Source organism: Micromys minutus, assembly GCF_963924665.1.
Source record: "Micromys minutus genome assembly, chromosome: 3".
In the NCBI taxonomy this organism is placed as follows: Eukaryota; Metazoa; Chordata; class Mammalia; order Rodentia; family Muridae; genus Micromys; species Micromys minutus.
In genome coordinates, this window is record NC_137972.1 from 93,250,390 (window position 1) to 93,394,568 (window position 144,179).

At 41.8% G+C, this 144,179-nt stretch overlaps 2 protein-coding genes across 4 annotated transcripts; one reads left to right on the forward strand and one right to left on the reverse strand.

Moving 5' to 3' along the window:
- Positions 1-20,224: 20,224 nt before the first annotated feature.
- MSH6 (mutS homolog 6) lies at positions 20,225-34,816 on the forward strand. Its single transcript, XM_080914476.1, has 10 exons — positions 20,225-20,495; positions 25,962-26,161; positions 27,513-27,682; positions 28,527-31,059; positions 32,397-32,662; positions 33,310-33,427; positions 33,609-33,698; positions 34,125-34,279; positions 34,362-34,561; positions 34,654-34,816. The coding sequence occupies exons 1-10, from the start codon at positions 20,245-20,247 to the stop codon at positions 34,733-34,735; spliced, it is 4,065 nt and encodes a 1,354-aa protein (XP_080770602.1). The 5' UTR covers positions 20,225-20,244; the 3' UTR covers positions 34,736-34,816.
- An 8-nt stretch (positions 34,817-34,824) lies between these two features.
- FBXO11 (F-box protein 11) lies at positions 34,825-104,361 on the reverse strand. Of its 3 annotated transcripts, none has more exons than XM_080914479.1 (23): positions 103,583-104,361; positions 58,319-58,443; positions 58,143-58,224; positions 57,135-57,276; positions 55,483-55,612; positions 54,383-54,466; positions 54,020-54,152; positions 52,215-52,321; positions 52,021-52,132; positions 51,830-51,936; positions 51,614-51,751; positions 45,635-45,852; positions 44,454-44,539; positions 43,234-43,328; positions 41,387-41,509; positions 41,201-41,286; positions 40,157-40,233; positions 39,928-40,071; positions 37,707-37,817; positions 37,125-37,232; positions 36,811-36,919; positions 36,176-36,274; positions 34,828-36,094 (listed from the first exon to the last, which is right to left on the reverse strand). In XM_080914479.1, exons 1-23 carry the CDS (start codon positions 103,827-103,829, stop codon positions 35,965-35,967), a joined length of 2,793 nt encoding a protein of 930 aa, XP_080770605.1. In that variant the 5' UTR covers positions 103,830-104,361; the 3' UTR covers positions 34,828-35,964. The 3 variants fall into 3 exon arrangements, with proteins under 3 accessions (XP_080770603.1, XP_080770605.1, XP_080770604.1); XM_080914478.1 differs by having other exon boundaries at positions 34,829-36,094; positions 57,135-57,279; XM_080914477.1 differs by having other exon boundaries at positions 34,825-36,274; positions 57,135-57,279.
- Positions 104,362-144,179: the final 39,818 nt, after the last annotated feature.

Below are 144,179 nucleotides of genomic sequence, written 5' to 3' on the forward strand. Positions count from 1 at the left end.
ATTCACTGTCTAGATCAAGCTGGCTTCAATATGCCTCTATTACCCAAGTGCTGGGATCAAAAAGTTGTGCCACCATGCCCATCCAAGGAGAGTTGTTTCAATGTGGTCACGTTAGGAGGAAAAACAGACAAAAATCCCAGTGACACACACATGCACATACAACACACACAGAGTGAATATGCATGAAGGGATGTCAGAGGACAACTTGAAGGAATTAATTCTTTCCTACCACGTGGGTCATCTGCTGGAGGGCAAATGGCCCTATCAGCAAAGCATTTAGGTTTAAACAGAGGGTGGGTCCTGGCATGGGTCAAGGTGAAACACAGACCTGGCTGGCCTAGAATTCACTATCTAGATCAGACTGGCTTCAAACTCACAAAAGATGGACCTGTCAAGGTCAGTAGTCCTGGTCAAGGCGTGGCCCTTAGTCTGGGTCCTGCAAAAGTTGTCAGAAGGTCTTATCTGAGGGGACAAGTCAGATCTCAGGTGATGGTTACTCCTGCTTCGTCTGAGAGGGGGGTCAGCTCCCTGAGGTATTGCTTTTCCTGGGAGCCAGGATGACTGCAGGTTTAGGAGCATGAGCTATCTCAATGTCCTCTGCCAAAGTAAAGGAGACACGCAGAGATGCTGTCCTGCCTTCAGCCATTGGTGGGCTCACACAAGAAATCAGGGCTTTTCAACGAAAGCAGCTTCCCAGGGGCTGTTTCAAAACCAACACAAAGCAATACTACACACAGCATTCAGCTTGTTCTCGGGGGGGGGGGGGGGGGGGGGCGTCAGACCTAAATAAGCCTATAGTGGGCATTTCAGTGGGGACTTGAGATCTACCCAGACTTAAGGCCACAACTTGAAAGTTTGGAGGCCGGAAATTTGAAACTGTAGGTTATACACATTGTATATTTGGTTTTAGTTTATTGTAACTGGGCATGGTTGTACATACCTTCAGTCCCAGCCCTCGGGAGGCAGAGACAGACAGACCTCTGTAAGTTTAAAGTCAGCCTGGTCTATAGAGTGGGTTCCAGATCAGCCAAGGCTACATAGCGACGCTCTGTCTTAAAAACAAAACAAACCCCAACAAATATATATTTTGCATTTTGTATGCATGTGTGTATGATAGAAGGGGGGGGAGATAGAGAATTCAGATGGAACTGTGTCCCTGAGGTTTATACCACAGCCTTACTTCCATACCTCTATTTTGACTTCACATTTCCCTCTGTGACCAGCAAGATATGGGGGTGCTGGCTACTTCAGTAGGGTGGGGTCCCAGGAGCCCAAACTGAAAGATCAAAGTGGAGCTTCAGACTGAGCGGAGTCTCTGGGCTCATGGCCTGGCGAAGGCTGACCCCTGGTGGCTGCACAGGGTCTTGCAGCTGCAGCGCGCTTGACCTGGCGAGGCTCTTACAGACCTCCACCAAGAGCAGGTGGTTGTGGGGAAAGACATCAGAGTCACGTGATGGTTTTCAAATCTATCAGCTAGACAATAAGAGACAAACAACAAAAACTCATATCACTGGTTTTAGATAACTCCAGAACAGTAAGGCAGGAAGTCTGGGAAAGAGTAGGTGGGTTGGTTGGTCAGGTTGGGTTGGTTTGCTTCTTGTTTCTTGAGACTGTGTTTCTCTGTGTAGCCATGAAAACCCTCCAACTTGAAACTTTGCCGAGGATGATCTCAGCAAACTAATCCTCCTGCCTCTACCTCCCAGTGCTGGGACTCCATGCTCCGGGGTAGACTGAAGGATGGGGCATGCCTGTTATTCTGAGACAACCTTTCTCTCTAGGCATGGTGCGGGATGCCTGGTTCATGAGATGCAGTCAGATCAGATGGCCTGACAGCAGGTTTCTCAGGATGCGTTTCTATTGTTAAGAAATACGTGATTGTGCTCAGAAATGCCCACAGGTGCTGTATCTTAGGATACTTCAATTTGAAGCCCAACAGTAGCAAGCATGGCCCACCTGAGTCTGCCTTGGAAGGCTGTTGAGGAGACAGATCTAGGCACAAAGAGTGACAAAGAGACACATGTTATCTCCCTCCACAGCCTGAGGAAGCTCACCTGCTGGCTCTTTCTTCAGAACTACAGAGGCCAGGCACTTTTAAGTCACTTGGATTACTTTACAAAGCTCCCCTTCATCCTCACAGATCCACTAGCTGCTTTCTCCCCCAGAATTCAAGCCCTACCCCACTGGTCACTCCCACAGATCTGGCCACTCAAGTGTGCTGTGGCCAAGCATTTCTCTTGTGGCTGCAAGCAAGCCCAAGACAACCTTGAATTATAAGTTTACTCTATTTCAAGATGTATTTTTATTTCTGTATGCGACTATGTGTACTGTGTACGTGTAAATACTGTGATATGTCAGAAGAAGAGGGCATTGGCTTTTTTGGGGCTGGGAGTTGCCCAATGAAGGTCAGCAACTGCTGAGCCCTATGACTTTAGTCTTTAAAAAGCAACTTTATTATTTTGTGTGAATGGGTATGTTGACTGTCTGTACATATCTGTGCACCATGTGTGTGCCTGGTGTCTGAGGAGGCCAGAAGAAGCCATCTGAGCCCCTGGATTTACCAATGATTGTGAGCTGCCACCATGTAGGTGCTGGGAACTGAACCAAGCGTTCCAGTAGAGAGAAGCCAGTGCTCTTACCCATGCACGACCTCGTCCTCTCCAACATCACTCTCTTCCAGTGCCTTTCTCTGAGACTTGAAGCACATGGGCTAGGTTACATAATATGGGGTGTGCTGTCCATCCTCAAACCTATAAGACTGTAGGGAGCTGCGCTGTGCTGTGCCCCAAAGATGGCGCAGACCTCTGCCTTCCGCCTTCCCGATGGCGAGCGCTCCCTGTGATAAACAACTCCTTATTTGGACGCACTTGCCTGGCTCCTTAACTTCCGCATGGTTACAACCTATCTGCAGTGCCCACGTGGCAGCTTATGGTTTGCCAGTCTAGAGTATTTAGTCCGCTCCCTTCCCTCCCCCGGGGGCGGAGTCAGAAGCAGGAGCTGAAGAAGAAGCTTGTAAAAGGTTCCTGAATAAACTGCTTGAAGAAGATCTTCCCCGGGTCGTGTCTTTCTTACTGGTCCAGGTTGGGTGCGACATAAGACAAAGAGAATTCCCTTTGTGTTGTGGAACTGAATGAAGGGTCTGTCTTACCCTTCCAGACATCAGCACGATCTGCAAAGGCCGGCTCTCCTTATGAAGCTGGCATTGAACCGGAAGTCTCGCTTTCACAGTTCAGACCATGATGCAGGAAGGGGAATCTGTGCTGGACGATTTTATGTCAACTTGACACAAGCCATTGTCATCTGAGAAGAAGGAACCTCAGTTGAGAAAATGCCTCCAGAAGATGGGGCTTTAAACATGCCTGGATGGTACTTTGTTAGTTAGTGATCGATGTGGGAGGACCCAGCCCACTGTGAGTGGGGACACTCCTAGGCTGGTGGTACTGACTTCTGTAAGAAAACAGCCTGAACAAGCGATGAAGTGTAACACAGTCAGCGGCACTCCTCCATGGCCTCTGCATCTGCCTGCAGGTTCCTGCCTTGTTTGAGTTCCTGTCCTGACTTTGACGCTGAACTGGGATGTAGAAGAGTAAGCCAAATGAATCCTTTCCTCCTCAGGTTGGTTTGGCCACGGTCTTTTTTCGCAGGTATAATTATCTAGGACCGGGTTCCAGGTGCTACGCATTTTGCTGATAAAATGAAATTCTAAGTAAACAAATTACCTATGTGTTTGTCTGCCTCAGATGCACAGCAGAAGACAGTGAGATAGGGAGAGGCTACAGGTGTGGCTTCAGCCCCTGGGCCTCCATCTGGACTGTTCCCATCAACTCCAAGCTTCCTGCTGGCAGAGAAAGCAGTACAGTTAACATCCCCAGGAAACACTTCACATGGGAAATCCCCAAGGTACAGAGAAATCACCGACCTACTGTCTACAACCCCCTATACACATCACCTACCTACTGTCTACAACTCCCTTACACACACACCACCGACCTACTGCCTACAACCCCCTATACACATCACCAACCTACTGTCTACAACCCCCTTACACACACATCACCTACCTACTGTCTACAACCCCCTATACACATCACCTACCTACTATCTACAACCCCCCTACACACATTACCTACCTACTGTCTACAATCCCCTTACACATCACCTACCTACTGTCTACAACACCCCCTACACATACACACAAATATCATCATCTACCTACTTAGTGTATACAACCCACACACACACAGCATCTACCTACTGTCTATAATCCCCCCACAGCACCTACTGTCTACAACCTCCCCACATCACCTACTTACTGTCTACAAACCCCCCACACACATTACCTACCTGTCTACAACTCCCCTTATACACACATCACCTACCTACTGTCTACAACCCCCATACACACACAACACCTACCTACTGCCTATAACACACACAGCACCTACCTACTGTCTATAACACACACACAGCACCTACCTACTGTCTATAACACACACACACAGCACCTACCTACTGTCTATAACACACACACACACAGCACCTACCTACTGTCTATAACACACACACACAGCACCTACCTACTGTCTATAACACACACACACACACACACACACACACACACACACACACACAGCACCTACCTACTGTTTACAGTCCCATCAGCATTCCCAGCCAATGGCTGAATACAGAGCCTGCCTCTGTGGAGGGCGATCCATCTTGCCTTACATCCTATCCACACAGTCCCTAACTGCTAGAACTCTTAGCATGTGACCGCACCAAGGGAGGCTGGAACAAGAGCATCAGTTTCTGCGAGCACTGCCTGATATCTTCTCTCCTTCACTCTTCAGGGACCCTCCCTCTCTAAGCTCGGAAACCTATACTCTCTAAGGTGTATGAATATAGTAAATTCCTTTGTTCTGTGGGTTGCTTTGGATCTCCTTGCCTTCCCTTTACCTGCGACTACCAGAGCCCGATTGCCTGAGATCCACCTCACCACATTGCTCTACTGAACCTAGAAGAATCTTTAATATTGAAAACACCAAGGAGTGTAACAGTTCTCCATTCTGATACTAACACTAGGTGATGAATCCCATCTAGTGCCTTGGTTTCAATGCCCCCTGCAAGATCCATTTGCTGAAGAAGTAAACCCTACAACGGCGTCAGGGAGTCGGCTTTGGGGAAGGTGTCTTTCCTAAGGGCTCTGCCCTCATGAGTGGATCAGTGGAAAAAGAACCCGACAAACTGCCCAAGGTGGTGTGCAGTGAGTATCACCTGAGCTGAGCAAGACCAGGTTGGATAACATAACAAAATTCCATCTTAAAAATGGAAACTTCAGGGCTGGAGAGATGGCTCAGTGGCTCAGAGCACTGACTGCTCTTCCAGAGGTCCTGAGTTCAATTCCCAGCAACCACATGGTGGCTCACAACCATCTGTAATGGGATCTGATGCCCTCTTCTGGTGTGTCTGAAGACAGCTACAGTGTACTTATATATAGTAAACAAATCAATCTTAAAAAAATAAATAAGAATCAGAGACACAGTTGTTCTCACACTCAGGAATCCCATAAGAACACTAAACCAGAAATCATGCTATTATACAGGGCACAGAGTGCAGACCCACTGAGGCCCTTGCTTGCTGTCTCTGTCTCTGTGAGCTCATGTGAACTTTGCTCATGTTAATTTAGAGCAATGGTTCTCAACCTTCCTAATGCTGCAACCCTTTAATAAAGTTCCTCATGTTGTGCTGACCCCAACCCAAAAACTTAATTCATTGCAATTTCATAACTATAATTTTGCTACTGTTGTGAACCATAATGTAACTATTTGATTTGTAGAATATCTGATGTGTGAACCCTGTGAAAGGGTCATTCGACCACCAAAGGGAGACCACCCACAGACTGAAATTTAGAGAGTTTGGTGACCTCCATCCTCTGGCTCTAAAATTCTTTCTGCCCTGTCTTCTGCAGAGTTCCCTGAGCCCCGAGGAGAGGGAGTCTGATGACTTAAATCCATCTCAAAGTGTTTCTAGCACGATATAGAAAAGAGAAACAGGGCTGTAGAGATGGTTCAGTGGTTAGAGCACTGACTGTTCTTCCAGAGGTCCTGAGTTCAATTCCCAGCAACCACATGGTGGCTCACAACCACCTGTAATAAGATCTGATGCCCTCTTCTGGTGTGTCTGAAGACAGTCATAGTGTACTCATATACATAAAATAAATAAATCTTTAAGAGAGAGAGAGAGAGAGAGAGAGAGAGAAACAAAAGCAAAGGGTGGGGGTTTCCACAATAACAGCCCAGGCTCTCTGGCTCTGACTGATCATTATCTTGGGCCCATTGTGTTAAGATGAGCCATGTAGAGTTGTGTAGGTACCAAAAAGGTCTCTGTTGTTTAGGAAGTGCTGCCTTTGTTCTGTTCAATAGTCAGGCTTGCCTCTGGGATCTAAGGTAACTATGGGGGAGAAAGAGCCAGGAGAATTCAGAACTCAAAAGGAAAGATATAAGGTAGAATCAGAGGCTGGAGAGATGGCTCAGTGGCTCAGAGCACTGACTGCTCTTCCAGAGGTCCTGAGTTCAATTCCCAGCAACCACATGGTGGCTCACAACCATCTGTAATGGGATCTGATGCCCTCTTCTGGTGTGTCTGAAGACAGTGACAGTGTACTCACATACGTAAAATAAATAAATAATTCTTAAAAAAAAAATGCAGAGTCAGAAACACTGTGGCATTTGCTTGGTCGGTAGGTCAGTGTAAGGGAAAGCACAGTAAAGATACCACTGAAGTGGAAAAGTTAGTTCCAAAGTCCAGCGCGCTGGGGTCTCCCATTAGTAAGATAAGAGATAACTTATCTTACTAATAAGATACATAACTAAGTGAGCTCACAGGCCTGATTTAAAGCACAGTAGGGAACTCTGGAGTAGGTGACCTCTATGTTAGTCTGTTGAGCCCAGGGGCTGGAAACTGCTGCTGGGGAAGCCTGGAAACTGCTGTTGAACCATTGTCCTTGCCTCTGGCCTGGGGCAGCAGTTTCTGAGGCCTGGACTTACCTGGACATGCCCAGTTCTGAACTGCCGGTTTGAAGCCTGTCATGGAGTCAGCCTGGCCTTCTCAGTGCCAGTCATACACCAGGTCCAGTATAGAATGATGTTTATTTGGGGACATAGGAAGAACGGGATTGAGAAGGGAATAGAGGCAGAGAAAGGAGAGAGAGAGAGAGAAGGGAGGGAGGGAGAGGGAAAAGAGAAGGAAAGGAGAGAAGAAGGGGAAGTAGAATCAGAGGGAGACCAAATGTCTGGATTATATAAGCAAAGAGCCTCTTGGGGAAGGGCAGTCCAACCCCTAGGCTGGAAAGTGGGTATGCCTTACTTTCAGTAAGGACTGAGGGATGCTGGAAGAACCTAGAGACCAGGTCAATCCCTTGTCCTGGGTCTGAAACCCAGCAGCTCCAACTGTATATCCTGGCTGGCCTAGAACTTGATATGTAGGCTAGGCTGGCCTAGAACTCAGAGATCCATCTGCCTCTGTCTCTTGAGTGCTAGGCTTAAAGGTGTTCACCACCCCTAACTGTGTCTCCTCTAAAACCTCACTCTTTTCTTTCTTCCTTTTTAAAAAATGCTTATTCATACACACACATACACACACACACACACACACACACACACACACACACAGGAGAAGGGGGGAGAGAACTACTACATGTATGTAGAGATAAGAAGACAATCTTTAGGAGTCAGTTCTCTCTTTCCACCATGGGGAGCTCAGGTATTGAACTCAGAGTATAAGGCTTGCAGCAGGCACCCTTCCTGAGCCATCTTGCTGGCCCTGGTCGATCCATTTTATCTGAGGAGTCCTAAGTGTAGGCCAGCTACAGCTCCTTTTCTTCCTGTTCCTCAGTCTCAAGGGATTTGGGACAGTATGTCATTGGCTTTGCTGTTTCTTTCTTGACTTGGTACTAAAGTGAGAAAAAGATATTTGCTAAATGAAGTCAGCCTGACCCTCAGACATATATGGTAATTACAGAAACATTTGCTAACCTTCATTGTTCTGATACTGTAACTGCAAGGCTTTCTGCTCTTACATCAGAGCGCCATGGTTACAGGCTCCGCTCTTACATCAGAGCGCCATGGTTACAGGCTCCGCTCTTACATCAGAGCGCCATGGTTACAGGCTCCGCTCTTACATCAGAGCGCCATGGTTACAGGCTCTGCTCTTACATCAGAGTGCCATGGTTACAGGCTCTGCTCTTACATCAGAGTGCCATGGTTACAGGCTCCTGCCACATTAAACTTCATGTCCTGTCATGCTTGCCAGTGAAAGGATAAAAAATACAACCTAACCCCTCCAAGGACTCCAAGCTAAAGGAGCCTTAACCCCGCGCCTAAGAACCGCCCCGCCCTGGTGACTTCTGACCGCCATTGCCACCCCCACCCAGGAGACCACGCAAATACAGACCTCTGAGACTATAGAGAAATGATTGGTTTGTGATTCACAGGCTTTGCAATGATTGGTTGTAACTCACAGGCTGTTGCTATGAAATGATTGGTTTGTGACTCACGGGCTCTGCCATGATTGGCGGGCTTTGTTGTGAGCCATATAATATCTGTCCAGATTCTGCCCTTGTGGTCTGCAGCCCTCTATTCCAACGTGGTTGTGGGTCCCAAGCACGCTCGGAATAAAAATCCTCTTGCAGTTTGCATCAAGACCATTTCTCAGATCCTGCACTTTGAGGTCGGAGTCTGGCCTTTCACCAGCAGCTATCACAGCTGTCTCAATGGGAGGTACCAAACCTGTGGCTTTTGCCTTTATAAGCCCCCTGCTCACTCAGTTTAGGACTGCCTCTTCACACTTGTCATAGGAGTGTGTAGCCCCAGCTGGGTCTGCGTGGCTCAGTTAACACTTCAGATGCATACAGGGTATGTTCTGGTTGGTTGCCTTCTCTTAGTTAGAACAGCCCAGACGTACCTAACAGCGCCTGCGCTGTTATCCTACCCCCAAACTGGGCGAAGGTCTAAGGGTTTGAAAGAAAGACACAACTTGATTATTTGTGTTACCAAGTGTTTTACTCCATCTCCAACTGCTAGTCCAGTAGCCACTGACTCCAGCCTTTTAATATATACACTCAGAGGTAATTGCAAAGGAGGTGTGCAAATTCCCTAGCTGCTGGGTGGAGGAGTCACCCCCTAGGGTGAAGTCTGTAACCTGGGGCAACTGAACACCGGAAGAAGACCAGGTGTGGAGTAGGCCTGTGACAGGGCCAATTAGCATTACAAGGCAGGGCGTGCTGCTCTCCCAAAGTCAAGGCATACAAGGCAGTTCAGCTAACCCTCAGCAGATGGGAGTTGGTTATAATTTTGCCAACAGTACCATTACATTCCATCAAACATACCAAAATTATGGGCATCAAAGCAGCCAAAGGCCAGATGTGGTCAAACATGCCTTTAATCTCAGCACTCTGGAGAACCTCTGAATTTTGAGGCCAGCCTGGTCTACAAAGATTAGTTTCAGGAGACCTGCCCTACAATAACAAAGAAAAGGAAGGAAAGGAGAGAGAAAGGGCCCAAATTGAGAAGCCATTGAATAACTTTACTCGGTGAAAGGAAGATGGATGACCTTCCATGACCTCCCTCAGTCCTTCATGGTTTGTTGGTTTGGTGGCAATGCTTCTCCATTAAATTGCTTTGGTTATCCTGGAACTTCATATGTAGACCAGCTGTTCTGAAAAACCATGGTTCTTGAGTGCTAGGATTAGAGGTGTGCACGACCACACCTAGCCAAAAAAAGCACACACACACACACCCTACACACACTTTTGTCCAAATTAGGCAATAAGAAGTTTAGAAAGGCAGGCCCCGGAATTATAAGTGTTGGGGCATACCTCTAATCCCAGTCACAGGCAGATAGATCTCTGTGGGTCCAAGGCCAGCCTGGTCTACATAGCAAGTTCAAGGCCATCCAGGATACACAGGAAGACCCCTGTCTGTAGACAGCGGGTGTGGGAAATGGGGAGAAAGAAAAGTAGGACTGAGATTTGGCTCAGTTGGTAGAATGCTGTCTGTCTTAAACGCACAAAGCCCTCTGACTCACAGATCAGTAAGATCCTGCAGCAATGCATTCATAGGACGTCAGCACTTGCGTGGGAGTTCAAGGCCATCCTCTGCTACATATCCAGTTTAATGCCAACCTGGGCTTATAAGACCTTTCCTCAAGTAAATAATTAAATAGATGGATGGATAGATGGATGGATAAATAAATAGCATAAAATCAGTAAAGGGCAGGTGTGGCACTGAATGCTTGCAGTCCCAGCATGTGAGAAGCAGAGGCAGGTGGGCCCCTAAGCAAACCTTGTATAGAGAGTTCCAGGCTCGGCAGGGTTACCCCAGGCTAAGCAGTGAGATCTTGTCGAAAAGATGAATAAGCAAACAAGTAAGTAAAGATGTTCAGTGAAGAATATAAACTTGTTTATTTCTTAAATAATTTTCATTGCCAGGTCGTTTGTGTGCAGGATTGTTCAGCCTTGCACGTTAAATGTGGAACCATAATGGCCCAGGATTAATGGAGGAAGGGTCACGGAGAGCAACCCCCATAACTCAGATGAAGATGGCAGACATTGGCTCCTTTTCTTCTCCTAGCGGAGCAAGAAGTCACCTGCTTCACCATCAACCGCAGCAAGATTAACTGTCCCGACAGGTATCAGGACCTCACAGGGTGTTTTACACCACCATCCCTCACAACAACCCCCAGCCTCTGAGTGTGCAGGTGAAGTGTCTTTTAACACCTGTGTCCAGGCCAACTGTCCGTGGCCACACAAACCTTGCTCCAGAGACCCTGCTCACCAGGGGCATAAATACCCGCGTCCCCCCCAGTCAATAAACTGCTGAAGCAGTTCTCTGAAACTGTTCTCAGGTGTGTGACTTCTTTGCCCCAGCAACTCACTGCCAACCCCCGCCCCCCACTCCTTGCCCTCCCTCCCCCCAAATTTCACCAGCTATGCTTCCCTTCCTGCAGCCCAGCCTGGAGCGCAGCAGGCTGGCTACACTCTAGGGGAGAAACGACACCTAGCAGCAGGGAAGAAGGGTGTGGCCAGGCTGGAACACGTGACCACAGCATTCAACAAACAGCTTTAGTGTAGCTCACAAACTGCTGTTATCCTAGGTTCTCAGGAAAAGGAGGATGGCCTTGGCGCTGGCTAGCCTCCTTTTCTGGAAGCAGCATTAACTCTATGTTGGCAGCCTTTATAGCAAATGCTAATTGTACAAAGCCTCCTTGCTTCTCAGTTGGCAGAGGCTTCATTCAGACTCCAGACTGAGAGCTTCTTTCTCTCTTTATATCTTCCTGCTGCTCCCATCATGCCTCAGTACAAAGATACACATTATTGTTTTGATGTTAGAAAAACGCTAAATAACTTTTTGGTGGTAGCCAGCTTAATTATATAAAAATCTTCTCCCAAATGATATGTCATCCCTAAATAAATCTCTTATGATAGTTTAAAACTTCTTCGGCAACTCCTGTGGAATCACGATTGCTTTTTTATCATAAAGTGATATCATCCCAGAAATGAGGCATCACATGCACGTGCAGTTGGTACACTTTATGTGTGTTAAGGCCTAGGTGTCTTAGTTAGGGTTTTATTGCTGTGAACAGACACCATGACCAGGGCAAGTCTTATAAATAACAACATTTAATTGAGGCTGGCTTACAGGTTCAGAGGTGCAGTCCATTATCATCAAGACAAAAGCATGACAGCCTCCAGGCAGGTATGGTGCAGGAGGAGCTGAGAGTTCTACATCTTCATCCAAAGGAAGCCAGGAACAGACTGAGCATCCTCAGGCAGCTAGGAGGAGTGTCTCCAAGCCCATCCCCAGAGTGACACACTTCCTCCAACAAGGCCACTCCTTCTAATAGTGCCACTCCCTGGGCCAAGCATATGCAAACCATAACATTCCACTCCCTGGCCCCCAGCGGCTGTTCAAACTCGTGAGTCTATGGGGGCCATACCTAAACATAGCATAATAAAAGTACATTTAGTCCAACTTCCAAAGTCCCCATAGTCTGTAGCAGTATCAACAATGTTAAAAGTCCAAAGTTCAAAGTCTCTTCTGAGACCCATCCAATCACTTAACTGTAATCCTTGAATTAAGTCAGGCAACCAGCTGGGCAAACTCCAAATTCTGCATCTCCTTGCCTGATGTCAAAGCGGTCTCCAGGTCTTCAACTCCTTTTCATCTTTGTTGTCCACAAAATACTTCTTTCTCCTGGGCTGGTTCCACTCCCTGTTAGCAGCTCTGGCATCTTTAACATCTTTAGGTCTCCAAGGCACTTTCAATGTTACAGCTTCTCGTTTCAATGTCTGGGATCCACACATTATCTTCTGAGCTCCTCCAAGGGCTGCCTTCACTTCTCCAGTTCTGCTCTCTGCAGCACTTCAAGCTCAGGTTGATCAACTAACTACACCTTTGCTGTTGTTCTTGGTGATCATCCCATGGTACTGGCATCTCTAATATACTGGGGTCTTCCGTTGCAACTAGGCTTCACCAATAGCCTCTCATAGGCTCCCTTCATGGTCCCAAGCCTCAAATCCTTTGCATGACATCTTCAATCCTGGATTGTCAACTACAACTGAGGCTGCACTTTCACCAATGGCCTTCTATGGCCTCTCACAGTCCCAAACCTCAGCTGTTCTTCATGACACCTTCATGCCTTCAAAACCAGTACCAGCTGGGTGATTCTTACACATTACCAAGTACAGCTGCAGCATGAGGTACAACCTTGGCTATCTCTGGAACACAGTTTTTTATCCTCTCAGAAAACACTTCCAGAAGATTTCACCTCAGTGATGCTGGTCTCTTCTTAGCTCCAGCTGACCAGCATCAATTGTCCTAGTGTCTCCTTTTCCTCTTAAATATAAGGCCAGAGCCACATGGCTGAAGCTGCCAAATTCTGCTGCTTGCTTAGTTAGCTGCAATAAGTTTGGACCAGAACCAACCACCCAGCAGAACTTCCTGTACCTATGTGTGAGCTTTTATAGTATTTGGCTTTATAAACTGCCCCTGGGATGGACCCCAACATAAGAGACACTGGTACCAATATAAGAAGCCATTTGGAATAAGACTTCTATTTTGAGTAGTGGTTGAGTAAAGTTTAAGTTCCCAAGACCTCCCTGGGAGTTGGCGTTCTACTTTCAGGAGGTCACTAACTTGTTATGTTATGTAAGAGGTTCTACTCCTGACAAATCCCCTATTTGGAAACCCTCTTCCCCTGAGCTATAAAAGCCTTGTCTTCTTCACATCCAGTGCTGATCTCTTGAGTCCCATCTTAGGGGGAAGCAGATAAAAAATTGGCTGTGATGATTTGGGTCAGTAGTCTTTCTCCTTCCATCCTTTGGATAACAGAATGTCTTTGGTTTTGGATGCGTTTATCTAAGAGGAAAGTGAGGCAGACTATTAGGGAATAAGGAGGTTGTTAGAAGAGTAATAGTGTGGGTAGACAGAAAGGGGGGTGATAGCATGGTGGGGGCTTTGGGGAGAGTTCCAGACCAGACAGTGCATGGCAGCATCTCTGAAGAGAATCAGCCTCTCTGGCAGAGAACCGAGTGTTTCACAGCAGGAGTTGTTCCACACTGGTTCCCAGGCAGGAGTCAGGGAAGGGGACAAACACAGGATGTGGCACCTCTTAGATATAAACTCATTTCCCAAGTGAACTGTCACGTCTCCGGGAAGTTAGGCAGTCGGTTAGCTAGGAACTAACTTGTACAAGTGAAAGAGCTGTAGTGAAGCTGTTGAGGACCAGGCCAAATCAAGACTTTCCCTGAGGATTTCATGTTTGGAGAATTAGTATGGATCTTTGTCTAAAACCAGGAACATATTGGCAAGGCAGGTGATACCCTGGGGAGAGGAAATAGGGGAGCTGCCACTCTGGATGGCAAGTCTTCCCCTCTAAAGGGTTATGTGTGCCGGGTCTGTGATGATGTGCAGTACACATGAGAAATCCTGTGTTCCTTTGGTACTTGTTGGCATTAGGACAGCCCCTTCTCCCAGCGATGGCTCCACCCACAGGTGACAGGAACCTGGCACATCCATTGCCATGGAAACAACCGAAGCATTCCCAGAAGACATCAGTTCAAAATCCCACCTCCACTTGGGAGCAAGTGATATCACTACCCCTACAAAAGACCTAAGCCCTCCTCCTCTTTTTCTCTTCTCTTCCCTTGACCCTGACCCCTACCCTGTCCCAGTTCTATTAAACCTCTCCACGTGGAACCATGTTTGTTTGGTGTGGTTTGTCCCGGCATGGGCTGAGAAATCTAATTAACAACAGTATATTACTTGATTAGCTTCCTGTTGATCTTGTCCCATTATGTGGTAATTTCCTGCTGACTCTATTCCATTTCCCCATGAAAATAGTAATATGATGCTGTACTTAATAAATTTGCTTCCATGAGTCATGAGCTCATGCAAACCTCCTGATCCCAACTTTTTTGTCTTATTTCTGATCACCTGGACTCAGAATAGGATCCTAAGGAACCTGTCACTGAAGAATGACCTTCTAGTACTGTGACAGGGTAAGATGATAACATTGTATTCTTGCTGAGGATGTTTCAGGTTTAACTAAAATTTGATAATAATAAATAATCCTGTGAAAATTACCTCTGTTCTAGAAACCTAATGTCAGGATGTCTTATCTTATTCTGCTTGTGTGGAAATGCTCCAGCTAAACAATTAATTTAGATTCTGTTAAACTGCCTACTTGCACAAACCTCCCTCTCCAGCTAATTGCTTCTCTTAGCTTCTGTCAGATTGCTTACTTGCACAAAGCACCACTCATATGCTGCTGAGCAAGATGCCATAATGTGGTTTCTGTCTTCTAAAACCATGAGCTTTGGACACTAGGGTCGACACCTGGGTCTACAAATACCTGAGTATAGTTCTATCAGGCTGGAATAAAGACTTTCAATTGGCTATAAACTATGGTATCTAATTGGTCATCCCTGGTGAACTCCCTGAAACAGTCCAGGTCATAAAGATGTGGCTAGATTCTAATATTATATTGTATTATTGTTTATTGCTGTGAAGAGATACTATAATTATGGCAATTCTTTTAAAGGAAAACATTTAATTGGGACTGGCTTGTAGTTTCAGATGTTTAATCACTCCATTATCATCATGGCAGGGAAACATGGTAGTACGCAGGCAGACATAGTCCTGGAGAACAAGCTGACAGTTCTACACCTTGATCCACAGGCAGCAGAAGAAGACTGTGTGCTACACTGGGCACAGCTTGTCACTCCCTGGGCTAAGCATATTCAAACCACCACACTAAGTATTCGACATGTGAATCTATGGGGACTGTATTAGTTACAGTTTTACTGCTGTGAACAGACACCATGACCAAGGCAAGTCTTATAAAAGACAACATTTAATTGGGGCTGGTTTATGGTTTCAGAGGTTTGGTCCAGTAACATCAAGGCAGGAACATGGCAGTGTCCAGGCAGGTTTGGTGCAGGTGGAACTGAGAGTTCTACATCTTCATCTGAAGGCTGCTAGGATAAGAATCTTTAAGCCCACACCCACAGTGACACACCAACTCCAACAAGGCCACATTTCCTAATAGTGCCACTCCCTGGGCCAAGCATATTCAAACCACAATAGGGGCCGTTCCTATTCAAACCACCACACATTCTTACAGAGGTTGGTCCTCACTTTGCTCTCTTGTTCTTGTATTTATAGATGCAAGCCCTGAACATTTACTAATAGCATACCCATGTGAATGAGAACTGAACAGAAGCTGCGTTTGCAGAACCGATTGATTAGAACTGCTGTAGAATGCTGAGGTTGGAATGTTATAGGTCCAGGATAATTCATCTTTAGCTAGCTCCAGACTCTGAACAGCCATTTCTTGCCCAACTCTTATGTTGGAACTACCTGATAAGCCAACCTGCCTCCATACTGAGCTTGAAAACAATCTTATAGCAAAGTAAAACAAAGTTCATTCTTATATCTGTTTTCCAAGGATTAAGCTATGCTTAATACATTAACTGCAAATGATTCTGCACTGCTGTTCCAGGAAATGTCAACCATGCATTTGTTTCAGAGATTGTTATGCTCACCTCATCATGACTGTTTGTCACAATTCCCTCATCATGACCACATTGATATAACCCCCTTGTTATGACCTTGTTATTATGACTCCCTTCCCCACTTTGTGATGCCCCCATTGTGATGACCCCTCCTTTGTTGTGAGCATTTTGCCATAGTTCCCTTGTTATGACTCCTTTGCTTTGGCTCTCTTGATAGGATCACTTTGTTGGGACCATCTGTTGTAATGACCACCTTGTTAGGACCACCTGTTGTGATGACCACCTTGTTAGGACCACCTGTTGTGATGACCACCTTGTTAGGACCACCTGTTGTGATGACCACCTTGTTAGGACCACCTGTTGTGATGACCACCTTGTTAGGACCACCTGTTGTAATGACCACCTTGTTATGATCACCTGTTGTGATGACCACCTTGTTAGGACCACTTGTTGTAATGACCATGTCGTTATGATCATCATGTTACCTTTATTTCAGGAGATTTTTATGACCAACTTGTTATGCCTATGCCTTGGTTCTGTGACCTATACTTTTTTTGCCTACCAAATCTCCCATTGTGAAATCCTTACTCCTGAGCTATAAAAACCTTATTCCCATGTCCAGTGCTGATCTCTTGAAACCTGCCTTCGGGGGAGACAGCCATGTATATAGATAAAGCTTACTTTAATTTGGCTCTGATTTGGTCCAGTGGCCTTTCTCCTCATGTCTGTGGGATTAACACTAATATTTTGTAACTAATAGATAAAAAAAAAAAAAAAAACCTGTTGGAATCAATTCACTACTCCCACCAACCTAAAAGCAAGATTGTTATCAGACAGGCCTAGAGAAAACTTCCCCATCTCACAACACCTGCCTCTCTATATTTTAAATTTGCCTGATTTTTGACTTTATTAAGTAAAACTATAAAAATGTATGGAACTACTTCATGTTGGACATGGAATCTGGGGTAACCTAAATCTGGTTCCCGGGCCATGGTCACTTAAAATGGCTCCAGATTGGACCATCCCTTATTCCCAGTAAGCTATATTTTGACATCTGGGACATAAAAAATTTAAGATTTTTTTTTCAAGCCTTGTAAAGTTTCCTTCCAGAAACAATAGAATGTGTCACTTTTTTCAGGCATTATTTTTATGTGTGTCTTCAGAGGCCAGAGGAGAGTATCCTATCCTCTGGAACTATCTTACATGGATGCTAAGAACTGAACTCTCAGTCTTCTTCAAGAGCAGCAGGACTTTTAATTGGCAAGTTACCTTTCTAGCCCTAGAATTTGGGTTTAAAGTAAGGACATTTCAAGACAGCTGTTGTGACATGCCTCACTCTAGGGAAGCTGAGGCAGGACCATCTGAAGTCTCAGGTCAGCCTAGGCCATACAGCAAGAACCTGGTTCTAAACCAGTAAATCATTAGGTGAACTGGGAGCACATGTAGAAGCCTAAAGTAAGGAACTGGTGGTAGACCAGAGGACAGCAGCCACTCACCTACTGCAAAGAAGCAAAGGAAAGGCCAGGTCTGCCCAATAACATCACATCATTTACTCTTTTTTAAAAAATTAATTTAACAACTTATTTATTTTGCCATAGTCTCACCAAATAACCCTGGCTGGCCTGAACTCATTATGTAGAACAGGCTGGCCTCTGTCTGGTCCAAAGCACCACTCCCACAGACAGTGCTGGTGACACTGTCTTAAACCGAAGACCTCTGGATAAACAGAAGGGCTGTTATTGGGTGAACAAGCCTAAAGGTTTGTTTTTAGAAGATCAAATCTTTAAAGGCAGTTTCTCTTCGCCAAGAACCTCCCTTAAAGTTCCTGGGAGGTAAACTACCTCAGGCAATGCCACCTAGTCTAACCTATCAGAATAACAGAATACCCTCCCCTCCCCCCACCACAGTTATCTCTCCCCTCCCCCCACCACAGTTATCTCTGCCCCAAGAGAATGAACGGCCTTAGCGATTTGATCCCAAATAAATCTGTCTACAGTGTTCTAGCTTAGTCGTTTCTCTGTGCCATCCCTTATAGCCTCAAACTCACAAAGATCCATCTGTCCCTGCCTCTCAAGTGCTGAGATCAAGGATGTGTGTGTGTGTAGCCCAAGTGTGGAGGTCAGAGATAATTTGCAGGAATCTTTCACAATTTCAAGGATAGAATTCAGGTCACCAGGGGTAGAGAGATGGCTCAGAAGTTAAGAGCATTCACTATCTGTTCTTCCAGAGGTCCTGAGTTCAATTCAATGGTTACATGGTGGCTCACATCTTCAGGTCATGGGATCTGATGCCCTCTTCTGGTGTGTCTGAAGAGAGCAACAGTGTACTTAATGTACATAAAATAAATAAATCTTAAAAAAAAAAAAAAAAAAAAAAAAAAAAAGAATTCAGGTCACTAGGCTTAGCTCCAAAGCACTTTTACCTGTGTTTGCCCAAGAAATCTTTTACTCTTTTACCAAAGGGAAGGTGTTGCCAGCAAGAGCTAATTTCATACTTCCTTAGAGCTGGATTAAATCTCCCAATTTCTTTTTCTTTTCTTTTTTTATATTTAATTTTCCAGACAGGGTTTCTCTGTGTAACACAACCCCGGCTACCTTGGAACTGTAGTCAGGGCTGTTCTTCATCCACTGGTCTGTCTCTCGAGCAACAGTGTCAAAGATACACACCATCACGTTCAGCTCCAATTTTTCTTGAATTTGAATAGGAGCTTTAATTTTTTAAAAGTCTTGTAATCAACCTGGAAGACACCTTGAGGAAAGACACTTGACTCCCTCCCCTTTGCTATCGGGCGACTGAAATAATGGTCGCAAGGTGTCTCGCGCCCACGCTTCCCGGACAGGAACAGGTGTGCAACAACAACCAGATTCTTCTGCAGACAACCTTTATTGTACAGCACTCTGAGCAGGGGACTTCCTGAGCAGGAAACTTCTCTCTGAGCAGGGGATCTCTCTAGGTGCTTGCCTGGTGGGATCTCCTGCAATCTCCTCACGTGGGGGGAGAAATGCACTGCTTATATATGCCTAAGAGACTTGTGTTGCTACCTGATTGGTGCATCCTCCTGTAGCTCAATTACGTGCCCCGAGATTGGGCTGTGACTTATGTGGTTGCCAAGCAACACAAGGGGAAAGGTTTTTGTAGGCTGAACAATGGGCGGGAAGCTGGCGCCAAAGGCTTCCTACAGCAAGGAATTGGGATTTCTCCAGGAATTTCTTGGTGGGGAGGGGTAGGGCAAAAAAAAAAAAAAAAAAAAAAAAAAAAAGCCTCAAGGCATTGAATCACCTTGTGCATAGAATGGAGCAGGAATGCAGAGATTACGTTGACCCCTTACCAAGACCATTCTGGTTCCTATTGCCCTGTTTAAACCTAAACCTCATGTCAGTACCCCAAAGATGAACTTTAAGTGGGGGTGGGAAGTCTGAACTTTTTCTTCCTAATGTGGCCCTTTGATAAATCTTTCTTTTCTGTTTCTTTTATTCAATTACTGAGGATGAGTGGGAGAGTCTAGCTTGTTAGGGTTGTTAGGGTCCAGGCTTTGACGCTAAACATTAGCAATCTCAAGTGTCTAAAATAGAAAAAATTCTGCACAGCTATGCCAAAGGGCTCAGAGAAGACTGTGACTGCTACCGACGGGTGATGGGCCAAGGCAAGTTTTGTGGCTAGCTGGTTTGAAATAGGAACGGGTCTTGCACTTGGCATTCACAAGAACCGCTCTGCACACCGCTCTGCACCGCACCGTACGTGGCAAACGGTAAAAAGAGCCAATTTCGCGCTCTTTTCATTCCAACCGCAGGACCGCCCGCAGCGCCAGGTGTTTCCGGAGCAGGTTACAGGCGGCTTCCCGCTGGGTGCACGCAGTCGTTTCAGCAGCCCCGCTAGCCACTTCCGTCTTCTAAGCCGACTCGCGGAACTCAACTTCTCTCCAAAGGCCCAGTTTCAAGGCCCGCCAACCCGAGCTTGAGGGCGGGGCCCGCGTCGCCCCGCCCACCGACGCCAGGGCACGTCGGAGGCGGGGCCCCGCCCACCGCGCAGGCCGAGACGCCTGCGGATTGGCTGCCGGGCTACGGGTGCTCGGGTCGGACGCGCCTCCTCCCGGCTTTCCCGCCAGCAGCGGCCGCGCGGTGGGTACTGTGCCTGTAGGCGCTCGGAGTGGTGGACCGGTCGGCTCGTCAGTCTTCATCATGTCGCGACAAAGCACTCTGTACAGCTTCTTCCCCAAGTCCCCGGCACTCAGGGACAACAAGGAGGCCGCGGCCGGGGCCTCACGCAAAGGTGCCGCCGCCTCCAGAGCCTCCGCTTCCCGCGGCCAGGATGAGGCCTGGAGCGAGGCTGGACCTGGCTCCCGGCCCGCGGCGGTATCCGCCTCGTCGCCGGAGGCAAAGGACCTCAACGGAGGGCCGCGGAGTTCGCCTGCGCCGGCCGCCCCCGCCAGGTACCCGGCTCGGGGCTGAGGCGGCGCGCGGGGCGTCCGGAGGGAGGGGGAGGCTGCTCAGTGCCAGGCGGCGGCGGGAGGAGGGGCGGCCTGCCCGGGAGAAGCAGGACTAGTGCCTGGGACTCTGGGGGACGCTGCAAGCGCACCCCCACCTGGGGTGGGGTGGGGCAGGCCGGGGTGCGGAGACACCGTCCCCCGAGTTGGCCGGGGAGGGGAGTGTGTCCCGCTGCGGTCCGGGGCCTGAGGGGGCGGGGCGGGAAGCGCCTTCGGGTCGTGACGCCTGGAAGGAAACTTGGGATGCAGGTGGAAAGTTTGCACGTAGTGAAAGCGGTGTTCCAGTTTGGGACGGCGATTTTCAGTCCAGGATTCCACAGGGGGCAAGGGTGAGGAAGGTTTTTTTTTTCGCAGTTTGTGGGTCTTCTGGGTGTTGGGCAAGGTTCGCTGGGGAAGCTTACCTGGAGTTGCACTCGGCACTTTCTGAATTTGGCTGTCCTTGGTAAGAGCAACTAAAGACATTTTTTAAAGCCCTCTTTTGTTTAAACACATAATGTTATGGTGGCCGTTTAAATAAGACTCAAAAATAATCAGATCAAATCGCTAGCTAATGGTTATTCGCAGGGATTTCTGATGGGCAGTGTTCCAGGTGTCCTACAGGAATTGTTGGTTTTTTTCAAAATTTAATTGTAGGGACAGTCTCCCTGTATATGTGTGTGTGTGTGCTTCGTGTTGCATGCTGTACCACTGAGCTTTCAGGTCTAGCCTGCAGTTGAGTATTTAAATACGGGAAAAGGCCACTTGAGGTTGGAGGTGATTTCAGGCCTGCTAGAGAATTTTTAGGCTCTGCTTATAGGAGATATTTAGCATCTGGTGAGAAATACATACTTACTTGGATGTGAATTGGTTTTGTAGTATCCAAAATAAAGGCATGCACTTACTTTACTGTGAGATACTTTATATATTTCAATGTATCCAGATTAAAAACTGACCCAAAGCCAGTTCAAGAGTACAAGTAGATTCCATTCATACTACTAAGTCCAAATGGGATTACAGGCTCTGGTCTTTTTAGTTTCAGTTAGCACCCCATCCCCCAATAGGACCTGAGAAGGGTAAAAGGCTTACAGATAGTCATGAGCTCCTTTGTGGGTGCTGAGATTTGAACCTGAGTCTTCTTGGAGAATAACCAAAGCTCTTCATCTCTGAGCCTCATCTCTATCCCCCTAATTAATATCTTGAGATAGTTTAATATATCCTAAGCTGGCCTCAAAACTTGTGTAATAGAGGACAACCTTGAACCTCTGATTGACCCACTTTTGGGAACTTTGGTTTTTCGAGGTAGGGTTTCTCCCCACAATCTTGGCTATCTTGGAACTCTCTCTGTAGACCAGGCTGACCTTGAACTCAGAGATCCACCTGGGATTAAGGGTGTACCCTACCAATGCCCAGTGACTTAAAGTTTAAGAAGTTATGGAGTCCAGTATTCTAGCATTTCGGATCGGGCATCAAAAGGGCCAGTGTATGCTGCTGGAGCAGATAAGATAATTTTGGCTCTCTTATTTCTTCCCTTTGGTTATAAAGGACACAATTCAGGAACAGGTAAACACAGAGGTGTATTTTGCCTACGTGCATGTATGTGTACCCATATGCATATCTGCTGCCTAAGAGAGGCCAGAGGAGTACCTCAGCCTCTGGAGTCATAGACAGTTACGAGCTGCCGTGCAGGGAAACGAACCTGGTTTCTTTGAAAGAATGCTCTTAACTGCTAAGCTTCTCTTCAGCCCCATTATTTCTATATTTTTAAAAATTGCCTGTTAGTGTGTGTGTGTGTGCATGCTGTAGTAGGTTGTGGAAATCAGGACTTGGAGTTGGTTCTTCCACCAGTTGTCCTAGGGCTAGAACTCTGGCCATCAAAGCTTGGTAGCCGAGTTTCTCCTTTGAGTCATATCCTAGGCTGTATCTTGACTTTGGTATTTTTTTAGACAGGGTTTCTCTGTGTAGCCCTGGATATTCTGGAATGCACTCTGTAAACCACCTGCCTCTGGCTCCCAAGCACTACCTGGATGCCTTGACTATTAAGAAATAACACTTTTTAGGGGGTATGGGAGATGGGTATGTATGGACTTCAGGACAATTTGTGAGGGGCACTTTTACCTGGTGACTCTTAACTTGCTGAGCCATCCATCACTCTGGCTTAGTCTGAATTCCCTCCCTCCCTCAACCGAGTCTATATGTAGCCCAGGCTGGCTTTGAACTCAGAGATCCGCCCGTCTTCTAAGTGCTGGGATTGAAGCTGTGCATCATCAGTATATATAGGGACTAGGGAGATTGGATGGATTGAAGGTATGGGGGTTTTAGTTCAATATACAGAAGGAAGCCACCTAAAAAATAAAATGGTGGCAGATGTCCAGTGTCACTGGGGAATCAGATCCCTATTGACCAGCCTAGCCTTTGGCAAGTTGTAGGCCAGTGAGAGATTACAAGACAAAAGAGGTGGCTGGTGATGATGTAGAAAAGTTTTTAGGAGCTCTGAGACTTCCAAAACACCCATTGATGAAAAAGTAAGCAAGGACAGAATTTACTGGCTGACAGCCACAAGGTCTCATAGAAAAGTCTAAATATACGTCATTCATCATCAGCCTAAACCCCTCAAAGTTTTTGAAAATGTATAAACAAGGTTCTGGAAATGTAAAAACAAAGTTTTAATGGACAGGTCAAACTATGCTGACCAAGCTGAGTTAAGACAAAACAAAAATGGCTGCTTTAGGAACAGCTCCCCTACCCCTCCCTGTACTGAATTCCAAGGAGAATGAAAATTGTCAACAGCCTTACTGCTAAAGTTTTTCCCCACTTCCTAAAAATTATACTGCTGACCAATGGTAAAATAGTTCACCCCCTCACAAACAAGTATAGAAGATTATGCTTTTTGAGTCTGGGGTTGACTCTCCCTGTGATGACCATACAAGCAAACCTCTTGTTATTACAGCGGTCTGTCTAACTGCGTTCTGTGGGTCACGCTCCTGAGCTAAGACCTCCTCAGGGGTTTTACAACAGTGACCGAAGAATGACACCTGAGGTTGACCTCTGGTTCCCATACATACCCTTGTGTATATATAATTTTCTCTCACACACATACACACACACACACACACACACACACACACATAAAGCTAAGCTTTTAGTATTAGACTAGCAAGATGGCTTATTAGGTAAAGTGACTGCTGCCAAGCCTGCTTACCTGAGTTTAATCCTGGAACCTATGTGGTGGAAGGAGATTTGTCCTCTGCCTCCACACACATGCCATAACACGTATGTACCCACACACGTTACACACAGCATGTATCAAATGTCTGTTTTATTGTACCACTCTTGGAAAACATCAGCCAGGTGTGACCCCATTGGCTTCTTTCTCCTGTGGCAAAAGTCTGTCTTGGCTGATACAGAGGTTAAACCCTGAAAATTCCTCCATGTGGAGAAATACATCCATTGACCTTTAATACTGTAAATAAAGGAGTGCTTAGAACGTTTGTGTTCTCTTCCCTCTAAAAGATTTAGAGCTTTCTTAGTGGTGCTTTTCTTTAGTTCCAGCACTGTAAGACAGAGGCAGGCATCTCTTGTTTGATGCCATCCATGTGAATTTGAGGACAGCTGGGATCACACAGAGAAACTCTGTCTCTAAAAAACAAACAAAAAACCTCAAACAAAACCAATCAGGGTGTAGAGTACTGGTCTTTCCAGGTGTGATAGGCTTTGTGGTGCAGAGGTTAAATTGCCTAGGGAAGGTCTGAAAAGATTGAAGGTCAGCTTCTTGACCCTTGACCTTGTTAGTGTGGAGGGCTAGGCTTTTCCTTGAGGCCATGATGGATGGAGAAGGAACTTACTAAAGTTTCCTGTCTTAAAACCAGGTCCAGTTTTAGCAAGGCCAGTAATAGCCTGGGGAGAGGACTTTGGGGAAGCGTCAGGATCCTGGAAGCACCCTACCTCCTATGAAATGCCAGCAGTCAAGGGCTGTGGTGTTCAGTCCCTAAGCAGTTGTCCACTTGAGATGCCTTGTATTCCCTTTGTACAATATTGACTGATTAGTTTCCCGCTGACTATCCAGTTCCCCCTCCACGCTGTACTTTAGATGCTATACTTAGTAAACGTGCTTGGCATAGGCACAGCATAGGCAAGGCCTGACCCCAATTTTCCTGTCATTATGTTTTCATCTCCTGGTTTGTCCTCTCAGGAATGTGTCACAAAAGAAAAACGTGCCTGACCCGGTCAGGTTAGGGAACAGTTATGAGGATGTCTGAATTGTGCAGGTACAGCTTCTTAATGCTAACCCATGCAGTGCCTGGGGTAATATTCATGAACTGAATCATGAATACTGAGTGTTCTGGTCACTCTCCAGTCCTGAGGTTGAGAGCTGGTCCTTCTAAAGATAGGGAGACGGTATAAGATGGTGCTCATATTACAGTTGTAATCCTGAAAGGAAGTTTTTCCCCATTTGAGTGGGAATGGTGGCCATAGCTGTGCCCATGTTAGACAACTGTTACACCATTGACTTATGTCCCCAAATGACTGTATTTGCACACGGACACATTTTTAGATATATCTTGTAATCTAATTAAGGATGGCCTTAAAAAATTATCGAGTTCCTCCTGCTATCACGCCTGGTTGGCGATGCTATTTTCTGAAGCAATACTACCTCATGATTGGGTCTAAGTCATACTCCGGAAATGACTCAAATATTATTCTTGCTATAGTAGTGTGCTTACTTTAATGTTGTAAGGTGCTGAAAAACTTTTGAGTGAGCCTAGAGAATATTGCTATGTATTTAATTCACTTAGACGAGAGTAGTCGTTAGTGGTCTGTTACGGACGGGTTCTTGTACTTGAGTTGGTTCTGAGTGTTTCCTTTCTCTATCTCTTCCTTTCCTCAGAGACAACCCACAAGAGCAAAGGTTTTGTGAAGAATGAACCTTTGAAAAATTTCACAGGCATGTGTACTTAAGTAGGCACTTGTTAACAAAAGTTTTGGTGAGGGGAGACAGCTTTGGGAGTTGAGAGTACATAGTAGCTCAGCTGGAACAATTCCAGGCTAAAGTTAATGAATTAGATAATATAATTAGCAAGCTAATAATCATGACTTCAGGGCTTGTGGATTCTGATATGCACTGAATTGCGGTGTAGATATGACTCAGGCTGTAAGTCTGTTTTATGACTGACAGGATAGTCTGAATTTTGTCATCATTTTAACCAAGAAACATTAAGTAAAGCACTGTCTTAGCTTGCATTTTTTTATTAGAAAAGTTCCTTGAACCTTCTTTTGACTTGTCAGGAGCCTCCAAAGGAATCTTAATGAAAACTTCCTTAAAACTGTTTATTTGTGGATAATTGCCTTTGAGGTAAGGTATATATGTTAGTTAATATTATATATACATATATAATATGTAACTTTTTTTTTTTTTTTTTTTTTTTTTGGCAATAGTTCCTGTGACTTCTCACCGGGTGATTTGGTTTGGGCTAAGATGGAAGGTTACCCTTGGTGGCCTTGCCTGGTTTATAATCATCCCTTTGATGGAACATTCATCCGGAAGAAAGGGAAATCTGTCCGTGTTCATGTACAGTTTTTTGATGACAGTCCAACAAGGGGCTGGGTTAACAAAAGGATGTTAAAGCCATATACAGGTAAGAGATAAGTGGGGGTGGAGGTGATTCATGAAATTGGTGTGTGTTTCCTTAGCAAATTGCAGGAATAGCAGTTGTAAGATTTCTGACATAATAAAGAGGCAAGATGCAGCTGGTTTTAACTACTTTGTTTTGTATGGAAATTTTATTTTTGTCCTTTAAGGAAAATTTGTCTTTTGGTTGGGAGTTAGGTAGCTGCACTATGAAACTAGTGAGACATGAGACGTGAGCTCTGTTTTGAAGTGAATATGTAGCTAATGTAAGCAGGATAAGTAGCATGAATCAGTGACATTCTCTAACAGATGCATACCACATGGCCTCCAAAACTGTGACCTATGACTATATCAGTTGTGTTTGACTTCAGAACTGGTACTTTCATACTCTTTATGAGCCCTGCTTTATTAGCACAGATACTGACAGTGCTGAATATTTAACCTCACATTAGCCAAATGCATCCCTTGTCTCATGTTACACGCAGTGTATGCACACTGTAATTGCATAGAACATACTGCACACTGAGTGTGAATAAGGAGAGAGCCCTTGCCCAGAATGTGACCAAGTGAAAGACCTTGGTTTTTTCCCTTTCAGTGCAGAGTGTGGGAGAGGGGGTGGGAATTGGTAGGTGGAAGGGACAGGGCAGGACACACACACACACACACACAGTTAGTTAGTCCTCACTTAAAATATCGATGAAAAACAAGTAGCAGGGATTGGTCCCTGGCCAGGTACAAGATTAGGCCAGCACCCAACCATGACATTATATTTAAATGAAATAATTTTTAAATGAAAAAGTTTTTATTTTAAAGCAGGGGTCTTCAAAAATGTTGCATTTTTTTTTTTTTTTTTTTGAAAATGCTTTGTTTTTCCTGAGATAGGGTTTATATGTAGCCCAGGCTAGACTCTGCCTCTTTGTAGCTGAACATGCCTTGCGATCCTGATTCTCCTGTCTCTCCTACTCCTGTTCTGGGTTGGGGCTAAAGTCCAGGGCCTGTGCAGGCTTAGCAGGCACTGTCCCAACTGAGTTGCATTGCTAGCATGGACATTCATTCAGTTGGGACCGTTTTAGAAAGAGTTCCTTAACAAACAAAAGTCTTGGGACTTTTGAGGTTTTTTTTATGCCTTGACCCATGATTCTGAAACATGAGAATGAAGACTTAAGTGGCCCTGGATAACAAAGCAGCAATACAAGTGAAATTGGGGATTCCAGTTTTGTTGCTGCCTTTTCCCTGATAAGCTTTTCATCCATGCATTTGAAAAATGGGGCATTAAAAATTACATCTGATTGTAATTTCTTATTTATGTTGTCTACGAACTAACTCTTCAGCCACCAGGGTCTTATTTATATTTCTAGGTTCAAAGTCAAAGGAAGCCCAAAAGGGAGGTCATTTCTACAGTTCAAAGTCTGAAATACTCAGAGCAATGCAACGTGCAGATGAGGCCTTACATAAAGACAAGGCTAAGAGGCTTGAGCTGGCAGTGTGTGATGAGCCTTCAGAGCCAGAAGAGGAGGAAGAGACAGAGGTCAGTCACTCTATTCTCTTAGGGGGAATGGTGCGTGTGTGCGTGTGTGTGCGCGATGAAATGAAAGGTAATAAAGATATTAGAAGTGCCCTTGTTTGTACATATCTGTCTTCCCGTGATTGGAACTTATGTTAGCTTATTTAGAATTTCAATAGTCTCCTCTTCTTTTTTTTCTTGAGAGATAATCTTTGTACCTGAAGCTAGAGCCTCAAGCTTAGAATCTTCTTGCTTTCTGCCATTTGAATATTGGGATTACAGGTTGTTACATGTCTCCCATTCGGAGGATTGAACCCAGGGACTCAGATGTGTTAGGCGCATTTATTCCACACTACCTTAGGGAAAAAGCTATTTTTTATTTGAGATAGGGCATCACTGAGTTGCTCAGGCCAGCCTTGAACTCAAGCTCTTAAGCAGTTATACCAGGTTCAGTGCATGTTTAAAGTTAGGCTGAGTTGGATCATCATTAGGAGAGAACAGGGTCTCGTAGTACACGCTGGCCTGACTTAAACATGTGGAAGAGGGCAGGGATACGTGGTGATCCTCCTGCTTCTGACTCAGTGCTGGAGTTACTGAACCGATGAGGATCAAACCCAAGTTCAACTGTGCTTCATCTCTGCCCCGTGCTGGTCTTAATACCTTAATACCTCAGCTTCCTGAGTGCTGGGGTTGTAGGCCTGAGTCACGACGTCTGGATTCCACAGATGTAGTTACCAAATTTTGCTTTTGTGTGTGTGTGTGTGTGTGTGTGTGTGTGTGTGTGTGTGTGTGTGTGTATTTTTATGGTACCAAAGTTTGAACTAAAAGGCCTGTTTTATATTTACAAAACCCTTTCTTTGTCTGGCAGGTCCGTGAGGCTTATTTATCTGATAAGAGTGAAGAAGATAATCAGAAGGAGAGTGAAGAAGAAGCACAGCCTAACATCCAGGGGCCTAGGCGAAGCAGCCGGCAAGTCAAAAAGCTAAGGGTCATCTCAGACTCTGAGAGTGACATTGGTGGCTCTGATGTAGAATTCAAGCCAGACACTAAGCAAGAAGGAAGCAGCGACGAGGTGAGCAGTGGCGCTGGAGACAGCGACGGTGAAGACCTGGGCACCTTTGGCAAAGGTGCTCCAAAGCGGAAGAGAACAGCAGCGGCTCATGGTGGACTTAAAAGGAAAAGTTCCAAGAAGGAAACAGGCTCAGCCAAACAAGCAACTCGCATTCTGTCAGAAACCAAGAGCACCTTGAGTGCTTTCTCTGCTCCTCAGAATTCTGAATCCCAGACGCACGTCAGTGGAGGAGGTAATGACAGCAGTGGACCCACTATTTGGTATCACGAAACTTTAGAATGGCTTAAGCCAGAACGGAGAAGAGATGAACACAGGAGACGGCCTGATCACCCCGATTATAATTCCTCCACACTGTATGTGCCTGAAGATTTCCTCAACTCTTGTACTCCAGGGATGAGGAAGTGGTGGCAGTTCAAGTCTCAGAACTTTGATCTTGTCATCTTTTATAAGGTGGGGAAGTTTTATGAATTGTATCACATGGATGCAGTTATTGGAGTCAATGAGCTGGGGCTGATGTTCATGAAGGGGAACTGGGCCCATTCTGGTTTTCCAGAGATTGCATTTGGCCGATTCTCGGATTCCTTGGTGCAGAAGGGCTACAAGGTAGCACGGGTGGAACAGACTGAGACTCCAGAAATGATGGAGGCACGGTGCCGCAAGATGGCGCATGTGTCTAAGTTTGATAGAGTGGTGAGAAGGGAGATTTGTAGGATCATTACCAAGGGCACGCAGACCTATAGTGTGCTGGATGGTGATCCCTCTGAGAACTACAGTAGGTATCTTCTTAGCCTCAAAGAGAAAGAGGGAGATTCTTCTGGTCACACTCGTACATATGGCGTGTGCTTTGTTGACACTTCACTGGGCAAGTTTTTCATAGGCCAGTTTTCGGATGATCGCCACTGTTCCAGATTTAGGACTTTAGTGGCTCACTATCCTCCAGTACAAATTTTGTTTGAGAAAGGGAATCTCTCCACAGAAACCAAAACAGTCCTGAAGGGTTCACTGTCGTCTTGTCTTCAGGAAGGTCTGATACCAGGTTCCCAATTTTGGGATGCCGCTAAGACTTTGCGAACACTCCTGGAAGGAGGGTATTTTACTGGAAATGAAGACAGTGCAGTGCTGCCCTCGGTGCTTAGAGCTATGACCTCAGAGTCAGATTCTATTGGGTTGACACCAGGAGAGGAGAGTGAATTGGCTCTCTCTGCTCTAGGTGGTTGTGTTTTCTACCTCAAAAAATGTCTGATTGATCAGGAGCTTCTGTCAATGGCTAATTTTGAAGAGTATTTTCCCTTGGATTCTGACATGGTCAGCACAGTAAAACCTGGTGGTGTTTTTACGAAAGCCAGTCAGCGAATGGTGCTAGACGCTGTGACATTAAACAACCTGGAGATTTTCCTGAATGGGACGAATGGCTCTACTGAAGGGACTCTGCTAGAGAGGCTGGATACTTGTCACACCCCCTTTGGCAAGCGGCTCTTGAAACAGTGGCTTTGTGCCCCCCTCTGCAGTCCTTCTGCTATCAGTGACCGTTTAGATGCTGTTGAAGACCTAATGGCTGTGCCTGACAAAGTCACGGAGGCTGCAGACCTCCTAAAGAAGCTGCCAGATCTTGAGAGGCTACTGAGTAAGATTCATAATGTTGGATCTCCCCTGAAGAGCCAGAATCATCCGGATAGCAGGGCTATAATGTACGAAGAAACGACATACAGCAAAAAAAAGATCATTGATTTTCTTTCTGCTCTAGAAGGATTCAAAGTAATGTGTAAAATTATAGGGCTTATGGAGGATGTTGCTGATGGTTTTAAGTCTAAAACTCTTAAGCAGGTTGTTACTCTACAAACAAAATGTCCTAAAGGCCATTTTCCTGATCTGACCACAGAACTGAACCGATGGGATACAGCTTTTGACCATGAGAAAGCTCGAAAGACTGGAGTCATTACTCCAAAAGCAGGTTTTGACTCAGACTATGACCAAGCACTTGCTGATATAAAAGAGAATGAACAGAGCCTCCTGGAGTACCTAGACAAACAGCGTAGTCGGATTGGTTGTAAGAGCATAGTCTACTGGGGAATTGGTAGGAACCGTTACCAGTTGGAGATTCCAGAGAATTTTGCTACCCGCAATCTACCTGAAGAATATGAGTTGAAATCTACTAAAAAGGGCTGTAAACGATATTGGACCAAAACAATTGAGAAGAAATTGTCTAATCTTATAAATGCTGAAGAACGTAGGGACACATCTTTAAAGGACTGTATGCGGCGTCTGTTCTATAACTTCGATAAAAATTACAAGGACTGGCAGTCTGCTGTAGAGTGCATTGCCGTGTTGGGTAAGGCTTTAGTAATAATAACCCTATGTGTCCCAGCTATGCATCTCTAAACCTGTGTTTAATATGGGTGTGTGCATGGATGTATACATGCTCGTTTTGCATTGAACTGACTACACTGCACAAAAGAATTTAACTAAAACTTAGATTTTGGCTATTAATAGCCTTATGACTTTTTTCCCTACAGTCTCAGGATGGTTAATTGTATTATTAATCTTTCCTCAAAGTTTTTTAAAAATGTCACTGGCACTAGATAATTTCCTGATATAAGGATCTCTAGCCCAAGCTGACCTAGAACTCCTGACAATCTTCCTGCCTCTCAGATCCCCTAGTGCTAGGATTACTTAGAGGACTGGGCCACTATTCCCCAGCTTTTACAATTTTATTATGTCATGCTGGGAATCAGCATGCATGCGAGTACACTGTAGTTGTCTTCAGACACTTCAGGAGAGTGTCCTATTAGAGATGGTTGTGAGCCACCATGTGGTTGCTGGGATTTGAACTCTGGAAGAGCAGTCAGTTTTTATTTGTTTTAAAAAAGAGGAGTAATTTGGTTTTATTCCTGTGGTTCTCTTGTCTATTTCTTTGTGTCAAATTTGCATGGAAATAACTGGGTGCACTAAAGACTAAGGCTGAATCTAGTCGAGCTGTTGCCCTTTGCCAACCTTAGTATACTTAGAGTGTATCTGGAGCCACTTGGACACAAGTTTTGTTGCTGGTGGATGAACAGAGTTGGGGATTGAATGTAGTGCTTTAAGCACAGGCTCTATCAGGCCGCTAAAGCCCTGGATTATCACACGGAGGTCTAACAGCTCTCGTCTAAGCAGTGAGCAGGTGCTCTAAACTAGCCCATTCATCTGGGCTCCCTACCTCCTTTAATGTCATTGTCAGCTTTTCCCCAAAGCACTAGCTACAGTCTATCACTCAGACACACCCAATGTTTCTCCTTTTGGAGAAAGACATGGAAAACAGCTAGGCCAGTAACTTGTTTTCAGTAACAGCATTTTGTTATTCTGAGACATGATTTGACCTCGTGGCCTTAGCTGGTCTGGAGCTCACACAGATGCCTGCCTTATGCTACTATGCCTGGCAGCAACAGCATTTCAGCATTTAAGTAAAAGCAATATTTTTGTGTGTTGGGAAGTTGGGCATGCAGTAGTTATTGAAGTCTCTTACCACCTGAGGATTGAACTTGGGACACTGGGCTTGGTGGCAAGCACCTTCTGCAGAAGCATCTTTCTGGTCTGTTTTTAAAAGACATTTATAGAAGCAGGTACAGGTATTATAAGTTTCCCCAACATGAAACTAACAGAATGAAGTCTTGTATCCTCTTTTGACAGATGTCTTACTGTGCCTGGCTAACTATAGTCAAGGAGGAGATGGTCCTATGTGTCGCCCAGTAATTCTGCTGCCAGAAGACACACATCCCTTCTTAGAGCTTAAAGGGTCACGACATCCCTGCATTACAAAGACCTTTTTTGGAGATGATTTTATTCCTAATGACATTCTAATAGGCTGTGAGGAAGAAGCAGAGAAAAATGGCAAAGCCTACTGTGTGCTTGTTACTGGACCAAATATGGGGGGCAAATCTACACTCATAAGACAGGTAATTCATTCTTCATGTTCTATTAATTAGAAACATTAGAAATTAGTAAGATGGAAGGGCAAACGCTATATAATCCAGTCTACTATATAATTTGTTTTCTCAGAGAGCAAAGTCACGTGAGAAACCTTAATTCACAGAATTAAAATTTTGTCTCATCAACCAAATGGCTCTTAGCTAATGTTAAAGGAAATATCATGCATGAGACCCTGAGATTCTCATGACCAACGAAGGGCAGGAGGGAAGGTTTTAGAAAGTACATTCATAATAAAATGATAGATTACATGCAGTGATTTATTTGGTGCTAGGGATTGAGCTTAGGGCCTTTTAGAGGAAAATGACATTTTAACAAACTTATCTATTATGTACTAGACTTGGCCAACTACAGAACTAAAATTGGCCTTTAAATCTTGAAAAGACTGTATTCCTATGCATATCATTGTAATCTAATTTGCTAGCAAAATTGGTCATTTTCAGCTTTAAAACAAGTACAGGGCTATTCTCTGAGATGAATTCGCTGGATCCAGGTCTTTGTTAGCTACTTGTATGGAATACCAAATTCCTACTTCGGGATTCTTGAATCAAGTGTGCATTGTCTACACATAGGTTTTTAAATACCAATCGTAATGCCTTTCCTCCCATCTTCACAGGCTGGTCTGTTAGCTGTAATGGCCCAGATGGGTTGTTATGTGCCTGCTGAGATATGTAGGCTCACACCCGTTGATAGAGTGTTTACTAGACTTGGTGCCTCAGATAGAATCATGTCAGGTGAGTGGCCTTTATACACCTAAGACTTTTACGATTCAGTTGGCAAGGACAAAAGATACCTGGTTTAAACTTGGTGTTATGTAAAAAGTGCAAAGCACAAGTTTTTTACTTGCTCATCATATTCAAACAATTCAGTCAGCTAATTTTCAATTCTCTCTCTCTCTCTCTCTCTTTTTTTTAGGGGAAAGTACATTTTTTGTTGAGTTGAGTGAAACTGCTAGCATACTCAGGCATGCAACAGCACATTCTTTGGTACTTGTGGATGAATTAGGTAAGACTAATTTTTTCTTTTTGCTGTACTGTGCTGCTGGGGTGCATTTTAAATAAAAAATGATTTCTATGCTGATGAATATATAACTGCATCATGTACATGCTGTGCCTTGGGAGGGAGGCAGCCTTTGGTTTCTCTGTAGTCCTGGCTGTTCTGGAGTAGGCTGGCCTTGAACTTAGATCCAGTACTGGATTAGATACTGAGCCCTCTTAAACTTCTTTACATATTTTTTAGAGGTCAGTATGTATTGGGTTGTATGCAGGGATCAAAAATTATAGCTGAGTTTGATTGTGTGAGAAATTCTAGATTTTTATTTTTACAGCTAAGCTCTTTCCCCATGTCTTGGGACTGTTACTGGAGTTTAGGTTTTTCTCTTTCCATTCTTCCCATTACTTCTCTTAATATACAGTAATTTCACTCCTACAGGAAGAGGTACTGCAACTTTTGATGGGACAGCAATAGCCAATGCGGTTGTTAAAGAACTTGCTGAAACCATAAAGTGTCGAACACTGTTTTCTACACACTATCACTCATTAGTAGAAGATTATTCTAAAAATGTTAGTGTGCGCCTAGGACATATGGTATGTGGAATCTTTCCTATTTTTCCTATTGGCAGAAAGTGAACAGTAGAACTGTGATAAAATGAACTCTTCTTTCTTGAAGGCATGCATGGTAGAAAATGAATGTGAGGATCCCAGCCAGGAGACTATTACTTTCCTCTATAAATTCATTAAGGGAGCATGTCCTAAGAGTTACGGCTTTAACGCAGCAAGGCTTGCCCATCTTCCCGAGGAAGTTATTCAGAAGGGACACAGAAAAGCAAGAGAATTTGAGAGGATGAATCGGTCATTACAACTATTTCGGTAAATTTATCAGTATAATTTTCCTGTTATAATAGCTGATTTTGGAATTAAAGCCAAAATGAAATAATTCTTTTTTTTCCTTTCTTTTAAAGGGAAGTTTGTCTGGCTAGTGAAAGGCCGACTACAAGCAGCGAAGCTATCCATAGGTTGCTGGCTTTGATTAACGAATTGTAGACTACATTGGAAGTGACTTTTGAAAAAGGTGGTGAATTCAGACAACATTATGATCTAATAAACTTTATTTTTTAAAAATGACCATTTTTTCCATTTTCTTTCTAGGAAATTAAACCCTTTTAATTCTTATCTACCTTCTACATAATGGTTATTGAATACTCCACAATATATTAAGTCTAGATGTTATGGTACATGCATACACTTTCAGGCTGTTTATACCCACTGTCACCAATACACATAAATGGGGGGGGAGGCGCTATGAAACTGTATAGAGCTGTATATATACTGGTCTCAGCTTAATGCAGGAAATTGCTGTAATTTCCAGCTGTTTTGTCTAAACTGTTCAAATAAAAACTATGAACAGAGTTCAATACAGGACTGTTTTGAAGAGACTTTCTAAAGTGTACTTTAAAACATAGTAGTTTTTACCTTTCACAAAACTGAGATACAAGAATACTTCTGTTTTACAGTGCATCCCTTCCTAGGAAGTCTCATTAAAACACTCACTCTTTCTCTAGGGGTGGATTTTTTTGAATGCTGCACAGGAAAGGGAAGGAAATAATAGTCTTAACTTTTCTTAAAGGATACCAGAAACATTGCTGGATATAATTTAAGATTAGTGTTTTTCTCTTTCATAGAAAGAACGTACATACTGGGACATGAGTACAGTTACAGCAAGTCTAGGTGTGCTAACAAAACAGGGCACATTCAAGTACAATAACATTTGCTTGAAATTAAAAAGAAACTACATGAGATTAAAGCATTAAAATCATATTCTCAATCTGAATACATGTTAAAAAAAAATCAATGCAGAAGTGCTAGCTCACATTTTACCATATTACAAAAAGCAATTGGTACCCATGTCCATAAAGGCAGCAACAAAGCTGCTTGTCTATTGAAGATACTACTGCAAATCAGACTGCATTCGATGCTAGTTGTAAAAACACCAGCTTTTTCAGAAGTTGGTATCTGTACAAAATTGCAGCTTATTTCTTCACTTCTGTCCCTTCAAAAGTCTTTACACAGTAATGCTAAAATACCCAGCTTTGAGATCCTGAGTCAATATATTGCCACTTTCTTTTTGGTAGCTTGAGCTTCATAGTGTCAACTGACCTTGTGTATCCATTTTTCAGTACAGTCTCTTTCTGTAGCATGGGCAAGTATTTTATCTTCCAAAAGATGTTTTAAGTTATGTTAGAATGGCAGGACTTTTTCTTTAGGGAAGGAATTCAGTTGTGCTGCAACGTATTAGATTCTATAGGTGGAGCAGAGTCATATAATGTGTCTGTATCGTGTGTAGGCTCGCCAGCTAATGTACAAGGATTGGACAGTGTTCCAGCACCACAGTCACAGAAAAACCTAAGGCAAAATGAAAATCCAAGAATTAGCAAAGTGAAGGGAAGTAACTGGGTATAACAGTGCGTGTATTCCACTACATACCTATCATGTCTAATGAACTCTACATCATGTCCCTGATGGCACTTCTTAATGCAGTTCACACATATGGCATTTCGATCTGTGGTGTTGCACGTATGACATCTAAAAAAAGCAAAATCTTGTATTATTGAACTTGTCAGGAATTCACAACACTGCATTTTATTACTCTATGGCTGAATTCTTTGTGGCTGTGAAAGGAACTATAGTATTATATCTGCTCAGAAAAACCTGGGTTGTAATAAATACAGGCAGCCATGCCTTTAATCCCTTTGTTTAATCTTGAGAAACAAAGATGGGTGGGATTTCTCTGGGAGTTCAAGGGCAGCTTGGTCTATACAGCAAGTTACAGGACAGTTATGTGTACAGGAAGACTTTGTCTCAAAAATCACTTTGGAGGTGATAAGCATCATAACTAAAGGGCTTGGAACTATATATATATATATATATATATATATATACACACACACATAAAACTTGTGAGCAATCAGTTTACATTATACTCCCACCACCTTCAGTATTTAGTCTCTGGTTCTAGAGCTCAGTGCAGACAATAGAACCAAAGATGTTAAGCAACGACAATGTAAAAGAATCACTAACTTCCACTTTTCTGTAGTCAATCAAGTGATTAAGAAATATACCTGTAGAAGTCATGCATAGGATAGCTGGTATAACTTGATATTTTATATAAACATTGTCCTCTACTGACAGCCTTTTCTATGGCATCTTGATTGTTCATTATTTTGTTATCTGTAAAAACAGAAGTATTTTCAATAGCTAGATGAGAATACAGTTTTATGTAAGAATAGAAATAGGTTTTCCTTATATAAAATATTCCAACTCCTAGAACAAACTTAAGCCAGACTCAACACTGGTCATTTAAAACTGCTAAGTTGGGAAATGACAGGAATCAACAGTGCTCTGTGGCTATTAGAGAATTGAAACAGCAACATACCTTTCATTGTCACATTAACACCAGATGCTAAAAATAAGCCTCCAAATCGGTTGTTAAAAATCTGATTGCCTTCTAGTGTTGCAGTTGCATGATTTGTAATTTCAATACCTGAAGTGAGATTTACAAACATAGATGATGTCACTTTATACCATTCTCAGACTCTCCAGTCTGGGAAGGGTGTAAGCTGGTGCTTTTGCACTTGTTACTAGCTAAAGAACAAACCGCAAGTATTATAAACAACATTCAGTTCTGACTGCTGAAAACTACAGTCAGACAGGACACATAAACTTAATGGAAAGTGTAACGGATAGAGACTGGAGTAGAGGATGAAGTATAGAGGGGACAGTACCCAGAAGAATGCTGACATACTACAACTGTTATATTAAAAAGAGGAGCTGCCAAATGAGTGTCAGGACTCACTTTTACTTCTGTCTGACCACAAACATTACAAACAGTTCTTTGAAAGGTTGGTGGAGTAGATTTCAAGTAACTTCTCTAACAACCATGTAACGTATGTCCTCTCTTCAAGAACCTTTGTAGTTACAGGTTGTAAAACAAGCCAGAGATTTAAAAAGTACAAACCTGCAGCAAATCCATCAAATATTCTGTTTTTTCTTAAGACTGGATGACTGTTGGTGCTGATAAGAACACCCGCTTGAGCGTTCCTGAAAATATCATTTTCTTCAAGGAGACCTACAATTAAAACATTTAGGTTAAAGCTAGCATATCTAGCAGATATTGTTGAACCAAGGTCTCATGTAGCCCAGGCTGGCCTGAGGACTGATAATCTCTCAAGTTACAGGATGCATTGCTGTCAGCAAGCTCTGCTAGCCCCTTTTATTTGGCTTCTCACTGCATTATAAATTAGCCCTTTAGTTCAAAAGGTTTCAGTAATTTGCAGAATTATGACCATTTTCCTTATTCCTGTTTCCTTTCATCTGATCCTCTTATATTCAGTTTCTGAGGGTTTTAAGAATCAATTTGTTTTTTAAGTCTTTAGTTTATAGACAACCAATTTTTAGGTGCTGAAGAAGACATGGCTCAGTGGTTAGAGCACTGGCTCTTTTCAAGGGGACAACTTGGGTTTGATTCCCATCTCTACATGGTAGCTTACTTACAACTACGTTTAACTCCAGTTTTAGGGGATCCAAAGCACTCTTCTGGCCTCTGTAGGTATCAGGTGTGCAAAGTGTTACACAGTGTTAATAATGAATAAAATCACCAATACCTGTTTTTAATACAGTGAACATTACGCATGGGTGTTTGAATTTCCAGAAGGTAGACATGTTATTTCAGTGGACATCTGACCTCAGGTATTTGTGGGCATTGCATTGTTCTCACTGCAATGTTCTCCTATCCTTCCCCTTGCATGGTTAAGAACCACTAGCCCTAACACATTCCCATTTATTTTCCATGCATGTTTGTGCACTGTGGGCCAGCCAAATAGTCCAGAAGAGGGCATAAAAATTAAACAACCGTGTAGAACCAAGGTCCTCTGCACGAACAGATAGGACCACTAAACCATTTCTCCTGCTCCACTCCCACCCTTTTAGGCATCCAACTGTTTCCCTGTAACTTTATAAATAACTTCTTGTCTACCTTATACCAAGTCCCTGCTTCTAACCAGCTTGCTTGTCCTCCCCATTCTCATTGACTGAATATGTACATGAATTTGGGTGTGCACGTATGAAGCTCTCAGGGCTACTTTGTGGGATATGGGGACTAAATTCAGGTCCTCAGGCCTGTGCACAAGCAGCTCTAGATGCTGATCTATCTCATGGCTCTCTAATGTTATTAAGACAGTTAAAATCCCTTACTGCACATAGAAAACCTTACCCAGCTTCAGCTTTGTTACATTCTAAACCATTTTCTGTTTCCTTCAGAGTCTGTTAACAATGTGCCACTCCACTTAATTGTAGATTTTATGGATGCTTAGCTATCTACCATAGTGTTTGGTACCAAGATGTTCCATCAGGCATTACAAAATAAATAAATGGCAAGCAATTATACTTGGAGAGCCCTCTACCAGTTGAATAGTTAGAGACATAGCAATGAAAACCAAGCCCTCTGTACTTTGTCTCTGGGGTGTGGGGAGTCTCACAGTGAGCCCAGATTGGCTTTAGAATTGTGCCACTTCTCGAACTTCAAACTTGCAGGTACTGACATTAGGTGTGAGCCACTGCAGTTGAGTTATCCTCACTACATTTGTAAGGACTATGAGCTATATCACTTAGCTTTTGAGTTATTACAAACCTAACCCTGAGAGTTCCCATCATCGATGGGATCGTCACTGCTGTGATGTGAATTCTTTCTAGTGTGATGCTGGGGCGGACACTGCAGCAGCGCTTCACTCTCGGCACTGTCTGCTCGTCTATGAAGGAAGGGTCACTGTGGGCCAATGCCTCGAGGCAGACTGGGTTGGCTTTATGGACCAGGGTGAAGCTGGCTAAGTTAGCTTCTTCTCTAAGTTACAGAGTCAACAGAGTTGTGAGTTTACTCCTTCATCTTTTGTAACTTGCCTTTAATGCTAATTAGAATAATAAAAGGACCAGAGTGAGGAGGTCTAATTCTACCTTCAAAATGCTTTACTACCAACTGGCAAAGTTAAGGTGGTACAAAAGATGGAAACACTGTAAATATTCATTTGTCTAATTCTAGGCACCAATTTCCTAAGCCATCTAAGGATGTGCTATGGAGAAAGTTTCATTCATCTGTACATTTTAGTTAGTGATGTCACTGATCATTAAATACATAGATGAACAACACAAAACTGGGTTTTTCACTAATGCAAAATCAACAATACCTCGACCCCCATTAAATATACAGATGCCACCATCTCTTCCATCATGGATTTTATTTCTTCTTAGCGTAGGATTACTATCTGTTTTAATCCAGACTCCAGCCATTGCATTGTCGAATATTTCATTGTCTTCTATACAGCCTAAACCTATAAATGTAAAATTTAGGTACATTTATTTAGAAGCATATTTCTAAAGTTTATTAACATAGAAAAAATGATGGTTTAGACATACCAGAATTATAAACTAGGATTCCACCATTCTGTCCTCCCCAAATTTTGTTGCGTCTAATTTTGGGGTTGCTTCCAGTTCTATGGGTGAGAAAGAAATTAATACCATTTCAATTTGTATGTCTTTTACAACAAAGCTACAATCACCATGGCAAGAACTACATAGGGCCAGTGAGATGGCTCAACACTTGGCAACATGGCTGATGACGTGAACTCATATGGTGGAAGGAGAACCGAGTTAAAAGCTGTTCTCTGAATTTGACACCTGTACCTGTCCACATGCATACACAAAACAACTCTAATTTATAAATTAGCTAGTACCTAAAAGTTTGATTAATCCTGTCTTTCCCATAGAACCACACTTTGCATCATTTTGCTATAACATCATATGGCTATAGAGCCTCCATAGCTAAGTTAAACAACTTGATATCTCTTTTCATACAGGAAGATAAACATTGAATTTAGAAATTACAAGACCCTTAGGATTCCTGGGCCAGGTGTGGTGAGTGGTATATTCCTTTAATCCCAGAATCTGGGATACAGATCTCTGGATTTGAAACCAGCATGGTCTAAATAGAGATCCTGTCTCAAAGAACAAGTCAAACATCCCCCCTCTCCAAAAACAGAATTCCAGAAAGTATTAAGAGTAGACATAATTGGTATTCGCAGAAAGTATTAGAGTAGACATAATTGGTATTCGTGCTGAGCACTGTCTTAGTGCACATACTTGAATTCCAGCATTGGAACTGTGGAAGGAGATGTAGGCAGATCTGTATGAGTTTTAAGCCACCCTGGTCTACATAGTAACTTAAAAAGTTTAATAACTATAGCATAAAAACAGAAGTCTCCATTTTATTGAGTGCCAGTGGCATCCTGGGCACCAGGTAAGGGTAGGTAGCGACACAAGAGTGAGCTGAGCTCTTCTGCCATGTATCATCAGTGCTTGGACGGAATACACAACAGAATAAACTACCCATTAAATACACAAGTTCTAGTCTACATACTCCCAAGTCTTTCCCAAAAGAAAGCCAAGTAAGAAAGCATTTACCTTATCTGAACCCCTGAATACATATGATTGTAGATGTCATTATCTTCTAGAACACCATGTCCATTGTCATAGAAATAAACACCAACCTAAATTTGAAGGGAAAGAAAAGAACAACTCTTTCATGTCATACATTTTTTAAAAAATAAAGCAGAACTGATCCAAAGAAGACCAAGGAAGCGATCTTGCCTGCTTGCCGCTGTGTATCCGGTTTCTCCTTAGTACTGGTGTGCTGCCAGTTGTCACCCAGACGCCAGCCAGAGTGTTGCTGTAAACTTCATTCTCTTCTATTACACCTTGTCCCTTTTCATGCTGAATACAAGGTAAACTGGTTACTGTACATACCAAATGTCACGTGTGCTCCTCCCTCAGACAGCTCTGCCAATAACTGTAGTGCCCTTTTTATTTTTTCTAGTGATGGTAACTGAACCTAGAACTCATGAATTAGGAATATGCTCAACTCTAAAGCATATTCTAAAGCTGTTTTCTCTCTGGCCTTTAAATGCTTGGTGATTCCACAGGTCTTTCCCTGCTCTTTACTAAGGTGCCTTTACTGGCTGCATCATCTCACGGGGCTCCAAAGGGCCCTTCCCCTGCCTGTGACAGTCCCAGGCAGGTTGGAATATGTTAAGTAGACCAGGCTGACCTCTGTCTTCGGATACATCTCCACACCCAGGCCAATGTTTTGTTTCCTTACTTCTTTCATGTTTTTAGACAGGCTGGCCTCCAATTTCTGATCCCCCTACCTCTTCCTAAATTGGGGTCACACACTGTCATAACAGTTTTTTAAAAGGTAGTTTCTACTTTAATCTTCTGAAGTTTTTAAAAATACCCTTTGTATAGTTTTTTACCTTAAATACATCTCAGTAATAGAAGCATTTTTTTAAAGCTAAGGAACACTTCTAAAATGAAATATTATAAAAGTTTCATTTTGTAAAGTTATTAAAACTTTTGCTGTGAAACCACTCCAAAATAATGCCTCAATGATAACAGAATTTTTTTATCACCTTTAGAAAAAAATTTTAAGATTGAGGTTGCTGTTTCATTTTAAGGTTCTCTCTTTTGGGAGTGGCAGTGGTTAGCTTATATACTGCTTTTATAGAATTTCAGATTTATAAAGTAGTCACACTGACAAAATCCCAGTGTGACAACACAAAGCAGACAGCATATGCAGGCTTGGTTCTGAGTTCATGACTAGACTGTGATGCCTGAAGCACACATGGTAGAAGAAAAGAACCGACCCCCGCTGAAAAGTGGCATGCATTCCCTTACCCACAAACACACACGTTCATAGAGGCTCTCTCTTATGCCTCAAAGTACTCAGCTACTTATACATCAGAACTAGAAATCATTTGTGTGTTCAAAGGAAGACTGCAGTCTACATACTAAAGATGCAGATTCACAATCCAGAAGTTTATAATACAATCTTGTCGGGCTCACTCTGTAGCCAGGCTGGCCTCAAACATGCTTGTCTCACTGGTAATTTATCTACTCCTGTCTCCCACTGCCCAGCAGGGGGTGTCTGTCCACAGCCACCACATCCTCATGCCTGTATGGAGAGCGCACTGCCAACAAAGCCACCATGCAGCCCCAGGTCCGAGCTGGAATTATGGGCTTTTACATCTAGCTATCTTACCTTATTTTATGCATAAGAGTCAGGAGATTAACAAATATTTTAATATAAGGCTTGAACATGAGAAGTAAGAGAAACAGAGGTGCTTAGAAAGATGTCTCCAAGATCATGCATTTAAGTTTCTCAATAACTCTCCTTCCTTCCCTCCCAGTTCTCAAAGAAGGATCGTATGTTGTCTGGGGTAACCTTGAATCTGCTCAAACAGTCTACAATGACACATGGAACTTCTGATCCTCCTGCCTCTTCCAAATCCTGGGATTATAGGCTTGGGCTACTAGGCCTGGTTTAAGTGGTGGTGGGAACCGAATCTACTCCAGAAAAGCACTCTACCCATGAGGCACATGCCTAGCCTTGGTCCTTGATATTCATGCATGAGATTACATAACTGCATTCATTAACTTACCACATAAATCCCACCATGCTGTCCATCATGAATTTTGTTATGTCGGACAATAGGACAACTGTTTGTCCTAATCTGAATTCCTGCTAACGCATTGCCTATTTAAAAATAAAGTTTACAAAGTCAATGTTTCAAACCTAGAAGAATGGAGGAGTAATCTGACATCAGGTAACAGTAGAGATTCATGTACTAGAGCTTCAGTGAGTATTACAAGACAAAGTTAAGGGGAATAGAGCATAAGTAGATGGAGAGATGTGGGCAGATTAACAGGGATCAAACCAGGTTGTCAAGTATTCTATTTAGCCTCTTCATGCCCGTTTCTGATTAACAAGTAGAGATATTAGTATCTATCTCATAAAATTAATGTGAATACCATGTGTCTGGCACATCAGTATGCTGAATTAAAGCTTTAGTAAGGGGTACTTCCCTTATCTACTGAGCTCAAAGTTAATTGAACTTCAACCAATATTATTAGATATTTAGTGAATGCAAGAAAATCATAAACACACATAAACACTAGAAAATGTATTTGGGATAGTACCTTGTACACATGGCATTGAATAAATGTTTAAGCATCAAATACTCTTTGAAACTTTGTATATTCTTAAGTTTTATCATTGTTTTGTGTATTATATTCTCATGAATGTCTATGGATCATGGACTCATGGATACCCTGGAACTGGAGTTTACAGATGGTTGTAGGTGTTTTGAATTGAACCTGGGTCCTCTCAACCGCTAAGCCATTTTCTACCCCTTTATTGAGACTTTAAAAGAACCAGATCACTTCTCGCACTGAATTTCAAAACAGTTTACTGCTAACATCAAGAAAGCAGACTATTCTTATGGTTGTGCTCCTCCCACCCACCGAAAGATCAAGAGCCACAGACCTGCACTATCCTGGGGCTGTGGCTGCAGAGAGTGTGTGAGCGAATAAAGGCGCCTCAGCAAACACCACATCTATGACATATGGTCCGAGGTGTGTTCCTGCTCTAGTGTGTGACAGAACTGGCTCAGGGTCTCTAAGAGTACTCGAGCTCATCAAGCAGAGGGTGGGTTTACCCAGGAGGCATGAAGAGCAGAGCAATGTCCGGGTAGCTCTGAGAAAAGTAGAGGCCAAGGACTGAGCCTGTCCCACCTGTCTCCTCATTCAGTAATCTATATGTCACATATATATGCAGGCACGCACACGTGCACACATACACACAACAAAATCATTTGCTTACCATAAATGTCATTTCCTTCTATAAGGCCTCGTCCATCACCAAAGATGTAAACTCCTCCTTGATTTCCATTAAATATAGAATTCCCCCTATAATGTGAAACGAGTTTAAAGAAATCATATACTTAGTAAAACTTACTTTACCATCTGTGGCAATATGAAAATTATTTAGATGTGGCTGCCTGATTAGATATTTCAAAATTCTTTTAGTCCTTTCTACTACACTAAGGGCTTTGAAAAACAAAACACCTATTATGGAAAATGAAAGAGCATTTATTTATATCTACTTTTTGCAATGTTGAACTAATACAGAGACTTGGCTATTACTGGGCAAGCTCTGAGCTATGTTCTCAGACCCTAAATAATATTCTTTTTGCTGTTTGAATTTGATTTTCTTTCTTTTTTTTTTTAGAGACTCACTATACAGACCAGGTTGGCCTCAAACTTGTGGGGCTCCTCAATCCTCTGATCCCCAAGTGATAGGGACACAGGTATTTGCCATTACTCCCAGCTCCAAAATAGTATTTCAAATATCACTTTGAAACAATTTCTTTTAGTTGGCTTAGAAATACATAATGAAAGTTTGCAATACATTTTCATAAAGCCAGCAGATAACTTGATATTTGAAACTAAACGGTTGAGCGTGGCAGTGTATGCCTTTAATCCCAGCACTCAGGATGCAAAGGTGGGTGGACCTCTGAGCTCAAAGCCAACCAAATACATGAACACCAGGTACCTCACTAAAACAAGGCAACACAGCATTTTTCAACTGCTCATAAAAGAACAAACAAAATTAAAAAAAAAAAAAAGTGAAATAGTTACTCATTTAGATGCATTCAGAAAAACACATTTTACAGGAATCAGATGTTTAGTGTGTGTGTATACTGTACAACTGGTTTTATATATAGATTTTTAAATTTTATGTGTGTTTTGCCTGCTTTTGTGTCTGTGTGAAAGAGTTGAATTCCCTGGTGGTAGTTATAGACAGTGTGAGCTGCCATGCGGGTGCTGGGAATTGAATCCAGGTCCTGCTCTGAAAGAGCAGCCAGGGCTCCTAACAGCCATTTCTCCAGCCTCACACACAAAAATATTTTAAGAGTTAATGTTCAGTATCTTCACTTTTCTTGGAAGTAAAAAAAAAAAAACACAAACAAAACCAACCTGTATCTGTAACTATGCAAATACCTTATCGTTGGGTCACTATTTGAGGTAATCCACACGCCTGCGAAGTTGTTTGCATAGATTTTATTCTCTATAAATTGTCCTCTTCCTTTTTCATGGACATATATTCCTCCAGTCTGCCCATGGTGAATTTCACATCGAACCACTGTGGGATTGGCGTAGGCTTTCACCTCAAAGCCTGCTATCCTGTTCCTGTGTATGTTGCAACTTTCAAAGTAGCCCTGGAAAAAGTTAAAATCTTTATGTAAAGGCTACTCTCTAAATAGAAATGAAACAAAAATGAAAAATAAACATTAAAGTTCAAATACCGAAACAATACAAATCTCCTTTTTCCTTTTTTTGAGACCAGGTTCCTCTGTGTAGCCTAGTTTGTTTTAGATCTCACTCTGTAGACCAGGCTGGCCTGGAACTCAGATCTGCTTGTCTCTGCCTCTGCCAGGATTAAAGGCATGTGCTACCACTGCCTAGCAAATTTTCTAGTTACTATGAATGCACTCAAAGATACGAAAGAAAAATATAGAAATTTGTATTCAACAAACGTAATTATGTACTTAAAACGTATTATCCTTTACCAAGGGGCTAAAGTCATTAAAAAAAAACATGTTAATTGCCTTTATAAATACCAACAAACTGGGGCTGAAGAGATGGCTCAATAGCTAAGAGCGCTTGCTGTTCTTGCAGAGAACTTGGGCTTGGTTCCCTGTACCTACTCAGTGGCTCACAATTATGTCATTAAGTCAAGTTCTAAGAGAGCCAATATATGTGCTCTGGCCTCTGTGGGCACCAAGCATGCATCTGGTACATACATACAAACAAACAAACAAACAAACAAAACACTTATATAACCAATTACAACAGATTGGTTGGAGGGTTGGAAAAATAAAATGCCTACTATGTTTGATCCTCAAGAGCATGAAAAAAAAGTTCCAATAAATCAACTTGTAAAACATGACCTACAGTTAGGTAGGGGCAACAGAGAGGCCTAGATGCTCTGGAGGCTGGTGCAGGAGGATTACGTCACCCCAGCAGTTCCGGCTAGCTGGCACCACAGAGGCTTAGTTTCAAAACCAGTATTAATGAACAAAACACTGACCTACAAACAACAGTGTGGTGGTCTATGATGTTAGCATCTGGAAGGCACAGAGAGGCAGAGGCAGGAAATGGAGAGCTCAAGGCCAGCCCTGGCTACATAAGACGTCTGGAATCATTCTGGGTTATATGAGATCACGTCTTTTAAAAAAAAGCTAGAAATAAGTCAAGGTTCATTCATCCTAACACAAGAAACAAGCTACATTTTGCTTTAAAATATAATGTAAAGAACTATGTCTATTTTGTTAAGATATAACTCCATATTAATGTAAAATGGTTCAGTAAAGCCAATCTGCAATATGAATTTATATTCACTATATATTGCTTTACAATATAAAGCTATAAAAGCTCTTATAATTTTATGCAGTCATCTTTATTAATTACCACAAAGGAGGAAGTACAAGAAACTCAGCATGAAACAAACCTCTCCAAATTTAAAAAAAAAAAAAAAAAGAACCAAAATATAGTGGTATATGTTTATATTCCAGACCTCAGAAAAGACAGGAAGGGAGGGATCTTAAGTTCAAGGGCAGCCTATGATACATAATAGAACCTTGACTTTAAGTAAATAAATAAAATTAAGTAAAATTGGAGGAAGAAAAAGAAAAAAAGAAAAGGGCTATTTTCATTGAAATCAAGGTCCATAACCCAAATTATAAATTAATTTATTACAAAGCCATCTTCCAAATGTTACATTCTCTGAATAAAGAGGACACTAAGTTAATGTTACCACAGAATGTCCTTAGAGTATAGTTCTTAAGTACCAAATGTTACTAAGTCAAGCAGAGGATCTACTGAAGTTAAAAAGATATCTGGCTTCTTTCTGAAACTCCCATTGGCAGTTATTAGGACTTAGGGAAGGGCTGGAGAGATGGCTCAGGAGCTCAGAGCACCACTGGTTGGTTTTCCAGAGGACCCAGATTTGATTCCCAGAACCAACAACTATCAGCAGATCTAATACCCTCTCTTCATGGGCACTACATAGATATGGTACACAGGCAGAATATACACACATTACATAGAATTGAAGGGAGGAGGGAACAAAGACCTGGAGGAGAGGAGCTGCAGATAACTCTTTATAGGTAGGGGCCCCTCTCATATGTGCACCAAAACCAACCCAACCCAAAAAATATCAGAACACACTTCTTCCTCAAACCAAATCCCCAAATGTTTGGAACCTTAAGCCAGCTATGTTTAGAGGCATGGTCTCTGGAAAGTGACTAGGACTAGACAGGACCACCAAGTGGAGCTTCTATGATTGAAGAAGAGACCAGGGTGAAAACATTCATACTTTTTTGGCATATAGTATGCTATAGACAATTTTGGATTTCTGCTCACAAGACACTATGATCAAATGCAGCAACTTAATCCTATACCAGAACCCCGGGTCACAACCAGCTTCCTCCACACCAGCCTGTGATAACTATGCTACCAGAGACATAAAACAGGCTAATACAGATAGTACGAATGGGCAAACAGGATCAAAGGAGAACTGAGACATGTTTATGTAACCCTGGCTGGCCTGGAACTACTAAGATTGTACAGGGCTGGAGAGACAACTTCTCCATTAAGAGTAGCAGATATTCCTGCAGAGGACAAGTGCTCAATTCTCAGCATGCATAGGGTTCATAACCATCTGTAACTCCTGTTCCAGAGGATGATGTCCTCTTATGGCTTATGTGAATATTGTGCATGCACACATACACACACATGAAAGCAAAACACCTATACACACTGGGGGGCGGGGGGGCGGCACGTCAGTGTACAACTTTAGACCCAGCACCCAGGAGGCAGAAGCAGGTAGATCTCTCTGAGTTGAAAGGCCAGCCTGATCTGCATTGTAATCTCCACGTTGGTCAGAGCTACACATCAAGACCTCATCTCAAAAAGATTAATGAGCAAGGGGAGGAAGCTAGTTGAAATGTGTATTTAGTTCCTTACTCTTTAAAAGAGGTGGTCAGACACACAACTAACAACGATAAGCTCTCAAGTTGTAGCAAAACTTTATTTTTCCTATTTTTTTTAAACCAAAGTTTAAAGGGGGGCTGGAGAGATGGCTCAGCAGTTAAGAACACTGACTGCTCTTCCAGAGGTCCTGAGTTCAAGACCTAGCAGCCACACACACTGTGTCTCACAACCATCTGTAATGGGATCTGATGCCCTCTTCTTGTGTGTCTGAAGACAGCTACAGTGTACTCACATTAAATAAATATATTAAAACCAAAACAACAACAACAACAACAAAACCCTATTTTTTAAAATCCCAAGGCAGAAAATCATTTGGGTGTTTCTATGCATGACATGAAGAAAACAGATATTTGTGCACAAGTGTGTAGGCTAGGGTCAGTATAGGGGTTTTCCTCAGTTTGGTTCACCTTATTTTTAAAAAGTACACTTGGGTCTCCCTGGGGCTGTAGTCATGAGCTGCTGGGAACCTGTGAGGAGGATGTACTCCGAATGTCCTCCCTCCTCAGACCGGGGACACAGTGTCACAGTACCAGCGGTGTACTTCTCCTGTCACTGCAGCAGCCATTCACACCATCCACCATCTCCCCGGCCCCGAGCATCCTTAGGGTTCATTTTATGATCACTGGGATTTAAACTGGAAGCATGTAGTGTGTACAGAGAAAGAAAACTTAAAAACTGACCAGTGGATCTACAGATAAATGATAGGCAAGTAAGTAGTTTAGTGTTTAGTTTGATGTTCTTCGTACTTCTAGAAAGGTTGCCCTGAGTCAAAGACTGACTTCCCAGGACAGCTGCAGCAGAGCCGAGTGGAAGAGCACAGATTTAACAGATCCGGCCTCACACGCTGTGTCGCAGGACAGTGCAAACCCAAAAGATGTGACAGGCCATAGAAACACTTCTTTTCCCTAAATAATTGTAATTTGTTAGAAATCCTTTCATTAACCTTAAATGGGACTGTCAATCCATTAACACTGTTGAGCTTTTAATTTAAAAAAAAATGCTGTTGTGATACTTCTAAACACAAATCTGTAAACAAACACCCAGAAAACCTGCCTAAGGGCTCTCCTGCCATGGAAGAAGTGAACTAAAGTGAACTAATCACCACCATGGGCTCTTCATAAGTGAGGGGCTTGTTGTAGTAAGGCTACAATTCACCTTTGCACCTCTGCTCATTTGTGAATGATATAAGTATTTATAAATAAATAAATATTTATTTAGAGAGATGGCTCAGTGGTTAAGAGCACTGACTGCTCTTCTAGAGTTCCTGAGTTCAAATCCCACCAATCACATGGTGACTCAGAATCATCTGTAATGAGATCTGATGCCTCTTCTGGTGTATCTGGAGACATCTGCAGTGTACTTATATAGAATAAATAAATAAATCTTTATAAATAAATAAATATGATACTGGATACAGTCTAAAGAAAACACAGGCAAAACCATAAACACACATTTCCATTACAGAATCAACAGTTTAGGACTTATTACCAATACGTGATCCTGTATCAGAAGGTTGTGAGCCACCATGTGGTTGCTGGGAATTGAACTCTGGAAGAGTGCTCTTAACAACTGAGCCACTATTCAGCTTAAGAATAGTTTCTTAACAATCTTATTTTAATACACTCCTAATAATTATCCAGATTCCCTCTCTGTCAGTAAAAGAACTCTATTATTCAATAAATATGCCCTCCACTCTCTGAGCATGGAGGCTGCTTTTCTGCTTGCCGACATTACAGGAGTTGGCAATATGTCTACACATGTGGACTGACACTGGCTAAGCTAGTGTAGGAACTCAGCTTCTGAAAGATGGTATTCATCATGGCTCAGTGCACCTGGGGTCGGTACATTTCTTTGCCATGGCCCCACTGTGCTCAGGGAGTGTAACTAACACAGCACGGCAGTCAGCTCTCCAGTCCTATTTTTCACCACTTTCCCATGTCTCTGATGCATACAACAGATTGGCAAATGCTGTGTGAAGACAGGAAAATTACTTCAAGGAAAACCAGACACTAAATCAAAAAAGAACATCTAAATGATATCCGTCTATCAAAACAGTCTTGTGTAGGCTTGACCTGCTGGGAACTTGCTACATGGCCCAGACTGGTCTCAAACTTGTGGTGATACTCTCGCCTCCGCTGTGTTGGGATTACATATTAACACTATTTTGGAATAATGACCTTAGAGAACTCTAAAAGTCAAGTCTAGAAAATTATGTAAAATAAACAGCCAAATTTAAATGCTCGATAAGTTCTGCTTGTTTAAAGATGGCTTGGTAGTATTGCTTTGTTTTTCCCTAGTACTGTTTTAATATATCCATGGTTGGCCTTGATTCTGGATTTCCCTGCCTCTGACTAGCAAGGTTGAGATTATAGGATATTGGCACATAATCATACAATCTTTCTAAAAGGAGGAATAAAACAGAAACCAAGTTAATGAGAGGCTGGAGAGAACACTTGCCTACTGTTCTCCAGGTCTGAGGTCTGACTTTTCAACACTGCAGCCTACCAAATAAACAATCAAAAGAACAACAAACCCCTCAGCAATTGAGACTATTATTTGCGAAGCATAAACACTACAGATCAGCTCTATTAGATTATCTATAGTGCTGACTAAAAATGCTTTTTCTTCTTTTCTCATTTTGGAGATTCTTGTTGTACCTGATATGGAGAGTATGAACAGACACAGACACATGGCCTTTCCCCAGAGGACCCATGTGATTTCTACAGTCAGACATGAGAAACTGGGTCTACCATAAACATAATTTACTGGATATAATGCTTTGGGAATGTAAATTAATAGAATGAATATTGTATGACTTAAAAATATAATAATAACTCTTCAATTCAGATAATCTGATACAAAATAACACTGATGTATGAAATGTTAACTGGCAGAACCAGCTTTTATCATAAGACTAAATCTTACCATGCCATGATCAAATGTGAACACACCAACATCACGTCCATGATGAATGTGATTCCGTCTAATAATTGGATTCCCATGATTTTTAACCCAAATCCCAGCTAATGCATTATTAGAAATTTCATTATCTTCATATATTCCCTACAAAAGTGAGAAATAAACATTAGTGCAGTTTAAAAATATTAATAGAATAGTTTTTAAAAAGTCCAAATTAAGTACCTGTGCATGATCTGTTATATAAAGTCCGACATTTTCACAGTCACTGATGTTACAGTGTTTGATAGTGGGACATGCTCCCTGACCACTGACACATACTGCAGAACCAACTGTAAGAAACATATTCGTTAGAAACCCCACAAAGGAACAACACCGTGAACCCACTCTACAGGAAGCACGAGGCGAGCGCACACCTGTGCATGTGCTTCGGATGATGCAGTGATCGATGACAGGGCTGCAGTTGACCGTGATCTCTAAGCAGTGGTGTGCGTTGTGATGCTGAGCAGATTTGTCATCAGGGTTGAACTGAAATGTAGAAATTTTATTTGAAGTAACAACTGCTCAATTACCAAATTCAAAAAGTATTTCAGAATGAAAATTGTCTTACTCTTATTGTCATATATCCAACATAAGCATCTTCAGAACCTTCCATAAAAACGAAAGTGGAATCTCTAGTGTTTTCAATGATAACTTTGTCTGCAACTTTCCCAGGTGCTGTAGAAGACATTTTAAACATACAGCTTGTATTCTGTTCAGTCAGTGAGGTATTTGTAAAGAGAGGATTTCCACCCTCCTCCCTACCCCTCTGCAAAAGGCAGGGCTCAGGATGGCCTCAAACTTAAGATCCTCCCAGTTCCTCTTTCCCAGGGCCAGGGTGCCGACAGGGGCATTTAAGACAGTACTGAGCACTGTGCTGGAGAGGGTTCAGTGATAGGAGTGCTTCCTGCTCGTCCAGAGGACCTGAGTTCAATGCCCAGCCCCCACCCCATATGGCTCAGAACTGCCTCTGGCTCCAGCTCCACACACGCCCAAACACAAACATGCACACATGAAAAAATTAAAAAGACATCAGTATTAAGCAGCAGAACAGCTTTTTGTTGACTATGTTTTATCAGTATCTATGACAAATTTAATCATATTTACTGGAGATATTGTTTGATAACACTGCACCCAAACTCAAATATAGTAATACTTCTAATAAAATTCAACTATAAACAGTATTAATATCAAATGTGTATTAAGAAGTAAATAGTTGGGGCTGGAGAGATGGCTCAGTGGTTAAGACCACTGGCTGCTCTTCCAGAGTTGCTGAGTTCAATCCCCACAACCTGGCTCACAACCGTCTGTAATAGGATCTGGTGCCCTCTTGTGGCACGTGGATGCACATGCTAACAGAGTACTCATATACATAAAAAATAAAATTAAAAACAAAAACCAGCAGCTCAGGGTATTGATCTCTTTATATTAACTTTCAATATAACATCCATTTTTAAAGCTGAACATTTAAAGTTAAAAGAAGCAGAATTTTCTTGTTTTAGGGGAATGATGGTGCTAGGTGACTTGAGCAGGTCCTCAGACATGCTAGACTAACAATATACTCTCAATCCCTCTCCTCTTTATGATAAAAATTTGGTAGGGAAGCAGAGAGTCAGTAAATGAAAATTTCATCAGTAAATAATACCTACCTTTAAAGTGGCCTACTTAATGTATTCTCAAAAAAAAAAAAAAATCAAATATGGAGTCAATTCTTGAGATAACCCAACATTACATTAGTGGGTTAGAGCAAAGAGATGTGACTCAGTGATGAGGGGCCTTTGCAGAGGGCCTGGGTACAGGTTCCAGCACTCAGGATCTGTCACAACCACTCCTAACTCCAGTTCCAGAGGGTTTTACACCCTCTTCTGACCTCTGCAGGCACTAGGCAAGCACATGGTGCACATATATACAAACATACAGGAACACATGAAATAAAATAAACAAATCTAAAAACCAAAAGCAATACACCAAAGCATTAGTGCTAGGGAGAGACCTCAGCAGCAGAGAGCCTGTGTAGTGAGTACACACAGGGCTCTACGTTTGAACCCCAGCAACACAAAACACTAAACTAGAGAACACAGCATGCTTGTTTTCAAAGGAGAAATAACAGACCTATTTTTCTCTTTAATTGAGTAACTGAAGGCAGCTGGAGAAACCAGTGACACCAAAACCCACATGCACCTATACCTCTGTTCTTTCCTACTTTCATTTCTCTAAAGTATTCAGAATATCTCCACTGCTCTGCTTTCCTATCATCAAGGTATTAGCAAGGTCCGACCAGATTCTATGTCACTAACACTAAAAAAAGACTGAGTATGTAAATGAACTAATATGAACAAAATACTAAAGTTCTAACAATAATGAGTTTCAAAATACCTGCACCAATCATAGTGATTGGAGATTCAATATATATCCACTCATCAGTATATATTCCAGAATGAACAAAGATAAGCCCATCAAAATGTGCTTCTTGTACTCCACCAAGGGCATCTTCAATAGTATCATAATACTAGAAAAAAATAAAATAAAAATGTCAGTACAGAACAGTTACTATGATACAGAACCAGGTCACTACCATAAAAATACAAACGACAAGATGTGCTCATACAAGTACAGACAAATGTCACATAACAATGAAAAGGGAAACAAGGAGGGGGAGGTTAAAAAAAAAAGACATCTTTATTTGAAAACAGTGTAACAAAACCCCATATGCCAATTACAAAATAAAAACAAACATACCAACATATTTTCTCTTCCTTTGTATCGTGCAGGATTACTATAAAAATGTTCCGCAAATCCCGGCTTTACATGTGCACCTTTATACTAAGATGTCAAAAATAAGACAAAACATCATCTATTGTCATAAAACCATCGTATTTTAAAATCAATGTACCAAAGTATTACACTATTAAATATAAAACAATTTACAATGGTCCCACCTAATTTCTAGTCATACAATACAATGAAGAAACCTATTCATTATTACACAGTAAGACAAGCGGACTTTCGATTTTGCCATTATTTACTATTACTTTGGGGTACATAATTCTTTGACATGTGAGCTGCCCCAGGAAGTGGAGGGGGTCAGGAGTATCTGTGGCCTCTGCCAAACTTAATACTAAAGGTAAGTGCCCTCCTCTGCTTTGACAAAGTATCTCAAGACTATCAAGTGTCCCATGATATTTGAGGAAGCAAAATCACCCCAGCTGAGGACCACTCAAACTGATGGGCTACAAGAAAACTCAACTGTGAAGGGCACGGAGCATGTCTACAACCCCAGCACAGTGGAAGTACAGACAGGTGGGTCCTTTGTAGGGCTACACAGTGAGACCTTGCTTTAAAAGAAAAGAAAAAAGGAAAAAAAGCTACATGTAGAATGTTTAACTTACTAAAACCTACTACTCCATGTACAAATTTAAAGAGCTCCACTGCAGTCCTGACTGTCCATGCTGCTGATGCTTTCTTCCTACATTGTGACAGAGGCTGGCCCTCAGCTCATCCTCCTGCCTCAGTCCTGTGTGCTAGTGTGCCTGAAGCTTAGACTCACTCTAGTCTTAGACACACTTACTTATTTTTAAAAAAGCTTTAAATCATGTATAGTTGTGTGTGGGTGTGTGTGAGTCCAGCTGGCAAAATAGGCCAGAAGAGGGAGGACACTGGCCGCCCTGGAGTGAGTTACAGGAAGCTATGAGCTGCCTGTGAGGGGCTGGGGTATAGACTCAGGTCCTTTAGAATAGTGCATTCTCTTAACCACTGAGCCACCTCTCTCTGGATTACTTTATTATTATTTTTAAAATGTATCTACAAATATGTAAGTCTGTATTTTCTGCATTTCATACCAACTGTTGAAAACTTTCTTTCCATGGATTTGGATGTTCATATTCTTCTGGATTAATCTGGTAGAATTTACCAGGCTCAGGATGCATCATAGGCCTGGTATATTCAAATACTTCCATATATAATCGTTTCCTGAGGGGATAAAGGAATCAAAGATATCCTTATAAAATATCCTCTAGATTAATAAAATATTAAATATAAGTTAGCTGAATAACCAAAAATGATAGCTAAATTAAATACCACGATATAGAAATTAATGTGCTAGCGTTCCTGAGATGGTACTGGTGGTGCAGGTCTTCTCTGTGGTGCAGGCTGGCTCTAAGCAACTAGATTCAAGAGAGTGCCCTGCCTTACCTTTCTGAGTAGCTGGGACCACAGACATAAACCAGTATACAGACAAAATACCTTCTTTTTTTTCCCCTTGCAAACAGAATGTCACTATGTTGTCTTGGCTGTCCTGTCCTGGAACTCATTCTGTAGACCAGTAACACAGAACCGCACATCTACCTGTGTCTCTTGAGTACTGGGAGTAAAGGTGTGTGGCACTATACCCAGCTGATTAAGTATTTTTAAAAATTATTTTTAAAAGGTGAGCAGTGGTGGCACATAGCTTTAATCCCAGTACTCTGAAGGCAGAGGCAGGCAGATCCAGACTCAAGGCCAGAAGGTCTACAGAGTGAAGTTTCAGGACAGCGTGGCTACACACAGAAAAACCCTGCCTCAAACAAACAATTACGAAAATTTAAAAGTTACAAAAACTATGTATGTGTGTTCCGCCTGCATATATACAGCACGTATGTGTGGGGCCTGAAGAGCTGGAAAAGATACTAGAACCCTACAACCAGTTGTGCTGAGAACAACCAGCCTGAGAACAGTAAGTGCTCTTAACCATTGAGCAGCCTCTCCACCCAGTACACATTCTCACTATTAACAGTGTGTAGTCTCACTAGGTGGCCTAGGCTGGCCTGCAATTCTCTTTGGCATCCCCATGCCTCTTCTGGGGACGGGTTAAAGGTGTGTGCTACCACACCCAGCTAGCTCTGCTTTTACCATGAAGCAGCACTCCCTGGTGAGGCCTGCATTAACACTTGGGTATATCTTACTTCGCCAGATTCTTCTCTGGTAAGGCCACACCCATGCTCATGTCCTACTTTCTTCTGAGCATCTCTTTCTTCACACTGATACTTTGTCTACATTGAAATATCTCTGTTAAACCTCAACTCTGCTTCATAAAAACAAAACCATTGTAAAAACAAAATGAATTGGGAGTGGTGGCATACAACAGCATCCAAGGCTGAAAGAGGAGGATCAGTGGTTTAAGGACAGCTTCAGCTACAGAGTCATTTTGAGGCCAGCCTATGCAACAGAAGATTCTGTCTTCAGTACTCTATCCCACTCCATAAATAAAAAGACTTCCTCTCAAATCTCTTGGTTGTTATGAACTTGTAAATGAAGAAATATTTCCTGGTTGGTTTGAACTATTTCTTGGATTAACAAGTTCTCCACATTTACCATACCTAGGCAACAGAATTTATAAACACTTTAATTTTCTCTTAATTACTTAGCTGTAACTAGAAGCCCGCACTTCCTCTTCCTTCCCTGGCAGTTTCTGCATCACATACAATCCTTCAAGGTAAAGATTTGTTTCACTCACCACAAAATTGGATCATTAGCAAGTTCACTGAAGCGTTTACACACACAAGCAGCTCTACAAAGGTCTTGTTCCAACAAATAAGAGAATATTTTTAAAACTACTTCATCCGGTAGCTTCTCCTGAAGATACTGTTCAGCAGGTGCTGCTAAAAAGAGACAGAAAATAATGAGTCATTTAATAGTAATGATTTCCTCACTAATGAAGTTATTTTATCTAACAAACAGCTTGTACCTTTACTGATATATTTTCCTTTTATCCTACATATATGTACACAGTCACACACACACACACACACACACACACACACACACACACACACACACACACACACACAATCTGTTTTTTGTTTAGAGCAGTCTTTATAAGCTTCCTAGGCTAGTCTTAAACTCACCCTGTAACTTCATTTTCCAGCCCCTTTGCCTCCCAAGTAGTTAGGGTTATGGCTATACCACTTGGCCTGGCTATAAAAAAAACAAACCTTTATATAAAATTAAGACAGGGGTTGGAAGATAGCTCAGCATTTAAGTTTGTACTGGTCTTGCAGGACCCACTTCTGGCTCTCAGCACTTATAACCCGAAGCTCACAATAACCTGAAGTCCAGCCCCAGGCAATCTCAGGCCTCCTTCCAGCTTAAGGCAATCTCAGGCCTCCTTCCAGCTTACTTAGGCAACTGCCATCATCTCCTCACAGAAGCACACAACACATAGTTAAAAATGAAAATAAATTGTAATATGTTAAATAGGGAAAGGTTATGCCTCTGATGTATTTTAATAGTAACTACTCAATATATTCAGATAATATTTAATTTTCAGTTTCACTTACCACAACCACCAACATCAGAGTCTATATAACCCTGTCCTGAAACTCTCTAGACCAGGATGGCCTTGAACAGATTCCCTGCCTCTGACTCCTGAATGCTAGGATTAAAAGCACGTGTCACTATGCCTGGGCTCAAACAGAAACTTTTAAAACTATTCCGCCTTACTTCTTCAGTCCGTTCAGAATACCTGATAGATCTGGTGACTTCCCAGACACTCTTGCGCGCTTTGCTCGGTGACCAAAGTTCTCTGTAGCTGACGTAGACGCGCCCTTCAAAACCAAAGGGAACCAGTATTTACACTGCATGGAATTCTCAGAAACTGTGGCCCATTCTTTCTTTACAAAACAATTACAATTAACTAACCTCCATACTGCTCTTTGTAGGACACGCAGTTCTTTTTGGCAAAAGAGTTTTTCTACGAAGTTGGTATGGACTATTTTGTGCACCAGGACCTGATTCTTCTGCAACCATATCTGCAGGAACATCATCTGTAAAAGACAAAAGAAAATGGTATCCATCTTTTTACTAAAATCTCAAATTTGGCAAGAGAAGGGAACAACAAAATTTTGTATGGAATTCCAGCCAACTGGATGACTGACAGATATTCCATGTCTTATGGGGGGTGGGGAAGGCAGTCTAGTTAAAGAAAAGAATAGGACAAAGCAGAACAAGGTGAGGTGAGCAGACACACAAGCGGTGCCATTGCAAGGCCAAGTGGTGGGGTCACCCATGAAAAGGGGAGGCTCACTCTGTGTACTAGACACCAACTAGGGAAAAGTGTGCTCAGAGGGTGGAGGGAGGGAAAGGGAGTGGCCTCAGGCAGAGCAGGAAGAGTCTCACACAGCTGAGGTGGTAGCAGAGATGGGTTACACATCACAGTAAAATGAAGTCAAGTAAATAACAGGGTAATGTAAGTTGGATTTCTGTTCAAGAAGACAGCTTTAAAAAAACAAAACAAAAAAAAAAAAAAAAAAAAAAAACCCATACCTGTAAACCTTTTGATGTTGAGGTATAAAGTGTGAAGTTACAATTTCCAACCACAGATATAGAAATACAATATTTAATTATAACTAATATTTAAATGTGCACAAAAAGGGTACTTATTAGCATTAGCTCTCTCCACATTTAAGAACACAAAGTGAGCTGCAGAGATGGCTCAGTGGTTAAGAGCACTGACTGTTCTAGAGGTCCTGAGTTCAAATCCCTGCAACCACATGGTGGCTCACAACCATCTGTTATGAGATCTGATACGTATATGAAGACAGCTACAAAGTACTTATATATAATAAATAAATAAACCTTAAAAAAAAACACAAAGTTTTCCAAAATAGTAAGTATGGCTAGTAGTTGGATCTTGCTTCTGAATAAATTTTCTATAAAAGGAAATTTTCATACTTGTTGGAAAAATGGTAGGTCCCAGGGTGGTAAGTTCAAAATAAGCCTAGAATATCTTGCAGAAGAAAGGGGGGGGGGGGGGGGGGAGAAGGAGGAATTGAGTTTGAAAAGGCAAAATTATGCTAGAGTATCAAAATAACCCAAATGAGAGTAAAATCCACAAACTAGCATGATGTATGACAAGTGAGGTACCTAGTTACCTGCCCACAGATTAGGAAGAGAAACAGAACAACGCCAACCACAGTAGGAGATCAAAGTTCATATAATAATGATAAACTGAAACTGCACTACCCGACAACACAACAGAATTTCTATGAAATTCCTTACGAAGATGGACAACATGAATCAATTATGAAGAATTAAACAAAGCTGTTAGAGCACAAGAGTTGTTCTATGGGATTTGAAGAGATAGGGCAAGACTACACGCAACCAGTGGCTCCTGTGAAAAGAACACTTCTGCTTCCTGCCACCCCAGTACGTGAAATATGGAAGCCTAGAGTAGAAGCCAGGATGTATTAGTGTTAACTTCAGGCTCTTGGGAGACACTTTTGTTTGTAGGGTACACACACTCAAAGTCACATACTAGGGAGCAAAAAGGCAACTTAGCTCTCAAAGAGCTGGGGCCACTGTAGTTCAGATTTAAAAAAATCTTGACAGTATAAATTTTTTAATCATAAACACCATCAGACAAAAAGACTGCGATACATTACAAAGGGGCAATTTGTTCACAAATCAATATATGAGCAATAGGCTAGTTGTCATAGTACATAAGATGTGGACAGTTCCAAACCAAGGAAATACAAAAAAACTATACAGTGTGATAATTCAAGATCCAAGGGTTCTTTACACACTAGTGTCAAAAAGAGAAAAGAATAGATGGTGGCAGCTCACACCTTTTGATTCCAACACTTGGGAGGAAGAGGAAGTGGATCTCTGTGAGCACAGGCCACCCTGCTCTACAGAGCAAGTTCCAGGACAGCCAGGGCTACACAGAGAAACCCTGTCTCAAAAAACCAGAAACAAATCCAAAACAAAAAGCCCACAAAAATACAAACATAACATAAAATAAACGAGAAAAAGAAACTGGCCACTGCTCTCTAGAAGGCTGAGTGGAAAACTGTCACTCAGCTGTCCCATTTCTGACAACTGATCCTACACACATGTGGAAAATCAGTAGTACACACCAAGACATTCATTATGGTAGCTATACTACTACAGAATAACCACCAAAATAGTCATGGTCAGCCAGCTACACCAGGAACTATTTTTGTGGCTATTACAAAGTATAAAGCAATTCTATACAGTGTGACGAAGAACTATTTCCAATACACAAGTTAGAAAAAAAAAATCAGGGTTGAGATTTATAGCTTAAAAGTGCCTATTATGCAAAACCACAAGACAAAACAATAAATCATACCAATAAAACCCATATGCACACATACACAGAACTTGTTTAGAGGACACACACACTTTCCATAGTTAGAAAGTCAATTTGAAGAAGTGCTTTGTCTTAGGATTTATTGCTCTGAACAGACACCATGACCAAGTCAACTTTTTTCTTTTTCCTTAAAGATTTATTTATTATATAAGTCCACTGTAGCTGTCTTCAGACACACCAGAAGAGAGCAGCAGATCCCATTAGAGATCCCATGTGGTAGCTGGGAATTGAACTCAGGACCTCTGGAACTGAGCCATCTCTCCAGCCCCAAGGCAACTCTTATAAAGACAACATTTTATTGGGGATGGCTTACAGGCCAGTGGTTCAGTCCAGTATCATCAAGATGAAAGAATGGCACCAGGGAGGCATGGTGCATATAAGCTGAGAATTCTACATCTTGTTCCAAAGGCAAACAGGGTAAGACAGCTTCCAGGCAGCTGGGATTAGGGTCTAAAAACTCATAGCCACAATGGTACACCTACTTACTCCCAATGAGCCCACACTACTCCAATCTCCTAACTGTCACTCCCTGGGCCAAAGTTATATAAACTACCACACCCTTATAGGCTAACATAAAGATGGGATTATTGTGGTAAATATTAAAAGGGTTGGTGAATACAAGTTCCTGTGGGCACTCTCACTCTGTACAAGTCGCTCCATTGGGGAGATGCGTGCCTGGGCTGCTTCTCTTAACAACTGCTTTCACATACTGTCCCCTTGGCGGGTTGTTACAACACCTGACATAAGAATCAAATTCCGAGAGATGCCCCAGGGTGACACTGCCACACTAGGCCCCAGGCAGTCTATGGCCGCCCTCCCCCAGCTGGGAACTTTACTCACATTCCCTACAGCCTGGTAAAATCACGACTCAATAATCAATAATTTATCAGATTCATATGTTAAATTCTCAGTCCACAATACATCCACACAATAAGCTTATAAGCAGTTGACAAAGATATAACCCACCCTCCTAGATAAGACAAACTGACCTATAGAAACCCTTAAAAATTCATATCTACCTATCACTAATTATGACCACCTAGATTAATCCTCCTTCTCTGGCTCCATCTTGATTCTCCTTCCTTCCTCCTCTCTCCAGCTTTACAAAAACTTTGTACCCACACCACATTCTGCTGTCCAATCAGATATCACCTTGACATCAACCTACACCTCACCCTTTCTGTTTAATTTAGAAAAACAAAAACGAAAACAACTTTTATCTCAAATGTAAGCTGTACACAACCATTACCATTTGAAAATCATCTAAACGACTATGTTTTCTCAAAGTTAATTACCTTGGGTAGGCTATGAGACTAATAAGTCTTCAACTGTCAGAAATCTGAGAATGACCAAATATCTGTAAATATAGGAAGCCTGTAGAGACAATTTTCCACTAGCACAGTCCCTTGTTAACAACACACAGGAGCAAGCCTTCTGGCCCAGGATCAACTAACTGGCAGACCTTTGAAATGCAGAAATCTTAAAGGGCTGATAATTCTGGCTCCGAAAAAATTATCAGTTGACTATTCTGCATAATGTGTCCTTTTCTGCACAGTATTAAATCTGTAACTGAAATAGGCAGTTTCTGCCCAATGGCTGCCTAGCCACAAAGTATTGCCTCACCTGGAGGTAGAGATGCTCAATTTCTTCATTTGATGCCACCAAAGGGGAGCTGTTAGAAGCTGATATGCTTCAACAAGAGATAAATAACATTAAATTTTGTGGATTTCTGACATTTCTGAAAACCATTTATCTATATAAAGTAATCTGAACTGTTGTCCGTTAACTATTCTCAGCTATTTCTGACAAGAATATCCTAAAAACACCCTAACGATGAACTAAGAGCCATAAATTTGTTATTTGGCCCCTAATTCCTATGTTTAATCAACTCAGAAGTTTGCAATGGCATCAACAGAAGAACTGGGTCCAAACCTTGTACTTTAAATTTTTTTTTGTAACAATAGAGGAAAAATGACAATGAGAATCTTTGATTGTAACATGGGATCACTGGAGAGATGGCTCAGTGGTTAAGAGCCATGGCTGCTCTGCCAGAGGACTAGGGTCAATTCCTAGCATCTACATGATTGTTCGCAACTCCATTTCCAGGTGATCTAACATCTCTTCTGACCTCTTCAGATACCAGGCAAGCATGTGGTATACAGACATATATACATGCAGTACTCAAATTTATAAAATTAAAAAAAAAAGTTCTTCCTGGCTTCAACAGAATCATCATCTAACCAACAGATAGGAAGCAGCACCCTACAGACATACACTCTACAAGACAATAATAAAACTGCCGATCACTGCTTTGCAATTGCAGTGACTTAGCCACTAAATAGCAATCATCCCTAGTATAACTAAAAGAAAAACCACAAGACTTTGTATTTCCTCAAGAAAAAACAGAAGCCTGAGGCACACCAACATAATTAGCTGAAAGTTGAGGTGTTGTTTTAAACATTGCTTTAGCTGGGTGTCAGGGTGACTGCAGCATGCAAGAGGCTAAGGCTGGAGGACCAAGAGTTGAGGCTATTCTGGGACACATCACAGAAACTGTTCTTTTTACATAATTTGAGTAAAGCCTTGGAATCTAAGTTTTTCACTGTACTCAGAAACTAGTCAGTGTGACATAGGTATTTGAGGCATCACCGCCTTTGTGCTTTAGTACATGGCTAATTTTTACAAAAGTTTCTTTTGTTTTTGAAACAAGGCTTCATGCATTAGGCAAGAAGTCTATGCATTGTCTTAGGGTTTCTAATGTGCAATGAAACACCATGATCAAAAAGCAAGTTTGAGGGGAAGGGGTTTACTTGGCTTACACTTCCATCACTGAAGGAAGTCAGGACAGAAACCTAAGGTGGAAGCTGATGCACAGATCATGGAGAGGTGCTGCTCTCTGGCCTGCTTGCCCTGATTTGCTCAGCCTCATTTGTTATAGAACACAGGGATGCCCAGGGATGGCACCATGACAATGGACTGGGCCTTTCCCCATCAATCAGTAATTAAGAAAATACCCTACAGCCTAAAGTAATGGAGGCATTTCCTCAACTGAGGCTTCTTCCTCTCTGATGACTCTAGCTTATATCAAATTGACATAAAACCAAGCTGTACATCTACTAACTTAGATGTACAGCCCTATAGCCTACATTTTAGAGTACCATTTTAAAGTCTCTAAAAAGCAAGCCTCTAATTGTGTAGTTGAAATACTGTCTTTTCTTGTGAATGGAGGTTATCTACTGGCTTTTGAAAGAAATATGTTAAAAATCTCCCACTGTATCTCTAGGTCATTTATTTAGCCTATAAACCTTTAATTTATATACTGTGAAATGTTAAGTAGATGTAGATCAAGGTTATTAACTCCTGGTGGATTATTCGGTTTATCATTATATAATAGCTTTTTTAGTTCTTTTCATAAAAATATAAACAAGCATCCTAATATCTTAGGCAGCAGCACCATCGCCCCTTTCTGAGACAGTGCTGCTTAATATATATATCCTTGGAACTAGTTATATGGACCAGAATGGCCTCTAACTTGTGATGACCTTCCTACCTGTGCCTCCCTGTGGTTGAAGATCTATGTTACCAACCTTTATTTTTGGAAGTTGATTTGGTTTAGTTTTTCACACCCATCTGTTAAAATTTCATCATGCTTTATTCCTTCTTTAATCTCTTACCCATCCTATTACTTATACACTGTGAATTTATCTTTACAAGTTTTCTATCACAGTAGGTACTTTTTCTAGTCACTGTGTACAATTAGAGATATTTTAATTTTTATCTAAGCTGTTTGGAAAAGTCCCAATGTCACATTTAAAAAAAAAAAAAAAGTTTTACGTGTATAAATGTTGTCTTAGTGAGGGTATTACTGCTGCGAACAGATACCATGACCAAGGCAAGTCTTATAAATGACAACATTTAATTGGGACTGACTTATGGGTTCAGAGGCTCAGTCCATTATTATCAAGGTGAGAGTATGGTAGCATCTAGGCAGGCATGGTGCAGGAGGAGCTGAAGGTTCTACATCTTCATCGGAAGGGAGCCAGGAACAGACTGGGCATCCTCAGGCGGCTAGGAGGAGTGTCTCCAAGCCCAGCCCCAGAGTGACACTCATCCTCCAACAAGGTCACACCCTCTAATTGCGCCACTCCCTTAGCCGAGCATATACAAACCATCACATTTCACTCCCTGGCCCTCATAGGCTTGTTCAATGGAGGCCATAGCTAAACGTAACATAATGCAAAAATACATTTAGTCCAACTTCAAAAGTCCCCAAAGCTATAGCAGTCTCAATGTTAAAAGTCCAAAGTTCAAGGTCTCTTCTAAGACTCATCCAATCACTTAATTGTAATCCCCAAAGCAAGACAGAAAACCATCTGGGCAAACTCCAAACTCTGTATCTCTATGTGTGATGTCAAAGGGGTCTTCAGCTGGGAAGTATCATGTAGCTAGGCGGGTCCAGCCTATCACTGGATGACAAAGAAGGGTAGGCGAGAAAAAGTCTAGGAAGGAGGGAGGAGAGGAAGCAAGGAGAATCAGGAGAGCCAGAGGAAGAGGTAGAAGGGGAAGGAGCTGGAAGCCAACTGGGTGGCAGATGTGAATATTCTCTGCACTAATTACTGGTTGAATATTTTGGTGTGTTCGTTAACGTGGTGACTTAACTAGACGAAAAGAAAGTGTAGTGGTGGGTACACAAAGCTCCACATGGGTGGGAAGCAGCCAGGCCAGCGGAGCAGGCTACACGGGTCAAAGGAAGCCAGAAGTACTTGGGAGCAGCAATTAATTTTTTTCTTCTTTCATGAGAGCTGCCTTGGTCTTGGTGTTTCTTCACAGCAATAGAACATTGACTAAGACAATTGCCTTAACTGTTTTTACCTTTGCTATGTCATATTTTAACAGAATTATAACCCTCAAGGCAAGAGCCTTGTTTCACTTTAATCAGCTCAGTGCCGATTAAAGACTCAGTAAATGTTGATTCCTCTCTATAAAGAATGGTTTGATTTCCATTACTAATGAGAACGATGATATTTCCTGAAGAAATAAAATGATATAAATAAAAATGAAATAAACGAAACTGACTTAACTTTGCCTACCTCCAAATTTATAATTTTTAACATTGTTTTTTATTCAATTTGAAATTATAGTGTAGTCCTCAAGACAGATCTGATATGCAAGATGCAACGGTCCAAGGTAGATTCCAAATACTAATTGAATAACTCAATTAGGGCTTTGCTATATAATCTACACACACACACACACCCTAGCAACAAGTTATGCATATATACATATGTAGTACATACACATATAATCCAAAAATTATTTACATTTCTAGACTTTATTTCAAATCATTCTCTCTCTCTCCACCCCCTCCAATTTTCATTATGATTTGGAACCACTGGGGTAAGGAGATCCTTAAGAAAATAAACAGGTTTCTTAATTTAAAAGTAAATATTTAAAGACTTTATAATTGAGTAGCAATGAAAATGTATTAGGATACAAGTAACAATCTGGTATCTATCCAGCATAAGGCTAGAATATCTTGACTTTTACACACACACACACACACACACACACACACACACACACTTGTAACCATCTCAAGGGTTTAGAATATAGTTTATGGAAATTTATAGAAGTTATTCCCTCCACACACAAAGACTACACTCCAAGTTACTTACCGGAGACACAAATCAGACTGGAAATAGTCATGTCTGTGCTGGTAACAACCGTGTGTTTAGAAACAGCTCCAAGTATTACAGTGCAAAGAACTACTACTTGACAACTGTCTCTAACACAGTTGGGAACCACCACAGCCTTTGCCCAATTAAAAACACTCATGAATAAATTCAAATTTTAAACTTTCTTTAATTTCTTTTAAACTTAAAACAGAGGTGTTTTAAGATAGAGAATCCAAAAGAAAGCATTTTAAATCTTCTTTTGAAAAGCAAATTTGACCGTCATACAGAATGTAATCAGACCATTCTGGTTATATTTACATGACAAAATTTAGCCATTCAGTAAGCATAATGCTACATAATACCCTGCAATAGTATATTTATTTATATATAAACAGGTACACTTCTCTTAAATTTTCACCATCATATAGCTGTAAGGATTAACTTGATTCCTGAAAAGAAAGATACTTTTTTTTTTTTTTTTTTTTTTGGTTAAAGTCAAAATTTCCAAGTGTCTTCGAAGAACATCTGTTCCAGAACTGATTAAATTTTGCAACGTTTGCTTAAAAAAATAAAATAATCCCACTCTCCCCACTTCACCTGGCCCTCTCTGGGTTTCTGACAAGGTTTCTCTGTGGAGTCCTGGCTGTCCTCTAACTCAGAGATCTGCCTGCCTCTGCCTCCTTAGTGCTTGCTGAGATTAAAGGCGTGTGCTACCGTGTTCAGTAACTTGGGAATCCAAGTTCAATCCAAGATTAACTAGTTAAGAGTAATTAAAAAGCAGTGTTATACCTGTGTAGCAGGTGATATGACCAGAGCATCAAATTTATCCTAAGGATGATCACTGACCCAAATCAACAATCTTAACTTTAGACTAAGATTTGAATTAGGTCTTCATGCTTACATGTATTTTACCCACTGAGACATCTCCTGGCCTCAGTTTCTCATTCTTGAACTCTGTTTACTAAATTTCTGTTTGTCTACAAAATGGGAATAGCTAAGTAAGGCTCAGTAGGTGAAAGTGCTTACTGGCCGACAATGTGAATTTTTACACACACACACACACACACACAGAGAGAGAGAGAGAGAGAGAGAGAGAGAGAGAGAGAGAGAGAGAGAGAGAGAGAGAGAGAGAGAGAGAGACCTACGACATTTTTTAAATTGGAGCTGTATCAGGGCTGGAGAGATGGATCAGAAGAGCACCGCTGTTCTTCCAGAGGTCCTGACTTCAATTCCCAGAAACCACATGGTGGCTCACAACCATTTGTAATGAGATCTGATGCCCTCTGCTGGTGTTAATACATGCAAGCCAAACACCGTACACAAATACCTCTTTAAAATGCTTTGAGATGTGTTGTGCTTAGATGTCTATTTTAGTAGTTATTGTCTACTGGTAATAGGCATTGCCTGGCAAAGACATCTCAATATTAGCTATTATCATAACTGAGATGGACACTGAAAACTATGAAAATAAATACAAAATTTATTTCAAATTCCAGGTAAAAGATTTTTTTTTTTAAAGAAATTACTCCATCTATTATCTGGAAAATTCTATGGGACAGAAATAGGATTACAAAATACACCAAATGATAGGTCTCAAAGAGCAAAACTTAACAGAATTAAATTAATAAATAACAAGGGCAGACTGACTATGGTTAAAAACAATGTCTCCTTTAACTACAGTCAGTCATCTTGTAAGGCTACACAGCCAACAACAATGTAAGGCATTTGGTAAAAGCTGTAAAAAGGCCAACAACGTTGCCAGTTAGTGTGATTATGTTTTTAAACAATAAAAGTACAAATACAACAAAGAACAATTGTCACTGTGCATGTCAAAGCAATGGCTTTCACTGCTGATCCAAAGGAAGTAAAATTCTTCTTTAAACTATCAAACACAAGGGAAGACAGAATACAAAATATTGCAGACATACAGACTTAACTCAGCCAAACTAAAGAATAGAGAAGCAAGATGAAGACAGGATCCATTAAGTAATGTAGTCGCCTTAAAAAGGAAAGGAAAAAAAGAAGCTCCAAGATAAAAAGTAGCCACTCTATTTTTGAAGAAGACTCAGGGCATATTTTTCCAAAAGTAATAGAAGGCTAAAAGCAGCGCACAGTACTGAACTGAAGAGGGCTCAGAGGTCAAACACACAGGCTACTCTCCGAGGACCTGAGTTCAATTTCCAGTAACCACATAGCAGCTCATAAATGCCCTAACTCTGGACCTGCGATCTCATGCCTTGTACTGGCCTCTGAGGTCACTAGGCATGCCAGTAGTGCACAGATATACATGTAGGCCAACACCCATACACATTAAAATGAAGTCAAACAGTCCATGAAAATAACTAAGAACAAACTTTTTGGGTGGCCCAGAGATAGAGTAATAAATACTCTGTACTGGAGAAGGAAATATACTTCTGGTACATATTTAGCATTACTGAGTTATGATACACATTCCCATTCTTAATAAGGTAAACACAAGCATATTTTTAACTTCTATGCTCAATGCACACACAAATCACTGAACAACCTGAACAGTTTGCACACATCACCAACATAGACATCCTCAACCTTGATAATGCAAATGCAGAACTTAATCCAGGACAGCATTTCAATGAAGAGCAAGAACTACAATGTCATCATCATGCTAGAGACAGGATCTACAGCTATCAACCAGAAAGGTTTAAGGGAATTAAAATTAAGTTGATCACCACAGCAGAACGCAATAGACAGCAACACAGAAACGACTGGGAAGCTCCGACTGGCCAAATTACTTTACTCAGGACCTACCACTTGGAGCCATCTGCCTTTATGCACAAGTGTTTCCATTAAAACAAAATTTTGCAAGTCTAATAGTACATGCATATTTTCTAAAGATTATAAAACAAGGGCACAGCAGTTAACTGTAGGCACTGTTCTTGCAGAGGACCCAACCAAGTTCATTCCTAGCATCTGAGCTATTACTCAGAACCACCTGTATTTCTAGCTGTAGAAAAATCAGATGTCTCTAGTCTCTGAGGCACCTATATTTATATATAGACATGGAGACATTTGTTGAGACTTATACCTGGAAATTACTAAACAAAACAATCGTTTATATTCCCATATACACAGAATGCTACACTAGACTAAGTACAAGCACATCACGTAGGACTTACAGACAATGACTACAAAATATGATGCTGTATTTGTAGTGGAAATGCTTTATAGAAAAGAAGCTATACACAGGCATATGCTATTCAGAAGGTATGCAAGGGCAATTAGGAGTTAAAGCTAGTATCAGCTACATAGTTGGGAGTTGAGAGCTAGCCTGAGGTAAATGAAAACCCTATTTCAAAGCTCTGAAGAGATGACTCAGCTAAATTAAGAACACTGTTGGTCCTGTAGACTACTACCTGGGTTCTGTTCTCAGAAGCTACATGATGTTCCCAACCACCTGTAACTCCAGTTCCAGTGTGTTCCTTTTGCTCTCTGTGGGCACCAAACAAGCGCATGGTGCACATGTACTATTAGACTTGCATACATACATCCATCTAAGCAACACACACACAAATAATCATAATTAAATCAATTTTAAAAATTAAACAACAAAACCCAAACCCAAGCCTGGTTTGGGCTTGGGGGGAAGGTGTTAGGAAGTCAGTGCAGTGCAGAATGATGGGTGGTGTTCATTTGAATGGACAGCAGCAGAACTTCACAGTAAGACCTGAACCTATGTACGAAGAAAGACTAGTGTTCAAAGACCAGAAGGGGCATAAAATTATGACTGGAGGTAAGAGGACTAAGGTGCCTTTTTCATGGAGACTCAGTAAGCAAAGTCTTGAGGAACTTAAAGGCACTGGTACAAGATTCAAAACCAGAAGATTCAAGAGTACAAAAATATGTGTGTGCAAGTTAGATGGGACACAGAAATCAAGGCAGATAAATTCAATTTTTTACTTATATGCACAAAAATATGGAATAATGCATTTTAATCTCCAACTTAACGAGTTTTATTAAAGAAAATGGAACATCACATTAGAAAACAGCAGGTGGCGCCAAAATGTCATTTAAAATACTGCTTTTGAGTTAACTATAAATGAATACAATGCACTGAAACCGAAGGTGGGACCCAGGAGCCATCATAGTAAAACTGAATTAAAGTTTCCTACGGTACTGTTACTTTTAGAGAGGGCCTCGTTAGACAGTCTGTCTCCTAAGTGCTGGGATTCTCTTTTTCTTGCTGTCATGTTGTCAATCTTTCTAGCTGTTCACTAACAGTACAGAATCTCTCTTTTCTAATAAATCAATAAAACAAGACATCTAATAAGACATTAAAGTAAACAGACAATGGAAGACTTTGTCTTGTTCCCCTAATGATAAAGTTCATAGGGTTTAAAACTATGTTAGGCTGCACAGAAGTCAATATTGCTTCTTAGTGTTATGGGATTTCTGAGCATTTAATTCCAAACAATCACTATATTTTTTGGGTGGGCAGGAGGTTTAGAGCTAAAGTTACTTGCTGAGCGAGACTGTAAAACTAAGATCTTCTCAGTTTGATCCCTATATTTATGATGTGTGCATACAAATTCACACAGTAGCCCACCACACACACACATACTGATACACATTTAAAAAATTCTACCACCAAGTTCCAATTGGTTAGCTCTTGCCAGAAATCACACAACCAGGGCATTAAAAATTGATTCTTTCACACTGATGGCTAGAAAATGTAAATGTCAATTATGAATAAGACTTTAATCCTTACCCTCAACTAAAAATTTTATCCTAGAATCCAACCAACACTAACCCTAACTTTAGCCTTGGGGTCAGCAAGATAGCTCAGTGAAAAAGCCCTGCACAAGCCAGTCTCCTGGATTTGGACTCCATGAAAAGCTGGCAGAGAGAAGCAGCTTCGGAATGCTGTCCTCTGACCCCCACACATTAAAAAAAAGAAAAGAAAAGAAAGAAAGAAAAGAAATACTTCAAAAAAGATAAAATATACGACAAATCATAACCACGGAGTCATCTGCTCTACTGGAAAGATGAGGGGTTCCCCAGCCCATTTTTAATCCTGTGACTGGGAAGTACAGAGGGTGTCAAGCTCATGCCGAGTGGCCTGCCTGCAGACCATAAAGCACTGAAATAGCCGCTGCACCGACTTCACACACCTACGCCGGGGCAGGGCAGGCAAGCCCAAGCCTATCTCAGGCAGCACTTGTTTATTTTTTGGAGGGGAGGAGGTGGAGCTTGTGAGATGATAGCTGAATCAAAACCAGGTTGAGTGCTGTAATGTGCCACAAGGCAGGTAATCGTCCGGCTCCCTGAGGGAGGACAACCAGAGTGACATGCTGACAAGGGCAAAGCTGCAACAATGGAAGATCAGAAATAAAACTGGATCCGATTTAATTTACACCCCAAAGTACTTTGAATTTTGAAAAAGCTCCACTGCTAGGGGTTGGGGAAAAACAAAACAAAAAACTCCCTGCAATAAGCTAATTATTAACTAAAAATTCTACTTAAGCCTCTTTGTTTTTTGGGGTGTCCTGAAATAATCAGGTTGGCAGATAACACAGCAAATAAAATATATTTTAATTTGTAGTTAAATAGCTCATTTATGGGGCTGGAGAAATGACTCAGTGGTTAGAGCACTGACTGCTCTTCCAGAGGTCCTGAGTTCAATTCCCAGCACCCACATGGTGGCTCACAACCATCTGTCATGGGATCTGATGCCCTCTTCTGGTGTGTCTGAGGACAGCTACAGTGTACTCATATATATAATCTTTTTTTTTTTTAAAGCTGATCTATGTATGTCTGAAACAACTCCATTATAGAACACTCAGTGCACTCTGCACACTCTGATCGTGGAGGCATCGGTTTACTGGGATGTCCTAAATACAATTTAAAGACTTATTTATTCAGTCACAGGAGCACACTTGCAGCTGTGCTCATTGTTACTCTCTCCCTGCTGTCTGAACCACAACACACTTCCTGCTGCTTCTGCAAAGTGGTCTTTTAAAAGAAAGGTAACACATGGTGAGACATCTAAGTGAACACAACCCCGTGTGCTTTACACCTATTTATACTTCCCTTCTCCTACACTGTACATATGAATCGCCATACTATCAATAAGAAATCTGGAAACAAAACAGGCACCAGTGGGAAAAACCGTGGTTCCATCTGTGACAGACCTCAGGAGGAGGTGATGAACGCATCTGAACAGACATGGTTCTCTGACCTCTAGGACATATTGTTTTTTTCCTTACAACTTTATTTAGAGAGAGAGAGAGAGAGAGAGAGAGAGAGAGAGAGAGATACATGTACAGATTATTAAAAGCATTTTAGCGTAAAAATATACGAATATATTAGTCAGTACTTGATTTTTTTAAAGGTTTGATAGTATGCATTGAAATCTTACTAGTTACAATGATCGTAAAGTACATGTAAAACAAAACATAACATGGAAATAGTCAAAGTTTTCTTGGTGTGTAAAGATTAAACATAATGATTTTTAAATACCAAAAATTGCCACAAGGCTATCTTCTTAGCTCTTGCGTTATTAATGATTTACGGTCTAGGTGTACCCCACTCTGAGTGGGTGCAATACACTTGTTTTGTTTTTCTAAGGACTGAGGCTTCCACTTTTTGGCCTTTGTTTTATTTTGTGTCTAGGATATATATATATATTCTTAAAGAATGCCGTTCCTCACCATTTCCTGCTAGACAGAAAGCTGGAGCATGTATAGATAATTCCCAACATAAAATTCATGTTTAAGAGAGTGGGATGGACTAATAAACAGGAACTTACACCTTAGGTTTCATATCAACTGTAGGTACTAACTTATCTCTAACTCTTCTTAAGAGACAGAAATCCCTCTTACCTTTCCCCTGCCATATATATATGAGATGCATGCCTGTATGTGCACATACAGAGGCCAAGGGGTCAATGCTGGATGCCCTACTCTACTGATTTCCATATTGTTTGTAGAGTTTTTCCATGTGCATGTGTTTGTGGGCGGGTGCATATGTGGGAGGTGCCTGTGGAGGCTAGCAGAGAGGACAGAGGACACTGGATTCCCTAGAGCTAGAGTTACAGACCGCTGTGAATTGTCTGCTGAGAACCAAACTTCAGACTTCTGGAAAAGAGGCAAGCATTCTTAACTGCTGAGCTATCTCTCTCTTCACCTCCATTTCTCACTGAATCTGGAGGTCATCAACGGCCTAGCTGGCCAGCAAGCCACAGGGATTCATCCGCCTCTATCTGTCCCTACCTACTCCAGGCTCTCTATAGACACTGGGACTCAGGCACTACTCTTCCAAGTCCCTGAATCTTTTCAAAATTTATTAGGGAGAGGATGGGGGAGGTTGTTCTTACCAATTTGGAAGTGATTCCTATAGATTATACAGGCCAGAGAGATGGTTCAGGTTAAGAGCACTGGCTGCTCTTCCAGACGACCTGGGTTCAATTCCCAGCACCCACATGGCAGCTCACAGCTGTTTGTAACTCCAGTTCCATCTTTAGACATACGTGCAGGTAAAACACCAATGCATTTACAGTAAAAATATATAAATCTAAAAAGAAAAATAATTCTTTGAATGCTGTTAATAGTTTGTAGGGATGGGGAAAGGATGTACAAGCAGCTATGTATTCTCTGAATTAATATTTACATATGTACTGTTTCTTCAGTAGCCAGGAGTCACAGGCCTAAGGATCAAGAGATAGAAATGAGAATGCTCTTTTGCCTTTAGTGACCTCTAACAAAATTTTTGCTTTGGCTGCTTTGAACACCCATGTATCTGAATCACAAAGCAATGGAGTTATTAGGCTACGTATATTTTTTATCTGGAGCACTAAGAGAAAATTAATTGGTCTGTTACTAGTAAGTCTGCAAGGGAAAAGAAAAAGCATGTCTGAAATGTAGGAGATTCTCCAGGTTATATCATAGTGTCACTGTTTATGTAATGAAAGTTAACAGAAAATTACAACTCAGTTACCATGACCTTCAGGAATCAGGAAGAATTACAACTAGCTGAGGTCCTTGCTAAAGGAAAGAGAACTGTTGAACAGCAGCTAACATCATCTCAGTAGTTACAGAGACAAGGAAGTGTTTCTTCCTCATCTGTGCATACGCAGAACCTACACGGTCCTTTGGCAATGGTGTAAGTAGACTGTAATCGAGACAGCATGATGACACTGCCTCTGAGCTGCACTTCATTCCGTTTTTCTTTTTCCCCAAAAAGACAGGGTCTCCTATGTAGCTCTGGCTGTCCAGGAACTCAGAGATCCAGATGCCTCTGCCTCCCTAGTGCTGGGATTAAAAGTGTGTACCACGCCACTGACTCTTTAAAGATGAAAATTTAAACCAGCAAACTATTGAGTAAATAAATAGCTCTCCATAGTGCTGAGTGGATCTCATCTCAGTAACCAAAGATTTGAATGGAATCAAAAGATCTAGAGCCTCCAAACTGTATCTGTCCCATTAACTTTTCTGGGTCTCAAGCCTGCTAGACCACACAAAGATTTTAAATGCCATAAACCATATAACTACATGAACCAGTTTCATGGTAACAAATACATGTAGTAATATATACATACTTGGTAATGAACAAAAATACAGAAGCAGATAAAAAATTGTTAATCTGTTAAACAGTGATTCATATGATTATAAAACAATGCTCCTATAAATGTGTTAATGGAGAAGTTAGTCTATTGCTCATTTTTCTCAGTACCATGACCAACAAAACAAAACAAAAAACAAAAAAGCTAACACAAAAACCTTATGAGGAAGGATTTGTTTTAGCTTGTGACTTCAGAGGTTATAATACAGATGCTATAATATAATGGTAGGGAAACTATGGTGAAATATCTGTGGCGGATGCTTGCTCATGTTGCGCCTTTGATAAGAGCTAGACTATACCTTCAAACAGCCCAGTCCCACTTCCAAGAAGTTCCATCCCCTTCCAAAATAGTACCACAGGCTGAGAACTGACCACCCAATAAATACACAAGCCTGTAGGAGAAATTTCAGATTCAAAGCATTACTTTCCACAAAAAGTATGCCATGTTGACAAATGCTTGAGTTTTCTAAAGCACTATTTTTGTTTTTACATTTCTCTCTAGTCTTGTATTTGTGTGTATACATTTTTGTGAGGAAGTCAAAGGACAATATGGAAGAATCCCTTCTCTCCTACTATGTGGGACCACTTGGCAACAGGTGCCACTACTGAGCCATTTTGCTTGCCTGTTTTATGCCACAGCTACTGCATTAATAGCTATAACCCACTTAAATGTGACTAGGGGACCTTGATAACTTTGAAACAGTTACAAGTCTTGAAAAAAAAGTGCTACCCCAGAGTAATAAAACAGGGTCATGGTTAAATTTCATTGTGAACACTGACAAGTTTATCTATCACATTCCTTGTAGGCTTCACTGGGAGCGGGTTGTAAGAGTGCTGCAAACTGACTCCAGGGCTGTGTGACACTGAGCTAGACCCTCAGCTCTTCCTTTGTGTCTAGATAGGTCATTTAGCTCCTTTAATGTTATGTTGGGAAGGCATGTCATCTTTGGGAAGACACTTTTAGAAAATCAGTATTTAAACAGGCAAAGATTAAGGTAGTAGAGTTTTCACCTTTTCATATACAGACTTCTCACTTAAAGCATCAACTGTGTCTTTCCATAATCTTTAACCAACTCTCCCTTGATAATAGAAGCAGACCTATGCCTAATTGCAGACAGGAGAGGAGCTGGATGTCTAACTGGTTTTATAAACTTGTACCTCTGAATCATCTTTCTGCAATTCTTTGGCAGATTTGGCTTGTTCCCTGTAGCTTCCCATACAGGCTTACCTTCAACTTTACTGGGCACACTAAATTTGTTACACCTTACACTTTCACTCTTTTGATTTCCAAAGTGATTTTGAGTGTGTACAGCTGAGATATTTTCCCTTTCTGTTTTTGAGTTCAGACATGTACAAAATTATTTTAATATAGTGAGGTGTGTGTGTGTGTGTGTGTGTGTGTGTGTGTGTGTGTAATATAATAGGAGGAAACAAAGATATACACCCCTGGAACTGGAATTACGGAGAGTGGTGAATCATGTGGTGCTGGGAACTGAACCCAGGTCCTCAACAGAGCAGCGAATACTCTTGTACACTGAGCCAACTTTCCAACTACAACTTGCATCTTGTATTTTTATAAAGGAACCTTCTTGGAACTCTTAAATACTTATTGCCAGTCCATTAATTTTGACTGACTATACTTCTACTGCCTTGTTAGTACAACTGGTCAACTACTACCTGCCTGTGTGCAAATGAACCTCCTCGGGGAAATTTTTTCTATCATTTTATAGACAAATAACAAGATCTCAACTTTGTAGCCCAGTCTGGCCTCAAACTCAGTCTAACTGCCTCATCCTCCTGGAGACAGAAATTATAGGTATGTATCACCATGCTTGGCTATAAAAAAATTAGTAGTAAGGATTTAAACACAGTAAGTCTCTTGTACTAAGTAAAGCTTTTCATATAAACATAAAAATGAAAGAAAACCTTTTCTATATCTTTATAAAAATGTTGTGATTTATGTTTTTTATGTTTTATGTTGCAAATATTTCTGAATGACTAACTAGTTAAGATAATTTTTATTAGAAACATTGTATGGACTGGGTGGTGATGTAAGCCTTTAATTCTAGAACTTAACTCCAGATCTGAATTCATAGTGAGACTGTCTCAAAAAAAGTACATTCATTCATTAGAAAAATCTTGCCCACTGATGAATTCTCTTGAGAAAATTCATATAGGATATAATACCAAGACTCATAAACCAGACACAGTGGCACATAGCTTTAATCCCAGTACTCTGAGTCTAAGGCCAGCCTGGTCCAGAACAGCCAGGCTACTGAGAAACAGTGTCAACAAAACAAAACAAAGAAAAAACTTCTAGCCTGTAGGGAGAGGGGAATGTTGGGGTTCCTAGGAAGAGTGTGAAGGAGAAGTGCAGGATCCCTGGGGTGTGTCAGAGAAGTATTGGATGTGAATATGATCAACACACACAGTTTGCATGTATGAAAAATAAATATATATGGCTGGAGAGATGGTTCAGTGGAAGCTCTTCCAAAGGTTCTGAGTTCAATTCCCACCACATGGTGGCTCACAACCATCTGTAATGAGATCTGATGCCCTCTTCTGGTGTGTCTGAAGACAGCTACAGTGTTCTTTTTTTTTTTTTTAATAGATTTATTTATTTATTATATATAAGTACACTGTAGCTGTCTTCCGACACACTAGATCAGACACAGGGCATCAGATCTCATTACAGATGGTTGTGAGCCACCATGTGGTTGCTGGGATTTGAACTCAGGACCCATGGAAGAACAGTCAGTGCTCTTAACCACTGAGCCATCTCTCCAGCCCTAACAGTGTTCTTATATATAATAAATAAATTGGGTTTTTTGTTTTTGTTTTTTGTTTTTCTTAAAAAGCCAGAGTAACATAGGAGGGTATTATGGGATGAGTTGGAGGGTATGGATTTCATTAAAACATTAATTATGTATATTATTTATACATATAAAGCTTCAAATAAAAGAATTTGCAAAAAAGATTACCAAAAAATGCCCAAAATACACTTTATGCATGAAATTCTCAAACAATAAATTTTTTAAAAACCAGAACTACAGCCTGAGATTTCACTTACACAACTGACCTTACTATTATCAACATTAGAATATAGAGTAGCAGTATCCAATAAAATTTGATATGAGGATTGTGAATACAACTTCGCTATGGTAAAATGCTCACTTAGGAAGCTTAAAGCCCTATCTGTGATGCCCAATAACACCAGGTATACTGGGGTGGGACACACCTGCAATCCCAGAACTAGAAAGGAAGGAAGATCCAGAGTTCAAGTTCATCTTTAACTATATAGCAAATGGAGACCTCATATAAAAACAGAGAGAGCTTTCTACTACCTGTGCAGCCTAATGGATACATTCCTTCTACATAACCACCTCAACCAGCATGACCTGGGAATACAACTTTAAACTTACTAATTTTAACTGGTTTAAAAATAAAGTCACATGTGATAATGGTTACCAAAAAAGCAGGTGTACAGTGCTATTTCTTTTGTTGCATTTAACTGACTTGTGTTTCCCTTTTATTCTTCTGTATCTTTGGAAGGAAGATGCAATATTTGAACAATGCAATGAAAAACTAGAATTACTGTTTTACTATTGGATATTCCTTATCAGATTTTTTTTTCAGAAGATTCTAATCATTCTTAGTTTCTTATACTGGTCATTTTCCAGCACAGTATGAATAATGACTAAGTTTTTGTAATTAAATAGCAAGGCATTTCAACATATAGAAAAAATAAGATCACTAAAATCACAGTAGACCTTAGAATTTATAAATCTTTGTTTTCCTTTTGGAGATAAGGTTAGTATGTAACCCTAATCTGGCCCAATGACCTCTGACTCCAGGAGATTGGGACTACAAATCAAAGATGCTTATATGGGATTTGAGATTTAAAAGTGTTTTAATCTCACAACCCATAAGTGTTTTTTCTTTCTTTTTTTTAAAAGTAAAATCACATGACCAGATAGTTTGTTAGAGGCTGAGCTCTCGGTGCTAAATAGATAGCTGTCAAGAGCACTATCTGTTCTTGCAGCAGACCCCAGCTCATTTCCCAACACCCACATGATGGTTCTCAACTAACTATTGCTCCACTCCCTTTTTCTGACACCCCTTTCTGGCCTCAACGGGCTGTGTACACATGGTACAGACACATGAAGAGAAAATGCTCATACATAGAAAATAAAGCAAAAACATTTTTTAAATTAAGCTTTCTTTATTCCTTTAATTTGGTTATTTTGGCCAAGAAAATATCAATTTCCATTCTTTTTTGTGGATATTATTTAAGAAAAATAGAAGCAACATCCGACTACTTACAGAGGACATAATTCTACTTATAGATAAGAAAATATAGGAAGGTGAAGCAATTAGTAAGGGACAAGCCAGGGCGCTTCTTAACTCACTCAGGCAGCTTGGGTATAGAACCACAGGACATTTCTTTAAAGAGGGCTTAAAAATGGTTAGTATGTCAGAGTTACAAATGTAGTCAGTACAAGGGAAACAGCATTCTTAAGCTGGACACAGTGGCTCAAGCATTCAGGAGGCAGACCTGAGCAATAGGCAAGACTGTCTTAAAACAAAACAAAATAGCATTTCTGACATAACAAACTCCTCTCTCTTCCATGTTTGTTGCAGTCTGAAACTTTGGTTCCATTTTCAAAATAAGGAACTTGATTTATCCAACAATTTTGTGCTCAACACTGTATCGCTTAACTTCTTTCCATCTGGTTTGTTATTCTGCAGAAACAGATCCTTTGCTCCTTGCATCAAGCTTTCCTAAGTAACCAATTCTTAAGTTTTGTGTGGATCCTTATTTTGAGCCTTACATTCATTGCTAATAGTTTAAGGAGGTGTAGAAGTCAGTGTAAACAACCACACCCACATTTTCTATATTCAAAGACTATCCTATTTTCTTCTCAAAGTAAAGATGACGTTAGTCCTACTATCATTTTTGTTTTTGTTTCTCAATTTTATTATCTGAGTATCTAGAAGTAAAATTTGGATCTTATTCTATTAGAGAAGCAATTGTTCCACAATCTGCAATTTCAATTTGAAACTCAAATTAAAACTTTACTTCTGGTGGGTGGGGGGGGGACATTTAAAAAACAGTTATACAAGTATTTTGCCTGCATGTGTATATGTGTACCGAGACATGAAATGAGTTATGGAAATAGAACCTGGACTCTCTGCAAGACCAGCAGTGTTCTTTAATCACTGGCCCATACTCATCTCCAGTCCTCTGGAATAAGAAAAGCAAGCTTTGAATCATCATCTCATTGGATACTGTTTTCTCTACTAATCTTTAAAAAATATTTGGATACAGGACTTATATTTTCATTCAATAGAGAGTGTTTCAGTAACATTCAATAAAGGTGTTACTTTCCTAAGGCTAGAGTTTCCTGTGTATCTTTTAACTAGTGTGAAAATTAACTGCAACAGTTTCTGAGAGATGGAAGGTATGATTACCCCATTCTAGCAACTTTTCATTGCTCCCCACTCTAAACCCAAACTTTCCATCCCAGTGATGACTATAGGTAACTCCTCCTTAAGACTCAGGTACCCAATCACCATCAGATTTTAGCTACTTTTTTTTTTTTTAACTACCATAACATGTAACGTATAGACACCAGGTTCCTAATGCTATCCTCTTTTAAATTCTTCCTTGACTTTTACACTCTAGTTTTTGGGTGTCAAACACTATTTTTGTACCCTCCAAAGTGTCCACGAATACAGTTTAGGTCTCTATTATACAGGAGAACACTCTTGGCGACATCACATTTCCAAGCCATATTCTAGTACACTCCTCCATTTACTAAGCACAGAGTAGTTAATACAGTGGCTTTTGTTGTTCTTTTAAGCACTAAATGATGGCTTACACCTTTAATTTATTCTTTCAAGTTTTGAGCAAGTAAGTTTCTTTATATAATCCCCAAATTATAGGGCACTTGGGGATGTTCCTAACCTACTACAAACCATGCTACACAATAATCTGGTTATATATGAATGCCATGTGGCAGGCATGTAAGGTAAGTTTTAGGAAAGATTATCTGCTGGCTCAAACATTAACTACATTCTTACTGATAGGTATTGCTGAGTGACGTTCACAGGCACCACTGCAGTTTCTATTCTCACAGGAATGTATCACAGCCCCACTATGGCATGAGGCTCAGCAGCATCTGCCTTTTTATGTCACTCAGCAAAACATCTCCAGGTTTCTTCAGGGTGTATGGCATGCTTCTTATGTACACACTACTTTGTGTACCCCATTTCCACCACAACTGCACAAGTCACTCAACCTTTATGTTTCTAATAAGTAAGCTTTTAACACTGTAACTTTAATTTCGTCTTCTGTGAATAAGGCTGGCAACTTCTTAGAAAATTAAGACTACGAACTACCTATTTGAATTATTACCCACTTGAGAGGTACTGTGCTAGGAAGACAATGATACATCATTTACTCCTAAGTTTTAGAATTCGAATATATATATATTTGCTACAAATCCATACAGAAACAACCCAGCAATAACCATTCTGTTTTTTAAGAATATAACTGATTGAGATGCTCAGTACAAATGCATTCAGACACCAACTGCATTTATTAGGCAAGCCTCTACAACTGAGCTAGATAAACACCTGCCCAATAATTGGGTTTGTTGTTATTTGGGGGTTTTGTTTTATAATTTGGTGATGGTGCCTTGCTTTGGAACCCAGGCTGGTCTGGAGCTCGTGAGCTGCTCTCACTATAGCATGATGCTCAACTGTGCCTCCTTTTATAAGTGGCTTGTTTCACTAGGCGTGAGCTTTGCTCACAGTGCATGCCATGCTTCTTAGGGCTGGAAGACATGATATTCCACCTATACACACCACATTTTTCCTTATCCATTCTGTTAGGTAGGCATTTATTTGACTTTGGTTTTCGTTCTTTTGACAAGACTCTTACCTACCCTGGCCCTATAGTTTCTCAATCCTCCTGCCTCTGCCTCCCAAGTGCTGAGATTAAGATCTGTCTTTAAAATAGTGCTTTCTTTTTTTTTTTTTATTATTTTGAGTACATACAAATAATAGGTTGGGGAGCATGTGAACAACTGTGGAATCTGTTCTCTCTGGGAATCAAACCTGGATCACAAGGTTTATATAGCAAGCACCTTAACACAGGAAGCCATCTCTTCAGCTGCAAGAATATTTTTTAATGTAATAAACTGTATTAAGTAATGTATTACTTCTTACTTGAGTTGGTTTGTTGGTCCTGGAAATATCACCCAAAGCCTTGTGCACACTAGGAAGTTACTCCACCACCACACTATATACCTAGCTCAAATCATTTATATGCTTCCCCTATACGAAGACTATAAAAGATACCTTCTATATTAATTTTTTAAATTTTATTTTATACACAAGTATTTAGCCTGCTAAATTCATACTTTAAGTATTCAATGATCCATGTAGATCATATTAAAAACAAAATGTTTCTTACACACTTTAGAATTGGCATGACTATATTTAAATTTAATTTATAAGATTTCCTGAAAACTGCTATTTTCAATGTTATTTTATTATATCAAAAACAAAAACAAGTATGTTTTCTCATTTGCTCAAGCACCAAAATAGCCTAATAACACATTTCTTAGAGAAAATCTTAGTGAGGTAACTCAGAAATGTAAAGGGAACTTAAGAACAAAAATGTTTTCTTTAATACTGCAAGAACTAAAACCCATTAAAATCTAGTGAAAGAAAATTTACATGTAACGGTACACAGAGCAAAACACAGCAGTCTTAAGACCAAACAAACATGCATCATCATTAAGAAAGAAAAAAGTAAAGGGCCTAACTTGAGGTTAGCACGCTTGCCTGAATTCAGTCCCCTCGCTAAAAACTGAAACAGAACAAATAGTTCTCAATTTGCCTTAAGATAAATGTTCTAAGGTTATCTTTTCCAGGCAAAACTAGTTCTGCATATATCATGGAAATCACAGTCAGTTATGTGCAGTACCGCTAGGTTACAATGGCACATGACTGACTATAATTTCCATAATTTACCTATTTCTTGATTCACTAATTATTTTACAAGAGCAATGTTAAAAGTAGAATCCTCCATCCTCCCACTGGTTTAACTGTGGTATCTTCAAAATTTCTTTTATATGTTTATTCTTCTACTGACCCACATTTACTGCTTTACTTGTGATCTTTATCCATTGGTTATCTGTCGGTCTGACAAGGCAGAGAGAATACTCCGCACTGTTTCTCTGATGTGTAGGCAGGCCTTGAACTTCTGACCCTCTTATACTAGAGTCCAGAAGAGCTGGGCTATAGGCCTTGTGCTTTACCACTGTTACCTCCATCAACACGCCCTGACAAGATAAGGTACCTTCAGGATTACAGGGCTGTGGATAACTTTCTACCATCACGGTCTCTGTATTTCTTAGAAGTCCTTAGAAGTGTATCTACATTCAATACTTACCGCTAAAGCTTCTCTCAAGATGTCTGCCGGTTGGTTTGTCTTGCACTTCCCCAGAATGGTTCATACAGTGTTCTCCGAGTTCCACGTGTGATTTCAAGAACAGTGTGGCTGGACATGAGAAATCTTTAGTCCTTCCCACACTACTCCTGTAATCAATGTAGTCTAATTTCAGTATCTCATAAATTACGTGAGCAGATTGTGGGGGATGTAGCTGTTCACTTGTCATAAGATGGTCAGTTTTTCTCTGTAAAGTCTTTAATATCTACATTTCAGTCAGTTAGCTTCTCTTACCAGTCACCCTGTTGTACTGTCTTAGTTTTATCTACAGAGAGTCCAACTATAAGTACTTGGTGTACGCAGTTTCTATCACTTTTATTTTATGTTTTGTTTTGCTTTTTGAGACAGGGTTGCGGCAGCTCAAGATGGCCTCAGATCCTGCCTCTCACCTGCTAGGATCACAGAGAACACTACGCATGCAGAGCTTCTGACCATCTCTTACAACAAACATCGTTTTCACTACACTGCTTTGTCTCACTGCTGTCCTGGAATTTACTTCACAGTCCAGACCGGCCTCAAGTGTATAACCTTCCTTAGAACCTAATAGAGAAAACAGGCATACTGAGATTGTAAGCAAGGACCATCAGCCATCTCTTCTCCTATTAACTCTTCCTCTCCCCCCTCTGAGACATGGTCTCTAGAGCTCAAGCTGGTCTTATCTTAAGCTGCTCTCAGTGAAACTAAGAATGGTGTTGAAGCCACAATCCTGCTGGCCTCCACCTCCCAAACCCTACAATTACAGACATGTCCTTCTCTATCTATTCCTATGTCTATCTTCCTTCTAATTTCCTATGAACTTCTGGATTTTTGCCTTTTCAAGTTTTCTAAATTTTCTCAATTCTTACTCCATCTCCTGTTAGTTTACCATCTTTTCCCTGAGTTCCTATATTCCTAATTTTAGATCATCTTTTACAGAAGCTTTTACAGCTTTTTCAACTCCTGGTACAGCTGTGTACACATGATCCTAGCTCTGAGACAAAGACCAGAGGACCACTTCAAGTCTGAGGATATCCTGGTTTTCATTAATCTCTAAAACATCTAGGGTATTCAATGAGAGACTCTTGTCTCAAAACTCACATAGGGTGGGGGGTGGTAGTGGGGTTGAAACCAGACATGGCAGGTTGCTTACACATCTAATTCTAGTTTGAGAGGCCAAGGCATGGGAACAAATTCTAGGCTATCCTGGGCTATAAAGTGAGACCTTCAATTATTCTCATCTTCCATCCCTCCTTCCCCTCCCCCATACCCTACCCCCCCCCCCAAGACTTTTCTAATGTGTCCTCTTGTGCTGCCATGATGCTTTTTCTTTTTACCAGAATACACTGGTTCCTAGTGACTGGGCAGGGCAGGTGTCTCAGTGCTAAGACCTTCCAATGCCAGAGACCAGCTGTTTCTGAACATATGACTGTGTAACGCTTCAGCATTGCTCTACTTTCTCTTCCTGCTTAGATCAAACTAGATACTTCTGCCACGGACTCTCATTACAAATGACTTCACCATAAGCCCCTCCCTCCCTTCAGTAAGCACACGCTGCTGTCTTGCCCTTCTCAGACGCTTCTGATAACCTTAACTAATCATAGTCTCTCATTTCACAAAAAATGAAGGTTAAGGGTTTTTTCTTATTCTTTCTTTCTTATAGTTTCTCGAGGAAAAAAAAGACATGAGCAAAGACAGCTGCTATTTGTTCTAAAAAACTTAATCGTCTGTTTTCATTTGTCAATGCTGTTTTTGGAGAGACAGAGACTCTCAATATTAAAATTCACATTACCTTTTTTTGGTTTTTCTCTATGGCACAACTTTAAAACACAGGGAAAGTAATGGTAATTCACATGTCTAGTAGCAATTAAGTAAACTTCAGTACACATATAAAGCATTATGCACCCATTAAGAACCATTTTCAAAGAAAAGGTACATATGCGTATATATTTCTAGTGGGAAATAAGTAACAATATAAAAGTAAACATTACAATATAATGTCTAATAGACACAATTTTACATATTTCTATGTTTTAGGTATTTACTTTCACCAAATAGTTTTCTTTAGTTTGCTAAATTGTTGCTATTTTTTAACTTTTAAACATCCCGAATTAAAGAAATGTTTAAGACTGTAATTCATTACTCATTACTTTGTCTTTCTTTCAGAAAAAGGCAGGTAACTGCACAATTAGTGGTCAGCTTTATGTAACAAAAAGGGCTATGTGTCTAAGAAATATTTTAAAACCGTTTTTTCTTCAGGGATTGATTTTACTGTATTTTAAGTTCTGTGCTCACAGACCCCACAATAACTTTCTATTCTGTGTCTATACCCATCTTCTGTTTTATGTTCCAGGAATAGTGACCATTACTCTGTTTGAGCAAACAGACCTAAGAAACTGTAAATTGCTGGCAGGAAGAATGCACGTGGTAGGCATTTTATCTAAGACAAGGTTGTCATACAATTTCCTCTATGCAATTAAACTCAAAATAGAAAGATAATTCATTTCAAAGCTCAAAAATGAGGAACCTCATTTTTGAGGAATGAGAGAGGGTAACTGTAATTTTCTACTTATATACTATTTTTTTTAAACACTGGTTATTTTATTTATTGACATTTCAAATGTTATCCCCCTTCCAGTTTCCCCTCCTTAAAACCTTTTATATGAGAGACAATCATTACTGGTATAGTATACTACAGTAATTAAAACTTCATTCATGCTGTTTAATCAGAAAGACATAGTTCCTAATCTATTAACATTTCCTAAACTTCTGTTCTGTCTGTCATATGCAAACTATATAAATTTATCAGTTTAATGGGAGCCATTACTGAGGGCATTAAGACTAATGAGCATTAAGTGCTTCCCTAGAACAGTGACCAATAAATAACAGTTATTATTATTGCTCTAAGTTGTATTTGTTACCATTATTAGAAATATTCTACATTGTTCTCCATGTGTCAAGTTAAATAACTGAAACAAAAAATGCTTCCAAAAATCTTGTCATGCTTAAAATAAATTATAGTTTCTACTGTGTATTACAAGTCCATGGATTGATATTATATACTTTTAAACAAGAAAAATACACTCCAGTTAAATATTTAGCAAACTTAACTGTCAAGCAGCATTACTGCTTAGAAATCTTTGTCTGAAATGCATGGGATAAGAGTGTGGCTCCTCCCCCTCAATTTTTTTGAGACAACAGTCTCAAACTAGATAGCATCAACGTCATTAGAGATAGAGGCTGGTCTTTAGGATGGTTCTGAATGCCAGCTTCTCCTGCCTGCATGTACCAAGGTCGGGATTACAAGCCTGCACCACTACAAACATCAGATGCTTCTGACTTCTAGCTGCATGGATTACCTATTCAAAACTGCTACACCAAAACCCACAATTCAAAATGTACAGAAACCTAAAAATCATGAATACCAAATATGCTAAATCAAAAACTGAGTTCAGAACATTCTGGACTTTAGCATTTAGGATCATATAAGACAGTTAAAAAATGATATTGCTATACAAAACATTGCAAAATATTTACTGATAATCATCACTGATTATGAATCCATGGGAATTGGCCTTTCCAGAAAGGGTGGGACAGTAAGTACCTAAGTACCTGAGGTTGTGATATGTATGGGTAGCTACTAGAAAGCACAGGAAGGCAGGCACGGTGGCACACACCTTTAATCCCAGCACTCAGGATATAGAGGCAGGAGGCTCTCCGTTGAGTTCAAGGCCCATCCTGATCTACATAAGAGTGAGTTCCAGGACTGTCAGGGATACACAGAAAAACCCTATCTTGGAAAACAAAACAAAACAAAAATTACTTAACAGAAATGGTAGCCTATAACCCCAGCATTTGGGAAACAGAAACCAAGGACCATCCTAAGCCCAGTGTCCAGCCAAACTAAACTAACCTACAACAAACCTATCCGCTTTCTCCAAGCATCTCTGGAAAATCATTTCAACCCCAGTTTTCCATACATATTTCATATATTCATTCATTCAATAACATTTAATCTTTTCCTTTAGTAGAAATTATAAATTTCACAATAAACAAATCTGGCAATTTTTAACCAAACTTTAAAATGCAAATCCCTCCAAACTCATCCAAATGTATACTTTTGGTATTATCAACTATATCTCAAGAAAACCTAATAAATAGGGTATAAAAAAGAATCATTTATCCCTTTGACCCAATGACATAAATTTGTAAATCTATTTCCTGAAATTGTGACATGCAAAGATACTAGCTTAAGGTTAATTGCTACAATATACAATAAATATACAATAAAGGCAAAAATTAAAAACATAAGAATCAATAGAAAAATATTGCAATAAATAGAGTATATCTACAGAGCAAGCATAAAAGAATCATGAGTGACAAATATTAAGGGTATCTTAACTGAAAAACAAAACCTAAATCACAAACTAATTCCTGTACATGCTGTGACTTCTTTTTTTTTTTTTTTTTTTTTTTTTTGAGTGATCATATACATTCAAACCAAAAAGCTGACTCCTCCATGAAGCCTCTTGAGCTTTGAGAGCAGAGGCATGCACCACTTCACCCACTGACACTACGTTTATATTTTTATTAGTTTTGTTTTTTGAGACAGGTGTTCTTCTCACACACAGACACCCCTGTGTAGCTGAGAATGACTTGAGCTTTGGGTTCTCTTGCTTCAGCACCCAGGTGACTATGCCTACTTTATGTGACCCTGGATAGCAACTGCAGGTCTGAGTAAGTGCCAAGCACATAGATAATCTGTAGCAAAGCTACATACCCAGCCCAAGACAAAACACAAATGTACCTATAACAAAAATAAGGAATTAAAAAAAAAATCAAGTTATTTTGACTTCTTTTTTTTTCCAAATTTGTTATCTATGAACATACTAAAAATGTTTAGCAGTGTAATCAGTAATTATATCAACAAAGCTGGGTCCAGAGAAAGAATAGAAGGAATAAAATCTAAGTATCTACTGCAAATGGCTGGCATTATTTTTACAAGCTTACAATTCTCCTAAGACTACTTTTAGAAGTTTCCTACAACTGATGAAACACAAAATATAACTGTTTCATAAAAACTTGATTTAAATTTGTTTCTGTTACTTCTTTGCTTTGGCTACAAAGAAAGACAGAAAGACAAAAGGAAGGAAGCAAAGTAGCAAGAAGCCAGCCCACTTCTTAAACCAATTAGTAGCCTTTTTCTTCTTGACAGTATCATAATGTAGATCTAGCTAGCCTGAAACTCAAGATGAAGCCTCGAATGTGTTCCACCATGTCCAGCTACTTAAGGCTTGTTTTGTTTTTAAAAACTTAATGTTTTTATTGATTATTTGGAAATTTCATATGCACGCCCCAATCACATTCACCTCCCAGTCTGTCAGACCCTTAAAAATAGCTTTTTTCTTTTTAAAGAATAAGACAGGATTTCTTTGTCTGTCCTGGAACTTGCTAAGCTAGTCTTAAATTCAAGAGATCCGACTGCCTCTGCCTGGTGTTAGCCACCATGTCTTAGTGCTTAAGTTTTTAAATGGTATTAATTATCAAATCTAGTACTTGATCGTGTTAAGAAGTCTATCACTAAGTTACAAGCCAGTTCCTTAGTCTTTAAGACAAATATCTTTATCTTCTTCTGATAGGTATCTAGTGTAAACAGGTAAGTGCTTGTTTTCTCTTGGTTTAGGTTTATAAAAATCCTATAAGATGGTCAGAAAATTGAATAGATAAATCAATTAAAAATCTAGTGACTAACTGTACTTCAAAGACTCTTACTATTTTGAAAACAGTTATTCCCAAACATATTAGGTCTCATAAACCAAAAGTAAGGGGTAGGGTGGAGACAGCTCAATGGCGCAAGTGCTTTCTATGCAACAAGAATGAGGACCTCAGTTTGTATTTCCAAACCCACACAAAACACCTAGGCCTAGTCCTGGAAGCTTCTAACCCCACATAATCTAATCTAGGCCTACAATGTTTCCAGCCTCTGAGACTGAAAAAGCTCTCCCTTTCTGTTTTTCCTGAGCTTTGGCAGGCTGGTTCAACCTTCTCTCCATGCTGACTGAGTCAGTCTGGCTCATGTGGCCTCTCCTGGAATCTGTTTCAATCTGCTGGCTGGTTCCTTCTGTCTCCTTCTGTCTTAACAGGCGTCTAGCTTGTTCTCTCTTCAACGTGCCTCCTCTCTTTCTCTGCACTGCCCCTCTTACAGCTTCTCTTTCCTCTTTTTCAGGAGAACTGGGCATAGCCTATGTCAAATCTTTCTCTGACTTGTTCCTTTGCTATTCAATTAGACATCACTTTCAAACATGGCTGCTTCCTTCTACAAAGTAACTTTATCTTCATTGTTACGGATTCAAGGTGTGAACTAAGGGCTGAGCAACAACCAGAATTTTTTTTCTTCAGTAAATAACAATCTCAGGGTTCACAGTATGATCAAATACCCTGCAAAGATGAAGAAAAAACCCTGATTCGAATGAGGTGGAGGGTGGCAAGAACCAACAACACCCAAGATTGTTCTCTAACCACCTCACACATGCCTGCCTTCATGCATACATAATATGTACATGCACACCATATACAAATCTTTTAAAAACTCATGACGGAACAATTTCTTTTATCAATATCTTTCAACACCTCATGAACTACCATTATTATTTTCTTAGAGTCAAACCCACTTTTATGAAAAGCACCAAACCGCCTTCAGTCTATACCTCAGCTATTTAAGAGAAGAGGCAATTATTGTAACCAAATTCTACCTATTTGCTCTCATAATCTATGCTACACTCACTAGTTTACTCTGGTAAGAATTGCTTGTTCAATGGTCCAGATATTTAATCTTTAAATTCTAAACTAGGTTTTATTCAGTTCCTAATCATAGTAACTTTAGCCAATTGTCACTGTAAAGTTAGAGTTTTTGAATCTAGAGACTGTTTTCGTGGTATTTTGGTGAAGAATCTGGCTACTTTTTGCCCCTGTATTAAGAGGCTACAGTGAAGAGAATCAATTGCATTGACAAAGAAAGTCTCAGAAAAGCCCATCATATACTTTGTTCTCTGGTTAAGTCTCATGAAGAGCATTTTAAACAAGCGGAGAAAGGAAAAATATAAAATAGAAGGTTCCAGTATTAAAGGGGCACCAGGAAGTGAAATGGAGCTGAACCCTGTGTTCAAGGAGAGAACAAATTAAGTGAGTGGGACTTTGGGGCAAATCCTACCTAGCTAAATTTAGATCCAGGCAGTACACACCTTTAATCCCAGGAGTAAAGACAAGCATCTCTGAGTTCAAGGCTACTCTAGAGGTAGGGTTCTAGATAAGAAAATTTAAATCCAGGCTTCGGGAGAACACTTTTAATCCCAGTGCTTTGGAGACCGGCATGTCTTTTGAGTTCAAAGTCGGTCTACAGAGTTAGATCTAGGACATTCAAGCTTAGGCAGTGAAAGAGCTGGAAAACAGAAAACTGGTGACAATGTAATAGAACAAAGGGCCATGTTCCAGTCCCAGCAAGCAGCAGAACTTGGCAGCACGAGTCCAGAATAGAAGGGATTACTGGGGAAGTTGATCCTGGTTAGCTGGGAACTATGAAATTAGCGGTGATTAAGAAGAAACCAGCATCATTGAGGTGAAATCTTCTGGAAGCACAAAAAAGCTGTGTTCCAGAGACAGCCAAAGTTGTACCTCATGCTGCAGCTGAACTTAGTAATGTCTGAGAGTCACTCAGGTGATGTTGGTTTTTAAGGCATGAAGGGGTCAAGAGCATCTGAGGTTCAGCACTGTGAGAGGCCATGGAAGGCTATTGGTGAAGGTGCAGTCCCAGCTGCAGTTGACAGTCCAGAACTGAAGGGGTCAAGCAAAGAATTTGAAGCTTGGAACCATGAAAAAAGCCTGAGAGGCTATTGATGAAGCCTAGTTGCAGTGGAAGAGCCCAGTGTACTGGAGATGCCAGTACCATGGGATGATCACCAAGAACGCACCGTCAGTGGAATGGATCAACATGAGCGCTACAGAGGGCAGAGCTGGAGAAGTGACGCCAGCCCTTAGAAGGAGCCCAGAAGATCATGTGTGGATCCTAGACACTGAAACAGGAAGCTGCAATATTGAAGTTGCCTCGGAGACCCCAAGATGTTTGAAATGCCAGAGCCATAGGATTTCTGCTGAGTAAAGCTGCTAATAGGGAGCGAAACCAGTCCAAGAGAAAGAAGTTTGTTGCAGTCAACAAAGATGAGAAAGTTGGAGATCTGAAGACCTCTTTGACATCAGATATGAAGATATGGAGTTTGGAATTTTCTCAGCTGGTTTCCTGTCTTGCTTTGGAGATTACAGTTAAATGATTGGATGGAATTCAGAAGAGACACTGTTGAGACTGCTATAGATTATGGAGGCTTTGTAAGTTGGACTAAATGTATTTTGCATTATGTTACGAACAAGCCTATGGGAGCCATGGAATGGCACTATTAGAAGGTGTGACCTTGTTGGAGTAAGTGTGTCACTGTGGGTATGGGCTTAAGACCCTCACCTAGCTGCCTGGAAGTCAGTCTTCCACTAGCAGCCCTCAGATGAAGATGTAGAACTCTCAGTACTGCCTACAATCTGTCTGCCTGGACGCTGCCATGCTCCCACCTTGATGATAATGGAATAAACTCTGAACCTGTAAGCCAGCCCCAAATAAATGTTGTTCTTATAAGTGTTACCTGGACATGGTGTCTGTTCACAGCAATAAAACCCTAAGACACTGGGCAATGTACTGTTCTACTTTTTAGAAACCTCCCGTCTGTTTTCTACAGGAACTCTACCTTTTACATTCTAAGTGGTTGCAAAGGCTCCAATTCTCCATTACTCCCCCCACCCCCCAATCCTTGTTGTTTAGGGAGTGATGTGCTTAGGATTGAATGCAGGCAGGGCTTGCACAGGCTAGCAAGTGCTCTACCACTGAGCTACAATCCTAGCCTTGTCTGTTTCTTTTTTTAAGGTGTACAAGTGTAAGTCTGCATGAATTTATGTGCACACATGCATGCAGGAGTCCCCATAGACCAGAAGAGCATCAGATAAGCTGGATTTTGAGTGACAGGCATTGGGCTAGGTCCTCTACAAGAGAGCAAGCACTCTACCCAAGGCACCACAGCTCCAGCCCTGACATTTTTGCAGCTGTTGTTTTAAACAGTATGTACTATAGGGGAGGCGAGAAAACATCTTGAGTTTCTCTTGAATTTCCTGGATGGTAAGAGACATCAAGTTTTTTTCACACATTTGTTTACTAATTTGTCTTCTCTGGAGAAATCTCTTAAGTCCTTTGCCTATTTTTAATAGCATTATTAGTTTTTCTGCTATAAGTTTCGGAATACTTTCTGTATTTTGGAAATTGACTGTCTATCAGATAAAAGTAGGTATGTTCACCTGTCCCATGGGCCACCCTTTTAGTGACTCTGCTGTGCAGTTGTTAAGTCTGATGCAGTCCTACATGTCCATTGTCCTTTGTCTGATGGCAAAACCACTGTCAGATGTACATACACTTGAAAAGTTAATGAAAATAACAAAAGTCGTCTCACCTTTACCATCCTAACTTCTTATCTAGTTCTGATTCAAACCTTTCAGACATTTACCAACTCAGGAAGGCATGCTTCCTGTCTGTTTCTTTGTTAAAACGTGCATACAATAGATATGTCAGTTTTTCTAGCTACTTAAAATCAGACTTTTAATGTAGCAGTTTCATTAAAGTTTCTGACATCCAGTTTTCCCAGCTTACTTTTTCAGCTCTCAGAAATTCCAGATAAGGTTTCAAATCAGTAACTCAGAAACAGAGTATAGGTTTCCTATGAAATCAGAAAGTTCCACAAAGGCATCCTGGGAACTAAATTACTATTTCATATATGAGAAACCTTCTAGAGTTGATTTCTCTCTGCAGTTGAGAGATATTAGGATTCTAGCAACACAGTTTAATTTCAACCCATCTTCCTACCTTTAATTCCTAGACATCTAAACATTTAAATTATGTATTATATAAGAATGTACAAGCTCATGCTATAAGCCACTAACATGGATGAAGGCCACAAATACGTAAGGCAAGTAGAAAGAACACTGGAGAACACATGGATGACTTTATTTGCATAAAGTTAAAACCATGGTCAACTAATCCAAGGGATTGAAGAGCTGAGAGCAGTAACAGAGGTCTTCAAGGGACTTCCAGGTTGCCAACAATGTGTATGTCTTGGTCTATGTGTTGGCTATACAGTTCCATGCATATTTTGATTGCAAACCTGATTTAACAAAAATCACTTCTGTAATGTATACACACACCTTCGTGAGTAAAACAGACTCAGTGATCCAAATGCCCTTCACTGATTCCAATGACTCACCCAGACATACGCTTCAACCTATTCCAAATCTACTTCAATCCTAATCCTCAAACCAAAATCAGAGATACCATAAAAAATTGAGGTCAGAAGTACATTAGGAAAAGTCATGTGTAGAATGTACTGCTTGAAAACAACTTTTCTGCATCACCAAATTCACTTTCTGCTTGAATCTGGACCTAAAATATTAAAGTGCCCAGTACTCAAGATTCTCAAAAACGTAAATGCCTGCAGAGCGTCATGGGTCATCCATACACACTGTGAACTGTAATGTAGTGGCCATGTTAGCATCTACCTCATCTTGTAAAAAGAAACAAATGTTTACTGAATGTCTTATTTCCACCTCATTCAAGCAAGTCTTTTTATCTTCCTCAGGTGGAAAGTACAGGCTTGTGAGCTCCTGCTCCTCATTCATGAGATTAACCGAATCGTTCCTCCTTTATTTTCCCACTTTTGGGAGACGGGGTTTCTCTGTGTAGCCCTGGCTGTCCACTCACTACGTGGACCAGAATGGCCTCAAACTCAAGAGATCTGCCTGCTCCTGCCTCCTGAGTGTTGGGCTCCTGCGCCACCAGACTCGACTTAACCTCACCTTTTAAAGTGGGCCTTATGTTTTGTTTTCTCTTTTTCAAAAAGGTGTGTGACCAAGAAGTATGTGGGAAGAGATAAATTACTAGTGACACATATATACTAATTCTGTCCACCTCAAAACATAGCAAGTGAGGGGCCAGGGAGACAGCTCAGTTTTGAAGAACATTGTTGCTCTTTAAAAGGATCAAGGTTCAGTTCCCAGTACCACATGACAGCTCACAATTCCAGTTTTAGGTGATCCAATACCCTCTTCTGGCCTCCATAGGAAACATGTATGCAGATGGTACACACACATACAAGCAGGTAAACTACACATAAAATAAAAATAAATTTTTAAAAAGTGAATTAAAAGGTTTTATGGTGGGGCTGGAGAGATGGCTCAGTGGTTAAGAGCACTGACTGCTCTTCTAGAGGTCCCGAGTTCAATTCCCAGCACCCACATGGTAGCTCACAACCATCTGTAATGAGGTCTGGCACCCTCTTCTGGTGTCTGAAAACAGCTGCAACTTGCTCATATAAATAAAAGTATCTTTTAAAAAAGTTTTATGTTCTTCCTTTTCTCCAGCTACTTCCTTTTAAGAATAAATTTTTCTTCTATTATTATTATTATATTATCTTATGTGTATTGGTGTTTTGCCTGCATGTATGTTTCCATACCACATGCATGTGTGATGGCCTCAAAGACTGGAAAAAGGTATTGTTGGATATCTGGAACATCACAGACAGTAGTGAACCACTGTGTGTGTGTGTGTGTGTGTGTGTGTGTGTGTGTGTGTACACATGTACACTAGGAACTAAACCCAGATCCTCTGAAGGAACAGCCAATGCTCTTAACTGCTGAGACATCTCTCCAGCCCCTTAAACATTCTTTTGTTGTTGTTGTTATTTTTTTATGCATAAAAACTGTGGTCCTTGGTTGTTTTGTTGAAAATGAGTAATAAAATGTCCTTTTTCAGACTTGTTGAATGATTAATTGATAACAGGAAAGTGGCTGCATAGTGCACAGCAGAGGGTCAATGTTTGTTCATCAACACCGATTTCTTGTTTCCTACTTAAAAACAATAAACAAAAAACAAAGCCAACCAGGACCTGGAGAGACAACTCAATGGTTAAAAGCACTTGCTGCTCTCCCTGAGAATTCAAGTTCAATTTCTAGCACCCATATCAGGAGGTTTACAACTGGTTGATAAATCCACTTCAAAGGGACCTGCAGTTATGTGCACACACACCTACATGCAGATACACACTAGTAAAAACCTGAAAACTAATTCACTATTTAAGATTAAGATTACCTATTTAAAATTAAAAATCAGTGTTACTGGGGCTGAAGCCAATGGTTAAGAGCACTTCCTGCTCTTGCAGAGAACTCAGGTTTCATTCCAGCAGCCACACTGTAGTCCACAACCATCTTTAACTTCAATTCCAGGAGATCCAATGCATTCTGACCTTCATGGGCACCAAGCATACACATACTCACACATATAAAGTAAATTTACTTTTTTAAAAAAAACAAAACAGAACAACAATAACACCCAGAATAGCTTAAAAAAAAAAAGCATCCTTGTTTTGCTAACACCAAGTCATCTGGATCAAAACAAAACATCTGGATCTTCCAAAGACTTTTAAGAGCTCATGGACACTCACTTTCCTGGGTTTAATTTTGGGCACAACTGATCAGACCCTCCTCTCTTTTTTATTTTATTTTATTTAATTCCAAAGGTTGTCATTACTGAGCAATTATCAATGCTACATAGTCTGCATCTTTTTACTCTTACACTTCTGTATAGTCTAGGTGCTCAATCACAGCACCATACAGCTAGGTTCTTCACACTATACTGCCTAGCTGGCACACCCTTATATTGTGTGTCCATTATTTCGTTTCCAGTGGCCTACAAATGCAATTTGGAGAGGACCACCTAGTCACCAATCTCACACCCTAATCTGCATTATTTGGAAGAATATATTCAAGCTAAAAAATAAGTTAAAATTGGAATGCTTCCTCGATAGGTACAACAGAGTCTATATGAAATAAGAGTCCCTTATTAGTAACAGAGAAACAGGAAGTCAGGAACTCTTACACTGAAATAACCCAGAGGCCGGTTATTTTCCTTCCTCCTCCTCTTTTTTTTTTTTTTTTTTTTTTTTTTTTTAAATACATGGACTCACCATAACCCTGGCTGAGCTGGAACCTGAGATCACCCTGCCTCTGCTTCCTGAGCATTAAAGGTATACACTACCAAGCAAGGACTTAAGTAAGATATTTCCAACATTAGCCTACATAATAAGTTCCATGTTAGCCAGAGCTACACAATAGAGACCCTATCTCAAAAGCAGGACAGACAGAACCCCATTATGCACATGAGTCCTTTCCTTGTTCTTCCCGTAAGACAGTGTTACAAGTTGCCCAACGCTTGTATGATCATGAGTAATCTGGAGATCATTACTAACTGTGGCAGGATATGTACAATTTACATGTAGATTTTGAACTATGCAATTTTGTGGAAGGACTTTAGGACCCAGATTTTGGTACAGGGTCTTAGAGGTAGCCCCCTTACCCAGGACACTCCAGGATGAGACCTGACTCTGCCAAATCTAAGGTATGGAAGGCAGACCCTCACTATTGAGAGAGCACTGGACAGCGATTCTTGCCTTTCCTTGGCTCTCCCAAAATTTCAAGGAGTGTTAAAGAAAAGAACAAACAAAACAAACTAGTACCACAGTGACAGTCTTGAGGCATTACCAACAGAACTTTAACATTTTCTAAGCTTTGGAAAACCTTTAAGAAAGAGGAATGAAGAACAACATTCTCTCATGGGAAAATTATGAGGTTATATCACTAAACAGAGAGTAGTGTCCAGAGCACTTAATTCCTCAAAAAGGAGACCCCGTATTTGTATTCAAAACTCCTATGAGATCTCAGTGATTCTTTCTATAAGCAGAATGAAAAACCTGAAGGTAAAATTCTATAAGCAGTTACACAGAAGGTATGCTGAGCACATAGACAGGAGTCCTAGCTACTACTACACAATAGAGCTTGCACTACCAGGGCATGTTAGGTAATACTGTATGTATGTATCAAAGTATTCCAACAAGTTACATTTTTAAAATGCCTAGAGTTCATAGTCAGATGGACTTTTCATTCTACAAGTATGAGAATAAAGAGTAAATTTTTGTACTATGAAATCGTTTCAGATCATAAATAGCAGCCTCTATTAGTATATGGCATTAGAACATTTGAATACTTTATAGTTAAATTTTCAGCACCTAAGAGAAGCGGCCGTTTGATTGCAGCACTCTTAGAGCCAGGCAGAACTCAGTTTGAGGCCAGCTTGGTCTGTAGAGTGAGTTCCAGGCCAGGGCTAAACAGAAACCCTGACTTGGAAAAACAAACAAACAAATATAAAAACCTTTCAGCACCTAAAACAGCCATGTTCTTTCCCACATATAAGAATGCATCCTTACTTTCAGAACCTTCTATGTAACCTTTTAAGGTCTTCTTGCAGGAGACCTGAGTTCAATTCCCAGTATCAGGTAGTTCACAACTGCCTTTCTTTTTCTTTTTTTAAGATTTGTTTATTTATTTTATGAGTAAACTATAGTTGTCTTCAGACACACCAGAGGAGGGCATCAGATCTCATTACAGATGCTTGTGAGCCACCATGTGGTTGCTGGGATTTGAACTCAGGAACTCTGAAGGAGCAGTCAGTGCTTTTAACCACTGAGCCATCTCTCCAGGCCCTGCCTGTTTTTCTAACTCCAGGAGACATGACACTCCTCTGGCTTCATATACCACAGACACATGAACACCCAAATAAATAAAAATCTTTAATGAAAAAAGGAATTTAATTTATTTTGTACTGTGTATATGTATTAGCTACTCTTTGAGTCTTGCTTTATGTAGCCCAGGCTAGCCTACTAATCATGATCCTGTGTTTGCCTCCTTACAAGTGGATAAGGGTCAATCATAGCCAGTTTAAAAAAAAAAAAAAATAGCATCTGAAAAAATTACTGGTTAACCAGGTATGTTGGTTTGAATTAGAAAGCCTCCCATAGGATGAATGCTTGTCTTTGTTAGCAGAACTGTTTGTGGGAAGGATTAGGAGGTGGGGTCTTGTTGGAGGAAATATGTCCTGGGCCCCAGCTTTGAGGTTTCTAAAGCCCATACCATTCCCAGTTGGCCTTCTCTGCCTGGTGTTTGTTGAACAAGATCTAAGTATTCAGCTACTCACTGCTCTAGTGTCAAACCTGCCTGCTGCAACATTACTCACCATAACTGTCATGGACTCCAACTCTCTGAAACTATAAGCCCCAAATAAACTGTTTTGTAAGTTGCCTTGGCCATCATCATGCCTTATCACAGAAACAGAAAAGTAACTAAGGGGCTAGAGAGATGGCTCAGTGGTTAAGAACACTGACTATCTTCATGAGTTCAATTCCTAGCACCCACACAGTGGCTTACAACCATCTGTAATAGGATCTGAAGACCTCTTCAGGTGTGTTTGAACAGTGTACTCATATTCATGAATGGTTGGATGGAAGGAAGGAAGGAAGGAAGGAAAGAAGGAAGGAAGGAAGGAAAGAAGGAAATAAGGGAGGGAGGGAAGAAGAAAAGTAACAAGAAACTGGGGATGGTGGTACACACACCCTTGATCCCAGAGAGCAGAGGCAGGGAATATCTGAGTTCCAGGCCTGCCAAGACTATATAGTGGTACTTCTAAAAATAAAACAAAATAAGGACTAGGGAGATGGTTCAGCCATTAAGAGCACTTGCTACTCGACAGGACTCAAGTTCTATTCCCAGCACCATGTTGAATGACTCCTAAGGATCTAACACCTTCTGCACTCATACATGTACATAACCCATATACCAGACAAATATACATTCTCATTCTCTCTCACACACACACACAGACAGACAGAAAAGGGGGATAATTAAAACAACCTTTTTAAAAAATACCCTACTGGTTAGAAAATCTTAGTACATCTGCAGTTTTCTTTCCCCTGTATTTCTAGTGAAAAAAAAAAGTAGAAACATAAATTTTAAGAATAAAGAGGCTGAATTCTGTGGGACAGGTTGCAAAAGCTAAATCCTTCTAGAATTTAGAACAAATATTCACATATAACCAAAGGAAATGAATTCAGTATGTTAAAACTATCAACTGATGAAAAAAGGGTAGTATACATATACACACTGACACACGTTTCAGGCAGAAAAAGGAATTAATTCTGTCATGTTATGATGTTAAGTGAAACAAGCCAAGCACAGAAAGACAAATGGGTATGTGGAACATCAAAAGTTGATCTCATTGATGCTGGGAACACAATTAGTGACACCAGATGTTGAGAAAAGTTAAGAGTAAAGGATGAGGAAAGGTGGGCCAGCACATTGTTCCAGTTTTAAAAAGAACTAAGCACTAGTATTCTGTTACAGTAGAATGAATCCAGAAAACACTAACACATTAGTACGTCAAAAAAAGCTTGAAGGAAGGTTTCTCCATGTTTTTAATCAAAAAGAAGTCATAAATATTCAAGGAGATACATGCATATTTGATACTTATCCTGGTTTGAACTTTAAACATATTTTATCCATGTACTAAAACAAAGTATCCATAAATATGTAAATTAAAAAATATAAGATATGGGCTGGAAAGATGACTCAGCAGTTAAGAGCACTGACTGCTCTTCCAGAGGTCCTGAGTTCGATTCCCATCAACCACATGGTGGCTCACAACCATCTGTAATGAGACCTGATCTGGTGTGTGTGAAGACAGCTACAGTGTACTCTCTATATAAATAAACTATAATCAGGTATGGCAGTGCATGTCTTTAATCTGACACTCCAGAGACAGCAGCAAGTGGGTGTCTGTAAGTAGGAGGCCAGCCTGATCTAATTAGTGAGCTCCTTGCCAGTCAGAACTACAAAATGAGACCCTGTATCTAAATATGTAAATAAATAAAATATACGAACAAAACAAAATCCAACCCCAAGTATTTTCCAATTTCATTATATCATGGAATATATTATCCAATTGTGATTACGTGAAACACAATTTTTTTCTTTTAGTTTTTAGTAGTATGTGAAATCTCAAAGTAAAAACTTTCAGACTAAAACAAAAATTCTGTTAATGTACAGTTCTAAACCATCTCAGATATCACCATCATTGCATAACTTCCCCAGAAGCACTTGGGCACCCTCTCCCAGTGTAGCTTAATGGAAATCCTCTAGGTAAGTGGCATAGAACTCTGCTAAGATCCTACCCAAGTTTCTAATGCACTTCAAACTCTGGTCACTACATAGAAGAGAAAAAGCGTGTATGTGTACAAACAGAAATGCACGTTATTCATAGATATACTCAATACCACTGCCAAGCATTCTTTTATCCTAATTAATTTATGGATAAAGAGACAACTAAAAAATTAATCTGAAAAAATTCTTGTTTGAAAAATAAGTTTTACCTGTATTACAATTAAAAAGCTTAAAGTACATCTTCATAAGTCAAATTTATACACAGATTGAACTAACTAATCAGACAACCTGAACAATTGCATATTCACCAAGACGTAAAGAAAAAATAACCACAAACACATTAGTTTTAGTTCCTTAATTTCTTTATAAAATCATTTAAAATTTTATTAATTTATTTAATGTGTGTATGTGTATGATGGTGTATAAAAATCACCTAAGGGAGTTCGTCCTCTCCCCCTATCACATGGGTCTCAGGGACAGAACACTCAGAGACAGGTCATCAGGCTTGGTGACAAGCACTTTTGCCCACTGAATCAGCTTACTACCCCCTTTTAAGATTATTGCAGTATATCCTTAAATGAATATTAATAGAATTTTCTCAAACTAAAATTACTATAGAGCCTCTAAAACTTTTGAGAGAAAAGCTACCTTTAGGTGGCTCCAATCAATACATGAAATGGAATTTTAAAATGTAATAAGAATGCTAATCTTTTAAAGATTATTTTTTCACAAGCCTAGCAAAATCTTCATTATTTTAGTCTTAATTCATCTTAATGTTTATTCATTTTTAAGGCCATTTAGTTGCCCTTTCAAAGACTCAGACTATTCTCCCTGTAGGCTAATCAGCAAGTTCTTATCTCCTCTGTGCCAAGTGACCCTCCAGAACAGCTCCTACTAGTCCTACAGAACCACCACCCTAGAGTGCACATTACTTACCATTGGTTAAGTACATAATGAAACCACAATTCAAGAACATCCTTTTTCATTTTTTTTTTAAATAAAACAAAAAACAAAAAACCTGACACTCTGGCATATGACTATCAATGACTAAAATGCAAGCAGAAATACTCTGGTAACTAATAATTTAGAATAAATGAAGAAGTGCCCAGGGTCTACCTCAAGTGGAGTGAGAATGCAGAATAAACATTTAAAACTACACCACGGGAGTGGACTGAGTGGCCTCTAACAGATGACAACATCATAAAGGCTCACTCTGAAGACAGAATACTTAACACTCATCACTTCATTAACGTTTCAATTTTGCTTGTTTTCCCTCGTGTCAACTCTACAAGACCTGATTATCTGAACGGAACACCGGACAACTCTGGTATATGTAAGTGAAAGGGAACATGAGAAAATTTTTTTAATTTGTCAAAAATTGGTAAATGTATCATCAAAGTATCATTAAAACATTTTACCAGCCATGTTGCAAAGACATCTAGCCGTGAGAAACATCTTCTCAACACACAGCCCTAACTGCTTTCTCAAAAACTGTTGTAACAGTGACTAATGCAAACCTTTTAAACTGCTTTTCTAATAATTCCCCTCATCTGATATTTTGATCAAATACAAATAAAACACTTATTGTACAATTTTTAAAAATACATGTAAACGTAGTCTCCTTAATCAAAGGAGGTGTGACAACCAAGCAACGCATGTAAAAATTAGCCTTAATCCTCCAACCAAAACACGCAAAATGTCTCCTAACAATTCTCCTCCTTAAAACAACCATACACAAAATACCGCGCTGACTTACACGCCGCTGCAAAGCAGCTCATTAATAGAGACTACTTATGTTTGGAGATCAAGGTGCAACACTCTCAAACCACATCATCCAAGCAAACCCGAACATTATTTTGGCAAAAGCAAGAATCCAACCAACCCCGGGGAGCCTCAGCCCTTAGACAATGGTGGTTACCAGACAGCGCAGCACAGTTGGATCCAAATGACACATTTCACTAGGCCTTGGTCACAACACACACGCGCGCGCGCTCGTCTACATACATACAGATACACACACGATCCCAAGGGGCCCGTTCTACGGCAGGGGTGCTCAAACCCACCCGGAGACCGAGGGGAGCACCGTGGCGTAGTAGGGAGAGGAGAGGGGGGACGACACAGCTGAAGGGTAACTGCACTGCACGCGAGGGAGGGGGCTGGAAATGGCCGATAGCTTCCATATTTATTTATTTAAAGGTTTTGATTTAACGGGTTCTACCCGGAGGTTCTGTAACTAAAAGCAAAACTGCGCAGCAAAGATCTTGAGGTTGGGAGAGGGGCCGCCGCTCCCCCTGCCCCATGACCTGGAGGGGGGCACGCAAGTTCCCTAGCCAGCGACGCGGACCACTCTGGCGCTTCTCTCCCCCTCCTTCAGGGCAAGGGGGAGCCCACAGAGAAGGGGAAAACAAGTTCCCCGGCCAGCCTCACCGCCCTACGCTGCCAGCCGTCCCCCCACCTACCACGAGAAAGGGGGAGCCCAGATCAAGCCAGGCGGCAGAAAGGGGGGAAATCCCACCCTCTGCCCGCCCCCGGCCGCGAACAGACTCCCGTGGGGTGGGTGAGCCAGCCGGGAAGCCCCAAGGAGGGGTGGGGACCGAGGGTGCCGGCCCCGAAACCAAACAAAGCGCGGCCTGAGCCGCAGCCCGGGCGAATCGCGCAGCCGCGGCTTTTCCTGCCGGCCAGGCCGAGCCGGGCCGGGCCGGGCCGGGCCCAGGCGAACACTGCGGCACGGTGGGACCCGCCTCCGCTCGGCCTCCGTCTCCCACCCCGGGCGCGCCGCCGCCGCCCCCGCCCGGCCTCCCGCCCGCCCGCCCGCCCGGCCGGCCCGGCCCCGAGCGCGGCCTTACCCCTCTCGCCGGCGTTGTTCCGATCCTGAGGCGGCGGCGGAGGCGGCGGTGGCGGCGGCGGGGGCTGCTGCTGCGGAGGCGGCGGGGGCTGCTGCTGCTGCTGCTGCTGGGGCGGCTGGGGCGGCTGCTGCTGCTGGGGCGGCTGCGGCGGCGGCTGCTGCGGGGGCTGCTGCTGCTGTTGCTGCTGCACCGGGCGCGGCCGCGACACTCGCCTGGGTCTCCGGTTGGCGGCTCGGACGGAGTTCATTTGCCGGGCTGAGGTGGCGGCGTTGGCGGAGGGACACACACACTCACGCGCACACGCACCGCGAGCTCCGGGGCCGGGGAAGGGGGTGGGGAGCGGGAAGAAGCGGGGCGGCCGGGGACGCGGGGACGGGGGCCCGGGCCGGGCGTGAGCCCCCGGGTCCGCGGGGAGGCCGGGGCGCAACCGGAGCTCGAGCGAGGCCGGCCGGCCAGGCCTGGCGCACGGGCAAGGCCGAGGCCGCCGGGCGGGGCGGCCGCGAGGGACGCAGACAGAAAGACGGGCCGGGCAAGAGAAAGAAAGAAAGGGCGTCCGTCCGCCTGGGGAGCCCGAGGCGAAGCGCGGCGGCGGCGGCCGAGCAGACGAGCCGGGCCCGCCGACTCCCGAGCGGCGTCTCCGGCGGCGGGGGGAGTGGGCGGGCGGGCGATCTCGGAGAGGGCGAGCGGGGCGGGAGCGCGCGGGGGGCGCCCGGCTCCTCCGTTCCTCTTCCTCCCCCCACACCCCCTGAAAGAGCGCCCTGAGAGGAATTTTCTCTTTCTTCGGCCTCTTCTCTCTCCTCCGCCCCCCCCCCCCTCTTCGGCGAAGGGGAAATGAGTGTAAAGGGAGGAGATAGGGGCAAAAAGAGGCGTCGTCGTTCCTCCTCCTTAAAGGAACCTTTCCTCCTCAGCCCCAGCGCCGCCGCCGCCGCTGCTGCTGCTCCGTGGCAGGAGGAGCCATTGACACCGCCGGAGCCTCCACTCTAGCCCAGTCGGTCCCTCCCCGCCGTGGGGCTGGCCGAGGGGCGCGGGGGAGGGCCGCGGGGCGGCGGGGGAGGGGCGGGGACAGAGGGGGCGTGGATTCCGGCCGGGCTTGGCCAATGGGAAGCGCCCCTACAGTCTCGGAGCCAATGGAGCCTTCTGTCTTATCGCGAAGCCCCTTCCTCCAACGCCCTGTTTCCTCTCTCGGGTTTCCTCCTTCCCGGGCGGAGGAGGAGGAAAGAGGAACGGGGGAGTGTGGCAGGGCGGGTGATAATGGGGAGGTATCAGGGCATATAATGGAGCTGGGGGTAGGCGAAGGAGCGGCAGTACGCAGCGAAGATTCTAGGAGAGGAGGTGCTCGTAAAAAAAAGGGCGGGGGCTGCTGATGTAATTGGGAGAAGTGATTAATCCTGCATTTTGCCATTTCAGCCTCCCTCCACCCCAACCTTCACCTGGTTTTCTTAAACGGAACATGGAGTGAGGGACTCAATCTTTGGTAACTCGGGATTTCTGTGCTCGGTAGGTTCAAACTCTCAGCTGTAGGGAGCGCTACAGGCACTGTGCCCTTTAGTCCAGCTGAGGGTATTTGCAAACCTTAAGAAATCTGCTTTGACTCAGCTTAGAACTTGAGAGTTTGGAGTCGGTTCCAGCTTTGGTCTCCCAAACTTTCAGAATGTTTTAGATTTTTAACCAGTTAGCTTGCCTTGGTTTTTGGAAAAGTGGTCTACATAATGTTCCGGAAGAAATGAATTAAAATGGGTGGAGGTTGTAACTATTGTTTTTTTAAGGTCCCACAAAGTCAAGAAAGATAAGCCCTCAAGAGGAATTATCTTTTGTAGCTATATCTGGTCCCCTTAGCACAATCTCTCCCCAAGGAAAATGTGTTTCTATTCCCTGGTCGCCGTTATGATGACTTACAATATATTCCGCTCACTATTATGGCCATGACTAGTAGTTCACCTCTGGATTCCCTCATTTTCGAAGCTTTCAGGGATTTCCTACTTGAATCGCACTGATTACTTTCTAGGCTTAAGATAGATAAGACATTATAAAGCTTCAGAAGAGTTAGACCGAGAAGCAGGAAACTGGGAGAAGCACAAGGAGAGGTAAGCCCGTATTGTGCTGTGTGGCCCCAGATTTCGTATGTGACTCCAGGCAAATCACCCTTCTAGATGTCAGACACCTCCTGCCATTTAAATAAAACTTTATCTCATGATGTACAATGGCTGTTTTTCTTTTCGTCTTTGGTCGTGTGATTTTTGAAACGCTTCATTTTGGGTCAGGAAAATAGAGACTGGGATAGTTTTTTTTTTTCAGACTCTTAACCTTTTCAAAACCTGTATGTGAAGACAGCTGTTTGAAAAACATCTTGAGGGGCTAGAGAGATGGCTCATCCCTTAAGAGCACTGGCTTCACACACTCTCACTTCAGTCCTAGCAACCACATGGGAGCTCACAACTATCTCCAACTCCAGTTCCAGGGCATCTGTCACCCTCGTCTGGCCTCTGCAAGCACCAAGCATGCACTTGGTGCACAGACTTGCATGCAGGCAAAACTCACACATAAACTTTAAAAAATTATTAAAAACCACGAAGACCACTTGATTGGTGCATGAGTAGCTCCTGCCTATATTGACTGAAGGCTGAAGCAGAAGGGTGGCGGGTTCTGGGCTGTCCTGGACTGCACAACAAGACCCCATCTCCAGATATGTAAATAAATAATACTGCAGATGTTATGGTTGTTAACTGGGTGAAAATAAGCATTTATGATTGGGTTAAATAAACACTGAGGGAAGAGTTTTAAAGTCTGAAAAATAGCATAATTGTGTCCATAATTCTAATTACATTAGAGGTGTGTAGCTGGGTGGTGGTCTATGCGTTTAGTCCCAGCACACAGCAGGTAGAGGTCAGTGAGTTGAAAGCCAGCCTAATATACAGAGCTAGTTCCAGCCAAGGCTACACAAAGAAAAGCAAAACAAAAACAAACAAACAAAAAAAAAACCAAGTACATATTGAAGTACATATTGCTTCTTTTGGTGTGGCAGAATTAGAGATTTGTTTTTTCAGATGCAGAAAGAAACCGTAGCTTTATTTTTCTCTAATTTGTAATTACATTTTTATTTATTTTGTGTGTATATGTGTATTGTGTGGGCACATGTATGCAATGGCATGGATACATCGTTTTTAGCTCCAGGACAACACACCTCAGTCTTCTACATAAATACCATTTTTCTGATTTTGTTTCACAATTTGCTTATTCCAAAGTATGTTTACATGTAAGCGGTTTATGTAAGTTATAGAGGATGCCTTTTGTATATACTAGATTTCTGAACCAACTATAACATTTATCTGGCCAATAACGGTAACATACCTTACTTCTAACATAGCATTTCTTTTTCTATAACATTTTCCCAATACATAAAAAGAAGTATTTTAAGAAACAAAATGAGCTGGAGAGATGGCTCAGTGGTTAACAGCACTGACTGCTCTTCTGAATCCTGAGTTCATATCCCAGCATCCACATGGTGGTTCACAAACATCTGTAGTGAGATCTGATGCCCTCTTCTGGTGTGTCTGAAGACAGTGACAGAGTACTTATATAGAATAAATAAATAAATATTTTTTAAAAAAATAAAATGAAACACTCCTTCCTTCCATACAGGGTCTACTATGTGGTCTTGAATGACCTGGACCTCACCATATAGACTAGGCTGCTCTTGAACTCACAAAGATCTATCTACTTCTGTCTCCCAAATATTAAAGGAACAGTCTTTTCTAATAAAGACTGAGAATAGGAGTGTTTTCATGTTAGGAGTAAAGGAGTCTAAGCTACAAATGCATCTCTTGCGGTGGTCTCCAGTATGGCCCTTTCTGTGCTTGAGTGCTGACCCCAAAGGTAAAACTAGTCATTTCTAGCCTTTTGAAATACTATGTAATGTTCTTCCATTGTAATTCCTTTTGACGTATTTGTCACCTTCCTCTCCTCCCCCACACTACAGTGTTTTTGTATTGAACTCAAGTCCTCCTGGTGGCAGGCACTTTGTCCTATCACGTCTAGACTTCCTGAAGACAAGGCAGGGGCCTTGCCTTGCCCTCACCAGATCACCATTCTCCAGTCCCTGTGACACCCTGAATATGTTCTGAGGCTGAAAGCGGCACTGAGTGCTTGCCCAGAAAAACAGCCCTCGTCTTAGGCTTCTCCATAAAGTATGTGAATCTATCAGCTTCCTACTCCTAACTTATCTTCCCACCAGACAGTGCTCGGTCTTCCCTGGCCCTTCCTTTCCCTCTTCCTCCTAGGCTACAAAGGATTGCTTTTCTTTTTTAAACATCCCTTGGTTACTAAATTCATTTTTCTTCTTTCTTTGTTTTAAAGATATAATCTATGTTGTAGTTCAGGTTGGCTTTGAACTTCTGCTCTTCCTGCCTACACCCCTACAAAACTGAAGGCACCGTCTCCTCTTTCTTCTTGAGATCCATTTGCACTGCTCTGTTCCTTAGATGAAACATGAAATTAGATGAAAGAGAAATTAGTTTAACAATAAAGAATCTTTTGGGAGATTTTTTTTTTAATATCCTATTTCCATGTCACTAGTTTGGACATATTTTTGCTTAGTTCATGGAATCGAATCTTAGAGTCTTGTTTGTACAACAGTGTTCAAAGACATCATAAGATTGTGGAACTCAGAGTTTTTAGGGTGGGCTTTGGAAACCATCTGAGCGCATATGGGTATTTAGCAGACTGCAAAATGAGACAGGATGACAAAAGCACTGCCATCAACAAAAGCATATCCCAGTGACAGAGCCACTTCCTGGTGTCCAACAGCCTCTCTATTCACAGGTATTACAGACATGGAGTGTTTCTGGGGAAAACCCAAAGCATTCCAGAAGGTTTTCATCCACCACCAGACCCACCTAGATTAGCAAGTGTTCTGACAACTGCCAAAGAAATTGTGAATGAGCTGGGTATGGTGGCTCACACCTGTAATTCCAACACTCCAGAAGCTGAGGCAGGAGAATTGCTGTGAGTTGAAGACCATCATGAGCCATGTACTGATTTCCAGGACTGTCTGAACTACAGCAAGATCCTGTTCTGTGTTTGTATGTGGGGGTGGGCAGGTATGCTGGGCCCACAAAAGCCTGAGGGCGACCTTATCTCTCCCAGCACCTGGAGCTAGGCTGGAGGCCAGCAAGTTCTAGAGCTCTGGCTGCTGTGTCTGCCTCCCACAGCACTAGACATACATGTGGGTCCAAACCCAGCTGTGGATCCTGGGATTCAAACTCTGGCTTTCATTTTGTTCAGCAATCTTTCCTACTGAGCCAAATCCCTTGGGGTATTTTGTTTGTTTGCTTGATTAGTTGGTTGGTTTTTTTTTTTTTTTTTTTTTTTTTTTTGTTTTGTTTTGTTTTGTTTTTCAGAAGAAGTTGTTAGATGATGGGAAATAGAAGAAAAGGTAAAGGAGGTTTTCATTTAGGGTAGCAGCCTTCCAGAAGCACTTTATTAACACTTAGGATAATTTCAGAGGACTGAATTCCCTCAGGGTTTGCTCTGTCTTCAAGAACATTTGTGTTTGTTTTTCTCAACTAATTACTAGTGCTTAACAGGTTAGTGTACTTAAAATTATTTACTTATGAAACCTCTCACAATGGGGTGTAGCAAATAAACTCTTTAATCATTTTAATGTCTGGCAGGTGATATTTATTGTAATTTTTAAAATGATCATTTCTGCTATTTTAGAGATTCAGCTTCCTTTCCCTGTCAGCCACCAGTAGTCCCAAGCCACCAGCCCTCAGCCAGTTACATAAGCCGCCCCAAAGCCTCACTACTCGTGTCACTTAAGAAATTAGTTTGATCTGAATATAGTTCACCTACAGGAATAACCAGCTCTGTTTAAAATACCAGAGTTAGACTATGAATGGCTTATCTCACTAAGCTACACAAAGTCATTCTTTAGTACAAGCTCCGATAATACTTTATCAGGTAGAGAAAATTAACTCAAAACCAAGGATTTAAATGTACGTCTACACGGGAAGGCCTGGTAACCACAACCCAGCGATTCTAACACGAGAGGTCATTTTTAAAGAATTGCAGAGGAACTTTAATAGAATAATACAGATAGCACAGTAGAAGAAATTAATTATGCTCGAGATTTAGGGTGCATCGTGGTTGATAGCTACACAGCTTCATGGTGTGCTGTTAAAGGGAGAACCCGGTTTCTGAGCGTTGAGAACACTAGGCCAGAGTCCTTGCGTCTGTTGTTCCATGGAGACCCAGGCAACGCCAGAAGCAGGGGTGGCTTGGAGGGAGAAGGCCACAAGGAAGTACAGTCACTGGCTGGATGACCTTGGGCAAATTCCTTGGCCTTTCTGGACTGGTCTGCAAAATGGGTGTGGGGAGTTGTAAGTCTGTTGGCGGACTAAATAGGCTAGTGTGTATAAAATGCTTAAACCAGTGCCCACTGCAAAGGCTTGGCCTATGCTGGCCTCCGTACTATGCCTTACTCCATCGTTAGCCATTCTTGTCATTGCTGCTGGTGAGTCTATGTCACATTATCTGGTGAATGTTAGGACTACCTATCCATCGGGAGGGAGGGGAGGAGGTGTACTCTTTTAAAGAAATGTGCCTAGCAAACAAATGTGAACATTTCCTTAAGATGTTAGAAAAACACTTAAAGAGGCACGGCAACTCTAGGCATGAGCCCAGCATGACTTGAGCTGGTGGGAGAAGGCTCCCTCAGGTTTTCTCCACTCAAGCACAGCCTGAGCTTTGAATCCCTTAGATGAAGGATGAGCTGCTGAGGACGGAAGGAAGCACTAGGTGAAGACAGAAAGAGCTATGGAGGAGGGGACAGCAGTTGAGGGATTTTTAGTGTTAAGGAAGAGTTGGGCCTACCTAAGTAACAGGTCAAACTTTAAATACTCCAGCAAAGAGTGTTTACTCCCAACCTTCAATCCTGAAGCACTCAGGAGGCAGAGATCTCTGTGATTCAGAAGCCAGACAAGCCAAAGTTACATTGCAAAACTCTGTTTCAAAAAAGAAAAGAAAAAAAGAAAAGGAAGGGAGGGAGAGGGGAGGAAGGGAAGGAGGGAAAACCACTGTTAAGCTCCATTGAGAACAGTTGTGATAGAAAGAAAAGGACAGGAGGAAAAAAGGGACAGAAATGAATGTACATGGTAGTGAGGTTACCAAAGAGCAGGAAGTTCTGACAGCTACAAGGAGCAAGCTGTTAGATGGGGGCTTGTCAGAGGCCATGTTAGCCCCCTGCTGTGTGCCTGAGATGGTGGCTTTGTTGAAACAATAACCGGCTTCAGAGTCAGCAGCCTGTGCAGCCACACTGTGGGTAGGGGGACCTTGGAAGCAAAGTTAGTACCGAGTTCTAGAAAAGCAGACAGTAGAAGCTGTGCCATACGGTCTGAAAGTCCTTTCTGGAAATGGACAGCCCACAGGAGGATCAGCCGTGAGACGGCTAGAATGAATTGTGGAGTTGACTGCTGTAGATGTGGAGTTCTGGGGTCACGCCATTGGGCATTCAAAGGGCCTTAGGTATCTTTGTCACAGCCCTGAGAAGTAGCCAATACAGGATAGTATCGGAAGTGGAGTGGTTATCAAACGAAACCTGGCTGTTGCTCTTAGGCCCTTTCTGCTGTTCTGAGGAACAGACCTCGGAGCTATTGTCTGAGGAGAAGAATGTTGCAGTAAATATTAAAAAGATGGCTTAACCTTTTATCGGCCCCGAGGTCTCACTCCGCAGATGCTGCTCTAGTGTGGAGCCGAACACACCGACTCTGTCACACGGTCGGTCCCCAAGCCACACAGTCCACATGATTCCCTTGCCAAGCCGTTCACTCCACCCACCCTGTTGCTTCTGTCCCGGGTGGATACGACTGCCCCCGGTGTGTTTTTTTACCCCACTGCCCAGGACAAACATGACTCCAAAGACCCGTAGCTTTTCAGGCAGGTTTATATATATTTAATTCTCAATCCACAAACCTTCTACACAATAAGGTCACATCCAGTAGACAAAGATACAAACTGCCCTTCTATATGAGACAAAAAGACCTATAGAAATCCTTAAAAATATTTCTATCTACTATTGCCAATTAAGATCACCTGGATCTAAATCCTCCTCTAGTTCCATCTTGATTTCCTCCCCACCCCACCCCACCCCCGCCCCATCTCTTCTCTGCCTCCAGCCTCCACTTCTGCTCCTCCACCTTCCCCCCCACCCATCTCTCTTTTGTCCAGTCTCGTGTTGCCTTAACATAAATTTACAGAAGAATGAGGATATTGTTTTTTAAAGTGTTATGATTTGAATGTGAAATGCTTTAAGCACTTGGTGTCCCCGCTGTAGAGTTTGGACCTTTAAGGGGGTCTGCAAGAAAGATGTGGGCCTTTAAAATTTACAGCCTAGACCTACTGCCTGTCTGCTAGGTTCTTTCTGAGTGCAGACTCAGTGTGCCCAACTGTCTCATGCCTTACCCACCATGAGGGACAAGCCAAAACAAACCCTTACTCACTGGGTATTCAAACCACACATAAGGCCAGGCCTGGTGCCCAGCAGTAGACAGCCGACTCAGAAGGAACTCATTAATATTTTTGGAGAATTTTCATCATAATGTTTTGCCCGGGCACTATTTACTTTAATGGTCTTTGGCTTACACATTACTGCTTCCGTTTTGTGTTTATATGAGTTTTCTTTGTGTTTCTGTATCTGTGTGTTCTTATGCTTTTTCTTTGGTTCTTTCTCCCTCTGTTTTGCTTTATTCTGTTTTGTTTGTTTTCTAAAGAGAGAGAAGGCATGTAGTCAGAAGAGTGGGGAGGCAGGGAGGATCTGGGAGAAAAGAGAATGTGGAAGCTGAGGTTAGAATATAATACATAAATAACTCTTCCTTACATTGCTTTTTTTAAGGAGGTGGAGGGCTGGAGAGGTGGCTCAGTGGATAAGAGCACTGACTGCTCTTCCTGAGGTTCTGAGTTCAGTTCTCAGCACCTACATGGTGGCTCACAACCATCTGTAATGGGATCCTATGACCTTTTCTGCTGTGTCTGAAGAGAGCTATAGTGTGCTATATACACAATATGAATAAATAAATCTTTTTTTTTTAAAGGAGGTGGGGGTTGGGACAAGGTAACTCTACCTGGTTTGGAACTCACTGTGTAGACCAGACTGGCCTTGAATTCTCAGATACCTGCCTGATTCATAAATAGCTGCTTCCCAGGTGCTTAGATTAAAGGTATGCACCATCACACCTGGCTTGATTTTCTTCTTCCAAAATATTTTTGTTGTATTTTTATTTATATGTTTATATACAGTGTGGGTGCTTGTGGAGGCAAGAAGAAGGTGCTGGGTCCCGAGGACCTGATGCTACAGGTAGTTTTGAGCTGCTCAGCGTGAGCACTGGGAACTAAACTCTACTGGCACCTCCTTGAATCCCAGCACTCAGGAGGCAGAGGCAGGCAGATCACAGTGAGTTCAAGGCCAGCCTGGTCTACAGAGTGAAGTCTAGGACTTTTTAGGGCTATATAGAGAGGCCCTTTCTCAAAATGAAAATTAAAACAACAACAACAAAAAAGCAAAAATGGAATGGACTAATTTATTTGGCAGAGAAAAATTCAAGGTGGGGAGCATTTGGGCTGACATTACTGTTCCTGCTCTGATCCAGGTCGACATAGAAAGAGCAGAAAGATGAGATCATCGTGCAGTTTGGCAAGGAAGGGGAAAACGACAATCCATGAGGTAGCACTGTGGGCAGGCGTTTGCTGTCAAGCCTGGCACCCTGAATTTAATCCCCAGAACCTACATGGTAAACTGGAGACTCGACTTCTCTGACCTCCACATATACTGCATGCAAGTATGTGTCTTTTGTTTTAGAGTTTCCATAGCCAAGATAACACCATGACCAGGGGCTAAAAATGGCATGGTAGGGAAGAGCGCTGGCTATTCTTTCATATGGTTATTCCCATCAACCATATGGCAACTCACAACTATCTGCAACTTTAGTTCAGGGGATCTGACACCCTCATACAAATATCCTTGCAGGCGAAACACCAGTGTGTATAAAAAATAAAATGAAATAAATCAGATTTAAAATACCTACTGTAGCTGATACTTCCACATCAGTCTATTATCAGGGGAAATAGGGGCAGGAACTCAGGGCAGGAACCTGAAGGCAGGGATTGAATGATGCAGAGGCCATGGAGGAGTGCTGCTCATTGGCTTGCTCCTTAGGGCTTGCTCAACCTCCTTCCTTATTCCATCTAGGACAACGTGCCCAGGAGTGTCACTACCCATAGTGGCTTGGGTCCTACAAATCAATCATTAATCAAGACAATACTCTATAGACTAGTCTATAAGACAATCTTTTTTTTTTAAGATTTATTTATTTATTTATGAATGTGAGTACACCGCCGCTATGCTATCTGCAGACACACCAGAAGAGGGCATCAGAGCCCAGTTCAGATGGTTGTGAACCACCATGTGGTTTCTGGGAACTGAAGTCAGTACCTCTGAAAGAACAGTCAATGCTTTTAACTGCTGAGTCATCTCTCCATCCCATATGGGCCAGTCTTATGAAGGCATTTTTTCAAGATTTCCTCTTCCCAGATATGGCTTGCTTTGGATCAAGTTGAAAAGTTTGGGTTAAATTGACAAAATAGAAACAGAACATGTGTGTGTGTGTGTGTGTGTGTGTGTGTGTGTGTGTGTATAAAAACAATATAAATACAGGAAGTTAGTGTTCTACACTGGGACAGGAAGATGGGTACACTGTGGGCAAGACTTCACCCATACAGAGAGGTTCTAGCTTGTAGAAAGACAGTATATGTGAAAAGGGGGTTGAACTGAGAATACTGCTGAAAGGATTCCCTGGTCCAAAAAGGCCAGCTGTGCAAGTGTTTGCTTAGATTCAGCCACCAAGGCACAGAGCAGCCACTATAGCTGTGCCCAGGGGGTTAGGCCACATCTCAAGCTGGCCACAGAACTAAGCCCATCATTTACATGGTTCTGGTTTCTCATGCTTTGAATATGCACAAATGAGGGGCCATGGAGACGCATGCCAATATTTTAGGAAGCCAGGGAGGCCAGGCAGTACACACATTGCAGGGTTTGAATTCTCTGAGAGGTCCTGACAGGCCAGTGAATTAGAGCTGGGAAGGTGAAGCCTGACTTTCTGTGGTTCCCAGATGCTGGAGATGCTGGGCACTGGGACATCTGCCAAGGAAAGCTTGAGGCAGAGCTGAGCCGCCTTGTGCTCACATGTGCTGAAGGCAACAGATCTGGAGGGGTGGGGGTCCAAAGCCACCGCAGCCCTGGGGATTCTATGTTGGGCTCAGTGTTTTCCTTGATTGGTTTCAGTCTTGCTTTGCTCTGATCTTAACTCCTGATGTCCCTTTCCTCCCTCGTGCAATGGAAATGATTCTACCATGCCATGGATATTAAAAGTTTGTAACTTTTTTTTTCCATTTTGTTTTAAAGGGGCACACAGCTAAGAGATTAGCTTGAAGGTCTGAGGAGACTTGGATTTTGGATTGTTGAAGTGCTAGGACTGTTCAGAGGCACGGGACCAGAGAGGTGGCCTTCAGGCTGAGCACTCAGTAATCTCCCTCCTCTCTCTCTCTCTCTCTCTCTCTCTCTCTCTCTCTCTCTCTCTCTCTCTCTCTCTCTCTCTGTCATACACACATGTTCCCTGTGTTATTTTCTTCCCCACAGAATGCTAAGGTTGGCTCTCCTCTTTGATGGGTAACAACACAAGTCTCTTATATGGGTTCTAGAACAGCATTCTGCGATTATTGTAAAAATCATTTCTACTTCTACATCTATGGGACCTGGGTAGATTAGTTGTGAAAGTAATGAAAGTGCCATGTCTGTTAGGAGGGAAGAAGATTTGCTGGCCCTTCGGAACTGCACACCACAGGGTGAGCCATCTGATGAGACTGGAAAACAAACAACGAGAAGAGAGTTAGATCCGAGCACTCGAGTTCAGTTTACAACAGGAAGAGGGATTCATTTCGGATTAAATTTTCCTGGGAATTTACCAGTGGGGAAGGGCTGTTACATTGTTCAATTCTTAACCATTTTTTTATTGTTTTCTTTGGACTTTTGAAAATATTTTTCTCTGCTGACTGATTTTGGACACTGTGAGTAGTGTAATTTCAAATGGAAAATAGGCTCAGAAAGTGAAGCTTTGTCCCAGAGTGCCTTGAAGTTAAGTTGATTAATGCTGTATTAGGATATATACTGATCCATTATAGAATATCTTCAGAGGGACTGCTTAACTGAAAATGTCTTTGGTCCTAGGAAGTTACAGTGAGAACCAATAGTTTTAATCAAGAGGGCTGTTAATCTTTCTTAGTTGGACAATTCTCTGTGACAAGAACTTGGTCAAATTCAGTGGTTAAAAACGGAGACTAGAGAGGTGGGTGTGAACTCTCAACGTGCCTGCCAGAGTTCATAAAGCAAGAAACATCCATCCAAACTTCAGCCTCTCCTCAATGCTCTCACTAGATCTTCCACATGCAAACTAGTGACTAGTCTGCTATCCTACGTAGGCTCAGTGACCAAGAGCTACTTGGGGAGGAAATGGTTTATTTGTAACTGCCCATCACCGCAGGAAGTCAGGGCAGAAACTTGAGACAGGAACTGAAGCAGGGGTCATGGTGGAATGTTGCTTACAGGCTTTTTCCCATGGCATGCTCAGTTTGCTTTCATACACCACTGAGGACCATACCTGGGTTGGCACCACTCATAGTGGGCTGGGCTCTCACACAAGAAAATGCCCCACAGGCTTTCAGATGTAGGACTCTTCTTAATTACGGTCCCCTCTTCCCAGAATACTCTATAGTGTATCAAGTTGGCAAAAGCTAGCCACACACCTGGTCAGAGACATCGGCGCAATTTCTTAGAGTAGGATATTGAAAGGCATCTCTTATTTTCTGCAAGCCTAATGTTAATGCTTTTATTTTCTGCCATTAGGAACAATAAGCTGGTTTGCACGCGCATGCGCACGCAGTCATGCTCAAGTAGTAAGCAAATCTGGAGACAGGACCTGGTGCTTCAAAATGGCTTCCTCTTCTCCCCTCCCTGCGTTCGGTCTTATGACTCTGGCTAGGCAGCGCCATTCTAGTAGGAGACTTAAGTTTCGTGTGGCCATTGGTGCCACACTTGAATCTTGGCCTTATCTTCAGTCTCTTCTGGCATATCTGATAAGAGTCTCAAGGTTTTGTTCTAGATGGGAGAGTCTGCCTGGAAGGTTCACCCAGGCGTTTGTCAGCTAATGCCAATGGTGCTGGGGTTCTCACTGGGCTAGGACAGTGCTGTGTATGCCCCCTTGGGGGTGTCAAACAGGAGAAAAGGTGGTGACAAGATCTGCGTTTGGAATTTTACTGCAAATTTCAAGCAGTTTTGGTGGAGGGATGGGTTATTTTCTGCCATCTTTTTTTGCAATTTATTTATTTAATGTATTTATTGTTTGCTCTCTCTCTCTCTCTCTCTCTCTCTCTCTCTCTCTTTCTCTCTCTCTCACTGTGTGTGTGTGTGTGTGAAGTTGAGAAAATCTTTTGGGATTTGCCTCTCTCTGCCTACTCTGTGTTGGGGAGATTGAGTTTAGGTTGTGGAGTTTACAAGGCAAACACTTTACTGTCTGTGGTGGTTTGAATAAGAAGGACCTCTGCCCCATCCCCCATGGGGTCATATAGTTGACTGCTTAGTTGATGGAACTCTTCGATAGGCTTATAAGCACTAGGAGGTGTGGCCTTATTGGAAGAATATGTCACTGGGGGTGGGCTTTGATGATTCAAACCCAAACCAGGCCCAGAGTCCTCATCCTCTCCCTCTCCCCCTTCCCTAACCCCTCCTCCCTCTCTGACAGGTTTTTCTGGATCCATCTTTTGGGAGAGGGTCTTATGTAGCTTGTGCTGGCCTTGAACTCTTGATTTTCCTGCTCCCCAGTCCCAAGTGCTTGGATTGCAGGTATGTACAGGTTATTTTCTGCATTTGGAATGTCTTACAAGAGGTTGTCTAGCTCACAAATTCCCCAAAGAGAAACTGAGAGGAAACAAGAACTTTGAAAAAGTTAGAGCTGTTTTTAAGACATGAAAACTAGCAAAACATATGTGGACTCGTGTTTTACCTGCACGTATGTCTGCATACCATGCGCATGCCTGGTACCTGCAGGTGTCGGAAGAGGGTATCAGGTTACTTGGAACCTGAGTCACTGCTGGCCGTAAGCAGTCATGGGACTTCTGGGAATCAAACCCGGGTACTCCACAATAGCAGCCAGTACTCCTAACTACAGAATCATCTCTTCAGCCCTTATACATACATTTTGAATAAGATTTTGCAACTGTGAGTGACCTCCCTGCTTGAGTAACTGTTGCTATTCCAGTGATAGAAAAAGTGTGAAATGAACGATTATTCCAAAGCAGTGGCAATAATACTATATTCGTTGAGTGTAAAAATTCTTTATTTCAACTATAAAGAAGTGTATACTTTATATCAACAGAAAATGAATTTCTCTCTGTTCTCAGACATTTGAAGGCTATTGGTTTAAGGGATGCCTGTATATTCCTTTTCTCAAATATCTTTCCCCCATGGTGACTTGAGTGGATCTTTTCTGTCACCCCAGAGGCCCTACTGCTGCCTACTTCCTGTGCTTGCTAATTCAGTGTTACACAGCTCTTGACCCCTAAGGTTCCTTTGAAAATATATTATTGCAAGGAGGGGTGGGGGCAGAGAAAAAGATGAAGGTAAAAACTGCAAGAAAAAAAAAAGAGAGAGAGAGAGAGAGAGAGGCAGCAGCCAGGGCATGGTGAAGCGTGTCTTTAATCACAGCACTTAGGAGGCAGAGGCAGACAGATCTCTGAGTCCAAGGCTGGCCTGGTCTACAGAGCAAGTTTCAGGACAGCCAGGGTTACACAGAGAAACCCTGTCTCAGAAAGGAACAAAACGAAAGGGGGGAAAAAAAAGAAAAGGAAAAGAAAAAAGAAAGAAGTCAATCTATACTGCAAACATCAAGGAGTCTCACTCCATCCTGATTCTATGCCCCCCCCCCCCCCGCTTCCCCCAATTTCAGGACAGCCTCTGACACTCAAAACTATGGAAATTGACAATTAGGGAACAGAACTTTTGGATGTAAGTGAGGAGAACCCTTCAAGCTACTACTTACCTAGGATCACAATGAAAGGAGTCAGACCTCTGAAGACAGATGGACAGATTACACACCTCCCCATGTTCTGACAGCCCGAGTTAAACCCTCAGTTAAACAGTGAGCAGAGATGCGCATCAAGCTGGACAGCTTCTCGCACAGAAGCTTGTGAGAGGGGAGCTGGGAGTGGGGCGCTACCCAGAAGCCATCTTGTCCTAACAAGAGGGAGCCAGGGCTCGGCAGTTATTACAAACCTTATAAGGCCAAGTATCATCCCAGGATATGTTTCTCTCCTGATACAGACCAACTTTCTTCTTGACTTATTTTAATGAATGCCTAACATGAAATTGAGGGTATCTTTGTCTGGAAATATAGTTTGTTGTTAGACTTTAGGCAGGATTCCCTGGAGAAGTGGGTCAGGCAAGGATGGCTCTCCTATAAACCAGACTAGGGCAAGCAGTGCAGCCGGATGTTCCTGGTGCTTTGGCTAAAGAGCTCCTATAAATCTGTGCTGTCTCATTGCCCCAAGCTCCTTGTCTGTGGTGTGGACACTGAGCTGGGGGTTAGAAGGAATACAAATTACTGGGACAGTAGGATGAAGTAGGGAGGGATGGTCCTGATGCTGAACAGACCTGTATCAACTCTTGTCCATGTCACTTGGCTTTGTCATTAATCGTGGTCTGATCTGGTAAAGCATTTCTCTGAGGAAGTTTCCTTTTTAGTAAAAAGAAGATACTAATACTCACCGTTTCAACGTATGGTTCTGATTGGGAATTGTGGGGATAGCTCAGCAATGCTGGGAGTGTACCTCTTTTTTCCTTCCTTTTCTTCTTCCTTTTTTGGGGGAGACAGGGTTTCATGTAGCCCAGACTGCCTTCGAGCTCACTGTGCAATGGACAGTGGCCTCCAACTGTCAGGTATCCTGCTGTTGGCCTCCGAGTGCCCAGATGACAGATGTGTTCCAGAGTGGCCAGTTTGGGTGGCGTTTGAGACCAGGCGCAGCGGACACCGGCCTTCTGAGCCATAAACAGACCCGTTTTAGCTACTATTGTCTCTGGCTATCTTGAACGATTGGTTATTTCTTTGTAAATAAATATATAAAACAAACAGACAAACAGAACTATAAAAACAAACAAAAACTAACAAAGTTTTGAGTAAATGTATTATTTTTATAAAGAAAATTACTAAGTGTATATAACAAAGAGTTTTTGTTTGCTTGCTTGCTTTTGGGGCAGGGGAAGGCGTGGGGGGGGCAGGGAGCAGGTCTCACCATGTAACTCTGGCTGGAACTTGCAATATAGATTAAACTGGCCTTGAACTCACAGAGATCCTCCTGTTTCTGCCTCTTATGAGCTAGGCTTAAGGACATGTGCCACCGTGCCCAGATTTAAAATCAAGTTTAATGTAGGATAACAACAAACAAACAAACAAACACCCCCAGGAATTCAGAGACTTGCCAAATCCAGAAGTGCCTATTAGCCTGGTCTTTACTGGAGCCGAATCAGCCACTTGGAAGTGACAGGAAGGGTGGAAAGGGACAAGGTTGTGGAGATACCTCAGCAGGTAAGAACATTTTCTACTTTTGCTAAGGACCTAAGGACCTGCGCTGGAGTCTTAGCACCCACGGAGCTTACAAATACCTGGTTCTGGGGCATCTGATGCCCTCTTCTGGCCTCCAGGGGCTCTGGCATACATGTGGTACACAAAACCACATATAGGCACGCACACACACAATGTATACACATGCAAGTATGATAAATAAATCTTTAAATGAATTCTTAGGAAGTAAAGTGAAGGAGATGATCTCTCACCCTCCAAAACTTTGCCAATAGTGCATCTGATTGAAAACTGACTGTGACTGCTCTCCTCCCCCCTTTGGCTCCTCCCCCTTTGGCTCCTCCCCTTTGGCTCTTTCCTCCTTTGGCTCCTCCCTTTGGCTCCTCCCTCCTCTGGCTCCTCCCTCCTCGTGGAGTAGATTCCTTTTTCTCAGCCCACTTGGATGACTCACCAGTTTCTGCCAAGCTTATTTTGCCCTCTACCAAGAAGGCTTTTCTAGGTAGGGCTTAATTCCTCTTGATTGTGGCTAATGGATTTTTTTTCATCTATCTGTCTGTCTGTCTGTCTTTATTTTTAACAAGGCTTTAATTATATATTCCTAACCCTCCAATGTCTCCCTCCTAACTTCTGGAATTACAAAACAGCCTGGCAGTCATTTTGGTTGGGTTCTTTTTGTTGGATGAGCCACCCTTCTCATACCCTAAGGATACAATTCTGAGGTTGTTTGATCAGCCCTTCTTGGCTCTTTGATAATCATCAGAATACTGCCAGCTTATGGGCATGTTTACACAACTGAGTCCCCTTTTCTCTCTCCCTGCTACACTCCAGCTTATGAAGTAAAGTAGAGACTCTACCCTAGTTTCTTTGGTTCTGTGATGCCTTGAATAGGGCCTGGCCCATAGTAGGAACTCTGTAAAAGAAATGTATCTGATACTTTCTTAATGGGAGCTAAGAAATAGAATAATGCTGCGTATAAATGGAACTGCTCTTCAGCCCAAGGGCTCTGTGTTCCCCTAGAGAGCAGTTGGAAGGAGGTTAGAGACATGTGGAAGAGCTTGTGTATCAGTTTTAACTCCTAACTAAATCCCATAGTATATTATATAGTCATTGGATGTTACTGTGTTCCTATCCTACAGCTGTTCCTGTCCCAGACTGCAAATACTCATTGCTAATGGTTTTTAAAGTTTTACACACACACACACACACACACACACACACACACATACACACACACACAGAGAGACACACACACACACAGAGACAGACACAATCTATTTACCTACCCATAGAATATATATATTCCTAAATAAATAAATGCAACCTGCTCAGTCTGTTAATGGTTACCTGTGTGTATGGTTTTAGAGGGGCTCTTCCCTGGAGAATTCTATTTCTCTGACTCCCAGTGTTTCTTGGGTGCCTTTGTTTGTTTGAGACCCCACGAGATTTCTCCCTTTCACCCTAGCATGTCTATAGGCACCATCCTTGTTCAGATCTTGTTTAGGCCGCCTTGGAGATAAGAGTCTTACACTTTTTATGCTGTTTATTGTTCACAGAATAAACATACATTATTATATAAATGTGTCTGTTATAATAGTCCAGGATTATAGGTGTTTCTTATTGGAGTTACAGAGTGAAGGCAAGCATGTTCACTACACCAGGTGCCCAGAACACTTACTGTAAAACCTCACTCCTGGTTACAAAGAGCTCTGATGACCTTTTGTCCAGAGAATGTGCTTTTTGTTTAATTAATTTTTTTAAAGCAGAGGTTTATATATGACAGGAAAGGAGTCAATTATTAGGTTAACAAAGTAACATCCAATGACTATATACTATGAGACTTAATTTTCTTGCTTTGTTTTTTTACAATTTGCATTCAGATATTATCTGGGACCTCATCCATTCATTTGCTTTCAAGTCTACAAGACTTCTGAGTGGAGCAGCTCTCTAGGTCAGAGAGATGAGAAGTCCCATGACCTTGACCTTGACTTTCTTACCCCATGCTAGTGCCTTATGCATTCAAATCAGCTAGCCTGGATGGTTAGGGCATAGACTATGGACTATTGTTTTTTGTTTTTTTGTTTTTTTGTTTTTTTTGGTTAGGAGTAAGCCCACTGATCTATAGGAATGTTTCCTCATCCTTTTGTTAATTTTGCTATTTGAGAATGCCAAACTTTCTATAGTACATTCTGGTTACTCTCTGTCCCCTATCCTCTCCTGTCTCCCTCTTATACCTGTCAACCACAACCTAACCCTTCATCAGGTCTTTTTCCAGATTTATGTCTTGGTTTTGTTCTGTGACCCACTTAACCTAAGTGGAGCCATCTGTATGACAATCAGATTGGAACTGTCCATCAGACCCTGATCTGGCTGTCAGTGGGTGCTGAAGGTGAGGTCAACAATAGAAAATCAGTCAGTAGTGAAGAGAGTGCTCCTGAGACCCTCCTCCATCCATGCCTGACATGAAAGTATTTGTGTTAAGTATGTATATCGAATGTGTGTGAAGGGGGAAGAGAAGGGGAGTATCCTACGCTATCTTCCTATTTTTTCTCGAGCTAGCTTAGTGGCTAGCAAGCCACAGCAACTGGGACTTAATTTTCAAATGATCTGCACTTCTGAACACAAATAATTCAAAATGTTAAAAATATCTTAGGTATATATTTGATGAATATGTATGTGTACCATGTAGAAGCCCGGTGCCCTTAGAAGTCAGAAGAGTTCTCTGGGAGCCACTGCATGGCTGTTGAGAATTGAATCTTGGTTCTCTGGTAAGAGCTACTAGTGTTCTTATTCACTGAGCCATCTCTCCAGCCCCAGTTTCAAAATAATTTAACAACATGCAAAAAGAAGTTAAATATTCCTGGAAAGGCTCAAGGTGAATGCGCAGCCCAGTGTGGAGAAATTTTAATCTTGCAACATGGCTGCTCTGGCAAGGGATTGCAGCCAGTGATCTGACCCAGCTAGAGTGCAAATGTGCCCTGGATTGTAGCATGATTTGCCTGAAATACAGACATGTCTTTAGTACACATTGTTAACCCTTAACAATTAAGGTAAGGTTAGTTTACAGAAGGAAGCAGCAATCTTTTGAAGTGATGTTTAATTGAGGGGCAAAGTGTTGGATTAAATACAAATTTGACAGAATGAGTCAGGATATGTCCATATTCTATGTGAGTGCACAAGAACAGCAGAGAGGGAGAGAGGCAGGGGAAGAGGAAGGGGGGAGCTGGGAGAGGGAGGAAGGAGGGCTACTTAAGAGAGAGGGTCTAGAGAGATAATGGATCAGCAGTTAAAAGCTCTGGGGCCTGAGTTCAACTCCAAGCAAACACGTGGTGGTTCACAGCCATTGATAATAGGATCCAATGCTCTCTCCTGATATATTGGTGTATAAGCAAATAGAGTACTTATGTACATAAAATAAATAAATCTGGAGGGGGGAGCAAAGTGGTCTGACAATTGGTGTGACAATTGGTGTATGCATGACAGGTTTAACAGGACAGTTTTACAGACAGGTTAGAGAGAAAACAAGCTGGGCACAGATGAAGACAGAACTAGCCATAGAATGAGAAGGAGCCAGAAGATTAGAACAGATTCCAAAGTTAGTATTGGACCAGACAGAGCAATTCAGTCAGAAGCCGAGAAAAGCCAGATTGAAACAGTCAGTGGTTAAGAGCAGAGGCTAGACTTCCAGAGGACCTGGTCTTGGTTTCCAGCACCCACATGGCAGACTACAACCATCTGTAAGTCCAGTCTAGGGGATCTGTAACCCCTACACATAAACTAAAGAAAAAGCAAAAAACAAAATGAAAGATGTTAGGCTCAAATCTTTTATGTCTTGTCTCCTGTTATTTTCTCTTTCCTCTGTTCATATTTTAGACACCAGTGAAAGAAACTCTAAGTGTGTGAGAAAAGAATTTTTCTCCTCTCTCCACTTCTTAGAGTTTTGGTTATGTTTTTATCATGGAAAATCTCAAACATTTAGAAATATAGAGAATAGAGTATAAAGAACCTTCTGGGCATAACAGGGCTCTGGCATCACATGCCTTTTATCCCAGCACTTAGGTAGAAGCAAGTGGTTATCTCCAAGTCTAAGACCAGCCTGGTCTCCAATACAGTTCCAGGTCAGCTTGGGATACACAGAGGAGCCCTGTCTCAAAAACAAAATAGAGTGAAGAACTTCCTACCTTCTGGGCTGAGACCATGGCCTACCAGGCAAATACTTACTGTGCAAACATGAAGACCTGAGTTCAGATTCTTTTTTCAGACACACCAGAGGAGGGCATCGGATCCCATTATAGATGGTTGTGAGACACCATGTGGTTGCTGGGAATTGAACTCAGGACCTCTGGAAGAACAGTCAGTGCTCATAACCACTGTGCCATCTCTCAGATTCTTAGCACATGGGTAAAAGCTAAGTTTGGAGTTAGGCTTTTATCTCAGCATTTGGGAGGCAGAGGCAGGCAGATCTCTGTGAGTTCATGGCCATCCTGATCTACATAGTTGCAGGCTGCCCAATGCTCCATAGAGTAACACTGTCTAAAACAAAAAGACAAAAAAAAAAAAAAAAAAAAAAAAAAAAAAAAAAACAAACAACAAAAAAAAAAAAACCCAAAACAACAACTACAAAAAAAAAAAAAACAAAACAAAACAAAAAAACAAAACAAAAACAAAAGCAAAACAAAATAAACAACCAAGGAATAACAAAAAACCTAGAATATCGAAACCTATTCTCAACAACAAGAAATCTTCTGCGGGAATCACCATACCTGGCATTAAACTATATTACAAATCAATTTTGTTAAAAACCATATGGTACTGGTACAGAGATAGGCAGGTAGATCAATGGAACAGAATAAAAGATCCAGAAATGAATTCTCACACATATGGTCACTTGATTTTTGACATAGGAGCTGAAAACATTCAATGGAAAAAGGACAGCCTCTTCAACAAATGGTGTTGGCTCAACTGGCACTCAGCATGCAGAGGAATGAAAATAGACCCTTTCTTATCTCCTTGTACAAAGCTCAAGTGCAAGTGGATCAAAGATCTCTACATTAAACCAGGTATACTGAAAATATTAGAAGAGAAAATAGGGAAAACCTTAGAACACATAGGCACAGGAGAAAACTTCCTGAACAGAACACCAATGGCTTGTGCTCTAAGACCAAAGATCGAGAAATGGGACTTAATGAGCTTGCAAAGTTTCTGTAAGGCTAAGGACACTGTCAAGAAAACAAAACGGCAATCAACAGATTGGGAAAAGATCTTTACCCATCTCACATCTGATAGAGGTCTAGTACCCAATATATACAAAGAACTCAAGAAGTTAGACTCCAGAGAATCAAACAATCCTATAAACATATGGGGTACAGAGTTCTCAATTGAGGAATATCAAATGGCTGAGAAGCACCTAAGGAAATGTTCGACATCGCTAGTCATCAGGGAAATGCAAATCAAAACAACCCTGAGATTTCACCTCACAGCAGTCAGAATGGCTAAGATCAAAAACTCAGATGACAGTAGATGCTGGCAAGGATGTAGAGAAAGAGGAACACTCCTCCACTGTTGGTGGGATTGTTAGCTGGTACAACCATGCTGGAAATCAGTCTGGCGGTTCCTCAGAAAATTGGACATAATACTACCTGAAGACCCAGTTATTTCATTTCTGGGCATATACCCCAAAGATGCTCCAACATACAATAAAGACACATGCTTCACCATGTTCATAGCAGCCTTATTTATAATAGTCAGAAGCTGGAAAGAACCCAGATGTCCTTCAGTAGATGAATGGATACAAAAACTGTGGTATATTTACACAATGGAGTACTACTCAGTTATTAGAAACAATATATTTATGAAATTCCTGGAAAAATTGATGTATCTAGAGAATATCATCCTGAGTGAGGTAACCCAGTCACAAAAGAACAGACACAATATGCAGTCACTGATAATTGCATACTAGCCTCAGAAAGCTCTGAATACCCAAGAAACAACTCACAGACTGTGTGAAGTTCAAGAAAAGAAAGGCTAAAAAGTGGAAGCCTCAGTCTTTCTTAGAAAAAAAAATAAGTGTATAGCACCCTCTCAGAGTGGGGTACACCTAGACCGTAAATCAATAATAACTCATGAGCTAAGAAGATAGCCTTGTGGCAATTTTTGGTAGTTAAAAATCATTATGTTTAATCTTTACACACCAAGAAAACTTTGACTATTTCCATGTTACGCTTTGTTTTACATACACTTTATGATCTTTGTAAATAGTAAGATTTCGATGCATACTATCAAACCTTTAAAAAAATCAAGTGCTGACAATAATATATTTATGCTAAAATGCTTTTAATAATTTGTACATGTATCTCTGTTTTTTTTTTAAATAAAGTTGTAAGAAAAGAAAAAAACAAACCAAAACCAAAATCAAACTAAATCCCTGGTTCTGTAGCCTAATCCTGTAGGGTAGCAAAGCCTGGCAGGTCCAAGGCTGTCCAGCCAGCCTTGCCAATCTGTGAATCCAGGATCAGGGAGAGAGAGCATATGGAGAAAGAGAGTGAGGAAGATGTGTGACTTGATCACAAGACTCTACATGAGTACACATGGGCAAGTAGACTGTTATACATGCACACACACACACACACACACACTTAAATATTTTTAAAATGAACATTTATTTTCTCCAGTGTTACGTTTAATGATTTATTTTTATTTTATGTATACTGGTGTTCTACCTGCTTGTATGTGTGTGCAAGCGTACCAGATTCCCCGGGAAATGGAGTTATGAGCTGCCACGTGGGTGCTGGGAATTGAACCCAGGTCCTTTGGAAGGATAGCCGGCACTCTTAACCACTGTGCCTTCTCTCCAGGCCACTTTAAAATATCCTTAAAGGTCTCCCATGTACCCTTCATTTTACCTCAACAACAACAAACTGTTGATCAGTCTTTTTATTTATATGTCCCAGTTCTATCCAGTTATTTAAAGTAAATTATATATATATATATATATATAATTATGTTCATGAGTATATTAATATGCATGTTGAACAAAAAGAACCTCAAATTCATTGATATTTTCATATCAAACAATACTTCTCAAGCATTAGATGTTAATTTAAAATTAATTTCAGTGAAACTGGAAGAATTTTATTTTGCTGAGGCAGTAGTACCTGGCAGTGTCAATACAATTTCTAAATCAATACTAATACTTGAAAATGAATCATAAATTTTACGTATAGTGTTCACACATTTTAACAAAGTTGAAAGAGTAACAATTACCATTGAAAATATTATGAATATTTATCATATGAATTCTGTTACTTTCATTGATATTTTTGCCAGCCCCTAAAGCAATATCTATGCATAAATATTGATCTTTTTCAGTTTTTTTTGATGATAGTACATCACAATAAAAAACAGGAAGAATAATACATGGTTCAGGTCATTTATATCTCGTTTGAAGGGAGCTGGACCATTGCCTGGAGTGTATAGAAAATTGGAATAGTTACATATAGATGCAATGTGAACTTTTTTCAAAGATTTATTTATTTATTTTATTAATTATATACAACTACATTATAGCTGTCTTCACACACACCAGAAGGGGGCATCAGATCTCATCATAGATGGTTGTGAGCCACCATGTGGTTGCTGGAATTTGAACTCAGGACCTCTGGAAAAAGTCAGTCTTTTAACCACTGAGCCATCTCTCCAGCCCATGTGAACTTCTTTTTAATCATGCTATGTTTTTGTCTCCTGGGTCCAATTTTCTCTCACTAGAATCTCATTTCTCTGTATATTCACCAGTTGTATTTTTCTATAAGAATTTTTTTTTTTTTTAATTTCAGACACATTCCTAATTATTTAAAGAGTAAACTGGTCAAACACGTATCTGTGTGTTTTGCAAGGCTTGTTTTGGTTTGAGAAAGACTGGCTTGGAGATCTGCTTCAGCCTCTGGTGAGCTTGGAGTACAGGCATGCACCGCTGCGTCTAGCCTTTTGTGAGCATTTGCTGACATTAGTAATAGCAAGCAAAAGACCATTCCAAGTACCTGTGGTTGACACATCAAAAGTATGTTCTAGGGGCAGGAGAGATGGCTCAGTGGTTAAGCATGTGCAATGCTCTTCCGAGGTCCTGACTTTGGTTCCCAGTCAGGTGGTTCACAGTAATAGTCTGTAAGGACACTTCCAGGACACCTGCACTCATGTGCACATACAAAGAACATATAATTAAAGGGAACGAAAATGGAAAACACCCAAAGCAGCTAGTTTTGAAATAATCATTTACCCTAGACCACAATTCCTTATTTATTTCAGGACTCTGCTAGTTTTTCTCATCAGCTTGTCCAAACTAAAGCTGACATTCGGGTGGCATTTTAAGTGACGTAGCAGATGTCAGTCAGGACTGATTTTGAGGGCATATTTGGTGTGTAGTTAATAAACGTGATCCAGATGTGTTATGTAGGATCTTTTAATTCTGAGGAGTGTTTATACCATTGCCAGCCTTGAAGCCCCATCTTGCTGGGACATGCTGATGTATACTTAATGCATTTATATGCAGGTGTGTTTCGATATGAAGGTCCTTCTTAAGCACAAGGCTTGGAGCAAGGGCCCCTCTTGCTCGAGTGTAAGAGTACATTGCACACCAACAATAAGTATAAGTATTAATAACACCTTGTAGTTTGCATGTGCTACATTTTTGAAAGACTTCCATCTCTACAAAATTTCTTTTGATCTTCCTAATAGCTGGGTATTCAATTGGGTAATTAGAGACAAACAGAGGTGTAGGGAGGTGAAGCGATTAATTTAACATTATGCATTTAATTAGCAGGAGAGCAGGAGCCATAGAGTAGAACCCAGGGTTCTTTACACGCCTTCCTGTGTTTACACTATTCCATGCTGTGTATTATCTTATTCTTCATTCACATGAGACAAAGTAACCTGACACTTGGACAGGCTGCAGCTCCACATTTTTCATCTCTTAAGACCCTTTGGATTTTAGTCCAGAAAATAAATATAAGACAAGGAATAAAAACAAGCCAAGTTTCCTTCATGTCTGCTCAGCCCGCATGGGACCAGTATATTCATATTGATCAGTGTTTCAGAAACTAGAGATTTATCTTCTTCCGGGGCACAGTTTCACTTGAGTACCACAGAATAAATCTTCCAGAAGGTGAGGATCTCATTCTTTAACCCATTCCTAAGGTAGTAAGAGTAACTTTGGAGGAAAAACAGGATCTTGTAAAGGCCAGGTCTTTTGGGAATGACTATGTATTAATTCAACGAGCATAGGTATCAACATGAAAATACAAAACATGGGTGTGAAAATAAATATCTCCCCTTTTAATTATGGAGTTTGGGTTTCTTGCTGGGTTCCCTTTCAGTTTGCTCAGGGTACTTGGGTGTCCTGCCCTCCACTCACATGGGTCCGAAATCGCAAATGCTATTAAAACCCTTGTTTTTTTTTTTTTTTTTTTTTTTTTTTTTTTTTTACTTTTCTAGTACTATTCCATTTAGAGGTGTCGTTAATGAAATAGACGATTGCAGGCTGTTGACAATAGCTACCTCTGGGGAGGTCAGAATGTGCATTTTTTTTTAATAAGAATAATATATTACTTTTATAATGAAAGAAACAAAAACAACTGTCTGTGTAACACACACACACACACACACACACACACACACACATACACACACTACCAGGCACCTGCACCCTATCTCTTAGCACTGCAAAGGCACTGTGACGGTAATGACAGCAATCAACAGTTCACAAGCCCTTCCGTGTCAGCCACTGGCTTGGTAGTGCTGAGGTATTCCTCACAGCAATTACCTGTGAATTACCCAGATGGACACAGCCCCCAGAGCTAGCTCTTTTCGTATTGTACTGTAATTGTCTCTTTTCCTGGTCCTTCCCCCACCCCCTATCTGAGCGAGAGCTTTTTGAAGGTTAAGACCAGGCTCTCTCCTTCCTGATTTTAGTGTTCAATACAGATTCAACTTCATCAATTCCTAAGACAGGACACTGACTGAAAACCTCATAGGCATTCTGTATATGTTTCCATCCTCCCCTCCCCTCCCTCCCCCCTCCCCTTCCCCCTCTCTCCTCCTCTCCCCTCTCTTCTTGTTCCCTACCAGTGACCCCCCCAGCCCAGTAACCAAAGCCCTGCTTACCTCTATTCTCCCTCTCTCTCTCTCTCTCTCTCTCTCTCTCTCTCTCTCTCTCTCCCTCCCTCCCTCCCTCTCTCTCTCTCTCTCCTCCTCTCTCTCCTTATTTATTGTTTTGGCTTTTCAGGAGCCCTGGCTGTCCTCACACTTAGAGATCTGCCTGCTTCTGTTTCCCTAGTGCTGGAATCAAAGGCACCGTCACCGCTGCCACCAGCTGGCCCCATACACTTCAACACTGTCTCCCCATGAAATTTAACAGTGGCCTCCTCAGAGGTTGTTTATTCTGTCCTAGGGTATGGCTTCTTGGCTTTTCCTTTGTGGATGGTAAAGCATAATCAAGATATGTTATTTTCTAAAAAAAAAAAATTATTATATTCTCCTCACAGGCATCTACAGCTTTAGTTTTCTGTTGTTAATTCTGCTAATCTAATTATTGCATGAGCCGAGAAATAAACTTTCCAGTTTGCTAATAAACTAAGTATAGTCGTTCTTTGCTTAACGACAGGAATAAGTTCTGAGAAATGTGTTGCTAGGCAATTTCAACATCATGTCAACATCATTGAATGCATTTACAGAAATTAAGATGACTATGACGTCACTGGGTGATAAGATTCTGTGGGACCACCATTGCATACGTACTCTGTCATTAACCAAGTCACTATACATTTCATGTCCAAAGGTCTTGTGTGTGTGTGCGTTTGTGTGTGTGTCTGTCTGCGTATGTTTATAGAGGCAGAGACAGACAGACTGACTGACAGGCTAGAGAAAGCCAGAAGCCAGCATAGAATTGATGGAGATGGAGTTATAGTGGTAAACAGCCTAATGCTGGGTTCTGAGAACTGAACCCTGGTTGGCCCTCTGCTGGAGCAGAAAGGAAAGCTGAGCCATCTCTCTAGCCTGTCATTTGAGTTTTAAACTATACTGAAGTTTTTTATAAAGATTAAGTCTGCTTGCTGAAAGATTCTCAGTTCCTAAATATTTAAGGTAAAAGTTTAAACACATCTTTAAAATAAGATCTGATAACATGCATAAAAATACAAAATAATTGTTAACTCGTGAAATGACAGAAAAATACTTGCAAATCTTATATTGCAGTGATTTGAATATGCATGGCTATAAGAGTTGCTATGGTCATGGTGTCTCTCTACAGCAATGGAAACCCTAACTTAGACACGCATCGACAAAAGACTACTTACTATCCAAAGCTGACAGAGAGCATCTACAACATACCAGGAAAAAGAACCCAGTTTTAAAAAGAGCAAAAGCTTATATAGATATTTCTCTGAAGAGACAAATGGCCAGCAAGCAAGCACATGTAAAGATGCTCAGGACCACCAATCATTACTGAAACAAGTCAAACCACAGTGAGCTACCACCTTACCCATTACAATAGCTATTAGTAAGACAAAACTAAAGATGGGAAATGAGTATTGGCAAGCATGTGGAGAAATTGGGAACTTGCTGCTGCTGCTGCTGTAGAAGATGGCAGAGCAGGTCTTCAGAGTGCTTAGCACGGAGTTACCCAGCAATGGCACTACCAGGTAAGTGCCCAAGAAAGTAGCAAACAGCCAGCATCACCTGAACTGCACCTTGTTCATCAGTCCTCACACTGTTATTCAATGTCACTTGAAGGGTAAAACAGCTCAAATGTCCATTGGTAGATGCATAGACGCGTATATGTGAGCCTCTGTGAAACAATTTTCAACCTAAAAAAAAAGTCATTCACTTCCTGCCCAAGAGTTCTGGAGGACAAGACAGGAGAATTGCTTAAGTCCAGGAGTCTGAGGCCATCTTGGACAACATAGCAAGACCCTGGCTCTCCAAAAAGTCAAAGATAAGAACCAAAAATTTAACACATCCTTCAACAGGGATGTACCGTGAAAGTGTTATGTTATGTGAAACAGAGAAAATATTGGCAAATATTGGCAGGTGGTGGTGCATGCCTTTGGTCTGAGTTCAGGGCTAGCCTGATCTACAGAGTGAGACAGGGCTACACAGAGAGACCCTGTCTCTAAACAAAACAAGATAACATCAACAACAATGAAGGCAAATGATGGACATGCCAGGAGTACCTAAAGTAGTCAAATCATGGATCTAGGTGGTGGCATGGCAGCGCACATCGTGGACGGAGGAGCAGGGTGGGGCTGGGTGAGTCGTCAGGGTGGGAAGATGGGGTTTCGGAGATGGTTGTGACACAGGGTTGGGGCATTTACTACCACTACTTCTAAGCATGAAAACACATTCTTACAGTGTGTTTTGACACAATAAAAATTAATAGTTGCTTAGGATCTTAGAGTTTGCAAAGTACTTGTTTCTTGAGCTGTCTTATTTGTTCCCCACAGTAACTAAGAGGGAGTCAGGGAACTTATTTCTTCTTACAGATGAGCAATTAGTAGCTCAAGTAGTTTAAGTGGATTGCCAAGAGACACAAAGCTACAAAGGGACATGGTCAAAATTAGAATTAGGACCCAGGACTTGTTCTCCTCCCTGACAGAGTCTTGCCACACAGTCCAGACTGGTCCCTGGCCTCAGCCTCCTGAGAGTTGAGATGATTAGTGTGGGAATGTAGTGTTCCTTTCTCTACACAAACTGCCCTTCACAATGCTGAACCAGGCACTGGCAACGGACAGGCATGGAACTGACTAGCAGATGCTCCTCTCTGCTTGGACTGTATGCATTAAAGCAAGTTTCCAAAGAGAAACCTCGAAAGGGCTCTCTGAGAACACGGCCAAAGCAACAGGCATAGAAATCATTAACCAGGATCCTCACAGCAACGTTGGGGCAGGCCAAAGAGAAGCAGGAGAATCAAGACAGCAGCCAGGACTGCTCCGGAGCCACACACTCCTCATCGCAGCTCCGGCTCCTTTCAGACACGTTTTCGGGACACTGTCTAGCTGGGTTGGCATTTTGCTTTTGTCAAACACTCTTCAGAATTCATTTGCGGGCTGTACAATGATTCTTGACAGTGTCTACGTTGTTGAGTTCTATTGTTGACACATAATGTAATCTGATCCATGTCTGATAGCTTCTTTGAAAAATGGTTACAATTTTTAAAAATACAGAGACGGGAGGGATAACAAAGCAGACACCTCTCCCCCTTTTTTTAAATCAGGGAACAGTGTTTGCATTATCATTTACCTCTCATAAACTCTTCCTAGTAAATTAATTACCACTAAGAATGAGCCAGGGTTGTAAAGAGGGAACCGCCGAGGACTCAGGCCCAGCTGTCCTTTGAGAACGGACACTGTCTAGTTTCCTACGAATCCAACAGTCCCAAAACCTGTTCACAAGCGTCCTAATCATTGCTGATGGACTGCGGCGAAGAAGGGAAGTGTCTGCTGTGTGGTGTGAATGTACTCTAGTGTTTGCAGGTTAATTTTAGGGCAGGCCGAGAGCCTTATTGTTTTACAAATTTAAAATGTAATAGTTACACAGAGACAAAAGAGGGCTTTACATTTTTCTCAGACTTTAAGAGAAATTTAAGGCAGAAGTAGTCCAATATAAATGAATTGGGAATACCCTGGTCTAATTATGGGATTCCAGAACAGCCAGTGCTACATAGTGCGACCCTGTCTAAAACAAAAAAAACAACAACAAACAGGCAGACAAAACCAAATGAAACTAAATTACTCTATCTCAAAAAGACTTTAAATATTTTTGGGTCTTTTTAAAAAGAGTCTATATATATATTTTTTTTTTACTTGTATGTGTGTGTTTGCATATGTGTGCACATCCCCAACCCTACCCTACCCCAGGGCAGAAGAGGACGTTGATGTCAGAGGGGGGCAGAAGTTGGAATTACAGGCAGTTGTGAGTTAACCTATATAGGTGCTAGAAACTGAGCTTCAATCATCTGCTAGAGCAGCCAGTGCTCTTAACCACTGAGCCACCTCTCCAGCTCCTCCTGTTGGGATTCTGTACACCCACCCCTCAGTTACCTGGCAATAACGGGTGTGCTCTGCCCCAGTGACCTAACACTATAAACCGGGCTGCTTGGCCCCTCCTCTCTCTCTTGCCTCCTGGCTCTCCCACCCCTACCCCTCCTCTTCCCCTTCCCTCCCCCCCCTGCTCCACGTACTCATGGCCGGCCTCTTCTCATCTACTCCTCTATTCCTCTTCTCTCTCTCTCTCTCTCTCTCTCTCTCTCTCTCTCTCTCTCTCTCTCTCTCTCTCTCTCTCTCTCTCTCTCTCTCTCTGCCTCTACCACTTAACTCTCCCATGACCCGAATAAACTCTATTTTGTACTATACGATTGTGTGGTTGGTCCCTCAGGGGGAAGGGATTCCCAACACGGATTCCCCAGAGGCATCCCCCTTGCCCCCAGGCCTCGCTGCACCTCCATGGGCCATACGCACCCCACTCTCTTCATCCTTCCCCTAACATTGGTGCTGAAACCCGGAACATCATCCTTCTTTTAACATTGGTGCTCCGTGACTTTTCCTTTCACCTCCTATATTTTCAAAATAAGCGTGCCTTTCATCTACCATGAAATAAAAATTAAAAAAAAAATTTTTTTTTAAATGATGGTAACTGAAGAACAGGGCTATAGCTTCATGTTTGAGTGCTTGCCTACATAGACAAGGTTGTGCTCCTGAGCACCCCCCTCCCCACACACACTGTTAAGTAAAGAGGTAAGAAGATAAATGGGTAAGAAAATAACCAGTTAGAGAACGCTGTATGCGTTTTGCTACTGGGACAAATATCTGAGACAAATCGATTCAGGGAGGAAAGGGTTATTTTGTCTCAGTCGGTGGGTGGCTGCTCAACTGCTCGGGGCCTGTGGCAGGTCCTAATGTATCATGGTGCAAGAACATGGTGGAAGACGCCTGTCTTTAGCCTCTTGTTGTGGGGAACAGAGCGAGAGGTCAGGGAGCTGTGGCCTAACTTCTCTCCAGAGGCAGAAGTCCTGCCATCTCCTGGTGAGCCAGGGAGCCTCTTCCTGCAGAGGAGGACATGTGTTGTTGGTGTAACCTGCTTCTCTGACTAAACTGTTGATCTCATTCTGTTTGTTCATGCAGGTCCTTCCTAGTCTATGAAAAATACTCATTTAATGTTTCTAAGGGAATACTCGGGTCAGCAATAAAAAGTATTTTTTAATCCAGCAATGTTAAGAAAAATATTGTTTTTTGTTTTGTTTTGAGACAGGGACAGAGTCTCACTAAATAACACTGGCCAACTTAGAACTTACTAGAGAAACCAGGCCGATTTAGAACTTGCTAGGGAAACCGGGCCAACTCAGAACTTGCTAGAGAAAGCGGGCTAGCCTGGGCCTCGCCTTTGCCTTCCGAGGGCTGAGATCAAATGAAGCCCAGCAACAACAGCAAAATGTTACGGGTTTTCATTTTCGTTTTCCAAGAAGACGTTTCTCAGACAGTGAATAATGTCTGGTTTTGAATTTGATCAGAAACATAGCAAAGGAGTTATATAGGCCCATGTCACTTGAGATCATGAAACAATTGAAGACAGCCCTTTCCACATACCACAGGCTAGACCTCCAGGGATCAAGACCTCCAGGGATCAAAGCTTTATTACTCTTGTTTTTTTTTTTTTTTTTTTTTTTTAAGATTTATTTATTTATTTTATGTGTGTGAGAGCACTATAGCTCTCTTCAGACACACCAGAAGAGGGCATCAGATCCCATTACAGATGGTTGTGAGCCACCATGTGGTTGCTGGGAATTGAACTCAGGACCTCTGGAAGAGCAGCCAGTGCTCTAGCCCAGGAGGTGTTAGTCTTTCTGACTGTCCATCTCAGAAACCAGGACTTGTGATACGTGGAGAAAATCCCAACTTTTATTTGTTGTTTTCCAATTCGGACTCCCAAGGCCAGTGCACTGGGGAAGTTTTCAGTCTGTTCATTGCAGATCCTTTATCACTGTTAGGATGACAAATGCCCTGAGTAGTTTTCTGTTTTTAAATAACTGTTCCCCACCAATGCCAGTAAATTGCCACAAGTCAGCTAAACAAAAGCCATTCAGTTGTTCTTGAGGGACCTGGCGATCCTCGAGATCGACTGCAGTGGTCACTTGGATGGAGTGGAGGGGTGCATTTGCAGCAAAGATTATACCAGAAAAGGATCCATTGAAGACAGCCTGCTTTCTGGCTCTTTGGTATTCTAGTCGGGGATCACTGGTAGGGCTGGCAAGACGGCTAAGTAGATAAAGGAGCTTGCTGCTAAAGCTGACAACCTGAGTTTGATCACTGGGACCCACGAGGTGGAAGTAAAGAACAGACTTCTCTCCACATGCAGGCCATGGCTCATACACGTGCACATGCATGCAGGTGCACACGGTGTCTTGCCATTTTCTTATTGGTGTCTCACTCAGGACATATAAGGTAGCAAAGGCATTCTCTACAGTTGGGACATGGGGGTCACAAACAGAAAAGAAAAGGTGATTTGCCTAAACTCAATGACAATTTGGGCAGCCATTTTCTGCTCCCTCCTCGGGACTCTTTTTCTTGGCTGGCTTCTGCTTGGTGCACGGCTCTTTGGGGTTTTTTGTTTTGTTTTGTTTTTGGGGGGACTTGGCTTTTGGTTTTCATTGCTTATGCATAGGCATAAACCAGAAGTGTTTAGATGAAAGTAATAGTGTCTGCATCATGCGGCACTGAAGATGGTTCAAAGAAGAGGACAGAGAAAGATTGGGCGTGGTGGCACATGCCTGTAATCATGGGGCTGTAGAGGCGAGAGGCCCAGGAGTTCAAAGTCACGCTGGTCATGTGAGGTCAAGACCAGCCTAGGCCACATGAGACTCTGTTTCAAAAATAAATAAAATAAAATATTATGTGAAGAAGTATAAAACATAGTCTTTGCTCTCTAAATTATAAATAAAAACACTAAACACTATCAGGTGATAGAGGGGCATGTGCTGGTTCAGTGGGGTGGCTCGGTGGGGTGGCTCGGTGGGGTGGATGGGTGGGGTGGATGGGTGGGGTGGCTCAGTGGGGTGGCTCAGTGGGGTGGCTCAGTGGGGTGGCTCGGTGGGGTGGCTCGGTGGTCCATGCCACTGACTTGAGTTTGATCCCCAGGACCCAAATGGAAAGAGAGAATTAACTCCCACAAGTGTGGGACTTTTGTTGTTGTTGTTGTTTTTCTGTAACCATGGTTGTCCTGGCACTTGCTCTATAAACGAGGCTGGACTTGAACTCACCGAAATCCTCCTGTCTCTGCCTCCTGAATTCTGGGATTAAGGGCATCACTACTCCCTGTCTCACAAGTTTTATCAGCTTTCCACAGAAGTGTCATGGTAAGTATTTGCACATATAAATAAATAAATGTAATTTTTAAAAGTGTATTGCTCAAAACACAGCTTTTTTTTTTCCACTTTGATAAAGTATGTGTAAGCTCTGGAGTTGAGGTGGACAGTTCACTAGTCAGGAGCGAAAGCTTGTGGCTTCTGTGCATTTGCCAACATGTGATCTCCTAACTGTCCAGTTAAGGTCACCTGGTGCAGATCACATGATCCCTGCTGGTTCAGTTCTGCTTTAAAACGGTCTCTTGAATAAACAGGTGGCAAGTTCAATTCCCTAACAAAGCTGTTTCTCCTGGGTGGCTGCTGTGTAGTTGGCACCAGAGCTGTGGTTCATCGGAGGCTGCTTGATCCAGTATGTGTGCACTCCAAGTGTGTGCACTCCATGTGTGTGTGCACTCCATGTGTGTGGTACTCTGTGTGTGTGCACTCCATGTGTGTGGTACTCCATGTGTGTGTACTCCATGTGTGTGTGCACTCCATGTGTGTGCACTCCATGTGTGTGCACTCCATGTATGTGCACTCCATGTGTGTGTGCACTCCATGTGTGTGTACTCCATTTGTGTGTGTACTCCATGTGTGTGTACTCCATGTGTGTGGCACTTCATGTGTGTGTACTCCATGTGTGTGCACTCCATGTGTGTGTGTACTCCATGTGTGTGTACTCCATGTGTGTGTGCACTCCATGTGTGTGGCACTTCATGTGTGTGCACTCCATGTGTGTGGCACTCCATGTGTGTGTGCACTCCATGTGTGTGCACTCCATGTGTGTGGCACTCCATGAGCTACATGGCAGTCAGCTAACAGTCCTGGTTGCTCTTCTGCCTCACAGTGATGATAAGGCTCCTTGCTCTTACCCCTACCTCACAGACCAGTAACATCCTGTGGCTCACCTCCATCCCTGTATGTGGTTTCTCTGAGTATCTGAGCAGGACAAAGCTTTCTTTCCATTTTACCCACCTTTGGATCTGTCCACATAGTGCCCTGACCCGGCCATGGATTCAGTCTACGAAATGTGGTTAAAATTCGTCTGCTTCACCTGTCTCTATTTTTTCCTTTTCTGACATCTTGAGATTTCTTTCTTCCTGGCTTCTAGTGAAACTCCATGATGTGTATGATTAGATAGTTTATCTCTTGTAATTATTAAGAAATGTAGTCATTATAATGATACACTGGATTCTCAAAGTTTGGTTTTCAAAGCTGTTTTCATCCACCCATCTACCCACCCATCCATCCATCCATCCATCCATCCATCCATCCACCCATCTATCCATCCATCCATCCATCCATCCATCCATCCATCCATCCATCCATTATTCATCCATCCATCCATCCATCAATCCATCCATCTATCCATCCATCCACCCACCCACCCACCCACCCACCCATCCATCCATCCATCCACCCACCCACCCATCCATCCACCCACCCACCCACCCACCCACCCATCCATCCATCCACCCACCCACCCATCCATCCATCCATCCATCCACCCACCCACCCACCCACCCATCCATCCACCCACCCACCCACCCATCCATCCACCCATCCATCCATCCATCCATCCACCCACCCACCCATCCATCCATCCATCCATCCACCCATTCATCCACCCATCTATCCACCCACCCACCCACCCATCCATCCATCCATCCACCCATCCATCCATCCACCCATCTATCCACCCACCCATCCACCCATCCATCCATCCATCCATCCATCCACCCATCCATCCATCCATCCACCCACCCACCCATCCATCCATCCATCCATCCATCCCATCTCTCCCATGCCCTCTCTCTGATGCTCCCCTTCTTTCAAGCTCTCTCCCTCTCTTATTCTTTCATTTATTTTGAGACAGAATCTTGTGATTCAGCCAGGCTAGGTTGCCCTTTAATTTAGAGCTATCTTGCCTTAGCCTTCAGAATGCTGGAATTATAGGTATGGCCCCGATGCTTGACTGTATTTTTTTCCTTTTGTGTTTTTGAGAAAGTGTCTCAACTTGCTATGTAACTGATGACCCTGAAGGGTAAAATGAACTCATGACCCCTCTGTCCCCACCTCCCAACTGTTAAGATTACAGTTATGCACTGCCATACCTGACTTCAAAATGCTTATTTTTAAAGGAAAAAGCTTCATATAGGCTCTCTCTTTTCATTCCTGCTCTAATGCTCATAATTATCCAAGGGGAAGACTGTTTTATACAAAACAAGGGGTGGGGGCATACACAGAAAGAGTGGGCAGAAGAAAAAAACAGTGATATAGTTCAAAAATACTTTCTGCTTTATATATGCATGGAAAAATCACTCACCAAAGATGTTAATAATGGTTCTCTTTGGGTTGGCTTTTCAAATTATTTTATTCGTATCTCCTTTATTTTCTGAATTCAAACAAATTACATATGTGTTATTTTCTTATATAAGAAGGACAACACGATGTCCTTTGGCATCCTGTCCCTTGACGTCTGCTGTTTGTGCTTACGGTGTAGAAACAGACTACGATTGGCCCCAGCATTGCAGTGTCTGCCTTATGTTAGGTTCAACTGCACAGAAAGCTAAGTTCAACAGCTGTCAAAAGTCTCGTTTAGCTTTCAGATAGATTATTGTGGTGGGGAGGAGGGAGAAAAACAGTTAGGCTAAGGATTTAGGTGTCTTGGAACCTGAGGTTGATGCTATGAAACATGTATGGAACCCAGCACAAGTGTCTTCTGAGGACTAGGATAAGACTTTCTTAGGCAAACGCTGATAACATTGGACAACTTAATCTGTCTTTGTTTTTTAAACTACACTTTACTCTGTGTGTGTGTGTGTGTGTGTGTGTGTGTGTGTGTGTTTGTGTCAGGGCCTGCATATAGAGGTTGGAGAACAATTTGGGGGATTTGGTTCTTTCTTTCTATTCTGTGGGTTCTGGGGGTGAAAAGTGTTTCAATTTTTGTTTACTATCATAAATATCTAGGTAGGCAAGGGCCAATATTCCTCAAATCTCCTCTACCTTGTAAAACTTTTATGGAAATCTCTTTATCTCTCAGACCAGATACACTTTTTGTTTATGAACAACCCCACCCCCATGCCCCGCCCCATTCCTGGAACTTCACCCTGGAGCAATGAACTACTCCCCTCCCAAAGATTGTAAAGTCACCTCAGCCATTGGTGAGTAGACCACCCACCCACTGTGAATAAAACCAGAGGACAGACACTCCCTCCAGATCCTCAAGGCCTGGGTTGGGTTCTGCAGAGGAAGTTGCCTTTCTTGGTCCTTTCTCTTTGTTTTTGTGTTGCATTGTAGGACACCAAGATTATCCTTTTCCAACAAGGTCAAACCCAAGTTCTCGGCTTTGGCTGCAAGCACCTTCATCTGCTAAATCATCCTATTGGCCCATGTATCTTTTTAAGTCTTCCTTATTTCATATTTACTGGTTATGCCTTCAAGTAAGAAGTAAGACTAGGATCCTCAATCTTGAAGTTGTTTGTAAACCTACACTACAAATGTCCATAGAATCACCTCTGCTACGGTAGTCTATAGTCTTTGTGGGGCATTGGTGGGGTTATTTGAACTTCTGATCAGTGTCTTGACCCTCAGTGATTAGTCAGTTTGGGCTGCCATAACAAATTAGGACAGACTAAGTGACATTTTTCAAGCTCTGGAGACGGGAAGCAACTAAATTAAGTAGAACACAGTCTGTCATTCCGGTAAATCCAAGAGGAAGACGCAGAAGGCCGAGGGTTTTGCCCACCGAAGGGCGGGTGTAAAGTTGGCAGAGAATTTCTTCCTCCCTGTCTGATCACACGTTAGAGCCTTCAGTGCCGGGCCTGTTCTGGAGAAGATCCCTGATAAGCCTTGTGTGCCTCCAGCCAGAGTCACAAACAACTGAGAGTAGACTCAAGGTCAGAGAGGAGGAAGTCACGAGACCCGCAGGCTAATGTAGCAGCAGATTTTTCTCAAGGTATAGCTCAAGTTTGTTTGTTTGTTTTTAAAGATTTTTTTCATTTATTTCATGTTTGTGAGTACACTGTAGCTGTCTTCAGACACACCAGAAGAGGGCATCAGATCCCATTACAGATGGTTGTGAGCCACCGTGTGGTTGCTAAGAATTGAACTCAGGACCTTTGGAAGAACAGTCGGTGCTGTTAACCTCTGAGCCATCTCTCCAGCCCTTGTGTTTTCATTCTCTTTCCACTCCCATATACCCGGGAAGCTCAAGCCTGGTAATCTTTAAAGGACTGTGTAAATTAAGCATTTGTTTGTACTGTTTCAGGGAAGCACAGGATTTTCTTTTTTAAATCAAATTATCAAATAAACAAAAAACCAAAAAGGTAAGCTCTGTTTTCTTGGGGTTTCCTTTTGTTTGCCCTCTGCCTCCTGGAGCTGCCAGAAATCAAGTTAAAAGATCTCTTCTTTTTACCTGAGAGGGGACTGCAGGATTTGTGTCATTTGCAGGCCACTCGGGCAGGGGACAAACATCAGTGCCCTCGTCCCGAACGCTCAGTATAGAGTACCGGAGCAAGGCCTGGCAGCACAGAGAGCGAACGGGCTTTTGTGTCAAAGGGGGCTATTTTCAATATGTCCGCCATTATTTTTAGTATGAATAAATATAGCACTGTACATCAATTTAAAAGTCTCTCTTGATTTTACTTTTAGAAGGTTTTCCAGGAAAAGCTGTAATCTATATTTTGTTACTACGATGATTTTTTTTTTCATTGCTTGAAACTGAGGCTCTATGCATCCCGGGAAGCTCTCTACTATGAAGAAGCACCTTCATCCTTTGATGGCCGGTCATTCTGTAGTGATCACATGGCCTGATGTATCTATCAGCCGTATAGGACAATTTGCTGCTCCTTTTAAAAGCAGGGCCTTTCTGTGTAGCCCAGGCTGGCCTGACCTTAGCCCAGGCTGGCCTGACCTTAGCCCAGGCTGGCCTGACCTCTGGACTGCCTGAAGAATGCTGGGATCCTGGGGTGTGCCATCAGCGTGGCACTGCTTGTACTAGTGAAAAACAATTATTTATTTTATTTTTATTTTTTGTATTTTGCTTTGGTGATTTCCCCATCTCTTATTTTTCTCTTACTCACTTACTTACTTCATTTATTTATTTATTAGAACTTTTTTTCTTCTGGGCTGGAGAGATGGCTCAGCGGTTAGAGCACTGACTGCTCTTCCAGAGGTCCTGAGTTCAATTCCCAGCAACCACATGGTGGCTCACAATCATCTGTAATGGGATCTGATGCCCTCTTCTGGTGTGTCTGAAGACAGCTACAGTGTATTCATACATAAAATAAATGATTCTTTAAAAAAAGACCAATAAGACAGGCAGACAGCCAAAGCAAAATGAAATAAGACGAAATATTACTGAGTTCATTTTGTGTTGACCAAACAACTCCAGAGTGTGAGCCTTGCCTTGAGGTGTGGGTGATACACTTAGTAGTTAATAATTAATTAATTAAGTATTGCTAGTATTTCTCTTTGGAGAAAACTGATTCCCCCTTTGGCTGCAGGTATCTATTGCAGATTGCTTCTTTGTTGGTGTGGGACCTGCGTCCACATTCAGATTTATTTTCATTTGTTTGTGTGTCTGTCTGTGTGAGTTTATGTGTCAGGATTTGTGGGGACAGAAGATCCCCTGGGGCTTCACTTTCAGCAAGTTGTGAGCCACTCAACGTGGGTGCTGTGAACGAAAGTTCGGTTCTCTAGAAACCAGGAGGTGCTCTTAAAATTCTGAGCCATCCCCCTGTCCAGTTCTCTTTCCTTTCCATTTTCTCCCCATCTCTCCATTGAAGACAGAGTTCATCAGGGTTTATGTTTGGAAAGGAAACAGCCAATCACTCATCCCACCTGGGATTAGGAGGGAACTGGGGCAGGGTGTTGGTGGTGCAGTCAAGTCTGAGAGCTTGTTAGAGGCCGTCCAAGTAGATGCTGTTCACAGATAACTGAGAAACAGCCACCCAGCTGCTCACAGGAATCACCTACAGTCAGGTTTTTTGTCCTGTTTTGTGCTTCTCATGGTTCTATGTATGGAATCCAGGGTCCTGCACTTGCAAGAGTCGTTTCCTATCACTGATCTATATGCCCAGCCCTCCAAAGGAGCATAAAACAAAACAAAACCAAAAGCAGCAGTTGGGAGGCAGAGGGAGGAGACTCTCTGAGATGGAAGCTAATCTACTCTACACAGAGAGCTACAGCTAGCCAGGGCTACACAGAGAGACCTGTCAATCAATCAATGAATAAGGAAGAAGGGAACAGGATAGTCTGCACTTGCTACAGTACTCTTGATCTAACTCCCAGCTCAGGAGGCATGTTGAGGCTAGCCTGGGCTGCATAGCAAGACTCTGTCTTAGGGAAAAAGTAAATAGTACATGGGGAACACACACACATACACTACACACTACAAACACATACCACTCACACACTTACACACATACAGACACACACACACTCCACACACACTACACACACCACATACACACATACAAACACACACACATCACACATACAGACATATACACATACTTCACACACACCACACATACAG

Coding starts and splice junctions, on each gene's coding strand:
- MSH6 (XM_080914476.1), top strand. CDS start 20,245: ATGTCGCGACAAAGCACTCTGTACAGCTTCTTCCCCAAGTCCCCGGCA. Junction 32,663..33,309: donor AATCTACACTCATAAGACAG/GTAATTCATTCT, acceptor CCATCTTCACAG/GCTGGTCTGTTAGCTGTAAT. Junction 33,699..34,124: donor GGTACTTGTGGATGAATTAG/GTAAGACTAATT, acceptor TCACTCCTACAG/GAAGAGGTACTGCAACTTTT.
- FBXO11 (XM_080914477.1), bottom strand. CDS start 103,829: ATGAACTCCGTCCGAGCCGCCAACCGGAGACCCAGGCGAGTGTCGCGG. Junction 45,853..51,613: donor TCACATTTGATCATGGCATG/GTAAGATTTAGT, acceptor AACTTTTTCCAG/GGCTACTTTGAAAGTTGCAA. Junction 37,818..39,927: donor TATATTTAATGGGGGTCGAG/GTATTGTTGATT, acceptor TTTTAATTGTAG/GTCTCCTTGAAGAAAATGAT.